A 144,179-nucleotide genomic window follows, 5' to 3' on the forward strand; every position below is an offset into this window, starting at 1 on the left:
AAACGGCCTGTCTAACAGGTGAGTTAAAGAAAAATGGCTCAGTCTTGGGACCACCCCCTAGTGGCACTTCCGGTTACTACAGTTGAGGTCACTTCCTTATTGGATGCTGGTAAAAATCGCTGAGGTTGGGGCTTGGTTTTCTCCTGTAGATTTTTTACTGGTCCAATCAGCGAACAGAGGGAGTGGCTGAGAACAATGACGTGCGGCAGTTTCAGTTGCAGAAGCTGGCGCATGACATACGTCATAACCAAACGTTATGCGATTGGTTGGCAGATCCAGAGTGGCACTGGGCAGATCCAATAGTTTTAAACTTCAACAGACACCCACAGACTTCAAGTGAGTATACGTTTGTCAATTGAGCGATTCCAGTCCTTCTGTACAAATGAAATTAAGTACGATGGTCTGGTAGGACCAGGCTACCTCATGTGGTCTATTTGGTTAAAAAGCTGAGGCTAAAGTTGGGTTTTTATTTTCAAAATAAGATGTGTTTCTCTTTCAATGTAAAGAAGCGACTTGTGGCTGCTTTTAAAAAAAAATCTTTTCTGGACTATGGTGATTTGTTGTATATGCTTACCTCTGTTCAGTGTCTTCATATGATTGACTCGGCCTTCCATGCTGCCGTGAGGTTCATTACAAACTGTAAAGCTCAGACTCATCACTGCAAGTTATACCTTTGGGTAGGTTGGCCTGCTCTGTCCACTCGTAGGCTCTGTCACTGCTATATATATATATATATATATTTAACTTTGTCCCTAACAAAGTTCTCAGTCACAGCTGTGATTTGAAAAAATTAAATATCTAATGAGTTAGAGTAGATGGTAGGCTACATTTATGAATTAAAAACAAGCCTGCTTACAATCTGCAAACTTTCGTGATGCAATATTCCTGAATTCATCTTCTTTTTTTGACATGCACTTTAAATGTGTGTGTGTGTGTGTGTGTGTGTTAAATCATATTCCAGCAGTTGTCAAAATGTCTTATTTGAAAAGGTTTTATTAAAACAAGTAGTCAGACTTAGTCAAAGCCTCCTTCATAAACCTCCACATAGGCTTAAGAACATGGCTGTGTTCGGAAAGCCATACTAACGTCCTACTCATACTCATTTTGACTTCAATTTGAGTATGTGACGGTGTTTTGCCTTTCAAAGTAAAATTTCCATGATCAAGGTTTTTTGATTATTGTGTCTGAACAATTATAGACAAGTTTGAAAACATTTGACACATGTTTTAGTGCTTTGGTATGCTACATTTTGAGTCTATACAGTTAGCACGATGTCAGCCCTAAACTGCTGCATCATGCTTAATATCCAAAATTCTGGGGATGGGGTGATTTGTGCCTAAGGGCCTGGGTGAGTTATAAGTAAGTAAGTAAGTAAGTAAGTAAAATGTATTTATAAAAGCACATTTATGACAGTTTGCACTGTCCAAAGTGCTGTACATAGTGCATTCAGTAGGTAAACAATGAAGGTAAAATAACAATAACCAAAATAAAAGACGTAAAGCCCATACATCCACATAAACACAGATAGTAGTGCAGAGGTAGGATAGTTAATGGGGAGGAAACACCAGGGTGTACATGGGTTTTGAGCCTTGAAAATCTAGTTCAATGTCTAACCTGTAGAGGGTGGTTATACGCTAAACAGCGTCTAAACTGCCTGAATCTTACAAGAAGAAGAAGAAATTCTTCATTGCTTGAGTATACTTCAACTGAAAACGTTTGCACCTCGCATACACAATCGATCTTTGAGTAGACAGTATTAGTATGGTGAGTATGTAGGATGTAGGACGCTAGTATGGCTCTCCGAACACAGCCCATGGCTAATCAGCACCTGTTGGTGGACCTCAAGTGTGAAGGAGCTTAAATGCTAATGCTGTGAATAACAGTAGGTTAGTTGAAGATATCAGAAACAACCAACTACAGTAGGCTACCTCATCCATCCCGGCATTTGTCATTTTAATTGTAAGCATTAAACAGAAGACGCGACAACAGTTTTAATTAAAGAAGTGGTCTTTATTACAGCAAAGAAGCCAAACATTACAGACAAGAATAATTATGAAGCATGAATATCAATTCTATACTCGAGACTGGCCTCCCATCCAGATACTTGCTTCAGGGCCATTACTTCAGATTTTTTAAAAGGAGGAATTGGGGGCATCTTAACAGGATTAGCTCCTCAGTTTTCCCCCTCAAGTGTTTAGAAGGTGGATTTCGAATTCAATTTCTGTTATCACTCTCGTCATCGACTGCTTCCCCTTTCTCTCTGCATGCTATAGAGATGTCAGTTCAAGCATCAGTTTAGTCCAACAGGTGAACCGCATTGTCACTATATGGCCTCTATGGCCTCTGAATTTTCCCTCCCTTCTTAGGGTAAGACCGAAAATCTTGAGAAATAAAAAAATAACGGAAAATTGAAGTTTCACCAACAGAATAAAGCTCTGTAGTCAGTGAAAACTTAAAAACAATATCTGTCAAGATTTGAAGTAGAATCCTCTAGGAGTACAATCTCTGACTTTCTCTTTTAATCTTCTGCCTCCCTCATCCACACCTCTACTGTTCATCCAACAATAGAGCCTTTTTAGAGTACTCATGCTAGTCTATTTACAATAACATCCTTAACAGTACATTGTTCCCACCGTGTGGAACCTCTGACATTTTATTTACAATAAATTTGTTTTTTTTCTGATTCAGTTTGTGCACAACAGAAACAAAGCCTTTAAAGCCTCACAAAGAAGCATTCTGGTTAATAAACACATTGACTCATGGTCCAAGCAGTATTCCAAACATTGATCGTCCATGAGAAAGCATTCAACAAAGCCCCCGGCGGCGACCTAACATGTTTTTAAAATGCTCATATCAACAAGGAAATGTAATCGATTAGGCACAATAAATGTTTTTTTCCCCAGTTCTCCACGTTTCACTCACTAAGCCCGTTTGCCACAGTCAGTCTGTGTGTATTCAGGGATAATGGTGAGCAGGATGAGGATGAAGATAAACAGCTTATCCCGACTAAGACCTTAAGAGGGATAGGAGCTATTATCCAAAATACTCTGTGCATATTAATGCACTGATGTTCTTGTACTGACCACAAACAGAACAATGGGGAATTGTACACAAATAAACCACGGTAACGTCACAGAGTTTCATTGAGTGAAAACAAGACAATACTACTGAATCCATCTAAATACTGAAACACTACTTCTAATGCTTTAATATACAGCTCAGGGGTTCTTAAACTTCTTCTTCTTCATGGACCCAAATTGAGTAGGTATAGCCTCCACCTCAGGACCCATTATGGGCTCATAAAATGTTAAGTATACTCTCAATACTCCAGAGGAGACAGACCAGCGGCCCATTTTGGATCCCGATCCCACAGTTTAAGAAACGCTGGTGGTAGAGTAAACATGGAATGAAGTATGATTGTTCTTACAAGCAATGCAAGTAAACAAACAATAAATACAAACAATGTGCTTTATCCATATAGACATATTTACACAAAGTCTTTGGCTTATGAATAAACATCAGCTACAAAATAATAATAATAAAAAAAAGAAAAAAGTGTTGGCCACCAGTGCACAAAACTAATGAGGCCTGGGGTCAGTTCACTTCCAATTCCATTCAAAACATAAATGGAAAAGGTAATTCACTTGTTCATACTCAGTCTTTTCTAACAGTCACTAACTCAATTCCCTTGTTCTATTCACATCCCATTTGTGAATTGGCTGAATTGAAAGTGCATTGGGCCCAGCCCTGAAACAAACATGATTATGCTAATGTCACATGGTTGAACACAATTGTAAGTGTTCTTTTTTTTCTCTACAATTTGGGGTACAAAGTACACTTCATAACTTCTATCCAGTAGATCAGTAAATGATTCAACGAAAAGCAATCATGACTATGACTGCAGGACACAAACAATAAGACATGTCACACTTTTTGAAAGGATACATTTAAGAAAAAATCCTAAACATCTTTCAAGTTGCCACTTCACGAACACTCCTTGTGTAAACTTTCTGTTTTTGTTTCACCGTCAGTCGTCTTTGTAAAACATGATTTCATCATAATTACCAAACTAAAATTTATATTTAGTTATAGTTATTTTCTGTGTGTATGTATTCTGTTAGCTGACAATCTACTGTAACTGATAGATTCAAAGTGGATATTAAGTAGTTAAATACAAAATACTGTCCAACTCACAGAAATGACCAGAAAAATAACATGAAGATGCTGCTGATGCATGGAGTTAAAAAAAACAGAAGCATTCACAAAGTTTGGCCAGGCTGTAACTTGTTCTTGTACAAAAGTACTGGCTGCAAATATTCAAACATCACCATGATGAGATGCCCAACACTGTTAAGTTACTCAGAAATAAGCATGAGGAGCCGTTGAAACTTGCAGTTATTAAAAAGCTGTGGTTGCAGCTTGCCGTGGGTGAGGGAGACATCTACAGTGCATATTGGGTACTGCAGCTTAAGTCCATGGGAGGGGGAGGTGCTGTGATGAAAGGCTAAACACTTAAATGGGCTGGCACTCAAAAAGCTGTACAATAAGCGTATAGGAGTAGAAGGAGTAACATCTCTCTCAAAGGGATGAAACAAAAGTGAAGTGGAAAGGTGTTCTGCACTTCTTCAACTCCTCCTTCTCCACCTCCTCCTCCTCCTCCTCCTCCTCCTCCTCTTCCTCTTCTCAGTCTCCTTGGTTTAGGACGACTCAATGAACTCCAGCGCGAGGTCATAGCTGAACCGATACTGTTCCTGTAAACAAACACGGACAGAAGAGGACTTTATTGTATTAAATTCCTTAAAGAACTGTATTATTATATTATATTTCTGACAAAGTCTGATGTGTTCTTTAAAAACAAATATATTTCCTTCTTGTCAATAAACCAGAGTAAACATTTCAGTTCTTAGCTTCCTGCTCTGCAACTCACCAGAGTATCCACCATGTTAGGTTTACTGTTCCTCAAAGTCTTTACGGCGTGAAAGACATCGACCACACTCTGTCTCTTTGCCATCTCACACACGATGCTGCTGGCACAGAACACACCACTACGCCCGCCTCCATTTCTGTAAACACAGACAATAACACAAGGATATATGAGACGGCACTGATTTTGACACAAATCAACCTGGTTGTCAGTGATTCTTATGCATCATCAGACAAAGACACTTTTTACGAACCCATTCTTGCTGAATGGAAAAGGCAGATTGAGTATTGAGTAAGTGTATGGGGTTGTATTTTCAGCGTGTACTCACAGGCAGTGGACGATGGTTCTCCCCTCTCCCTCCTCTCCCTCGCGCTGCCACTGGTCGACCTGCAGGATCAGTTTGAGGAAGGAACGCTTGGAGGAGGGGACCTCTCTATGTCCCGCCCACCCCAGGTACTGGAACTGACGGACCATCAGGTAGCCTTCCTGAGGCTAAACCATCAAACAACACACACACACACACACACACACACACACACACACACACACACACACACACACACACACACACACACACACACACACACACACACACACACGTAGAAGAGTACATTCAGTTAAACAGTAGCCTTATTGACCTCCGCCAAACATAAGATTTAACACTTAATTCATTCATTCAATAATGTTAATAAGCACAATATAAATCTACTAACCCTGGTAAGGTTGCAGACTCTGAACAGTCTACTGATGACGTCACAGTCCATGGAGCAGGACATACATTCCACCTGGACCGGACCATAGCGCAGCATGCCCTCCTCTGGCCAGTACTGGGGACAACCCTGAGGATAAACAGTAATGATATTTAGACACAACATAGAAATTGAGATAAATGGCAGTGCAAAATACCTAATTATAAGAACTTTTCTTAATGTTATTATTTCCCTATATGTCATGTGGTTTAGGCCGATTTGATGCCTTGGCAAGCAAAGGACAACTATCTAGCCTTGCAGACATAAATGCTCATTTTGGTGTGAAGCAAATTTCATGGCTTGACTGATATTTGAAACCAATATTACTATTTTTAACACAAATTTTAAGTAACTGCAAGAAATTATTACTTTCTTTCCTTCCTTCTTTTCGGTGTTAACTTCACATATTTAGAAAAGGCACACTGTTAAATATTAAAAAAGTGAATTATCAATATTGCCCATATTATAGGATAGTGTACATATGTATTTGTTATATTTGTGAAACTCCATATGTTGCCTCTCTCCTGTCGATTATTCTCAATAATGACTGTTAGATATATCGGATGGTTTGTTTTCATCAGTTTATTGCTTATAATGTGGGTGTATCTTTGTAACTTGTGTCTGTATGAACGTTTATATATAGAAAATGTAAGTTTATAGTACAATAAAGTAATTCAAATGTACACAACTATACAGTATGTATTAATGTTATTCAACACATCAGCAAACTGTAACAGATCTTTGACAGTTTGAAATGATTTAGTTATGATACTGAGGCAACAGAAAAGTGAATTACCTGAGCCAGGTCAATCTCATTCAGCATCACCAAACTGGTACAGCCGTAGTCGTAAACCAGTCGCCAAAAGTCTTTGACAGAGTTAGGCAAAGGATGCTGGGTAACGATGAATGCAGCAGGCTGTCTGTAGCTCTGCAGGAAACAAAGGAGACAAATATAATGTCAGGTCTTTTGGACAAACGGGTCCATCACTTTCGTCCACAAAGTAATGTTATAATGTTTTTAAAACCCACCAGTATGAAGGTGCAGTTTTTGCTTTTATACACTTCCTTCATATCTCTGATGGGTGATGTGACATAAATATATGTTACATCTCTCTCTTCCTCTCTCTCAAACACACACACATAGACTGGGGTCACTTTTGGGGACCACATAGACTAAAAGCGTATTTTTTCTGGAGACTAATTGTATCCCTAAATGATATTTACCTGTACCTAACATTAATCTTATCAACTGTCCCCAAAAATCTGTGTTTCACAAAGTGGGGCTTTTGTCCCCAATTGGTTCAGTTGTCCCCTATCAACTGGTCATAAGTCTAATGTGAGTCCCTGAAAGGGACTTAAGTCAGTACACACACACACAGACACATACATCAGAGCAGAGTGGGACAACGTGTGAGGCGGCAAGCAACACAGGTGATGTTTGGTCACATGATCATGCAGTGAGCCTATAAAATGTGAGGGTGAGAATCATGCATTGCATTGTATACACAGTACATACAGTAAAACTACATTTATATTGTAAAGGGTCAGTTAACTTCATGTTCAGTTAAAGTTGACATAAAAAAAGTCTCTAATGCCAAATTTGTCCTTCATCAAAAAAGGGAACGAGAGAATATCAACCAAAAGGTTCTGGTTTCTATTGATATGATGAACTGACTGAACTGAAAGCAAACTGAGGCCAACTCATCCTGAATGAAACAGTGCAGCCACGTGTGTGACATGGGTGTGAATGACTTGTAGTAATGAGGAGAATCTTATGTGGGGGGGGTCGGGGTCAGGTTTAGGGTTCAGGGTGTAAATGGCGTTTGCTAAACATAAACCCGGCGGCAGAACGACACTGAAGCCATGAAACAAATCCAGTATTGGAGAATTGAAGTGAAATCCCATTACCTGGAACTCTTCTGACAGCTTGTTTAGAGAGAGGCCAAAGGTAAGTAACTAAACTTTGAATGTTATCTTTAATTCCATATGTCTTAAAGCAATTACATGATTTTTGTCCTCCAACGGCTTTGTTGGAGCTAAGCCAGGTTTCTTTCCACACTGTGCATGTATTACATTTTGTCTTTCAACCATTATTATCAACTCACATACTGTGTCTACAGCCCACCCCCTTACCAGTTTCCTTCTCTCTTAATGTATAATTTCTATGAAGACAGACCTGTTAATGAACATTAAATAGTAAGTATGCCTAAAAATGACCAGATATTGCTGTCTTACCTTAGATTTCTACCCACCTAATGACTTTTTATTTCAAGTCATGGTACACGGGCAACATGTTGAGACAATGCCAACTGGTGCCAATGTTAACAATGTCCCGCAACAATAAGGCTGTAATAGATTGAGTGGTGGCCAGAGAAGCTAGTGGTCTTTTCAGAACCTGGATTTGTCTCTAGCCTTCTGCTGCTAAAACCACATACACAGCATCACACAAACAGGGAGGGGAGTCTGTGTGTGTGTGTGTGTGTGTGTGTGTGTGTGTGTGTGTGTGAGAGAGTGTGTGTTTAGTGTTTAGTGTTTTCAGTATAAAGATATGTGGATACATATTTGAATGCATATGTGTCTCTCTTTATCATCACTTGGGTAACAATTATGTGATCGCAGTTTGGGACAACAGACTTTTTTTTAAATGTACTTTTTCACTAGCCTGGAAATCCAGACCTGCCGCTGGCAAATTAAATTTGCTGCGCCTGTTGGTGGACACTCTCCATTGAAGCTCATTAAATATGTAAATATGAGCTACGTTTCAATTGGTTCTATCTGATATGGGTGGGCCAGAGCCCTATGTATCGTGCTCTGGGGCGGACGTAACCGGATGACGACAGTACTGTGCATGCCCCGTCGAAGCCATGATAGTAGGCCTAAACAACAGAAATGGCTGTGGATATGTTGTTTGAATTTGAGACGGCTTTGGCCTCGACACTTTACGATTGGGAAGACGGCACTCAAATCTTTCATTAGCAAGTAAGAGGAATGTTCTGTTTTTCCGGCCGACCACGGCAAAAGTTTAATTTAACAGTTAATCCCGCTGTTCGCTAAGCGAAACAGGGCTTAATACGTCACATTGTTCATTGCTCTTATTGGTTCTTGTGCTATCCAATTGCGTGCAGTGGTATTTGAAATGCTCGAGTAGGAGCCGCCCCTTGAGTTGGGAAGGTCTATTGATAGTGGCCAGACCCTCTATCGTTCTAGATATGGGTCTGGATTTCCAGGCTACTTTTTCACTGGAGTTGTGTCAAAAGCAACACATCCGCAGGTCTCAAAACAATTTACTTAAACATGCACAGTGTAAAATGTCCCAAACTACTCTGGTTTGACGTGTTGAAAATATCACAATGTTAGTGTTTGTGCATCCGAGTGTGTTGTAAACTTACATCCATCAGAGCAGCGTTGATGTAGTTGCTGCTCTCTCCGTCTATTGTGATGAGGAAGGGTAGGCATCTGTCAGGAGGCAGGCCATCCATAAAGCGGTTCTTATCTTGGTTTCTAGGCAACAATGCAATGCTGCAGTCTTCAGGCTGAGGCTGGGGAGTCACCGAGTTTAACGTCTGGACAGAGAGAGAGAGAGAGAGAGAGAGAGAGAGAGATGCATATTGTATAGGTTAGTGCATAAGAAAAAATGCTTCCTGTGCAAGGTGGGATTTAAAGGTTAACAACTAATAACTTCATTCAAAGGTTCTGCCAGGAACTTTGTTAAAGCTATTATGTTCTTAAAAAACAACTGGGCATATGAATAACTAGCAGAGAAGTGGAATATGCTGCAGGACTTAAGACATTTTTATTGACATTTTGACTTTTGTTTTATGCTACAAAACCCGAGCTTCTAAATGTAACTGATATCAAAGCAAGCCATTATTTTTCTTGATGGAAAAAAATGTAAACGTCTTATAACCACATTGTGAAAAGTTGCAAGAGCTGAAAAAGTACATATTGCAGTCATGTGTACCTGGAACTCATCCTTCAGATGTGACGAGTTGGTCTGCGAGTCGATGCGGATCAGTTCGTAAAAAGCGGCTTTGAACTCGCATACCGGTATGGCTGTTTCTCCGCATAGACAAGCCTCCAAAATGGCATCGTGGATGAAAATGTACTGCTCCTGTTGACATAGAATTCAAGAAAATACACATTATCAGAAACAAACACAAATTCCACTGCTAGATTACAAAATTGTCAACAACCATAAATCTCACACGACTTGTATAAAAAGCTGTGTGACACCAAATAAAAGTGAGCATGCTGACACCGCGAGTGATCGATGGCTGATGAGAGAGGGTGTGATGAATGAGATAGGAAGATGATGACCGCACAGTTTTGGTACTTACTTTACTTTGCCAATTAGTCCGTACAGTAAATTCTATTTTTTGGAGCAGACAGTGACAAAATTGAAGGCTGCTTTGGTTAAAAGCTGTGCATGTGCTTTGTTGTGATAATGATGACAATATGGACAAAACGTGTCCATGAAAGAATGTAGGATTCAGCATTTAGAAGAATCACTTCTGCTTGGGTGTCTCCTACGTACTGAGTTTACAGACAATTATATCTGTATGTTCTTGTACTTTTCTTTATTCAGTAAATATTTACTGAAGAGCATGACAGCGAACACAGCGGGGAATTCAGCTGCTTCATTCAAGGTAAAATATGCATTGTGGTTTGCCACAATGTAATTCTTAATCTTACCACTGGATGGCACCAAAGAAAGATATTTTCAATTACAAAAAAACACCAGTGTGTTTATATCAACAACAATATTAATTTCACCTTCTTCATAAGTCACAATAGTGTGTTGTTTACTTAATTTATTTAGTGGGATGACATGTTTATGAATGGATAAATGGCTCCTTGTAGTTGCTTCAGCCTGCACCATACTAATAAAGGCTGAGTCTTACAGTGAAGGGTTTATTCAATATACATTCTAAGATGTGGATGAGGATGGAGGATGGGTAATGCAGTCACCTCAGTCTGTACCATGTTGATCCTCCTGGAGCGAAGGGCCTTCACGCAGTTGTAGATGTCCACCACTCCTTCTCTCTCCGCCATGTCCAACATGATGTCAATGACTATGAAACAGCCAGTACGTCCTGCTCCAGCACTGCATAAAGAAAAACACACATACAAATGATTCTCTACTTCTATAATTGAGAGATTTTTGACTGAAATATGTATGACTACTCTAGTAGTTCAGATGAAAGGGTGCATATTAAAGCTATAGTGTGTAACTTTTTCACAACAATTAATGTTGGTTACATTCAAGCCATTTCCAAATGAGTTGACAAAGTTGATTAAGCCCATCAGCCCCACACTAGGGCTGGCCCAAATGCCATTTTTCAGGCTTCGAGTATTCGTTGGTTTTTCCGAGCGAATATTCGGATATTCGTTCCAGAAAAACACACCATCAAACCAACATTAATAATGCCAATGTACTCACTGAAACCGAGTGTGTGAGCCGAGACAGCAAGCTGCGTAGTTTGTTGATGCTTTAATAACTTTCGAACGGTAGTAAAGTCGGAGTTGCTTACTTTTTCCCCGTGGAGGCAAACAGCTGTTTTTCCGTTCCAAATCAGCTGTCCTCTGCGCCATCGTAACCCATACAGGAGCTTATCAATTCATCCAGGAACGTGCATCTTTTCGGTGATTTATAAATCCATACAAAGATCCAATATTGATAGTCTTTTGTGTCCATATTATATCCATTATTGACTGCCTATTCCCATGATGCAAGCAAGTCACGGTTGATGATGGCTGAATAGCATGGCTGAATGTAAACAAACAGCTGAGCTAAGCTAACGTTAGCATTACGTCAAGCATTACATTTCCTTCCGAAATCGCGCTAATGTTGTGGTAGCCTATAGAGTTATTAGGAACACAATCTATTCTTCCTCCATCTCTCTCTCCCTCCTGCGCTTGGTGCCGTTTTTAGTTTGCATCACTCTGGTAACAACACGTAGCCTACTACAGCTGATATCACCGGTTGCGGTTTGAAAGGGCAGCGGCCAACTAGGTCAAAGTTCAAATAATTCGATAATATATTCTAAATGAACGTCTAATTTGTATTTTATAATTGTTTTATAACTTGTATATCCAAATATTATTTGCTGACAAAATATACTGCAGTTTGAGCTACCTTGGCAAAAAAAAAAAAAAAAAAAAAAAAAAAAAAAAAAAAAAAAACTAGTATCCTGAATACTGAATCGAGCTCCGAATACTAATTTAACAAACGAATACTCGGATATTCGAATAATTCGGGCCAGCCCTACCCCACACAACTCTATATTTCTCAGTACGGCAGCGTTAACACACTGGTGTCAACTCCCGACACTGGGGCAGGCGATCGCAACATGTTTCACTTGTTGATTCTACTGCTAAGAAAAAACCTGGACATACAGCAGAAGGTATACAATCTGTGCATGATCACCTCATGTAGATGCGCTGACAGTGTTGTTGTAAATACTCAGAATTCATCATGGTGAGATAGAAGTAACGCACTATAGCGTTAATCATGTGTGGCAGCGTAAATAAAGTATTCAAAGGTACCTGCAGTGGACCACAATTGGGCCAGCAGAGGGTGGGTTGGAGATTTTCACTCTACGGATGAAGGAAAGTAGTCCCGTGGCATGATATGGGACTCCGTGATCAGGCCAGCCTGTGAAGTGGAACTGCTTGACCTCCCGCACCTCGTTGAAACCACGCTGAGTTAAGACAAAGGTCGCCGTCAAGTTAGATTTAATGTTTATCAGTTTACAGTAAAATAACATACTGTATATTCAACATAAAAAAAACATATTTAAAACTATACATACACAATACACACCCTCAACTAGCCTCATTGCGACACATCATCATCAGTTAAAATAATTAAATATAAGTATTGTAGTGTGTAGTTCTAAGACAAAAAGAGACAAAATGTAAAAGGAAAGCTAAATAAATATCACTCACCCTCTCCAGTGTAAATGTGCGAACCACGTATTCCGCAAGAGGCTCAACCTCCACAAAAGTCACCTTGAAGTCTCCGTACACCTCTGCATCATCTGGCCAATACTTGTAGCACTTAACCTGTAAAAACAAATAACGTTTAGGATTAGTATTTCAATAAATACGGTGAAGTTTACAATACATCTTCAAAGACCTGGTGCTAAAGATAGAGCCACTCATTTCTTATCTATCTGCACCAGTTTTTGCCCTGTGAACAAATTCAAGTGACATCAAACTAAAACAAACGACAGAGTGGAGAAGAGAGGAAAATAGCAACTTACCCTTCCAACCTCCACCAGGTTGGTTACCATGACGATGCAGGCCGACTGTTCCTGCCACGTCATCCTCCAGAAGTCGTACACTGTCTCATGAACAGGACCTGCACAAAGACACACATTCAGAGCGTTGTTATTAATATGTGTTAAGAAAACAAGCTTTTCTTTGAAAGCAGTTGTTGTTGTTTTTCTTGCAGTGTTAGTAACTTACCCTGAGTAGCAATGTAGTGACTTGGTCTCTGGTAGCCCTGAAAACACAACACCACAATACAACTCAGTATGCATATCATTTTGAAACAGTCGTAGATGTCACAGTCGTATACATTATATTATGACTGTAAAAAGGAATCTACCTGCGAGTTAAAAAAAACATGACGGGACATCTCAAACAAGATTTATGATAAATGCTATTGTAACTATAATAATAATAATAATAATAATAATAATAATAATAATAATAATAATAATAATAATAATAATAATAATAATAATAATAATAATAATAATAATAATAATAATGATGATGATGATGATGATGATAATAATAATAATAATAATAAAATGTAAATGTAATTTATTTGAAAACAAGCTGAGTTGCACTGCACATTATTTGCATTTTATATTTTTGCAATACTAATTGGTGATCCCATCAGATGTTGGGTAGGGTTCCTACAGCTTAAGGCAAGTTCTATTTAGGATTTTATTTTTAAATCAATTTGAATGTCACTCAAAACTAAAAACAGACCAATTTTACAACAACCAAAACTGAAGAGAAAAATAACTTAAATTATTATTATTATCATTATTATTATTGTCGTCATCATCATCATCATCATCATCATCATTATCATTATCATTATTATTATTATTATTATTATTATTATTATTATTATTATTATTATTATTATTATTATTATTCTTTTGACCAAACATTTATTATTATTATCTTTTTATTTTTTTTTGCAGTGAACAAGCTGGATGATCTTCTTCATGTGTTTTTATTTTGTATGTCTTAATTTTTGATGCTGCCTATTCTTCAGTACTCGTCAAATTTCTCAAATAATCAAAACAAAACTAATAAATCTTCCCAAAGCAAGGCCCTGCCAAAGTCTAAAGATGATTTTGCATTGATGCGTGCCACTTTTATAACAATGACAGAATGACAGTTGCTGATTAGGATTTCCTTATGGCATTTAGACAATAACAGAAACCATGCTTAAGCAAATGTACAGCACACTGGGATGAAGGAAGGAAAAGATGGAGTAATGGAGCCTGCGCCCCAGCAACTCAAAATGTAAGGAAAATGTGACGCATGTATGTAAAGAGGTGATTCGGTGTATTGGTTGAGGGCTATGAATGAGATAATCCACAGTGATACTTACATCCCTGTACAGCCAAATCTATAGCCCAAGCCATAGGCAGAAAGAACGAGTGGAAAAAAGAAAGAAAGAAAGAAAAGAAAGCACAACAATGTCAGTGAGCGTCAATCAAGAGAAAGAAAAGTTGCATTGACATGATGGAAGTTTGAACAGGACATGCAGAAAAAAAACGATGATCTAAAACAGAGTGAATAGAAAGGACAATTCCTGGTGACAACCTCACAGCCAAAACACATTGAAGTTGGATTGTTTACAATCTCATTTAAAGGTGCACCATGCAATTTTTGGTGTTTCAGAGAAGTGAACATTTTCCAATGCATATTATCATAACTGAATAAACAAACTTTCCTCACAGGCAAATTTGATCCCTGGAAGTTAAAGTTAGAAAGCAACTTTAAAAGTAAAGTTTCACTGAAGTTGTTTACAGAAGCAGATCCCCCAGTTTTCTTTACAAACATATTCTAGTCTTAAATTTGGTTCCAGGTGGCTCAAAATAATTTTGTTTTGATTTATAACAATATCACTATTCAATACTAAATTACATCTAGAGAATAAATATGTTGTAAACTAACTGAAAGCTCTGCAAATGATAACAAATCCCACTCCCCTAAAACTGCATAATATTGTTGTTGAGATTTAAGCTTGAATGGTTCAATGGCTTTTTAAATTATTATTTTTTTAAATAAAATCCAAATGATGTGACAGCCATTTTACGAACAAATATTAGCTGTAAACACCACTAGAGTGTCCACTCTGTTCAATCTAATTCTAGCTCGATGTGAGTGGTAGCATGCATGTGATAGCTTGAATGTCAGTTAATGATAATATGGAAGATAATGCTGTAAGTATTAAAAAAGCACAATGTGAAAGACAAACATGCAGATGACTGTGAAAGCAAAATGGAGAGATGGAGGTGGAAAGAGATGAATGGAAGAAGAGAGGTGTATATAAATGAAATTATGGATTAATGGAATTTAGACACATTACAAATTAAACTACAGATGGGAGATGGAAAATAAAGAATACATAATATATAAAATGGATAAATAGATGGATGGACTAGTTAAAGATGAACTGAATGAAGGCTAACTGCAGTGACCTAAAATTGATAATGTCATTATTATTTTTAATAGAGTTAGAAGACAATTGATACCACTCTGATGCCTTTACAATCAATAAGAAGCTTGCCCCAGCACTTGGTTAGTTTAGCTTAGCTCAGCATAGCATAGAGCCAACACAGACACAACCAACCTGATTATTGAGTAAATTACTGATTAGTAACCCAGATTGGGTTACCTTTCCCTTATGATAGAAAAGTGAGTCTAATTGTAGCCAATAGCCGTTAGTGTTATATGGTAAAGTTAATCCTAATAAATCCAAATGATGACTTAAATCTATGTAATATATATTTAATGTAATCATATAGACTAAATTATTATCTATACTGGCTGTATCAGGATACTAAGATACATTCACAATGGAAACATGAAAACATGGATAGACACATGGAGAAAGACAGCAACTGACAACTGAGAAAGACACATGTACTGGATGCATGACGTGTTTTCAGGGTGGCTGGATGTGTAAAAATGGTTCGATGGATGACTAGTAGACGCAATAAAGGTATAGAGGCCTGACATACGAGCGAGGGAGTGTGGTTTCGTTGGTTTCGTTGGGAGCCAATAGTAGCATTCGATGCGTTTCCACTTACATCGATGTAGTTGGCGTTGATGTAGTCGGAGGAAGGGTCGTCTTCTATGGGCTGGAGAATAACCCTTGAATGGTCATCTTGAATAAAACACAAGAAAACAATGTTGGAGAGAGCAAACACACAAATAGAGAGGGAGAGACAAAAATGGGAGAACAGAATATTTGGGAAAGACAATGGCATAGATGTGGTTAAGGACCCTGCTAATGTAGTTTCTTAAGTGGCTTCTTACTATCAGAGATAAGATGTTTACAGTAAATGTAATTTGATTAAACCACAAATAAAGCAGAATTCATTACTTGCTGTGTTAAAATAATAACAAAAAATAACATTAAATGTTTTCTTAAACTCACATCTGAAAGATAGAAAGAATTACAGTTAGTGAAAAAAAACAGCTTTGGAGCTGCTGTGCCATATTAAATATCACATCACAGACATTTTAAAAAGCAACACATTACAAAGTTTTTACCTGGCAGGTATGCAACATGACCAAGTTGAGCTTTGTTTCTGCAGTCATTGCTCATCAACTATGCGACAGCCTCTTGCAGAGTCTCACACAAGGCTAAATCACTACACATCTCTACAATGCATGTGTATTATACGTCTCTTTTCCTCGTCTCTTACACCCCTCTTTTTCACTGTTTTCCTCTTGTAAAAATGTATCTTCAGTTATAAACATACATGAATAAACCTTGCTTGCTTACATGCTATAATGTTCCCATAACGGTTCTTGGTGCGGTTCTGCTCCTTCTTGGCCGTGTCCCAGGAGGCCGACTGGCCCTCGAAGAAGCTCTGTATCACCAACAACAGACAAAACAATGGGAAAGAAAATTAAACAACATGGATCCTTACAACTCACTACCATGCCTGCTGGTTAACTCTGAGCTTGAAAGTAAAACTTGAATTTGCCCTTAAGCTGTTCAATACTAGTCAATACGAAAGAAAATCGCAAATTAAGAAGCAAGTCGACCCTAATGGTCATTTTACAATTTCAATGTCAAGCCAAAACATAAAATGAAGCAACATTGATATTCATAATACGCTTTGTGTTACACTCTGGATTAAAAATCTTAAAGTTTTGCACTGCCATTTCCGAGTTACTTTCAGAGTTATACTTCTAAATTCAAATCTAATAACAACAACATTAATATGTCTGTTTCTAATAATCTTACTTCATACTCCTCCTTAAAGCCGTAGCTGTCTGAGGTTTTCATCAGGTTGATGTGCTGCAGAAGGTCGGCCACTCTGATGGCTGGGTGGAGCTGTCCGGTCTGATACGGAGATTCGGTTCCCTGGTACCGAGGGACATCCAGGAGTCTGCTGTTCTCCGCTGCTGAGGCACTGTGGTTCTCATCTACAAGGGGGAAATCACAAATGTATTTCAAACTTGCATCGCATCTATCAGTGCCTGCGCTTAAGGCAATAAAATCAGTGTTCCAGATACAAGACGAAAAAAATAGATAATTTATTTTCTCATCATGTCTCACGTATGATTCTTTCAGTACAATGATTTCCGAGGCTTTGCAAGTATGTACATTTGCTGATTACTGGCTTGAAAATAACATATTATTTTATCCATATAAAAGCGACAAAATCCCTCTGTAAAAAACTCACCTGTGATTGGAACTACATGTGAAAGCCGCAGAAAAGGAAAAGAGTGAAAAGGTTTAGTCAGTTCGCAGGATAAGAGAGTTTGTTAGTGAGACTCTAAATGGGAACAACAGGTTGAACACTAGATCCATTTACAAGGACGTCAAACAGTTATTACATAATGGATGATAGAAAAGAATAGAAGATGATCCAAAAAAAAACAATGGAGCATGACGAAAATATAAACAATAAGAGAATTTCCCCCCACATACAGACCAGAAATCATCTGTTATATTGTCCAAAAGGGCTGCAGGTTTAAACATTACTTTTATGATATAATTTGCATTTTAGAGCCTTGTACATTGAAAAAGTGCTCCAGTTTCAGGTAATCATGGGAGTCAAACTTTTGGTAGAACCTCCAGGTGAACATGTCTGTGCTGTTGTGGGTGATAATATGAGTTGGCAGTGGTAATGCACAGACTGACAGGTTGTATAATGGAGTTGCTTGGGGTTGCTGATTTCATCTTCGCCACTGTTTATTAACTGACACTGTTTATTTCATCTAACCGATGCTTTCCTATGCTCTGAGGACATGTTAGCTCATTACTTTTTGTTAAAGGTTTGTTAAGCCCCTCGTCAGGCCAATTAACAGCAAACCTGACCCGACACTGCATTTGTAATTTGCTACGTCCCACTACTACTTCCCTACTCTGTGACGTGATTGGCCGAGACAGATTGCAACTGCGGCCTTCACTCCACATTAGAGGCAACGGAACAGTTAATTAACAGAGTTTGGTGGCGTTGGGGATTGTGGAGGCCTTAAGGGTATGTTCCAACTCCACATCACGCAGCAGTGTCAACACTAGACTAAACTAAAGATAAACACATTGCGGGTACAACACTGGAACTGGGGTACCATCCAACTTGGCGAAAACCATTCAGACTGAGGCATTTGCAACACACAAGCATGGGGAATAACACAGATGGCGGATTCTAGAGCACACTTTGAGATTGAGTGCATAAAAAAAAAAAAAACTTGTGCCAGACACGCAGAGCTGTAGGCACAAAGTCGGTCGCTGTCACTCGATGTCGCAAATTTAATCAACAGCCGTTTTGCAGCAGCAATGTGACAAATCATCATCCTTCTTTTGAGCGTCAGTTTGTGTGTTTTTTTTGGGACGGGGAATGGCATGCCTTAAAAGAACTCAAAACTGTGGAAATAATGAGGTCTCTGAGGGAGAATGATGGTAATTACTGTGGATATCAATACACTCTCTGTAGGAAACAGAAAACCGTGGATGGGATCAGGTTTGATTGAACCGAGGGAGAACACAGTACGACAGATGAAGTGCTGCCTTGGCAAGTGGAGTTTTCAGTACCGGGAATGTATTAAACAGTAAGAGTTGGCAATAGGTGGCGAACAAATTAAAAATCTTTAGATTGACTTTGAACCAAATCCAAACATCCATTTAGTGTTTTTGTCGTTTTCTCTATCATTGGGTTGTTTCAGTATATTTTCGCTTTGTTTTGAATTTACAGGCCTCTGTATACTATATGTGGTAATACTACGTTTTAACATCTAGAAATGACAAAATGTTATTAAAAGACAACATTGTGGTGCCAAAACAACCATCAAGCCAAATTATACACCAACATATACACACATATAGCACATGACAGAGGTGAAAGTGCTCGACACTGTAGGATGAAGTGGATCATTTGAATTATGTACAAGAGTTTAACCGGGCATGTTGGACAGAAAATTGGGAACTACGTGATGACACACATAGACATACAAGACGGGGCTACAAGCAAAGGGGCTTTGAGATGATGGTGGGGTGATCTATGAAGGGAACTGGTGGTAACGTGGTATTGAAACCCTGATCTAGTCTCACCTAGCACAGCAGTGGGAACCAGAGGATCGTTGGGCACTGTTGGAGGAAACACGGTGGGGAGAGTTTCTAAATGTCAGTATTACTCAAACATGAGTGAGAACTTACAACGCTCTTAAGTATGATACATCTTGGGAGAAACAATCCCACAAATATTTCAGAGCTCAATGTGGTGCACTGTGGAGTTCTCTCTTCACATACTTTCTCAGATATACACATGGACACTTTCTACGCCCTTTTTGCATTTCCAATGTCCAAACCATCAAACTGGTCAGGGTGGGTTTGAGGTTAAGAGTTCTTCATTCTCTAGCTGAATGGACATTAATTGGCAACGCACGTGATCAGTGATAAAACCAATAAGCTCATCATTAAGTATTGTATTAAGTATTTATAAATAAAGAAAAATAACCATCAATTGCAGCATTAGTTGTTTCTGTATTCAAATTGTGTAGAGGAGTCTAAGCTTATGAACTGTAACCTGGCTGTAAGCAGGAATGATCGGGTTTCATAAGCGAGAATAGAAGAGAAGAAAGTTGAATATACAAAGATAGAAAGGTATAAAACTGAATAGTTGCTTACAAGTTCACTTTTTGAAAGAGTTTGAATAGTTTTTAAGTCCATAGTTTATAATACTAATCATGGTTAAAAATCATCCTAACAATAGTAAAAATAGACTCTTTTTATGAACCTACATCTGTTGTTGTAATTGTGAGAGTCCATGAAGGTCACAGCCATGGGATCTTCTCCGTGCAGAGTGCTCTGGTCGGCGTAGCTGCGATCCATGGCATTCACCATGTGAGTCATTTCCTGCCGTGTTGTTCCGATGGCGTCTTTACGTTTTTTAGCCAGTTTCCTGTCAAAGGCAGAGACACACAGAGTTACCAATCATGTATACAGATACACAAACATCAGCTAGCCTGCAGTCCACCGCCTTGTAAGAATTAGTCTCAAATCATAATGAATTTGTATGAAGTAGTTCTTTTTCTGAAACATTTTAATGCAATAACAGCACGGCTGAGGGCTGCAGGCTGCTGATTCAAGATGCAGAATTTAGACCCAACAAGGAGAGAAAAGAAGGAGAAGAGAGAAAGAGAGGAATTAAAGAGGAGAGAACAGGCAGGGAGGTATAGAGGAAAGGCGTGTTTGTAAATGGCAGCATGTAACAGGCTCACCTATAGGAACAGAGGGGGAAAAGTATCTAATACAGACCAGGGAAATGCTATGACCTACAAGTAGCAAAGTGAAAACCCTGTTATCAACCTTGTTACCATATAGATGAGCTGTCAGATGAAAGATTCAAAAATATATATTTCTAGTTTTTCTGAAAGTCCTAATTAGCTTTTTCTTCAATATTAGGATGTAGGCAAAACATTTGGTTTTTCATCTGACAGCAAAGAAAAATCCCAACAGGACGACGGGAAGGAGAAAAAACGTGTGATGTATAGATCACCAACCAAAATACCACAGTTATCATGAGTAGTAGTTGGACATGAGGTCATAGCATAAGTAGCCAGTCCAAAACTGTGAGAAAACAGCTTTATTTCAATTGATTTTTTCATTTGAATCTGCTATTTACGTCACTGGCTGTTCAAACATCTAAACATCAAGGTATCATTTTCAGGTTTCAGCGTGTTCAATCCCTTAAATCCCAGGAAAAATCACTGTAGAGGGCTTAATATTTTCGAGCATGACTGAGCATGCAGGAACATTTTTCATCCAGAGCCATAGATGTACATCAGTAAGGACAACATTTGTCAACAAACGTTTGAAAAAAAAATCTTTCTTTTACATGGCCTGCTTTTTATGATTTAATTCCTCATTTTATATTAGTTTGAGCTCTAACATAAAAACATATTCTCTTAGAGGTCTGATGAAGATGATTGTTGCATAACTGATACAAAGTACGGCTCTGACTTCTTCCCAATAAACAGACAGAAAGCATGCTGTTTAATTGCATAGTTTTACCTTGACCCCACAATACACCAACTCCACCTCTAAGACCACACACACACATAATACACACACCCCCACACACTCATACTGACATTGCTTTAACTTATCATCACCATGTTAAATTACGTTTGTGTGGGTGTTTGTTAGTCAGCATAGTATTGGTTGAAAACAATGAAAATAGGAGAAAAGGCCATATGAATGAACCACCATATGCTGTGTATTTGTACAGTACATATTGTATATAATGGAAAGACAAAGAAAACAGAGATAAAGAGAGGCTGTTAGCTGTGTACTAGAGTGGATCTGTATTCTAGTTTTAAATGCCCTAAATATCTACTGAACATACATACCATGGTGAATTTCAAAGGTGTACTGTCGACGAGGACAGAGAAAGAAATCAAAGACAGTTCCTGATAAATGTATTGTAATAGATTCTAAATTGTCTTGACATTATTTTCTAATGTCTAGGTAAACAGTGTTATTACACCATTTCAGGGAAGTTTAACCACATGATCAATACTCTCTTGACTCTCATTTTGTATCTGGTAAATGCAGGTGCATTCTCGTAAAGAGTTAATGCCCATATTAATTTGTTAATCAGTGTTTTAGTTACTGCTAAATAGTGCACTAAATTGTCCCCTAGCCTATTTTTAAGGGAAGCAAAGGATCCATTTTGGTCACAGACAGTGAGAAACAAATATGAACAAAGTAGAGAAGGTAGAACCCACACAGCTCCAAGGAAAAACCACCAATAACTATTTCAAATCAGAACCATGTGCTCCAAACAGGAAAGCCGACAGCTTCAGGACTAGAACCAGGAAATAGACACTGAGCATGTGCAGCAGAGTTACCCGTGATACCTGTGACTTGATGGGCGGATGGATGATCACATGACTACATGCACACAAAGAGCTACAAGTCACAAGTGCAGCATTCTTTTTTCAAATAACACGCTCAGGCCTGTGTCGTCCCACTTTGGCCTGCTTTGTTCTGGTTTATGGCAAACTTCGGCCTCTATAAGCCTACTTCAGAGCAACTTTGGAGCATGTAGAGGACACCAGGGCTGAGGCCAGTTCACTGTCAGTTCAGTCCCTTTAATAGAAGCTGGCAAAACATTTGCTAAAGATTCAAAGTTTATTTTATTTCTGTTTATTTTGAGACAAGAAACCAATAACCTTCTCTTGCTTAAAATCGATTTCAATACCATTAAGAAGGATATAAACATATTTACAAAAATGATGAATTCACTAAAGTCCTGACGTGACTGACATGAAAGTGAACTGACCCCCACCCTGGCAAGGCGTCAATGAGGATGGCTTTGGCTGGTTGGTCAGAGCTGAAAAATGTGTTTTGTCTTGAAAAAAGTATACTGCATCTTTAAAAATAACAACAACTAGCCACTAATAATTTGCCCAATAAGATAACAGCAGCCACGTGAGCTGATTGTTGATTGGTTGTTTACTTACAGGTAATAAGAGTATGAATAGTAGGTCCTCCTGGGGTTGTGAGCCAATCAGAAAGCAAAGAATTAGACACAAGGGTCATGGATATGCAAATTAGGACAATACTGTCCTGTTCCAACCAGCAACAACAGAAACAGAAGAAAACACGTTTTGATTGCTACAACTTGAAGGTCATGCAAGGGGTTGGAAAATAACTATGGGCCCTCTTAAAAAAAAGTTTAATGCTAAATAAATACTATTAAATAAGCTGTATATATTAAACTATTTACATGCTCTTTACTTTACTTCTAGAAATATTCATGCAATACTTTTGCGTTGCATCTACTCCAGCTGGATGGCCCTGAATAGAGATTTTAGCCCTAATCAGACAATCGCCTTTAATTACTCCTATAAATAATATTCAACTATCCCCTTTCTGTAACAGCACGCAGCTCGCTTCCTGTAAAGCAAGCATGATGTCATTGCGATGTCATCATGTCCCACCATTTTAAAGATGCAGTATTGTTCAAAGTTGTAAAGGTTCAATGATGATGAAAATTGATCTCCCTTTATGGAAACTGCTAAACACTGTCAACAAAACCTCAGAATCACGAGGGAGACGTCACAAATCAAATAATATATAAATCCTTTTCCAAGTGCATGACCGCTAATTGAGTTGTCACAGTTTAGTTAGAATGAACATCTGTTTCTATAGTTCAACACAGCAAATAATCCATAATACCAATAAGCAACCATTGTAATTTACCCATTTTAATTTAGAAGACCATGAAAAGCAAATACGTTTTGTTAAACAGAGAGCTGATCAATGTTGTTAGCTACAAATTGTCTTAGTAAAAATGTATAAAAGAAAATCGACCAAATAATAAATAAACAAAAAACAAAAAAACCTAGCTCGTTCAGTACCTAAAAACAATACAACAATTTGGTTCCCTTTTTACAAAAAATAACATCTAACATATTCATTTTAAATGTTCATGCTGGTTATATCAGAAATCAACCCACTATAACTATATATTGTATATATGTATTTCAACATCATGTTTTACCTTGTACAGACACTGTGATCCTGGGAAATTCCCTTGAATGCTTAGTGACATAGACCAAATGTTTATTTAAATTGTCCTTTAGCTTGGGCTGGTTACAGTTCGAAGGACACTACATTCAGCTCCCTGAGGCTTTGCATTACAATTACATAGTCTTAAACAGCCGTTACCTCGCAAATATGCTCTGTCTCTAAATTTAGACCACTTTTCTATAATCAAAAGGCCTAAAATTCTCAAGGGACAGATAATATTCAGTGAAACTTGTTACAGTAACGAGTCCATGAAATGCAAACTACGGATCAAACCCTTAAGAAAAATAGTGAGTATAATTCAAACACTGTTGTGCATCCCAAAATAGTAACTATTACTATACTACCTTTCAATTCAAGCACTTGTCCTTTGATCATAATTAGAATAAAGATATGAGATCAGAGGCTACAAGAGCAAAGTTCTCTGGTGATAACAGTTCATTACTGACTGAAATTGAATGTTTCCAAGGGTTTCGATTTGCTGAGTGAAATCATGATTGCTAATAATTTAGAAACTGTCTCATTGCTCTTTTAAGAGCCTCGGGAAAGATGCAAAACTTCAAGGTTCACAGGAGATCATGCACAGGATAATAATTCATCTAAAAAATATTTTGAAGATACATGGTAGAATGTGCTATGTTGTATAATGCAATTGAAGTGAATGTATCTATCCTTAAAATGCAAAGTAAATTCCTAATTATTCTCTTTTTAACAAGGCACTCATCTTCTCTGAACACCAGATTTTAATTGAAAGTTCATAGGCAGAATGGCATTTTTAGTAAAAGCTAATTACTACACGTGTACATGTCGTATAAGTGTTCATGCGCACACACGTCATGAAGAGTACAAAGGCATAATTCAATCTCATGTAACCTCACAGTTACTGTGATAAACCTTGATGAATACGAAGCAGATTATATGCCAAACTTAAATGTGTCTGGACTCAGGTAAGAGGGTATGGTCAAAGCATGAGGATGGCTCTGCTAAAAACTGTAAAGACTTCGTCATTATATTAAAAATAATTAAAATAAACCACTGTGAACTGCCTTATGTTGCGTCATAGCTGGGAAAAATAAGGATAATCTGTATATATCTTTTCTATTTCAGTGTCTGTATGACAAGACTTGAAGTAGGGTAGGCCTACTGCATGTGAGAGGAAATGGTGCAGTCGTGGTTCATGAACAATGCTGCCGTCATGTTAATAAACCCATAGAAAAATGTTACATTGAAGGAGTATGTGGAGCAATGAAAAGGAAATCACTTTTGGTAACTGTTTTGAGCCACCACATGGTGGAGCCCTGCACCAAACTAACACATCACAGGCAAAACGTTTGAGTGACACCAACTGTGCCTCTTCTCAATGATATTCTAGAAGTGAAGGATGATACGTACAAAAGAAAATGATTTTGAAACATCATTGTTTCAATATCTATGTTCAATTTTTAATCATTCTTGTACAAATCCCAAATCCTAATCTAGTACATCACATTACACTCAATGAGATATTGTTGCTCTTGAATCCATGAAGACAGTAACCTGTATGAGGAAATGTGTGTGCACCAGTGTCTTAAATAAATGTATTTCTTTGTCATCAAAACAATTGACAATGCTTACTCCAACATACCTTTCCTCACATTCTTTTCAGTTTCCACTTACAAACATTTTTCCTTAATTAACTTTGCCAAAATCTCCTTTTACTATGCACAATGGCTCTTCATCTATGTCTATTTTCACATCATTAAAGGTTTCAATGAGATATTTGTAAGCCTTTTGTGTATTTATATAACCAATGTGTATTGGGATTTTCTAATTTTAAACTTGAAAAGATCCTTGGCATCTTCTGCTTGAGGATTTATGTCATTGTGTTTCTACTTCTTACTCTCTACACTTGACTCGGCTTTTCTAAGTGGTTGTTTTGTCTGGTTTGATTCAACAGCTGCACTGTACAAGAATCCAAAAATGGCTCCAGATCACACAACTGTGAGACAAGGGTTTTTCTAATTTTAGAATCATCATATTGTCACATGGATCTCAGGAAAACAAGCATTCAGCTACAGCAGTGGTTTGCCTCGAAAACAGAACAAACTTCGGGAAGTGTTAAAGCTGGTTCTGAAAGGGAGATCAATGTATATGGTGGATGGATGGAGGATGGTGTTACAAAAGCAAATACTGGACCAACGCACAAGAGAATGAGATTCCGGGTGCACATTTGTGTCAGTGTGCTCTTGCAGGTACAAGCTTGTTCATGTAGTACTGTTTGTTCATGTATTTTTGTTGCTCTTTTCATTGAAGCTGATTTAGTACGGGGCAATTATGGGCCGTCACTCACCTCTTCTTGACCAATAGGATGGCTACCAGCACCAGGAGTATGAAGACGAGAACACCCGCAACGATCCCAGCAATCTTCACCACTCGATCGGTCTGTTTAGCTGGGTCAGGCACGACCTCTGGCTCCTCTGTAGCCCCTATGACATAATGACAATAACACAACATTAACACAGTGCCTCTGAAATATTCATTTATTCTTTTGAAGTACAAGCAGTGAACAAAATGGCTAAAATCTTAAGAAAAGGTGTAAAACAATGGTGTTTATACAAGATTCACATTGAAAACGACACCTGAAAGTACTAAACTCAAGGACCAATTCATTAATATAAAGGCTCTTGAGCTTTTTCAATAATGTACACTTCAGCTGCAACCTGCTTAATGACAATGAATCGGATCGGGACTTTCTGAGGGAAAAAACTAGTGAAAAAATAGCAACATCTACAAATGCTGCAGAAGTGTAAAAATCCCAAATAAGGAATTTGAAAAGTAGATTTTGTTTAAAAAAAAAATTGTAGTTCTCACTCTTTTCAGTAGTATCGAAGAAGAAACCGAAAGATCAGACATTAACAGCTGGAATTATCTTCAAAAGCAATACCGCCCTTGCTTTTCCCACGGATGAGCATGCTTTGCGGTCAACAAATCACTTCTTAGGTTAGAAAAACCTAAGAAGTGATTATGTTTCGAACAACCCATAGCCTGTTTTTGTCTTTTCACTGGTTCAATACAACCATACCCACTTAATCAACTAGGCTTTCCAGGAACCCTGAATCTTCAGTTGTGTAGACATTCTCTCTACATTTCTTATATGTTGCTCTCTTGCACAGCATCTAAGCTTGTTATACAGATAATAGAATCTTGACACTATTTGTAAGTATTTACGCAACCTGGTGTGACCTACGGCTGGCAAAATAAGCTACCAAACAGCCACGGGAATTTTCTTCCTCTCAAGAAGTCTATACAAAATGCCCTCGCGTCAGCAAAAGTGGTGAGTGTGATAAGTAAAACAAATTCTGATTAGCTATTTAAATAAGGAAGGTTTAATCAGCAGCACTGTGCTGAAGTTCAGGTAAATATCAAGACTATAAATATTTCTTTTTAAAGCTAAGTCAAATAACTGCCAACACAAATGCCATGGTAACTGTCATTCATGATGCGAAAATATGCAAAAGTTTTGTTTGAGAAGCTTTTTTGGCTCAAAGACAATTCTGAAAAAACTGAACAGCTCATAATGCAACACAAGTATGTGTATTACAATAGAGGTCGGGGCATAAACAACCAAAAAAACAAGATTCTACAGACAGTCAGCAACCTACCTAGAAAATCTGTTTTTCTGAATTTAAGCATTGCAGTGCTTCAAGCTTAATGCTAACACCGCAAATTTTATACACTCACACTGAAAAATTACTAACATGCTTCGTTGTTAGGCAAGTATGTTAACCATGTTCACCATTTAGTTTTACCATTTTACCAAGTTTGCATTGGGTTATAAACCAAAGTATATAGAACATTTGAAAAGTCTGGTTGACCAACTGAATGACAGTGCCATCCCTAGAGCCTTGACAATAGCGTGACTATCTCTGAGCATTGACTAAATGTTACAACTTTATTGCAAAGATAAAATCCTATGAAAGGCTGTAACACGGCATCAGTGGAGGCCGACAATGTTCAGCCCTGCCATGTACCATCTTCTGAAGTCGTATCTATTGAGCTTAAAACAAACATATTTCAGTTTCTCATTAGTTTCAGAGGGTTAAGGTACTGAAGCATTGATCTCTCTGTATGCTCGCTACTCCTACTCCCAGCTGCAAACACACTCAAATAATAAACATTGACTACATACACACCAATGAAAAAATACTCAATTTACTTTCCCTGTTTTTTTCAGTGCACTTAAGATTAGCCTTGGCGTCATGGTCTCATTGGGAAATGCCTTTGAAATGCAATTTGACCATGGCAGTTTAATGTTTCTGCACCAATGTCACCGCATATTACTTGTACTCAAACTCATTTCTGTTCCTGATGACTTCAGAGAATAGTCTGAACTCCCTGATTTGGTCCGTTTGGAATATCATTTTATAAATGGTGTTTCAGGCAGAGTGCATGCTGGGAGTGGAGATTGGACCCTGTTGATCGTGGACAGTAAGTCAACAGAAAGAGAGAGAGAGAGAGAGAGAGAGAGAGAGAGAGAGAGAGAGAGAGAGAGAGAGAGAGAGAGAGAGAGAGAGAGAGAGAGAGAATGTTTTCCACGCTCCTAAGCTTAGTGATCTGATCCCATAACGCCAGAATAGTTCGTAGCACAACGTAAGAACATTATCATGCATTATGATAATCCAAATAATCCAACACAAAGACATATGCCTAAAACTCAATAGAATGCAATACATCTACCAAACAAATAATCCACTTCTAATGCTAAATAACAAGATAAACATAATCTCCTTCTCTGTCTTGTTGTCCCCCTCAATATTTTGTGACCTTAACATATTCATTTATTGTAAAATGTTTCTGCTGCGGAAATCTTTGAAATGCTAGCCTCAACCAACCCCATGTCATTAGATAACAATATTACAGAAAAACATGGGACACAGATTGATAGAAAGATGTGTCAGCCGAAATGTTACTCTGAAAGGACCAAATTGGCATTTTTCTAGAGAATTTTTGCATCAGCAAATTCCACAAAAAAAAGAGACCAAAGCCAACACTCAGCACTCAGCCTTACAGAACATCTTTAAAAACACACATCATAAATGTATAGTTTCATTTTAATAAAAGGCTTGATTCATTTTCTAAAGGAGCAGGGATTCTCTTTTTTTTTTTCACTCAAACGGGATTAAATAGTGCATTTGTGGAGGACTATTTTTCACCAGTGGATTAATACATATGTTTGCAATTAGTATTTATGGAAGAAAAAAGTGCATATGGTATTAACTCTAAGTAAACCATAGTGCTTTGGTCATATAAAGCCCTAACAAGTCCACTAGTGCAAATTAAAGTATGGCAAATTGATGCATTTGAATAGCTCTTGCACAACAATGGAAGTATTTTGCAAAGAGTGATACAATATATAAGGTTTTGGCTACACAGACAGTATTATATTTAGTGGCTTCAATTCATTGTGAGTGTGTTTGTTTTCTTGGGGTTCGTTGGGAAAAAATATAGATTTTTTTTATTTTTAAGGATTATTTGTTTTTACCAAACATACACCACACTTGCTGGTTTCACCTGCTTTTTTGTCAATGACTGACAGACAGTCCAAGAATCAATGGGCAATAGGGTATCAAAAAAATAGAAGAAAAACAATCTTGAGAGGCTTTCGAGTCTGACCTCATAATGTCATCGGTAGCTCTTAATGTCTGTAAAAGATTATCCAGGTCAATACACTAACACACACAACTAGCCCACAGAGCCGCACATACACACACAGGCACACACACTAGCACACAACACACCCTGAGGCAGCAATGACAATACACAATGCCCAAGATGACCTAATAGGACCACCATCACTTAATCCTCCCCTCCGAACGAACGGCTGGGTGCACACACACATGGAGAGAGAGAGAGAGAGAGAGAGAGAGAGAGAGAGAGAGAGAGAGAGAGAGAGAGAGAGAGAGAGAGAGAGAGAGACTCGTCTGACCTCCCATTAGTGCGTCTTTCTGCTTTATTAAAGAAAAAACACACACAACTAAAATAAGTCTTTCAGCTTCACTCAGACGTCCTCGGGCTGCAGAGACAGAGCGTCATCTCTTTCCAGCAGCCTTGGGAAAAGTAAAACACTTGTTCCGGTGACTACAAGCCCCAGCGATTCTTGAAATATGATGACACTGGAAACACAGCAACTTTCCCCTTTTCTCTTATTTTCAGAGTGGAAACATGACACCTTGCAGGCAATGGAGGGTCTGAACCATAACTTTGATCTATCCCAGGGGATTTATTTCCTCTGTGGCTAACATGTCTTCATCACATACAACTATGTGACCTTAAGAGAAAAACAGGTTACTATTTTCAACCGGAGGGCTTTGCTTTTGAAGAACGTGTTGATTATATCTACAAATATTTAAATTTCTATAACAATTCAAGTTCTTTTCAACTTAGCCATTCTTTTTTTGTATTTGTATTTAATGGTTTAATTGTATTGGAACAGGTAGCATGGAACAAAGCCACATACCACAGTATTTATATCACCTAAGCTAGTTTACTGTGTCTGTCCCTTGATGGGTCATTATACAATATACACATCTCAATCAGCCTTGATTAATTATTCCCTTCTTAATTGTGGCTGATTGTGCTGACAGTTATGTCACTTTTTATTGTCTAGTTTTATGATCCTCCGGCACTACAAGGGCAAAGCAAGGACCATCAGTTGAATGCAGATGATTATGACTTTTACTACGATAACAGCCATACAAGAAATACAGATTGCACATATACAATATTTAAGTACTATGATGCTGTGTTCACCACACCTTATTTGATGTTTTCTGAATATGACATCATCCTTCTATACGAGTCATTTTATAGGATTTTATCTCGCATCACGTTTCAAAATGTGGATACGTGTCAATAAAACAGGAACTAGACTTTCCTAGTATACCTTAAAACAAGGAAAAAGGTGCCATTTGTGAAAAAAACAACAGTTTCTGTGCAAATATTTGGTATACTCCATTTTTCTCTATCTTGTTATTTTCTTATACCAGTTAATTTGTTGTGAATACATACATGTCAGTATTTTTCTTTGAAGCTAAGCGCTTCCATCATACATCATAGTAAAATTTAATCGAAAACATCGCTGTGTGTTTTTCTGTTTATCTTTGTTCTTACACCACACAGATAAACTCTGATCCATCAGCCGGATTTCTAGAAATCTTTTCTGAAAACAGTGCGTGTGTGCACTTGCCCGGGGATTAGCTCTCCACCATTTAAAAGCATCTGATAATCTACCAACATATGGGTGCTGGAAAAAAAACATGTGTGTGACTGTGTGCACATACAGTACAGGGGCTACATTTACTCACAACATGTGTATGCATGCTCTCTCCAACAATTAAAAACATATTTTCACCACTAATACTCATTTTAAATAAAAAAAAACATACCCTTTTCTAGTCATCACTTTGGATTACAGGACTGATCAGATCGTTGACACAGTTATATTATATGAAAACAATCTGGGCAGTAAATAAAACACATAATATCAAAATAACAACAATATTTAATGGATGGTAAGCAACCTGACAACAGAAGAAAACCTGTTGCATCCGATTGTTAAGGTAAAACTGTTTGATAAAAAAAATGTATATACAGTATATACATAAACAAAAACAGTGTGTTCTTACCTTTAATTGCCAGCCTCAGACACTGCGTTTTAGTTTCCTGGAGAAAAAAGCAAAATGACCTCACTCAAAATTCCATACAGCATACATGCAACTCAACCCACAAGCATTAACCAACATAATGTGACCTTGTATATAACTTTCAGAATATGGTCCTTTATAGTATAAAGGAAAAAATGTGTGTGCATTTCCAGATGCCTTCAGATATTTTGTAGGGCCAAGTAGTGTGTATTGCATTTCAGTTTTTTCTTTCAGACACCTAAAGTCTCAGAAGTCATACCTGCTTACAGGTAGAAGCTGTAATGTGTAATTAGTGCGTCTCTTTCCATGTGTAAATAAAGTATATTTACTCATTGCAGGTGAAAGTTAGAAAGTTCACTGTGTGTTTAGCGGGTATTTGAATGAATACATATTTATTTACCCTCTCTGTGCTGCTAACAGCTTGAAGGTAGATGTTGTAGTTCTTTCTGGGAGCCAGTGGAGGATTCCAGTAGCCCTGGGGATCAAAAGAAGAAGTGATTATCAGCATTATATACAGATTAATATACTTAGACTGTCAGCTACTGATTTCACTTCTGACGAGATGTGTTAACTGTCCTTTTGATTTGTGCTTCTTGGTTAGCAGGATATCTCTAATCTTCACTCACTCACTCATAGGCCTTTCACACCAAAATGAACCAAGAGTCAGTTCCAGGCTGGTGTTGGGGTCAGTTCAAAACTGGTTACAGCCTTATCCCAGTTATGAACCGGTTGGTTTCACATCGACCGGAGACAGCCATGGAGCCGGCAAGAGAGCAACGTCATGACGTCACTGTAAACGTGTGTGTACGTCACCCGACGCCGCTGCTCTTGTGGCTAACGCTAAAGCTACCGCTAGCTTTAAGCACAACAACAGCGGCGAATACGTCTTATTTTTACACTTGTTGGCTCTCGCTTTGCTTTCTTAAGCAAACAGGACCCATACAGCGTATTCTCGCCGGTCAATTTGATCGCTACGTTCGGTAATTATGTTATGTTTACGTCTCGTAGTAGCGGTGTTTTTAAATATGGCGGGCATGAGGTTTGAGTTGCTCTGGTTGGTCAGGATAATCCCTCCCCCAACCGTTCGCGCAAGCAGTTCTTATCAAACCCTGCTCAATCCTGGGGTATGAGTTCCCCCGGTTTTTACGGCCCGGAGCAGGCTCTCTGGCGGTGTGAAACCAAAACACTGGCTCTAACTCCGAACAAGCCCAGAACTAGCTCCGATTTTGCGGCGGTGTGAAAGGCCTATCAGTGTGAGTGTATGAGAGAGTGATGAAGAAGACAGGCCAAGACCATGCTGTGTTTTATGTGTTTGTGCAGAACAATGATATAAGTAGGATATTTCTACTCATTAACTACTGAACTTCGTTTGTTTAAGGAAACTCTGCCATAGGCATATACAATGATAAATGTGTAAACATTTAGTGTATACCAGGATCTTGAATACAATTAAACCATTTCTAAAAATCCTTGGTGGACATATTTTTCTGTAGGCTCTCTAGCATGTTTGGCAGTATATTACGAAAATCCAATCCAACTCTGCCTTGTCTGTTGCCTTATTGCTTGTGAGCGTTTGCACACCCATGTACTTCTGCATTTTAAACCTTACGTTTACAATGGTTTGTGTTTGATTTGCCTTTTCACCAGTCAATTTTGCTACTCCACGTACAGAATATGTTTCTCAGATAAAAGGACTTGCCTGATATGTCTTGTTGTCTCCCACGGTGAAGGGAAGTGGCTCAGGCAGGCTGCTGGGGGCCAGCTGGGCCGCATAATAATAAGGAGATCCACCGCTAGATGCACTGGAGTAGGAAACTGGGACCTGGGATAAAAGAATACAGTTATATTTACAATGTACATTTACTTAAACTGGAGTTATGTCTACTTTGTAAGAGTTGGGATCAAAAGGTCCAATGGTCCACAAAGGCGAAAATGTATATTTAGTATGAAATTACAATTTTTTTCATAATGTAATAATGTTTCAACAAATGTGTTAAAGATTGGAAAGTCAAGGCTTGTACGATGTATGATAAACAGATCAATAATTACCTCGTAACAGTCAGAGGAAGCTTGACGCCGAGTCCGCTGAGGATTTACTTCCTCAACTACAATCTGGTATGCACTGTAGACAAGAAGGCAACGTAAATATGTTATTATTTGAGCCTGTGTTCTTTCAATAATATACTCATGATGAATAATGTCATTTGTAGGTTATGTGATGTGTTCATGTGACATTATTTATTTAATGACCGTTTATTAAACTGTTTTTTGACAGGAATAGCTCTAAACCCATGCGAGTTCCAGACAATGACATGGTTGGCATAATTATACTAAACCTCATTTGTAGCGGTAATGCACATGTTCAAGCTTGACCACTGACCTGTTCAATCATTGTTCAGTCTAATCAGAAGAAGTATGTGACGCATTTTGCTTATTTTCATGGCTTAATGGTTGCTTTAGAATATGGATATTAATTATAATGTACAATAATCATCAATTATTTGCTAAAAGGAAGTAATGTGGGCTCTAACCAAATACAGGCTCGCGTGGCAAAATCCTGGTTCAGGTTAAATATGTACTGAAAACTGTTTATGTATGTAAAATACATTATGCACACAGTACCTTATAGGTGCTCCCTTTGCCTGGGCGGGTTTCAGCAGGATAGTGATGGTTGTTGCAGTTTCATTCAAAAAGGCCTCCGTCCCATCGTACTCGTCTATTGTCGGAGCTGAAGAAAGAGCGTGATTGTGTATTAGTGTCTGTGTGCTACTCTGCTAACTATTCAAATGTGAAACTGAAAATAAAATAGATACAAATAAAAAATAAATAAATGTAATATTTTTTTTTCTTTTTACCTGAAATATTTGTAGTCACATTGATTGTGGTTGCAGGGCCGAACCCTTTGGAGGTGGATGCGCGTATAGAGAGCTGGTAGGTGACACCTGGGTTGAGCTGGGAGAAGAGGTGGTGGGTGGCGTTGGAGGGCAGAGACGCTGTGAGACCCGGCCTCTGGAGGGGCACCGATGGGTCAAACGAACGCAAGCCAAAGTAGCTTATCTGATGTGGGGCAGAGAGACACAATACAAGGGTTACTTTCCCATTGTGGGCACAGTAATAGTTTGGCTTCTACAGATTACTACTCATACTGTGTCGGTATGATTGTACCTCATATTGTATGATGATTCCATTTGGCTCGGTCGGTTCCTTCCAGTAAAGAAGGATTCTGTCTTCAAACGGAGTGGCTCTCAGCGACTGACTGGGAACTGATCCTGGAACTGTTAACACACACACATGCACACAGAAAAAAAATTATACAATGCTCATTTAATTAACAGTAAAATCATGTCCTAAGAATAAAGTTTTTTATTTTTTACTAGGAGTTCCTCGTAAATACACAACAGTGACTTTCCTAATCCATGTGGAATCGTTATACAAGGTTAAACTTCCAAGACCGTTTGTAATTTAATGCAGCTTCCCCACAAATACCAAGGGCAGGATTTCACATGCCTTGTATATTCCCAACAAACTCATACTAGAGAGGATTTATTTATTTATTTTTTACTTTGACCTGCTTCCTAAAAGTTACTGTGAGCAAACAAATAGAATTTTTTAAGATAAAATAAATTGATATAAAGTGTTCTTTGGGTAACGCACCATCTTCATCAGTTTGTATGATGGTCTCGTCACTCTCTTTCCGTCCCTCTGGATTGGTCAGAATCATCTTCAGACTGACGTTTGTGTAGGGGGGCAGGTTTCCCACAAGGTGGCGTGGGGCTGAGAAGAAAAAAGAGGCAAAAAGAAAAAAGGAATTCAATTTGTAACAACATTAAAACAATATATTTTCTGATAAACGTTTCTGAGATTAAGATTGATTCAAAAGACTCCTAGTTAAATGAACAGGTTGTTGGCACTACTGCTTATCACACTGAAAAGCAACACCCCAGATGTACATTTTAACACTGCAGACATGAGCTAGTTTCCCATTGGTCAACTAAATAGTGTAAGTATTACCTTACAAACAGTATACTCTTAAATGAAGTGTTGCTTCTCAGATTGCTTCATTTGAATTGGCATTTTATTATCCATGGGTGAAAAATCACTTGACTTTGGAAAATAAGCCCATAAGAGTCTTTTTAAATTAAACATTGCAGTAAAAGCAAAGGTAACCGAGCCTGTATTAATGGCATATCTAAAATATTACCTTTGGGATCCATGTCCAAGCAGTCCGCTTTGCTGTGGTTGGTGGCGGTCATATAATGGTAGCAGATGGTGACGTTAAAGGTGTGACAGCGAGTGATGTTGTAACCCAACGATTCCCAGTCCACCGCTATCAGACGTGACCGGGTCTCGGCAATCTTCAGCCTCTTGGGAGTTCGCATAGGTTCTACAGAGAACACAGGGAAAGAGGGTATCAATCAAAATGGTGAGGAATATATTTCTGACTCCAACATGGCAAAATCATGTTTTTTTTTCTCAGTAACTCAACAGATGATTTCCATGTACTGCATTATGTCATTAGGTGGAAATACCAACTGTTACTTGATGGATTACAATAGTACGTGAAGACATTTCTGTGGACTTTTTCTACTCAAAAATAAAGAAAGAGTGCTGAATCAACGTTTTCCCCTAGCCAACATAAAAGATGGTTTTAAAAACATCAATTCATGCGCCTCACCGTAATTCAACCATTTACTAAATGCAATAACTTTTCATCCGGCACGTTCCCATCTTTTATGTATATTCAGAACTGTTATTGTCAATATAATCTTCCTTCTCTCCGGCTGGCCAAGGGCTTTAATTACCTTAACTGGCTCATTTAACTGGATCGATAACACCCCCATACCCCACCAATCTCACACACACACACACACACACACACACACACACACACACACACACACACACACACACACACACACACACACACACACACACACACACACACACACACACACACACACACACACACACACACACACACACACACACACACAACAACAAACCAAGACCTTTCCTCTTGCCTGCTCAATATCAGTCCACTTTATATCGGAGGTAGTACATTCTCATGATGTTTACCAACATGTGCTTCTTCAGCCATTCAACAGTAACATAGAAGAAATACTCCCCGAGCAGCGCTGGCCATTCATCTACCTGAAGAGCTGCTGTTTTCTCTGTTGGAAAGCTAAAACCATTACCAGCTACCAATTATTGTAAAAGAGTGACTACCTCACTCAACTACCTCAGTCACTCGAGAGGCTATCACTTAATCAGGACAGCTGTTTTTACTCTACTACAGAGGGAACATCACTGTATACACAAAGCATTTTCTACAAGGCACAATGTATACATTTGCATCAGGGTGTTTAGATGGCTGTGGTTACATAGCAAGCAGCTAGGGGAAGTGTATCGTCACAAAAATGGAATAGGACTTCTTTTCAGAGATGTAATGTAACTTTGTTTGAACAGGGACAATGTACATAAGTACAAAAAAAATAAGCTTGTTTAAGGCAAGGAGAGATGTCATGTGCCAGGTTTTGGCAAATTGCTTTTTTGCACCTGTAGTCCCTGGGCAGGTAAGTAGAATAATGAAAAATAAACAATACTGGAGCTGATGACCGAATGAAGATTGGTGGGGTTGAGCTACTTGTGTTTCCATCGGTTTGTTCAGGCTCAATAAAGCCAATATCAAATATACATCATCTCTGTGGACATCCCCACACTCGAGTGCAATCTATAAAGTTGGCAACCAGAACAAATTTAATCAAAGTTTTGTGTATTGTTCCTTTGTCATAAACTGTCTTCATTCACAGTGATAAGTCACTGGATCGCAGTGTGGATGTCCCCTTCCTCTTCCATCTCTCTCTGGACGTAACCCACCTGCTGCCTTGTGTCCTTTCCAGGGATTTTTAATAAAAACAGCTCACCTTAAATACCTCTCATTGTCTCGCTGGCTTTTTTCATTTTATCTCCAGGTCTTCCTCACTCAGAGGAGACAACACAAGGACACAAACTTGTCGCTTCTTCTGACAACCCATTATCTGCCTGCCACTCACAGCACGCACGCACACACACACGCACACACACACACACACACACACACACACACACTTGGTTATTACCCAAAACACATAGACACACACACGCTTGTTGTGACGGAATCAAGATTAAATCTGGGTATATACAGGCTGTTGGGTTTATGTGTGTGTGTGTGTGTGTGTGTGTGTGTGTGTGTGTGTGTGTGTGTGTGTGTGTGTGTGTGTGTGTGTGTGTGTGTGTGTGTGTGTGTGTGTGTGTGTGTGTGTGTGCTCGCCTCAATAAAGACTTATCATATAATAAGAATGCATTGTCAAGGGCAAACACAATTCTCTCTATCCCTTTTTTAAAACACACACACAGCTGTAAGGAAATACACACAGTTTGTTGTCATTTGTAAATAGCTCACTAATAAAGAGTCATACAGGCATGCGAGAGAAAATGAGATAGAGGAAGGTACATTGTGAAGACAGCCGGGCAGGTGTGTGTGTGTGTGTGTGCGTGAGTGCCTATAGCAGAGGGGTCAGAGCATTTCATTTTTGCTCCAACCTATTATAGGATGGTTGACATTTAAATAGAGCGAGAGGGGGACCTATTGCTTCCTCCGCCTGTCTCTCCATCCATTCCTGTCTCTTCCTCACTTGTCTCGGCCTCTTCCTCTCTGACTCTCTCCCTGTTTCAAATCAATACTTGTGATCCTCACCATAAACCCGGCTATTAGGGTACATGCACACACATCCACATACACACACAAACACCACACACACACGCCGTTAAAGCAGTGTAATAAATTGTATTGATTTGGGGGTCTCTTGATACTAACACTGCTTCGCTGAGAGACGGTCATCAACGTGGAATTAAAACAAAATATATGACTAGCCGCCTGTCCGAAAACACACACACACACACACACTTCAAAACCCCATTTCCCTCCCGACCCATAATGCAATGCTGCTTATCTCTGTCTATTTACGGTTAGGTGATGAAAGAGGAAGAGGAGAGCAAGGCAAGGAGGGAATATGGAAGAGGAAAGAAAGAAAGAAAGAGGAAAAGAAAGAGACAGGAGGGCACGGAGAGTAGCATAGAAAATGAGTAACGAAGGGTGTAAAACTAAAGCAATGTGTGGAGAAATGAAACGGGGCTGGAGGGAGCAAGGGACTGATAAAGGGAAGGAGAGAGAGGGAGATGAGAGAGGGAGGCTGAGAGGAGCTACGGGGAGAGACGATAACTAGTTTGGAAAGTGGCCAGAGTGGAGCGGGCCCGGGTCCAACGGTAAACCACAGAGGGCTGCCTTGTCCCCCCGCTCCCCTCCTCCGGTATAGGCAGACAAACGGCTGGATTCATGTTGGAACTAAAAAGGCTTTGTTCTCCACAGATGGAGCTTTTGAAAACAACAACAATACCAAACAAACACCAACAATAACAGCAAGGACGGCGGGCTTCATATCAGCCCAATCCAGAGGCTGGAATTAACAGAATTGGGAGACAAAAGGGAAAGGAAATGAAACTAAATGAATTAAAACAACTAAGCTAAGGACGGAGGGGAGGAAAAACAACAACAACAACCTGTCCCTCAACATGAAGCATTAGAGACAGAGCCAAGAGATGTACAGTAAAAAGAGCATAGAGCAGGAGAAAGAAGCTTAAAGAAAAGCAGGAATGAAAAGAGGTGAGGAAAGAAAGGGAGAGGGGGGTGGGGACAGAAAAGGTTGACAGGCGATGCAGCTAAATCCAAGTTAATCTGTCCAATTAGTTCCTGCTAATCCTTCCACTGTCATGAGGAAGACAAATGAAACTCCGGTGATTCATTCTGTCCCTTACCCTTCACTTTCTCTCCGCGCGCCACATTTCAGCACATTAAAGGTGCCAATTTGCGAGGCAACATTCATTCAATTTGCAACTGCATGCTAGAGGGAAGTTTGTATTTCTGATTTGTAATGGTGAACTCCATATTTCTCTATGTTTGAGAGATACACAAAAAAAAACAGATAAGAAAAATAGATAAAGTAACACAATTCAAAAATATTTAATCAAACGATTGATAAGAGCAATGAGAATCATTCAGACTTCATTAATAAAAAGGACATCTCCCTATATGTTTCATAACACATCTGCATTGAAGGGTTACACCATGGCAAGTCTTCTGTTGACCCTGTACAGCTACAATACATAATAGGGATATAACCCTAATCCTAAATATTGAATCAAAACCAACACATTTGCCATAAACTGACTCACACAAACACACGCATATACATGTATATAAATCAGACAGTACTCCTTAGATTTATTCGCCGCAATTTCTAGAGATTGACCCTTTAAGCGCTGAACTGCTGACTATGTGTGTGTGTGTGTGTGTGTGTGTGTGTGTGTGTGTGTGTGTGTGTGTTTGTATAAAGGCGTACATTTTGTATATTGTGTGTGATTCCTACAACATGTGTAGTTGACTGGAAATGTGTTTTGTGATTCCATTCTTCCATTAATCCAAGTGATGCTGAGTTTGTGCAACATACGAGAAATACTGTGACTCTCTGAACTCTTCATGTGTATGTGTGTGTCTGTACAGTCCACTCCATCTTGATGTGAGTGTGTGTGTGTGTGTGTGTGTGTCTAACCTGCCATGACCAAGAGGTTTTCGGCAGCAAATTTAGGATTTGGATTAAAAGCTACTTCATCACATTCTTCTGTCACACACACACACACACACACACACACACACACACACACACACACACACACACACACACACACACACACACACACACACACACACACACACACACACACACACACACACACACACACACACACACACACACACACACACACACACACACCGAAACTCTTCACTTCAAGTTGATTATTTTTCACCCTTCAGACAAGAGCAATAAATCACCACAGAAGAAAAATGGAGACGAGTGGGAGAGAGAATGAGAGACAGAGGGGATCATGAAAGAGAAGAACAGATAGAGAAAAGTACAGAGGAGGAGATCAAATCCTTCCTGCTATCATCTCAAATGCTCTGCGGTGTGTGTGTGACTTGTGCTCAGTATCTTATTAACTTTATTGGTTTTTAATTAAACTGTGTTTATGTGTGGTGACATGCTTGGGTTTATGCCTGGTGTTTGTGCACACACTTCCCCTGTGTGAGTGTGTGAGCATGTTTTCATTATTTTGCGTTGGGACCAAATATTCAGGTAACTACAGGTGGTGGGATCAGAAAAACCTAACCAAACAGCGAAAAGCAAAGGAATCATTACCATTTAAATAACATTTGGGTTATGTGTGTGTGTGTGTGTGTGTGTGTGTGTGTGTGTGTGTGTGTGTGTGTGTGTGTGTGTGTGTGTGTAAGTCTTCTTTCTCTAAACAAACACAAACAAGTCCATTTAAAAATGTGTGTGTATGGCCTTAATCACACAAACAAAAAGAGAAAGACATGTAGGAATATCTTACTATAATCAAAATAATAATAATAAATTCAGAAAAATGTCCAAGTAATAACTGCTTGTGTCTAATTCATGTCCTGTTATATTTCACATTGGGATTTTATGTACTCTAATGCAAATGAGTCTATGTTTAACTTTGTTTTTAAAAAGGTAAACTGTACAAAGGTAGCAAGATCTGACACACTCATTATTGCATCTTCCAGCTGCATCATGTGACACACACACTGTCCAACTAACCAAAAAAATAAAAATGTTAGTCCAAATCTTAACCCTCGTAAAACCTAAATGTTGACCCATTACTTTACAGCATGTTAACAAGGCCGGGGCTGAGAAAGATTACTCTAATTCCAATGCGAAGCAACTCAGTTTGTTTCAATGAGCAATGAGTGGATGTAGTCTCACCATGTTAGCAGAATGTTTACTTTTCTTTTTACAATCCATTATTTTTTTCAAACTACATAAAGTAACTTGTTCATTAGGACATTCGAGATGCGGTGCTAGCATCTGAAGTGCATTGAAATAGAGATCCCTCAAAAGATCATGAAAGATTGAAGAATTTTCCTCTCTGATCATCACCCCTACACTCGATACTTTGTAGTCAAAATATTCAGATATACAGAACGCTTTGATGTCATTCTCAAAATGCATAACCACATCTTTTTGCTTTGGGTCTGATATCTAGGCATAATGCAGATAACAATGACTTATTTCCTTTAACTGAAATGTGCCGCTACATGAGTGGGTAGAAGAATATTAATTTCCTTTTCCTGTCAAACAGGAAACTGTTCAATACATGAGTAGCCTGAACAAGTCTATGAATCCTCTCTGTCAATAAACACACACAGGCAAGCAACAGGCAAACACACACACACAAACACACACACACAGACACACACACACAGGTTGCGAGACATCAGTCAGGCCCCGTGGTTATGAGTTTTCATCTCTCTTTCATTTTCATTCTCCAGTTTCATCATTATCTCGCCTCTCTTGCTCTCTCTCTCTCTCCGCCGGCTCCTATTCGCTCCACTCTTTCTTTCCCAGCCATATTGTTTTTCATCACCTCTCCATTGCTCCGTTATTCTGTTTCTCATTCAAGCTCACCGCCTCTCTCTCTTTCTCCTTCTCTCTTGTATCAACTTTCTCTCGCTCGCCCCGTCTCCGTCTCCCTCTCCCGCGAGCTAGCTGTGTTTATATTTCAGTCGTTTATTTCTACAAACGTCAGACAGTGTTTCTGCCCTCCGTCTATTGATCCGAGGAGAGCGAACGAGATGGGGAGAGGGAGGCATGGAGGGAGAGAAGCCAAGCAGAAAGAGAGAGATATGAGTTGGTATGAATAGGAGATATGAGAGAAAAAGGAGGAGTAGCAGGAATGAGGTGATAGGAGGGAAAGAAAAGGGAGGATAAAAAGTGTGAAAGGTGGAGAGAGCCTCCCTCCAGTATTTTAATCACCCGTTCTCTCAGATCACTGAACAACCGCAGACTGACTCAGGCTTTCCACCCCTTTTCTTCTCCAATTCTACCCCTCGTTACACCTCTCCCTCCCTCTCCTATCCCTCTCCCTGCCCATATTGCTCCAGTAACTGAAAAATAGATACAAAGTCGAAAAAAGAACAACTGCAGATGGACAATCGAAAGACAATCAGACAGGTGGAAAAATATGTGTGCACAAGCAGAACCCAACTAAAGTCAAGTTTGTTTGTATTGCCAGAATGAGATGTATAATATTTTGGGGTGGACTTACATGTTAATAATACACCTTTACAGGAATAAGTATAGTAAAAGGTGTGAGGAAATGTGTAAATATAAAAGGTATTTATTATAAATTAAATTGTTTCTATTATTGATTGCTGTTTTTCTTATAATATTCACAAAATGGATTAAGTTAGCCACAGTACAATAAATACAGTCCTGTATGTACAGCATGTGTCTTTGTCCTACCTGCACATTTGGTCCTGGTAATGAGTGGTGGTCCAGCTTTGCCTGTCCCCCCCTCTCCTGGTCGGGTCAGAAGCACTCTGACCTCGTACTCTGTGTCCGGGTCCAGATGCCATAACTTATAGTTGGGAGAGTTTACTGCGTGAGTCTCTACCCAGCTGCCTGATGTCATACGGTACTCAACCTAAAGGAAAAACACAACATAAATAAAAATTATATTATTTTCATTAATCAGTTGTGACAATCATTTTAGCTGAGCATACAGACTGGAAAAACAGGGAAACAGCTAGCTTTATTTGGTTTGAAGTAATACAAATGAAGCACCTATACGGGCAGCACCTATAAATCTGACTAAATCAACATGTATCCTAATATCATATTTGTTTATATACTTTAACTAAATCAACTTTGGACAGAGCCAGACCAGCTGTTTCCCCCTTTTTTGAGTATTTATGCTAAGCTAATGTATATGTCTGCTGGCTTGGGCCTGGTATTTAGCATAGATACGAAACAGGAGAGCGGTGTCTAACTTCTCGTTTAACTCTAAAATAGGCATATTTCCTTTCTTTGACATAGAAAGGATAAATGGTAATTGTAATTGATGCACTGATGTTGCCACGGCTTAAAAAAAGCATTTCTTGTACTGAACATACCTCTTTCACTATAATAGGTCCATCACCAAAGATGGAGTTTGCGTTCAGCTGAATCAGCAGATATGTAGGGCCGACACCTAGCAGCTGGGGTGGGGCGATGGGGTGCGGGGGCTCTGAGAACAGAACACAATTAACAAGGTCATAATACAGTAGGAAGGTTTCAAAAAGCCCTTACAAGATGAAGAGAAAGCCCACCAAAACAAGGTCAAAGCAGAGCAGAAGAGGGTAGTGGCACAATGACTAACGCACTGTAGTCACAGTGATTCACGGCCTCATTAGTGTGACAGCTGACGTGATTTGTGTGAGCTCAAATTCAAATATATAAAAAGAAAAACTACCCGTAAACAAGGACAACTACCCTAATGGACCAACTGCGGCCTGCTTTTTATTGGCTTAATTTCCCTCTCAAAGTGCACCAGATTCATGCATTTCACTTTAAAAACTTTAAAAAAACTCCCGGGGATGCATACCCCCGGACACCCCTAGGAGGGTCGGGATCTCGGCTGGCTACTATTTTCAAACAGCTGGACATTGGACGCAAAAGCAGAAAACACTGGGTGTATCATTGGCATTTAACAAGAGGGGAAATTTGTCTGTTTAATGTGCAAGGAAAGTGTTGCCGTGAAGAAGGATTACAATTTACGAAGACACTATGAAACTAAACATCAGAGCAGCTACATGTTCTGATAAATGTGTTATTTTTGCAAAGTGGCCCGGCCCTTCGTATATTTTTCTGTATGTGGCCCTCAGTGAAAAAAGTTTGGACACCCCTGATCTAGATAGTAAGTATTATTTCTCAGTTCATCTCCATGCTATATTTCAACAGCTTATGTCGCTTGGAGTTACGTTTCAGTCATATATTCCTGTTCTTACTTTCCAGCTATAAATAATGCAATACTACATTGTATTCATAGAGAGCATTTTCGAGGTGCTCGAAGACACTTCACACAACAAGTTATACATACAGTTACTTTCATCAACAGCCAGCAGCCACGTTTTTCACGCCTTGACTTCCTTTGCTGCGTTGTCGGCGTGATAATGAACTTAATATGAATGCGAACACGCCTTTTTATTTTTTGCAGCTGCTCAACATCAAAAGCCATCCACCTTCAAAACAAGATACTGGAAGGGCTGTTATCGGGTAAAAAGCTTCAGAAATTGCCTGCCGTAGTGACCGAAACTTTGAGGCCTCAGACACGAAATATGTAAATTAGTGGGCCTCATCCATCTGTCAAAGTAATGACTTTTTTGTCATTCAGACTTAGGTGTCTGTTATGTTAATGTCCCTCACGGCTTAATTCAGACATGACAGGACATTAAAAGGAAAAAGAAACACACCGCTAGCTAGATATTTTGCACCGAGGTGGTATCTGAAGTTTAAAAAGTAATGTTATCAAGGAGGGACGGCAGGCTGGATGAGTGATAGATTTTAGAACTTACATTACCGGTGAAGTGAATCTTTTAATATATGTCCTCATCAGCTTCATCATTTAATGTTATTAGACACAGTGATGTCTTCTGTATTTAATAAAGGTCACCCGTGCACAAGCAGAACATAAGATGCTTAGCTATCAACTTTTGTCCCTCAACAACTTCAAATAGGCTTCTCAGATAGTGTTTTGTGTTTTGTTAAATTTCTACTTTAGTCATGTCAATTATATTTGTATAGCGCCCAATCAGAGGCAGTTACCGAAGATTTCTCATGACACTTCTCATATAGAGCAGGTCCAGACCATTCTTTTTCCATTACAGAGAGACACAACATTCCTCCATTTTCAATAATTGGCAAGGAAAAAAAACTCCCCTTCGGGCTACCATCTGCCTTGACCAGTTGGGTTGAGAGAGGTGTGATCACGGGTGCATGTCTAAAAGAGGCTTTGGTTGGCAATTATTTACTTATTGCAACATACATAGGTATTCATCTAAACTTGGACATTTTCCCCCTACTTAGTCTGCTTGTCATTGACTGCATCTCCTCATTTTGGATTTGTATGGATTTAGCATGGGAAAAAGTAAGTGATAATCACTTTTACCTATATTGAAATGACTGTATGTACTACTAAAAATGTACACTGAAATAGTGTAACCAAATATGTAAACAAAACTAACAAGCAATGTCATGTTGATTTCAAACACCATTTCATTGCATCTACACACACGAACACGTCCATCTCACATACAGTAAATCATACAGATTGTATCTCTCTCTGACACATTATCAAGCTCATTGCTAGGCACTATTGATATCAGTAAGAAAACAGGGTAAAGTTTTCTTATTAAATTATATCAATGTTAGTCTTATCGAACTTATATGTATGTGCATGTGTGTTACTGTGCATGTTGGTCCTTTAATAGTAATATTGTGCATTGCTGTCTCCTCCTTTTCTGTTGTGTGTGTGTGTGTGTGTGTGTGTGTGTGTGTGTGTATGTTTTGAATCTGGCTATCAGAGAGGTGCAGGCTGGTAAGTGTCTTTTCAGCAACAGATGAAACACTGTAGTTTGACAGCACATGTTGCGTGTGCAAATGCAGACGCAAACACACTCACACACACACACACAGACACAAATGCAAACACATACAAAAATGCATACACACGCAGACAGAATCCAGATAATGAATGTTGAAGTGACTTCAGCAAAAAACAACGTCAACTTGTCAGCGTGCAATGCCATCAAATAAACAAAGTAAACAACTTCAAGATTAACAAATGCATAGTAAATAAATACAGCAATAACTCACAAAGAAATACTTATTCATGCATACAAACAGCAAGTTTGCCCACTCGCAGCCTGTGCGCTCATTTGAATACGTATTTGTGTGTTACTTAAAATCCTATTGAATATCTAAAAAGATTAATAATAGACATGAAATTTAAACAGCAAGGATTGTAAGTGGGTCGTTATTTGACTCTAGAGAAAAGAGCTGGAATAGGATTTGTGCTTTTGATTTTCTTCAAAAAAAAATTCCCATCACTTGTCATTTGTACAGTCGACCTAAAAAAAAGATATACCAAATCATCAATGGTGTTGTTTTGCAGTGGGTTTGTTGTCACCATCTTTTTTATTATTAATCCCATGTGCGAAACCCCTCTCATCATTTCTCACTTTCTGGGTCAAATGTAAATGATAATAACAAAAAAACATAGGTTGAAAACAATTCAAGTGTGTGTCGTTTCTGACCTCACCCTGTCTGCTTGATTCATTTGTTTTCACTGCCACTCACTTTCCATTCTGATATTAGATTGAATATAGACCTGATGCATTGGTGAAAGGTTTAGTCGATTTGCTGATTTAAGATGTATGAACAAACAAGGATAGATAGATGAACTCACATAAAGAAAGACAGAAAGAGAGAACCAAATAACAAGGCAGATTTTGTTGGTGACTGGCGCCCACTAGGCATGTTCTTCTTTGTTGTTCGTCGTCGTCAGCAACCTTGTCAATAAAGTTTTTCACAAACTGCTGCTGACATAACTATGGAACTCACTGAAGGATATCCGACCTCCAGAAGAAGAGAAGACTGTGTGTATGAGTGTGTAAGCGTGTGTGTGTGTGTGTGTGTGTGTATGTGTGTTTGTTTCAGTCGTATCGACAGCCAACAGTGGTGGATGGTTTTCTATACTTCTATAACGCCTGAAGCTTCATCTGTCACTATTACTTAGAGTGTGCGTGTGCGTGTGTGCGTGTGTGTGTGTGTGTGCGTGTGTGTGTGTGTGTGTGTGTGTGTGTGTGTGTGTGTGTGTGTGTGTGTGTGTGTGAGAGAGTTATAAAAGCACAAAAGGGATACTTCAAAAGTGGAACATTACTGGTTTAAAAACAGTTGTATTAGTCCGTCACGCATCCTCCCAAGTTTGTCAAGTGTGTGTGTCTGTGTGCCTGTGTGTGACAATAATATTGCAGGAGCTTTTTAGGCCATGGGTTGTGTGTAATGCATGCTGGCATGGTGTGTGTGTGTGTGAGGGTGATACGAGCTGGCGTGATGATGCGCTCTGTCACCGTAGGAACCAGAGGGCAAGGCTTTATCAGAGCTGGGGTCTGACCAAACCACTAGTGACACACACACAAACTCGTACACATACACACACACTCAAAAACATAGTCAGACTATATCATTGCCCTTTGTACTGTTCATGGATAGTAAAACTTATGTTTCAAATGGTTCCTTATTTGAATGTTTTGGCAACTTTTGACTACATTATTTAGTCAAAGTTCTTGTATGAGTGCTTGTGAGAAGTTTGGCCTGGTTTGTAAAATATAAAAAAGGAAAAACATGCATATACTTTACAATTTAAGATACTTAATAAGGTCACTGAACAGTCTTAGAATCATTGCATACATATGGGTGAATATCGGCACAGGAATTTGAAGAATTCTAATGACACCAATCCTTACAAAAATAATCGGCCTCTTAAATGATCAATCAACAGTAAAATAAGTATGTTTATCATCTCAAGCCAGAGTTTCAGTTTTCATCCTCTTACAAATGTAAGTCTTTCCCATAACTTTTTATGAACTGAGAATATTGCAGTTTTGTACTTAAAGTCATCAACTTTTTGTTTTTCAAATTCTTCTGTAATTTTCTAGACTCAACAAATAATTAACTTATAGGAAACCATAATTGACTGATCTGCCATATTTTTGCTCAATGCAGTGAGCTTCTACGTTTAAGAGTTATCCGGGAGGGGGGCGCCCTTAGCTCAGTTGGTAGGGCGTCCCCCCCATGGGCCATGGGAGTTATCCGGAAAATCCCATGTCAAACATGTCATGCTCCCATGATGCACCTCTGTCTCTACAAAATGCCTTTCTTGGCATCTTCAGTACATACACAGAGGGAGACGATAATGGCACACATCTGTCATCTACATGTTGTAAATATCAATAGACTAGGATTGTGAATACCTGCACTAAGGCAATCTCAGCCAGCGTGGGCCCCTTTTCAGGCGTAGGAAATTAAACCTGGGTTACTTTCCTACAGCTTTATAATATAGTGAGTAAAAAAAAAGAAAAGTCAGAATTTGGCACTTTTCTGCCTGGGATTCTTTCCTCCATTTTTCCTACTCATCAGATTCCTACCAGATATACACTATATGATCCTCCCCCTCTCTCATCAATTTCACAATAAATAAATATAAAAAATTAAAATATTCGTAAAAAACTATTAATAATGCAGCTTAATTCTGTCCATATTCATCGTCTTCAGTGTTCTACTCTCAAATCTCCCAACTCTCATACTTTCCGAGAAGGGAAATAAACATATTCCCTGTTCCTTTGATTTTCTTTTCTGGCTCTCATCTCCCATCTGATATTTCTAATAAATATACATGAGGCTCCTTCTCCTTCCTCCACATTGATACGTGCACTTCTCATTCTTTTTTATTGTGATATCCTTCCAACAACGATCAATATTCACAATCACCGATTCCTTTTTCAAAGTTCCAAAGACATCTTCATGGCAATCAAGAGGCTGGTTTTCAAGGTGATTCCCTGGCTACGAAACACCCACCACACACCGAAGTGTCTTCTTGAACCTAAAATGTATTTTCATATATGTAGATTGGTCCTATTCATGTTTAGACACACGTCTCCTGCTGTGCGGACTGGATTCCTCCATCTCTTGCCTGCTCATATTAAAAAAAATATATCATCTTGATAAATAAACATTAGCCACTTATGTATTCTTACTAGATCAGCAAGGTCCAGCAGAAAAAAAATAGGAAAAAAAAGTGTGTCTTCAGAAAACCAACACGCTCAATCCACCAAAGAAAACACAAACCTATTAATTCCAAGTGGGTATCGTAACCCCTTAACCTTTGCAGTGTTTGGTGTCTTTTCTCAAGCGAGAAGAGACACAGTCGAACCCTCAAACTGGACGGAGTAGAAAAAGAGCTCCATTATCTTGAGGCCACACCAGCTAATATTCATATTGATGATGGTGCTCGCTCCTGCTTTGATTTCTCATTTCTTTCTCCTCTGCCATTTCTTATGCGGAATAATAAATATGACTCCGATCCGCTGTTTACATATTCAGACATATTCCTGATTCTGAAATGGATATTCTCGGGATAATGAGAAGACTATTTACATTTAACTTCCCCTCACCATCTCCACTGCTCTCTTTGCTCAACCTCCTCCTCCGTCTCTCGACCCCTCCCCCCTTATTTTCTGTCACTCCCATATCATTCTTCCTGAATCCCTCGACTTTACTCTCTCTCCCTCTCTGGGAGATGAATTGAATATGTAAGCTATTGGCTGTGAATGAATAAAGCATCCCATCTCAAACACACATTGGTGACACCTTATTAACCACATGTCAGCTGCACATGACAGCCGGAGCACAGACAGTTTCAATTGACGCGCACGCACACACGCACACACACACACACACACACACACACACACACACACACACACACACACACACACACACACACACACACACACACACACACACACACACACACACACACACACACACACACACACACACACACACACACACACACAGTTTGTTCACACCCACGGCAGTATCCACACACGAGCACAGAGAGTTTGCACACACACCCACACACGAACAAACACAAGGCTTGGATACACACATCTGCATAGACTCCCACCCAAACTTCTCCTCATTAGTATATATTGTTTTAGTGACTTTTATTTTATCAGTCAGACACAGTGGATGTGCATTTGACTGGAAAGCAAAGTTACTCATGGCACAAAATATAAATCTGGGAGAAGAAAAATAATTGTTTTCAATGACGGGGCCATGGAAAGATTCAAATCAACTTTATTCCTGACCTACGCTGAACCCATCTGCCAAAACAGTGATTGTTCAACGTCAGCTTAGCAACCGTAACTAGGCACAAAGGGTCTGTCAAGCTCTGGATTTCTCAAATTGGTGAAGGGAGTGAACCTTGGGATAAGGAGTTTGGAGGTTGGAGTCCTATTTGTGTAGTCATTCAAACGTATATGTTTGCCTTTTCAAAAACATAATAAAAAGTGTAAGGAATGTGTTTTTGTCTAGCGGAAGATGTGATTTCAGCACCTTCATTTGACAGCCGACAGCTAGAAATGAGCTAGGAAAGTCTGCTGTCTGAAATGAAGGGCCCAATAGTTGAATGCCTTTAGAAAAGATGTTGAGTGCAATGTAATCATTGTAAACAGCAGTATGTGCATTGCCAGAATGAAAAGTGAGGCGTAGCAAAAGTAGCAAACTGGGGTGAGGCTTAGTAAATAATAGTGAAGCACTTTTTCAGCTAAAGCAGAAAAAACCCTAAAAAAAAAATCAGTGGTTGGAGAAGATAACAGGGGAAGTAATTCAGAGTTCATCACTAAACATTCTATATAACATTATCCTTACCTCTGACAATAAGGCCCGCAAAGTTGGACACACCGGAGCCGCGATCTGATTGGGTAACACAGCGGTACAGATCTTGATCCTGACTGGTCACTTCTTTGAGGTGAAAGGAGGCGGCAAACCGTCTGTGGTTGATGTTTTTGGTCAGAGCCACTGGAATATCTTCTCCGTTTCTCCTCTGAATTTACAGATAAATACACACAGACAGATGGGCAGATCAGGTGCTGCAGAGGCTGCCAGAGGGTTAACTGCCTTGCTCAAGGTCACAAGGCAGCACTGGACCACAAAGACACACACACACACACACACACACACACACACACACACACACACACACACCCCCTCTGCCTCACTGACAGCAGGTTTGAAGGTCATGACTACAATAGAGCCATAATGAAATCAGCGGCTATTAAACTCTTAATCATGTTAGCTGGTAGGATATACGGCCTGGAGTCACTCTGTGTGTGGGTGTGTATGTGTGTGTCACGTTATCGTTGGACGTACCAGTCCTGAGGGTGGCACATCCAGTAGAATGTTTCATATCTTGGTGCTTATTTATCTCTACCCCATCACATTTTGGGGCATGATAATATGTATTTGTATGTTTTCAACTTCAACATTAAAATATAAAACAATATATATGTGGAGCTTAGTTTTCTTGTTCACCCCAGAGCAGTACACTAAATCATGTTTGTTTATCAGTGTGTGTGTGTGTGTGTGTGTGTGTGTGTGTGTGTGTGTGTGTGTGTGTGTGTGTGTTTGTATGTACATGCTTGCATATAGCCGTACCTGTAGCCAGAGCTTGTTGTTGGACGTGTCTCGTCCCGTAGCGATACACTGAAATGTGGCGTTTTGTCCGGCGTTCACCTCCACGTCCCCAAGACGCAGGAAATGAGGGGATTTATCTGTAGTAAACAAGTCAGGTAAATATTAGATTGAGTTAAAAATAAAATAAAATAATCTCTCAGTATTTGTACTTTAAAAAACAAAAAAAATCTTAATTGTATTTGTCTATTATAAGAGTAGTGCATGAGGGATGTAATGATACAACCAGGTCAATTTATCACAAAAACCAACTGCATATATTTCAGGACATTTTCTAACCCTGAGGAATATGTTCATGATCACAGCGATTAGATTTTTACTGGCGTCGGTTGAAACCAAAGCACAGAGCTGCATTGCCACTGGGAGGCAACATCTATGTCACATCTAGTATGTATAATTCACATAGCTCTCTCTAATCTAAAGCAGCATGCTACGATATGAAATGGAACTTTTAGAGCCTGAAGATGCAGTTCAGCTATGATGACATTTTTATTCTAGGGAGGTGAGTGCAATCATAGATAGCAGCTACTGAATTCAATGAACACACACACACACACACTAGCTTGTGCGCATGCATTCATGCAAACACGCGCACACACACGAAAACCCGTGTGTCCAGAAATGCAGCTGTGAGAATGAATGCTTCCACTGTGGAGACTAGGTACTAATTCCTTTTCAAATACTTGCTCCTTTCTAGTAGGCAGTCCTGCTCCTGTGCCTTTAAAAGACTGGGGCTCTTTAAAAAAAAACTATTTTCTCAGATTCAACATCACTTTATTAAACAAATACTATCCAGGAATCTCTTTAAGAGGCATATCGCTACGTTTTGATAGAGACAGGGACAAACTGGATAGCGCATACAGGGACCTCACAGACTGTAGAAGAGGACGGTGCAAAACACTTTATATAGATGACTTATAATCAATAGAATCTATTAAGAAACCAAATTATCTTCGGAGATTTCGGTGCTGCCCCTAGACAGATGAGTAAAAAAGGAGACGTTAGTGGCTTCCTCCAGGAACCTGCCTATGGGCTCTAGATTAACAGACCGTTCTGTTAACAGTAACAGTTTGTCGTCACAACTCTTTTTTTTTTGGGCGCCTCTAGAAATAAGGAAACACTCGAGTGGAGGAGAAAAGAAGACTTGAAACGTAGTGAGAATTTAAAACGGATCGTAGCCCTCATCTCTTTCCTGTCAGCGCGGGACAAGACTGCTACTGTTCACTGCATGTGCGTGTGTGTGTGCGTGGGTGTGTGTGCAACCGTGTGTGTGTGTGTGTGCAACCGTGTGTGTGTGTATGTGTGTGCAACCGTGTGGGTTAAAGAGAGAGAGAGAAAGTGCTGAGTGGTCAGAATGTCCTCGGTCTATGATTGCCTTAATACTGTCTCATTTCCCGCTTCACTCTCTCCTATTCTCTCTCTTCCTCACTGTGTCTCCCTCTCACAATTTCTACCCCCTTTTTTTATTTCTCTCGTTTTTTTGCTGCATCCCTCTCCTCTACCGTGTCACCTTCCCACTTATCTACCCGTTGGACTGCAACAGAAACCATCCCAGGTACAGTCTAATTAGTGGCCAAAGCTATCAGCGCCTATTCAGCGAACTAGGACTAATTGCCGGCAATGCTAATGACTCACCGCACGGGTAGCTGAGCACCTGAATGTCATCAATGGCGATGAAGCCGGCTTTGCTGTCCGAAACCTCTGCTTCAAATATGACCTGGGAAAAGAGCGAGAGAGAGAGAGAGATATATTTAGCCATAACTGTCTTCATTATTATCATGTTATATAGCATAATTTATCTAAATAGGTAGTCTCAATGAGATCAAGATGTATTTGTCAAGAGGAAAAAGTCGAAGTGAATTAACAAACAGCAAAAGCGCATATGAACAGATTGTTGGAATATCTTCAAAATAAAGTAATTTCTGTTCGAGCAAATGTTCAAAAAACTAAATACAAAAACACAAAAACATTGGAAATACGGTACCGTTCCATTTGGAAAACTGAAACTTACATAACCTTCAAATACTCGGCTTGCACAACAAAAATCCCTTTATGGCACCATTACCAAACATCAACATTCATAGATACTGTTATCATCTCAGACAATGTGGGTTTTAGATGTGTTGTGAGAGCACTGGATGCTGCATAGTTAAGAATATTGCCATCTAAATGGGCTGTCAAAGTGATGGATCTGATCAGAGTTGTCACAGGATGGATGGAAAGTCAGCAGCGGTCGCCAGCGATGTGCATTAAACTGGATAAATACCAAGCTGCCATCCTGACGGCTGCTGGATTTATACTTTCTGGCCAAGAAGCCGGGGAGGATAGATGAGATACTTCCTGCTGGATCAGAGTAATCTTCTTTGGTACACATAAAATGGCTGCCACAGATATATGATGATAAGTAGTGAAACCAAAGCGCTAAGGTGGAGAGAATGGGAAAAAAAATCTAGTTGTTTTTCTTTTCAACATTGGCATCCCATTCCTCTCTGTCTGCTTTTATGTCATTCTTCCCCTGACTTGTTCGGCTACATCTACATTTTCCTTGCAATGACCAAAATTGTTTAACAAGTGTCCACCAGGAGTACTGCACTAATGTCCATGTTACTGCGGATGAGTATTTCATTTTAAGAGTTGAAATACAGTAAAAGGAGTTATTGATGCTCCCTATATTGACTGGTGATTGGTGGCAAATACGGCTCAGTGATTGTTGTTTAAATTGCTAACCTTAATCTTAATCTTATATTTTGAGTAAACACTGCATTCAACAGGTGCTTGGATTTACCACCATCTCAGTTCATCAGCTCATGGTCTCCTCTTCCTCATTCATCTCTTCTTCTTCTCACCCTCCTCCTTGTCCAAACGTGACCCCTCCACCTCCCTCCACTCTTCCTTCCTTCCATCACCATCCCTCTTTCTAACCATTTCTTTTTCTCTCACTTCACTCTCTCTGCCTCTGGCTTGCCGTCTCTGTTTTCCTAACAGTGTTTACTCAGAGAGGAGCTCTGTAATGAACAGGGGAGACGAGGTCGCTATCAAAACCAGAGAGACGGAGGGGGAAGGAAGATTGTGTGTGTGTGTGTGTGTGTGTGTGTGTGTGTGTGTGTGTGTGTGTGTGTGTGTGTGTGTAGGGGGGGTGAGCAGTTGTTGTCATTCATCACCTGTACGAGGAAATCTGCCGTGAACTGTTTACCCATAGCTTATCATCCCCTGCTCGTCACACTCCCCGCTCTCTCTGTCTCCCTGCCCTACCAATCTGTCTTGTCTCTCTGTCCTATCATCTTTCACTCATAGCTCACTGCGGAGCAAAGCAGAGAGACATCAGTTGACTTTTAATACCTTCATCTCTGTCTGTCTGAAGAAGGGCTTGCCTGTCTGTCTACCTCTCCCCAGTCGGCTTGTTGTTAAAACCGTGTTTCGTTCAGAAACCATAACATGACCTGATGACTCTCTCTCTCCGTTGTTTGTCTCATGTACGCGTGAGTATGTATGAATGGAATCTCAAAAGTCTTTCAGCTCTCTGATGCTGACTGTTCTTTTGACACTGTATTTGGAAAATGTGTATTTTCTCAACAATTTTACAGTAAAAAAAAATGTTTTAATTGTTTAAGCTGAGACCTAGTCAGTGCAATAACCGAGTGTGGAGCTTACAGTTGTAATTTCTAGGTAGATCAACCAATCACACATTACATTTTTTATGACCTCTAGATTTTCACAGCATATTAACATGAAATTAGTGCAACTTAGTCAAGAACAAGGCTCAGTATGCTGCTTTCTGCTTTTTTTTTGTAGGTCTGTCTGTCGCTGTTAGTATTTTTTATTATTAAAGGGACTTCAAATTATTATAATTTTGAAAGATTTTTATTTGTTTTTCTTGTTTTAAAATCTCAAGCCAAATCTTTTGGCAGTGAAGTAACAAGGAAGTCAGGTTTCACAGCGGTCATGTCCAAGACTCAAGTCTTATTTTTGTGACTTACTCTCACAACTTGTAATCATCTTTCTTGCTGATCATATATTTCAGAGTGGATTCCAAATGATTTCCACATTGCCTTGGGTTTTACTGCAGCCTGGATACAAGTCATTGCTCTTTTTTGTTTCCTTGTAAAGTTGAACCATCAATCATAAGAGCCACTGCATTCTGTGATTCATGGGGCCGATGGCGGTCACCTCTGAGGAGATAGTATTTCGATCATGGAGGTGTCAAGCACTCACTGAATGACTGGTGTCATCAGTGGGGAGGCAGACTTACTGATAGCTTTGCTTTACAAGTTCTCACATGCGCAAAGCATCTCAGAAAACGCTGAAGGCTGAGGGCTGACATATCATCACTCCAGTGCAGGGTTGGACGATAGCGAAACATCCTCTTATCAACCAAACACATTCATCACTTTGATGTATGCAAGTTTGGGCCACTGAATCAGAAATGTTTAAATCAGCAGGCGAGGAGTGTTTATAGTTACAATCCACTCAGTCATGAAAAATGTCAGCTGGGTTGAGGGACCTGCCTTCTCTAAAAACATTATCATTTACACAGAACTTTAAGAAAGTTGTACTCATACAGTATAAGTCAAATCTTATGTTAATTAAGATGTGTATTGCTTCATATCCTGTAAAGTACCTTGGTAAACTCTGGTTGTTTTTAAATGTGCTATATAGTCCAGCGGATAAATACCATTTTCACCTAGAATCGAGCACTTTGCGATAAAAGCTTAAAGGTTCAGTTAGAATTAGGTTTAGGTCAGGGTTAGTGTAATGGTTGGGGTTAGGCATTGAGTTGTGATGGTTAAGGTAGGGGACTAGGAGATGCATTATGTTCAGTAACAGTCCTCACAAAGATAGAAGTACAAAAGTGAGTGTTCTGTGCGCGTACATTTTGCGTGTGACTACATGAGTATGCATGTGCCCTCTCTTCCCCTGGTGGAACCAGTCTCATTACAGCCGGAGCTAAAGTGCTAACACAGAAACATGTTCGTACATGAAAAAACAGCGTCATAACCTCAAATCCAATAACCAGTTTCATAGCCTGAAAAACCTACATAAGCCTCAGCAAACCAGGATGATTGTGTTCAATTAAAACATGTTGACACACGGGTTTCATGCTGGAGAGCTCCTCCTATAGTCACCGAGGGCCATTTGGGCTCCAGATGGGCCATTTGTAGATGCTTTCACACTCGGCCTTACAGTAAAATTACAGGTCCCAAGGCTGTATGTTAACTTGATCGGCGTGTGTGTGTGTTGTGTGTGTGTGTGTGTGTGTGTGTTTGTGTGTGTGTGTGTGTGTGTGTGTGTGTGTGTGTGTGTGTGTGTTGTGTCTGTGTGTGTGCCTGCGAGGACATTCAGATACGAGCTATCCTACAACACGCACACATGTGTCAACACCAGCCATTGAACACACACAGATCATGACGACTGACTGTGATAAATTAAGAAAGAAGAAGAAACATACAAACAAACAAACAGGTTCAGTAGAACACAATCCACTTCAACAGTCCTGTAATCATTTGCATCTCTGTGAATCAAATCATTCAAGACTTGTCGGTTGGGTGTGTAATTTAAAACAAGTACAACCAGATACAACAACATTTACAACAATCCAGCATTGTGTCACAAATGCACACAGATAAACACACACCTCGTCTTTTTTCAGTCTTTGTAGCCTAATCGTCACCTCCTGAGCCTCAGTCAACACAAATAAATCAGCTGCCTGCCTCACAGCATGTCTGTGTGTGTGTGTGTGTGTGTGTGTGTGTGTGTGTGTGTGTGTGTGTGTGTGTGTGTGTGTGTGTGTGTGTGTGTCTCTGTCTGTGGTGTTTCACATAAACAACAGTGGGAAAATAATACACACACAATAAAGGGAATCATGCACAAAGTGGTTGGTTGTTGTTGAGGGAGTTACCTGATATTCATTGGGCCAAAAGGTGGAGACGGCGAGTTCGGCTCTCAGCCAGTCTTTACCTGGAAGAAAACATTACGGTCATCGCAAGCAGGAAAAAAATCCTATAAGTGTTGGAATGTGTCATGAAATGTGAGTTGAGTGATGCTCTGAGAAAGCCCTTACCAGTGTAGGACGTCACGTTCCATATAGGGTTGGCCAAGGGACCTTTGTTTACCTGGAAATAAATAACACAGAGCAAAAAGGACTCACTTAGAGGAGCCTAAAAACATACAGTCCTTCAATCAGAAACCCCTTTACCTTTACAATGCAATCTATTTGACTACATAATAATGATTATTATAAGATGCTGTAAGTCATTTCTGTGCTTGTCCCTGTCATCAGCTAACAACACCACCCCCAGGCTGGAAGGAACAGTCTTTTTGTTTTGCAGGGGGGAGATATTTGCCGTAATCAGAGTCTGACTTTGAGTCATCATGTTGAAGGGCAGTCGTCTCCTCGCATAATGCTCCCCTGCTGCTATGAACTAGGAAACGGTAGAACCAGTAAAATGGCAATCTTTCATTAATGTGTTTTCCGAAACCACGGTGGACAATTTGTGGAGGTGGCACCTCCACAAATTGTAAGGGGGCACAAGCAGAGATGGGGCAAGAGACGACAGGAGTGTTGTGGTAACCAATAAAGTCGAGGGAATGAAATTTGGATCGTTGCGTCATAAAATGTGTGTGTGCGTGTGTGATAGACCAGCCCATCTTGAGTCTACCCAGCACACAGTGTGACTTGATATTTGATGTCCAACAAAATAACATGATCTGACATCATAGCCTCAATACAAAGACTGTTTTTAAGCCAATATTTTATTGAACAAAGTATTATAGTGCTTAACTTGGGAACATAATATGTTAATGTTTAAAAATTAACAAGGTAAGGACAAATTGTTTAGTTGGCAGGTACTACTAGGGCTGGGTATTTGCAAGAACTTCATGATATGATTCCCATCGCGATACATGAGTCACAATAGGATATATCACGATATATCGCAATACGATGCATATTGCAATATTCAGTTTTTTATTTGATAGGGAATTTTGCGTCGGCCATTCTTACAGTCATAGTCTGTCAAAGAACAAATGAACTACTGTACTTCTAATATATTGTGTTCTACTATGAATTCTCATTACCTTCACCAGGACGTTGAGGGTGCCGGGGCTGGAGCCGTCTGGGCTGGTGAGGAGATAGTTGAAGTCGATGCAGTGGGTGTCATTCTCCTTCATGACTGGCAGCTGAAATCTGGCCTTCTCCCCAGCGTCGTACTGGGACACATCTACATACATGTAGGAACCTGGACACACAGAGATAAGGAGAAGGTTCAACATCTCATTTGAGGTGGATAGCTTTCACATCTTTGTTTGTGAATCTGAATCAAGAGCCATGAATCAGATTATTCTTCCTCGCAGCTATTTGTGCTTGCACGCCACATACCTGCCGAAAATCCACTGCTTGAACAGACTAGCAATGGTGTTCTCGGAGGAGGTCGTTAGTGTGTAGACTCAGTAGAGTATTATGACTGGACTTGCCAAAGAGTAGGCTGTCTGCCCACTGCCTGCGTTACATGCTCCTACATGAGGAAACCAAGTCTCCGAGCTCCAGTGTAGCTCAGAAATAATCAACATTTTAGATATGAACAGCTGAGGCCGACGGATGTACCAATTCAGGTAATTATTTTTAATTCCCTTTAGGGACCACACATTATTCATGTATTTGTTTAACAGCTTTCCTTTTATATTGTATTGAAGACCACTTAATAGGTCATTGTATTAAAATAAATTATTACATACTGCATACAACTCCTGGAATCTTATAACTTAATCACCCCTTATCCCTTTCTGTATCCCTCTGATAGTATTATTTTATATACATGTCTGTATATTATGTATGACATGTATAACCACCAGGAAACCAGGACCTTCTCAATTTCCCAATCAGTAAGTTTGTTTGTAATGGGAACAAAAACATTTTTCCCAAACTAGCCTTTATTCTTTCTATTTTATGTTTGCATGTTTTTTTACTCACTTCTCTTGCCATCATTTCTTTTTGGCTTACAGTACAAGAATCAGTCACCGGTCCCCCCCAGACACATACAAACATAAAACAAAGCCTGGTAGCTACGACTGTGTCATTTGTTTCTCCTTTGTGATTGTGGTGCTGTTTCCTCAGCGAGCCACAAACAAATAAAGAAAGTGAAAAAGGAAAGAAGAGAAAAGCCATTTCTTTCTTTTATATTCTTAAATTTTCATTATTTTTCTGTACGGTTTCCATCCCCTTTGTCCTTTCTGTATTCCCAGTCTCCTTTCATTTCAGTTTCTATGTATTAATTGTGCCCTTCTCAGTTAATAGGAGTTGCAAATGTGTGAGCGTAAAATCAGAGGCAGATATCAATTAAAATAAAAAAATTAGCAAAACTCATGCAAAGTGGCTACTTTGCAGCCAAAATCGCCATGTTGACTTCACTCGCTGCAGTTGGCACAGGCTTCCTAACCACAAGAGTCACATTTTTCTCCACAGCTTGCAATATAGCATTACCTGCAACTATACGCAGCAGTGTCAAATTATTATTTTTTGCATTTTTCATAGCTATCCTCTGGGCTGTATATTTGGTTTACTAATTTTGTTTGCATCGTGTTCCTTGTTTTGTTACACTAATATGATGGGACCCTGGAGAACGTTTCCATGCACGACTGATGAGTCTTGAACAAATGCACGTCAGGTACTTTGTTATCCCGATTGTTTCTACTGAGCACTACAGTATATGTTGTACATCTATACTAGTTGTAATGCAGGAATTGAAAATCAGAATAATACATAATCTGGGTGTGTTGACGGGACAGTCAGTCAGCCCATCCAGATGTTCCCGTAATCAGCTCAAACCTCAACCAGATGTTGATTCAGTGAAATATGATGAAATATGATCCCTTCCATGCCTGATGTATAATCTCACTTGAGCTCATCACAAACAGAGAGAGAGTAGCCAATATAGTGTTTAATTCCATTTTCAATATAGAGCTAGGGCCGAAACAATAAACCGATTAATTGCTAAATGGACGCTGGTTTCAGCCTCTCTAATGTGGAAAAATTAGCTTTTTCTCTGTGTTATATTGTTGTAAGTTGAATATCTTTGGGTTTGGGGTTGGTTGTTTGGACAACTGTAATATCACGATATCATTGTGACCTCTGGACACTGTGACGGGTATTTTTAATTTGGTAGCAATTACTCTCGAGTCATTGAAATAATAACGACAGATTATTCAATAATAAATAACTTCCTAAATATAAAAGTGCATATAGCCTTTTAGTGTGTTCGTGCTGTGCTACTGTAGAAAAATGGTAATGCCAAAAGGGTGGCCTCCGTGTGGGTTGACCCGCTCCTATGTAAATATAAAATGCTCCTTCTTTGGAAATAAAACTTTTATTTTCAAACAATGATAGCCTTATTGAATATTAGATTACATTTCTACCAAATCTGTTCTGGAAAAAAAAATTCAATCAATTCTACACACTGCACCTTTAAGTTGTAGTCCTAATAAATCAGAAGAAAACAATACAGAATAGAATAGAGTAGAACACAGAACATAATAGAGAAAAGAAATAAGGTAAAACAGTAGTTAATAGAATGTATGAGAATACAGATAAGAACAGAATAGTGTATCATACAAAATGATATACGTGCACCATTCAAACACAGCAAGCTCTCCATCCTAAATGGTTAATTCTGTTTGCATAATATACCATGCATAATATGCTCCATACAATGAGCTTTGGGACAATAGTGATTATCACTTATTGTTTAGTTAATCTACAGTGAGAAAACAAATCCTCTCTGCACAATGCAGCCCAACATAACAGGCTTTCAACTAGTGCACGTAAACATGAGCGTGCATCAACACACATCAGCTTTTGAAAACCAAAGTGTATCCTAGTTTCTGGATGCAGCCCTTCTTTTCTCTTGATCTCTCTTTTTCCGTCATTATCACATCACCATTGCCTCCACACACACACACACACACACACACACACACACACACACACACACACACACACACACACACACACACACACACACACACACACACACACACACACACACACACACACACACACACACACACACACACACACACACACACACACACACACACACAAATAAACACACTCTCAATCCATAGCAGAATTAGAATAATCCTACTTCTTGGATCTGATGGAAGATGCGAACATCCAAACTGGACTACAACCAATCATTGGAAGGGGAACAAGATGAGGTCAGCACCGCTCTCTATCCCCACATAGGTAATTTAAAACCATCCGAAATTAACACACGATTAATGTCACACTCCTGCACCGATTCTAAGATGGTAACATGAGAAAAGTGTATTTAAGATGGCTGCCAAGATGGTGTGCCAACTAAAAATACTCCTTTCTGTGAGAGACCCAGATATGTCACAACACACGCAACATTGCAAATAATATAACCTTAAGCACTTCAGCTAATCAGAACGCTGCCTGCTGCAAATTCATAACAACAAATGGATATGGAAGCTATGACTTAAAACATCTGAATAACATTGGGTAAATTGGGCAATGACCAATATGAGCCTAGAGGGACAGCACAACACCTATTCTGAGACAAACATAGCAATTAGTAATGAAACACGGAGAGAACATAAACCGATACAACACCAGTTATCAGAAAGCAGACCTGGTGCTGCCAAGAACATCTGACACCTGAAGTCTGCCAGTTTTTTTAAAATGGCTGATGTCTTTGAACTGCCAAAGTCTAAAATGGCCGCTAATAGAATGGCGGCACAATATAACGAAGAGGCTAAAAATACCCCCCAGTGACAGCCTTCAGACCCAGATATGTCATATAAAAACAACAACAGCAGTGGCAGCAGAAGCATGGTTTAAAGAGGACGGTTTTCTTCAGCAAAACTGTCACAGCTTGCTGTTTGGGATAACAGCTAATGGGATTGTTTCACTCTCAGAATTGTGTTGCACCTCTTGGATTTAACATTGCACAATAACATACTTGCAACTTGTCTGCTATGAAGAAAAAATGGTTTACCGTTTACTTTTAATAGCTGCGTTTCACCAATACTGGTCGAATAATACAGAACTGATTTTAAGACCATGTCATATTCCATGTTCAGGCCTGCAGACTTACTAGCACTGCTCTTCATCCTGTGTTCCCAGTTTAAAAAGGTATTATTTCAGGCTGCATTTTTTTCCATTTTGGAATAAGTTTCCCCACTATACAGTCTTCTCATTCCACCTGTTTTTTATTTATTTTTTTAACCTAAAAGATCAGTCTATTTAATTAGGTTTTTTAACATTATTATGACTGAGTGATTGAAAATAAGATAAAAGAAAGAAGCAGCAAAGCAAAACAGTGTATATTAATCTGTTTTATGACCAATTGATTTGGTATCTTCCTTTTTAGGTGTAATCATATTGAATGCATTTTTTATTAAAATTCATCTAATATCCAATACATCATAAAATAACTGTACTTCAAAAAGTGCTTAATATTATTTTCATAAGCAGTTTATTCACTGGAGTGATTGATTGATTATTTGTTTGGTCAATTAAATGCCCAAAGTGACACCTGCGAATGCCTTGTTTGACTTACAGTACCAAACCCAGAGATAATCACTATCATAAGTCTGAGAAATAGCAGTAATTCTTCATATTTCAGAAGCCGTAATCAGGGAATGTTTTGCTTGAAAAAGGATTTAAATGCTTAAACTAATTGACACGTCTTAATAATATTAATGCTCAACAAATAAATCCATGATTTGCAATTTAATCACAAGTGAAATTAGAGGTATACACTTAAAATCCAATGCAACATATACTTCATGTTGAAGCCCTGCAGGGACTGTGTCAGAGAGGTTTGATTCAATGGTAATAATGTTCGCTCTCTATAGTTTGCAGTGCTGTATATCCATCATTATTCACTCATTATTTAAACATTCAGTGGAGACCAGCTCTACTGAAGTTCCAATCCCCTGCTTATTAGAGAGTACCACTTTGGAAAACAAGAAGAAAAGAGAGACATGGAGTGACTGAGTGGCGTGCCAAATAGGTTAATAGTGGCACTGGCTGTCAACACCAGGAGTCAAGAGTATATCTGCTGTAGCCCAGTGAGCCACAGAGCCCAAGTCCATGGATGTTCAACTGGCACAACAAACGTGTGCCAGCGTAGCATCTAGACCCTGTGATGGCCCTGATGTTGGCGAAATGGTGCCAACATCAACCTCCAGAGAGATTACATTGAGTCGTTTCATCTCCATTACGAAAAGTGCCAAACCATCCCTTCGCACTTAATACTGCAACTGTGACAAATCAATGTGGGTTTTAAAGGCACAATAGAATAATAGTTGGCTGAACACATTCAATGACTCTGAAACGATTCAGAGTAAATCCCTAAAATGGTTCCTTTTCTTCTGCCAATACCGTTGACACTATATAACCTCCTGAACTACTAATCAGCAAGATAAACCTACTCCCCAAAGGCCTTTGGAGGTGCCAAACACTCTTAACATCCCTTTGTTTTTCAAGGGTCAAAAAGCAAAAAAGGTTTAGTGCCTGTGCTCTTAATCAGTCCATGCCCTCAGGCAACCTACAGCCAGCCAGACCATAGTACTTTCAGATTACTGGTGGCTAGGATTGCCTGAAGAAAAAAGAACAAACATTCCAATAATATATATTAGATTATCATTGTGTCCCTGGGCAAGGCATTTAAGCTACCAACTCAAGCCCTTAGCCGTTCCATACTCCTTCTCCCAAATAGCAAACCTAGCCAAATTCTCTATCTGTAATCCCCTCCAGCAATCCAGTGCCACTGTCCCACACGCTGCTGGTGCTATTAACACATCAAATGTCAGTCCTTGCTCCCGTACCTTTAGGCAATGCTCTGAACCCCCCCATTTAACAATCGACTTCTCCAAAACCATTAACCTACCCTGCCATAGCCCCTGGCCCTGCTCATTCCACTAGCTTCTACAGGCGTTAATGCTATGCTAATTCCATGCATTACCTATGAGCTCTTGGGCAAGGTATTTAACCTCTTTCAAATTGCCAGCCCTGCCCTCTCTGCATAGTGACACCACTTGGTATTAATACACCTAAATGCTAGAGGTTGGCTATGTACCATTGGGCAAGGCACTCCAACCTTGTGGCTTAAATATATGCATGTTGTGCGCTTGCACCAGATAGCAGGCGCTGCACAACCACATTTTGGGAGGATGTGTGTGTGTGTGTGTGTGTGTGTGTGTGTGTGTGTGTGTGTGTGTGTGTGTGTAATCGTAAAAAGATGGTGTTGAACTGAACCTTTATCTAAATGTCAGCGAGACTGGGTTGTCATGATGATAAGGATGGAAGATAAATAATGGCGTTTACATCGTCATGGCAACAAAGTCATAATCTTTCCACAACAGAGCAGAAGAGGAGATAAGGAGGTAGGAAAGGATAGAGGAGAAAAAGGAGAGGAGACTAGAGGAGAAGGGGAGGAGACTACATGATAGTAAATAATCAAACTCTAGCATATTTGTGGTTGTTGCAATTAATCATGGCTTCCTCTGTGTGAGTGACTCCCCAGTTCATACACCAGTCAACATTCTTACTCTGTGGTTTGGATTTGGTTAAGTCAGGAACTCTGGTTATTGTTCTACGACTTTTCCTTTACCATTGTAAAAGCAGGCAACCTTCCCTGTTCCCTGTCGTTGATTAATGACCTCATATTCTGTTAATTAGACCCTCAGCCCCGAGGCAAAAAGATTTAATTTCCCCTTCATCATCATCATGGAGGAAAAAAAACAGCGGATTAAAGAGGAAGAGTAGAGGAGGGGAAGGGTAAGGAGAGGAGAGAAGGAAGTAGGGGTTTAACGATGCATCGACATAGATCGATATATCGTTTAATTGCCGAAATATCGGAAAGTATCGATGCAACGCCCAAACACCGATGCATATCGCCGTCTTTATATACGCTTTTATTTTTATTTTTTAAAACCTCAACTCTCACCTTTGGGCAGGTCCGGTGAGACGTATGGCACTTCCTGTGTGTTGATGTGTGTCCAGTCAAAGTCATCGTAGGGATCTTGCTGGTAATCACACTTGGTGAAACCCTCGTCGAACGTACAGCTCCCTGCAAAGAGAAAACACAATAAAGATTTAGGCTCATGGATCATCAACTGAATGAACTAAATCCAATCGGTTTCAACGCAACATGAACTCCTCTATGGCCTCATATCCAGTAAAAACTTTTGATGCAACCCCTGCATGTTGTTCCTTTTGTGTCTCAGCTCATTAACAAACCACCAGGAGTCTGAGCTCCAACAGTCATCACTCAAGGCCAGTCAGGCTCACCCACTGACTCAACCATCGGGGGCCTTCAGCTGATCATCTGAGCCCCTCACTAAAGCCCCGGGACAACCATGTGTGAGCTGGCCGCCCATGGGCCCTCTCTCCCCCACCCGCTCAAAGAGGAAATCGCTCTAATACAGAGAGACGCCACTTGTCCCTGACGGCTAGCTGAGATAATCAACATGCAATGATATGTGGCGTGCACTGGCAGTATTGCTGATAGAAATTGCATTCTGTCTACTGCGAGCTATCTGATTCATTGACCTGCGAGTGATGCACGGCTTGTGTTAATAACATGGCTGGCAGAGATACGGAGCTAAGAAAAGCCACAATGCCATCTGATTCAAGTCACTGGTGGCTAGAGGTCACAGAGAGATGTGCTTTTTGACATTGGCTAAAGTAGGACTGTGTGACACGGATACAATCTTACATAAATGTTCTTATGATAAAGATATCTATCAACATATATAATGTTTACTTAGGACATTTGGTGCACAAATAGACAGAGGAAAAGTTGATTGTTCCAATATCAAAGATACATGGGAATGATTTCAATTAAAGAGTCGAATGTGGGGATTATAGGAAACTTCTTTTATTGAGCAATAATTGAGCAAAATGCCAAAGTGAATTGATTCATCCAAATTCCTTCTACCACACAGCCTGTGTCATTAAAAAGTAAAGAACAGCATGATTACAATGGCAAACAATAGCAATCAGAGAGAATGCTGACAAGGTCAAACATTGACTAAACGAGAACACAAACCACAATGAACATTTTCATTTCCCTCTCTCGTTCTCTTCAAATTTTTGGAAGTTTTTAAGAGTGGAATTCATGAGATTGTGGGAAATCCTAAACAGCCAAGATACACATGATGGGCACGTTTATACTACATCCACATATACACCCCACTGAGCAAGCCACCTTCAAGTATTATCAGCGAGCGGCACTGCCAGCGACATCAATCTCCCAGCATTGGGTTAATGCTTCAGCTTTTGCTACCTGTGTGTCCCTACAGCAAGCTGCGGCGACCATGTTGGAGAGTGGAACGACAGCCCCCCCTCCCTTCTCAGATACCCTGCTGATCTGAGCCCCCCCGCTGCAGTAGGGATAACCGAGAGGTGACAGCAGCCCGCCGGAGGAGAAACAAGTTAACATCAAAACTAAGCGACTGTCTTTGGCTGACGGCTGTACTACGGCTGGGGCTGTGAGTCACGGCCTCAAGAGAGATTGCACTGGATCGCGTTCCTCTCGGCGTAATTCTTTAAACAAGCCCCTCTCTCTCTCTTTTTTACGCAATTCAGTTCATTCCAATTCAATTCAATTAGGTCTTTGTCACAGCGAGTTACCTCCAGTCATAACGGGACAACGCTGGGACATGTAGATGGCAAAAAGAATACACGTTTTTCTACTACGAATTGTCTCGATATAAACTCATCTTGGATGTTAAGAATCTAATTGTACTGAAATATAACACATTTCGCTGTGCAGGGGTGGGTGGTACTTGCGAGGAACAGTCCTAGCATTTAACAATCGGAGTGAGGACATTTTTGGAACGTGAGGACAGTTTGCCTTGTCCTCATTTCTACAAAGGGCTGTTTGAGGATTAAGACTTGGTTTTAAGGTTCAAGTTAGAATTAGGTTTAGGTAAGGGTAAGTGTGAGAGTTGGGGGTAGGCAATTTGTTTTGATAGTTAGGGTAAGGGGCTAGGGAATGCATTATGTCAATGGGTGTCCTCACTAAGATATATCTACAAGAATGTGTGTCAGCTTAAGACTGAGTGTCTGCGCGTGTGTATGTGTGCATCTGTAAAACTCCATGACTTCACGTCTCCTACGGTGTGTGTGTCAGTTCACATCTTGCTGTCAGGTAGCTCTCTCTGCATGGGTTAAAAGAACAAAGTGTGTAACTCTGGGCAGTAAAGGATGTTTGCATGGGTATGAGAATATACTACATCTACAAACCAGTATGTAAAGCGTAAGTGTTAACATTCCATGTTAAATATGCCATAAAACAGGACATGTTAATGGGTTTAGTACCAAAAAACATGATGAGTTTAAGAGTTTATATTTGCGTGTGTTTTACCTTTTCAGATTTTCTAGAAGGGACAAGTGTAGGTTTATGATGATCGTATCCGTTTTAATGACTCTGTATTATGTAACTTGTATTAACTTTGTAAATTGATAAACTTTAATAATTATGAACCTGATGTGAATCTGACTTTGGGAAAACAGGAGATATGTTATCATGTTAATATATTATATTTCTAAAAAATTCATTACCATCAACAAGTATTATTCGTTTCACCCACACAATAATTTTACAGACTCTACATTAGGTAAAGATCTTCTAATTTAATTAACAAGGTAGGAATATTTCAAAATACTTGTTTTAAGTGTTTAACTAATAAGGACTTTGATGAGTTTGCAGTCTGTGATGAGGTGACAAGCAGTTACTTTATGCCGACATCCAATATTCATTTACCTAAGTTTGATTGCTAATGTGCAACACTACACTATGCATTATGCTAGTGCAAAGGCACTGCAGTTAACTTTAAAATATACAAATACACTGCAGGTGTCAATGTCAAATGTCTAAGTAATTCTTAATAAAAGTGGCAAAAACAATGATGACGCTGATGGAGTGAGGGAATTTAATTAAACGCAATCGATTCTATGCAAAGATGAAATGACATTAATTATTACTTGCTCGTTGACTGTATTGCCTTTTGCTCAGCTCTAGTCTGGAGGCTTAACACTCTTTTTGTTTGTGAGTATTAGTTTAGTGTAAAGCCATAGACATGCTTTTCTTTCATAGATTCATAGTCATATTCATAGATTTTAAGGCAGTTGTATTAACATCGTCAAATCACCCACCCTTGATTCGCCAACTACAGTATTTGGCCTTGTTTAACTCTGCAGCTGCAAAGTACATTCAGAAGCGCTGATTAGTTTCAAAGGTTTTTCTTTTGGAATTTCTGCTTCTGAAAGCAGTATACTGTGTACGGCAAAATTGGATTTAAACCAAGCATGTTTAAAATGTTTGCTCTGGGCGTTTTACCGTGTACACACATACACAGAGTCCCGCTCAGCTCTGTTTTATTGCTGTGGTAGAAAAGGGATTTTGCCGTGGCTCAGCAGTGAAGAAAAAAAACATGTCCTTGTTTTCAATTCCGCTTTTCTGGCTGCTTTAAAAAGAACTTATCCCCGTTGTAAAGCATTCCTCTTTTCTAGTATGCACACCTCTGATAGACATTCTCGCCGCTAACATGCTACACAAAGTAGCTGTGTGTGTGTGTGTGTGTGTGTGTGTGTGTGTGTGTGTGTGTGTGTGTGTGTGTGTGTGTGTGTGTGTGTGTGTGAGGGGGGAGGGTCTTCAGAAACAAACTGTGTAAAACCGTCTGCAAGCACACACACACACCTCAAGCTAGCCCACCCACCTGCTCAGTTAACACTTCTCCCTTTTCCTCAGTGTCCTGCCAACTTGCACGCACACACACACACACACACACACACACACACACACACACACACACACACACACACACACACACACACACACACACACACACACACACAGGCCTCTGACACTTAATCGTTGTTGCCGACGATGAGAGGAGCAGACCTTGAGCTGTTATTTTGAAAAGCTGCCTCTTGCCAAAATGTTGTATGAAGTTTGCATCCATCTATCAAGTACCAATTCATGACTTTTTATTTTTTTATTATTTTAAATTAAACATTAATACAATTGTTGTTTGCAGAGTTGGATGTAATCCCTTTCACATAGTCATCTGATCCAGGTGATCATAAAATATTGATTGTAACCGCTTTAAATGCGTTCCATAATTGTTATTGGAGTATATGAGCATTTGTACTGTGCTGTACTGTCTGCAAGGTTTCATTGTATTATAATGTATAACAAATCTGCTACTACGATTTTCCAGCTTCAATCCACGGGTGTGTCCAGATGGATCATTATTGCCCCCTTCCCTCCATTCACAAGGACACAGAGAGAGAGAGAGAGAGAGAGAGAGAGAGAGGGAGAAACCGACTGAATGCTAATCACTTCCTAATCAGCTTCTGTGATTGGCTGCCCCGCTAATGAAATAATGGCGACTCATTTGCATAATAAAATAATTAGAAGGACTTGATAAAGGCTCAAGGGCAGAGAGAGGAACACACACACACACACACACACACACACACACACACACACACACACACACAGTGACACAGGACAGCTGCAGTCTTTTCCAAAGGATTGTTGAATGGCATCAGACACAACATCTGCCAGCGTCACTCAGAATCAGTTTGCGGTGATTTGCATTGACCTCCACCAAGTGCTTTGACTGAAACTGTTGAGAAACATGGGTGCAGACAGGCCCCGGGGGGTCTCCAGAGACAAGAACGGAGGACCACGTTCACCCGGTTATTAGCTTAGATCAAGATTATTCGTTGGCAACACGGCAGGAATGTGTTACAATAGCTAGTTTAATTAGCTTCTCCCTTCTCCAATGCGATCTTACCATTGTGCGGAATAGGCAGTATTAAATCAGATATAACAGCTATAGTCCGCTTGGAGTAAAGTCCTCGGGATACATTTAAATCAAATGAAGGTCTGAGGTTGCTTTCTTTTTTTTTCTTTAGACAATTCCTAGGAAATCTATTTTGACAAAGAAACTCCATTACAACTAAAAGATGGCTGATTATGGAATCTAAGAATACTAAGTCAATACTCATACCCTCGTGCAAAACATCCCTCCAAATATCTCAAGAAAGCAGAAAATAAAAACAGTGCAGTCAGTGCGGTCTTGGTGTTATACAATCAATTCCAAATAAACAAGGATAACTTGTTTCAGCTGTTACATCTGGATGTATACTAAAAACTGGCAATGTTCATACATGCTTTGACATTGTCTCATGCCTTCATACATATCTATGGCCATCAGTGACATTGGATATCTGGCTTCATTACCATTATTGTCTTGTACGTTATTTTTCTTACTCACACATCTGCTATTTAAATCACATACATGTTTGGATTCAGCTCTTGGAGGGATCAGCTAGTGGTATCATCCAAGTGGAAAGATGGTATTGAGCATTTAAACAGGGCTTGCCATTCTTTAAACTCAGAACCCAGTGTTTTATTTATGAGACGATGATTTTCAGGAAAAAACGGCTAAATCAATCAGTCCTGTGAATTGTGAAAATATAAAATCGCAAGATAGCTAGTCTGAGGGAAAATTCATCTGTAAAAAGATTGATGAGGGGTTCATGTAATTGGCTCTGCTGAAAGTCGGACAACACACTCTTATGCAACAAATCAAATTTGTGCGCTACCACTGTGCTAAGTTCAGAGCTGAAAAACTGTTAGGATACTGCAGTAAAGGTTTAACAAACCACAGTGACTAGTGAACTAGTTACCCAAAAGTAAAATGTTCTCGAGTAGCTAAATGTATTCTATGTATGCTGGAATATGTCTACCCTGATTTGAAAAAAAAATAAAGAAAACTTTCAGGCACCCAATCTGGTAAAGGAATAAGGTCACGGAGCTCTGCAAGTCTGCATGTAAGATATGCAGCAAGATGAGATATATAAAAGATATGCGAGTTGATTGACTTGACGTAATGTCAGCTTAACTTTTATTATGATACCAGACAGTCTGCATATTCAAGGAAGTTTTTCTTTTCCTATTTCCACAGACACTGTAAATTATTCGCAGTTGGTTCAACTAAAAACTGAAGTTCCTCCGTTGCTCGAGTTCAAAGATTCCCTTTTTGGTTATTGAGTTTTTAAAAACGAAACCCCAGTTGATTGAGTTAAGTTCAATCAACTTTAGATATTAAGTGGAGTCAAGAACGGCCACACACTCAGATTTGCTTTAATTCTGCATTGTCTTAGTTTGCAGAGTCAGTTCTTAATAGGGCATGTCTGAGGGTTCCAATTACAAATGTAAGGGGGGCTCGATCGTAGTTGAACAGTTTTCATTATTATGAACAGCCATGACTTCTCTCCAAAGACATCCAACAAGTTTCCCTCGTGTATGTTTTTTTTTTCAAACTTTTACTCTCGGGAGCACATGTATTACACTCAACATTTCAAATCAGAAGACTTCAAGTGAGAAAAACCATAGCCATAGTGGGTTGAATTACTGTAATTTGAGGTAAAAAATAAATGTTTTATCAATTCTGTCGATGGTGTTTTACAGTTGAATATATAAGAGCCCATCAGAGTGAGCCTAACATTACTGCGGGTTGTTTTAAGAACATTATGGTCTTGTCCCTGATCACAAGCTGAGGCCAGACAGCAGAAATCTGTTGAGGGAATCTGTAAGGTTTCAGGAGCATAAACGCTATCTCCCCACCAAACACAAATAAAACCCTTTTTTTTTCTTTCTTCTGATGCACATACAGTACACATACTCCGGCTCTTCCTCTCCCTATGTCTGACTGTGTCTAGTATTTATCAGCAGAGCTCTGTTTCAGTCTGCAGGCAGAGATATTATCACCGGAGCAGATAAAACAGGATGAGTGAAAGAGGGTCAAACGGGATGAAATAGTACAAAGGAACGGAGGGGGAGAAGGCAGGGGAACACAGACTTGGGGAGATGACTCTAAGCCTGATTAACATTATTATGCCTTTTTGTTTGTTTTTTTTATTTGGCTTTTGTTTAGTTTTTTTTAATGATCCGTCTCTTATACTGCACTTAAAGGCGGGGTCAGCGATTCTGGAGGATTGCTTGTCAAAATCACTGTGTGTGTGTGTGTGTGTGTGCTGAAATATAAATTAAAAATCCTGTGTTAATACACAGCCCAGGCTCTGTAAACGGGTATGTTGCTAGCTATGGTGGGGTCCCTTTGTTTAAATAAACTGTTAACATACCAGTTCACAGAGCCTAGGCTGTGTATGAACACAAGAGAAGAGAAGAGAAGAGAAGAGAAGAGAAGAGAAGAGAAGAGAAGAGAAGAGAAGAGAAGAGAAGAGAAGAGAAGAGAAGAGAAGAGAAGAGAAGAGAAGAGAAGAGAAGAGAAGAGAAGAGAAGAGAAGAGAAGAGAAGAGAAGAGAAGAGAAGGTCCACTTTGAAACGTGAAATAATTCTCTCAAGGACAATAATTACATTTACATCATTAAAATCCAATTCCAACCACCAGTAATACTTTCCCAGCTATTTTGGCTGAGTCCGGTTAATAATTACGTTTTGTCGACCCGGAATTCTAATCATATGTGGCTTTGTGGGACATTACAGACCAGTGAATCACTGCCACGGCTTTAGTTTCAGGCTCAAATGCACGGAAAAGGCTTAAAAAGTGAAAGGAGAAGGAAAGGGAGGAGAGGGAATAATGTGAAAGTGATGGTGTAACATAATATTATAGGTTTTGCCTTCATAATGCCCTCTTGACATTGCTCTAGTCTGTACTGTGGCATATACTCTGTGCTCTTCTCTTTAATCTGTGTGTGTGTGTGTGTGTGTGTGTGTGTGTGTGTGTGTGTGTGTGTGTGTGTGTGTGTGTGTGTGTGTGTGTGCATCACCAAGTAGCCCTGACGCCTCAAGGACACTGATAAAGTTGTACCTTATCATTTACTTTCCCTGTGTCGTCCCCACTTTTTTTGTTCTCTCTCTCTCTCCCTCTCTGAGAATAGGTGAAATTAGCCTGAAATGATACAAGGTGACATCAGAGAGGCTGACTGACACACAAACACACACACACTCAGACAAACACACACACACACACATTCTCACTCGTCACGCCTCAGCGGCCCTTGCAGCGCAGCGCGACGCCATCAAAGCGAAGACCCATATACACACACACACCTCGCCTGTTAAACATACACGCTGGCACGCGCAATCGCACACGACCAAATACACACGACTTACACTGTGACGCGCAAAACAGACCCGCACGCACACCGTCGCACACCGACACTCATACGTGCACGTGCGCACACTCAGAGCCGGGGTTTAATTGGAAGTGCTGAAGGCTGAAGAATTTCTCCTTCATCTCACAATGCTGTAATTGAATCTGAGACTTTTGTGTGTCAGTGTGTGCGTGTGTGTGTGTGTGTGTGTGTGTGTGTGTGTGTGTGTGTGTGTGTGTGTGTGTGTGTATATATGTGTGTGTGTGTGTGTGTGTGTGTGTGTGTGTGTGTGTGTGTGTGTGTGTGTGTGTGTGTGTGTGTGTGTGTGTGTGTGTGTGTGTGTGTGTGTGTGTGTGTTCAGCTGAATCAGGGCTTTCCATTGACAGTAACAGTAAAACAGAAATGTGTGTTTTGCCTTCTGTGAGGAGCCGTTCCGTCCTCCCACCCCTGCCTATCTCCCCCTCCCCTCACCCGGCTCCTCTCTTGGGGTTAATGCGGCTTTTCAATTCAAATTCAAACTCAAGCAGTTTTAAAGAGCCACTTTATTCCTCCCACAAACTGATGATTTGCCCAGTGCAGGCTCTTGGGTGAAAGGCAACTGTTGACCTCCATCAGGGCATATTGGCATTTTCATTGACCAACATGTCACGAATAGAATCTATTTTTTAACAATAAAAACTGCAATTACAGAGTCAATTCCGAGTTGTAATTCTTGAACGTACTGTTGCCGGGAAAATAGGACACGCGCTGTATTGAGGGTGCTTTCATTGCACAAATCATGATTACATGGACTTGAGGGCTCTCGTTTCTATGTTGTAAGACAAAGGAAGTTGAATGCGGTACCTGCAAATGCATCTCTGCTTGGACAACCGCAAACAAAAAGCCCCATCAGCAGACAATGAGGCGTGAGCGACGTACTAATGACCTGCCGTCACAGTATCACTGTCACACAGTACAATGGGAACGGGAAGTGAGATGCCAGGAACAGTCTTTTGATCCTACAATGGCCACTTTTTGAGCAAACTATTTGGTTGCACGTGGAAAGCTTATCATCGAGAGCTTCAATCGGAAAAGAAAAATAAGCTCTCGCTCTGTCCAGCGATTTTGCATCAACTGGAGTAGTGTGGTAGAGGCTGTAAAGGTGAGTTGTAGAAGGGCTGGTGCGTTGTTGTGGCAAATCTGGTTCCGAAAATGCATTGTTAATAGGCACAACAATTTTGAATTTCCATTATATCATAGATGTAAATCAATGTAAACAAAAGTGTATTCAAAAGAGTATGGTTTCCAGAGAAGGTTTTAAAATATGTATAACATTACAATAATGGAAAACAAACTGTATCAGCATTAAGGGGCACTTTACACGGTGAAAACGTGACAGTTTTCCCATTTTTGGTTTAAAAAAAAATCCGTTCAGACACAATTGATCCGACATCTTCACTCGTACACAGGCCCGGTTCTAGAAAGTCAGACTTGGGTGGGCCTGTAGAAATTTTGGGTGGGCACACTGGGCAGGGAGACCGAAGATGCGAGCGCGCGGATTTTTTTTGCCCTTGTAAGATCTCTGCGTCTGCTTTTTGGAGGCCAACGGGACCCCCCGCCAGGCCAACAGCTGCCCGAAAAAAAAAAAAAAAAAAAAATATTAATCTTTTTTTTTTTTTTTGTCTGCGCTACGCCGCGCGATGCACGTGTGCATTCGGAGCGCACATGTCAAACAGGCAGTGTTAATTTCGTAGACTAAGACTATGACGAAAAATATTCGTCTATGAACCTTTTTCACGGACGTAAACTAAATAAAAACTAAATAAAAAGGCAGATGTGATGACGAAGACTGAGACTAATTTAACTGTAACACTATAGTCTACGAATAGGAACTAGACGAAACTGTTAGGGCGGGACGAATGGAGAAGAGATCCAATCAGAACTACTCTTTTTGTGGGACAAGTTAGGAAGAAATCCAATCAGTGCAAAGCAGCGAATTCAACCCTGTGTCGGTGAAAATCGACGGGAGACCGCGCAGGTGTGAGCGGGTGGAGTGAGCCGCTGTGCTGAAAAACTCTGCGGTATGATGGACAAAAATGATAGTCAGGGATATCCTGCCCGTTAACGATGTCTAGGGGAACGGCTAAGTTCCGCGATCTGTTTGTAGTAGGCTCTGTCTCGAGTTTGAATACACAGAGCCATGTGAAACTGCCGCCTCCGTCCGTTAGTTTCTGTTTTTAAGTTACAATCAACTCCGACGCATGGACAGCGTTCAATTAAAACCTCTAATTGTATTATCTAAAACGCTTTGATGCAAAAGAAGTCCGAACACACACAGCGGCAGCAGTGTTGCTTAAAGGAAGGCGCAGTTGCTCAAATTTATCAGCACTCAACTGCGTGCTGCTGCTGCTGCCCAGGGGCGGCCTTTACGATCTCGGGGCCCGTTTCGAGACCTAGTGTGGGGCCCCCCACTTTTTTAAAATAATTTCTTTATTTTATTTTTTTTTATAAATAATGCTTGTGCATGCTCCCCGCAAAAAGAAAAAAGATTGTGGAATCCAGTTGGTTCATAGACAGATCATGAGATAATGGACCCCCGGGCACAGGCTCTTAAAGCCCCCCCTCCCCCCTATCCAGTCAGGTACACTGATTTTATGTGAGATTATTACTAATTAAATATAATACATGTTTTGTATTACAACCATTAAATCTGTGTCTGTATTGCATATTCAAACCTTAATACCATTCAATGAAGAAAAACACTTAGTCGACGAAGTCCGCTGTAGATTTAGTCAAACTAAAATCTGCTTATATTTAGTAGACTAGACTAGACTAAGACTAAAATATTTTAGATGACTAGAGTAGGACTAAGACTAAATGGTGTGATATTCAAAAGACTAAGACTAAGACTAAATCAGAATTTGCTGCCAAAATTAACACTGCAAACAGGGAAACTGACGAGAAAGAACCTTCCTTTATAGGTCCATGGCATAGGCTACACTGGAGATATTTAGGACTCAGTAACAGGGAGTTGAACAGGAAAAAGTGATGAGCAAAACTTAGAAAGTTAAAGTCGCTACGTCGCCATGGCAACCAATCTGTATCAACAGCTGAGACAGCGCAGCAAGTTATCTTGAAAACAGCAGGCTATAGTAGCCCTACAAGCTTTATTTTTTGGTATTTTCAATGCTACTTTATTTTTATGTTTTAAATTGAGAACTAGGCTACATGAAATATAATGGGTCGGAATACAAAATGTTGCTTATTTTGCACACATTTTGATTGATATGCTAATCATGATGTGTAGCCTAGGTTAATTCATTTATTTTAAATGAATATTTGATCAATTAAAGAAAATGTTTCATGATCCAGATTATTCCAGAAATTAATACTAGACAGGATATACAGTATCTCACAAAAGTGAGTACACCCCTCACATTTCTTCACATTTTTCTTTATATCTTTCCATGGGACAACACTGAATAAATGACACTTTGATACAATGTAAAGTAGTCAGTGTACAGCTTGTATAACAGTGTAAATTTACTGTCCCCTCAAAATAACTCGACACACAGCCATTAATGTCTAAACTGCTGGCAACAAAAGTGAGTACACCCCTTAGAACAAATTTACAAATTGGGCCCAAAGTGTAAATATTTTGTGTGGCCACCATTATTTTCCAGCACTGCCTTAACCCTCTTGGGCATGTAGTTCACCAGAGCTTCACAGGTTGCAACTGGAACCCTCTTCCACCCATTTATGACAGCATCACAGAGCTAGTGGATATTAAAGACCTTGCGCTCCTCCACCTTCCGTTTGAGGATGCCCCAAAGATGCTCAATAGGGTTTAGGTCTGGAGACAGGCTTGGCCAGGCCATAACCTTTACCCTCAGCTTTTTTAGCAAGCCACTGGTCGTCTTGGAGGTGTGTTTGGGGTCGTTATCATGTTGCAATACCACCCTGTGGCCCAGTTTACGAAGGTTGAGTGCACGTGGTCAGCGTCGTACACAGAGGTTGGCTTTGGAAAATAGACGTATGAGTGCTGCCAGCATTGCTGAAGGGCTTGAAGGGGTGGGGGGTCAACCTGTCAGTGCTCAGACCATACGCCGCACTCTGCATCATACTGGTCTGCATGGCTGTCATCCCAGAAGGAAGCCTATTCTAAAGATGATGCACAAGAAACCCCACAAAAAGTTTGCTGAAGACAAACAGACTACGGACATGGATTACTGCAACCATGTCCTGTGGTCTGATGAGACCAAAATACATTTATTTGGTTCAGATGGTGTTAAGAGTGTGGAGCGGCAACCAGGTGAGGAGTACAAAGACAAGTGTGTCTTGCCTAGAGTCAAGCATGGTGGTTGGAGTGTCATGGTCTGGGGCTGCATGAGTGCTGCCAGCACTGGGGATCTACAGTTCATTGAATTCTAACATGTACTGTGACATACTGAAGCAGAGCATGATCCCCTCCCTTCATAAACTGGGCCGCAGGGCAGTACTGCAACATGATAACGACCCCAAACACACCTCCGAACGACCACTAGCTTGCTAAAGAAGCTGAGGGTAAAGGTTATGGACTGGCCAAGCATGTCTCCAGTCTTAAACCCTATTGAGCATCTTTGGGGCATCCTAAAACGGGAGATGGAGGAGCGCAAGGACTCTAATATCCACCAGCTCCTTGATGTCGTCATGAATGGGTAGAAGAGGGTTCCAGTTGCAACCTGTGAAGCTCTAGTGAACTACATGCCCAAGAGGGTTAAGGCAGTGCTAGAAAATAATGATGGCAAAACAAAATATTGACACTTTGGGCCCAATTTGGGAATTTTTTCTTAGGGGTGTACTCACTTTTGTTGCCAGCAGTTTAGACATTAATGGCTGTGTGTCGAGTTATTTTGAGGGGACAGTAAATTTACACTGTTATACAAGCTGTACACTGACTACTTGACATTGTATCAAAGTGTCATTTATTCAGTGTTGTCGCATGGAAAGATATAATGAAATATTTGAAGAAATGTGAGGGGTGTACTCACTTTTGTGAGATACTGTACCTGTCTATATTAGGTCTTAGTGTTTATTGTATTTTATTTTCATATCTATGTGTTTTTCTTCAATAGTTTATATGGCTTGTGTCTCCAAATTATTCCATAAAATTGTTTTAGGCAGGACATATGACAGCTGTTTACAGAGCAAAAAAAATAAAATCAGATTTAGCTTCTCAAAGTGCACCAGTTTGATGCATTTAACTTTAAAAAGGTAAAGGTTTTCTTCCGCAGAGGCATGCCCCAAGACCCCACTAGAAGGTCCATTCTCCCCCAGCAGTCTCAAAAAATCCTGAGGGAAACACAAAATTTACAAACGTACCGAATGTGAAGGCATAACCCTATGCCCTGATTTGTAGCGGGCTGTCAAAAGAGGCTCATCCATAATACAGTTAGTTTTGGTCAATTTCTACTACAAATTTGGTACGCACGCCGCGCGCATACTCTTTATCAGCTTTTACCACCGGGCCTAAAAACAATTCTAGGGGAAACACTGGGGTTACAAGTATTGTAAATTACAAGCTTTCTGAATTTCACTGCATTGAACTCGTGAAAACAGAAGACATGCTGATAGTGAAGGGGCTTTGTGAGCGGCTACTTTCCTGTTAGGCGTACTTCAAAATAAAAGTCTACTCACGTTTGTCCAGTGAAATGCTATTAATGTTTAGCCAGTGAAATGCTTTTACTGTGAAGTCGTAGCCTTAATGCTCCTTTTGTTGAACAGTAACTTAACCGCTGCGCGCTGAACTATGGATAGTGTTTTTTTAATGTAGGGAGAGCCGTGTCCCTGGCATATAGAAGCTACACACGTTTATTTTTACTCGCGTGTGGGTATTTTGACAGCAAATGTTATAGACTACGCATACGTGAAATGGAGCCGTGACGTCAGCGTTACCAGGGAAAATGGTTTCGGTGTTACAAGAAACCAAAACCGTCGTGTTTTCCAAAAAATTCTCCCTGGGAGTAGATCTCAAAAACTTGCGGTTTCATGCTTGCGTTTGCTGCTTTCATGTAAATGATATGGTGCAACCGCGAAAATATTTTCGCATATGCACCGTTTCGTGTTGTCGTGTAAAGTGCCCATAAGTGTCTCTAAAATTCCCCATGGTGGTGACATGATTAAACAACCTGTTTACAGTCAACATGAGACCATAACCCTAAACACATCACAGCTCGATGGGAATATCTCCTTTCTCCCCGCCTGTCTTTATTTTTCTCTTTGTCTGAACCCTGTAATGTGTGTGTGTGTGTGTGTGTGTGTGTGTGTGTGTGTGTGTGTGTGTGTGTGTGTGTGTGTGTGTGCGTGCGTGCGGAAATATCGGTTCGCACTGCTAGCAGGGGTTGAACCCTTCCATAGACACTATCTTTATGACATTCACCTCTCTCCCGTGCTTTTTCTCACTCCATTTTACGCTCTGTGTCTATCTCTTCATCATTAATCTCTATTACTATTCAAATGCTGACATTTAAAGCAACTTCACTTGCTAACCAACGGACTGGCTGCCAGGCAGATAAGGCAGGAGAGGAGGGAGGGAACAGGTGTGATTGAGGGACGTAGAGGGAATCTTATCGTTCACAAAGGAAAAATTGGGAAATCCTCATCACCACTTCTTTACCTCCCTCCCCCCCTTCACGCCATCTGAGAATGAGTTCACCCATAAGCCCCAGAGGGAGTCACATTTCACTCGGGTTCTCGGGAAAGCTGAGAACCATCCACTCCTCTCTTTTTGTGTGTTTGTTCACCCATTTACCTCTCCCCACACCCACTCCTATGTTTATTGTCTCCCTGTCTCCGTCAGTGTGGCTTACATTACGTTAGTTTGGTGCCAGACGTGCACATTTAAAAAGGTGCACTATGTAACTTTGGGTGTGTCAGAGAAGTGAACATTTTCTAAGGTGTATTTCTCACCACTGAATAAACAAACTTTCTTCACAGGAAAATTGGAGCCCTGGAACACTGCTTGAAGTTAGAAAGCTTCCTTGAAAGACTGTGTTGTTGCCGTTGTTGTTTACAGCAGCAGGGCCCACAGTTTGGTTCCAGGTGCCTCGAAATTATTTGATGTATGATGGTAGAATTATTTCAATAATTAAGAATAACATGTAGAGAATTTTTTGTATATACAAGGTGCAGGCTCTGCAAATGTAAACAAATCCCCCTCCCATGAAACTGCATAGTGCACCTTTAACAATTATTCGTAAAATATAATAGTGTTGTGTGAACACTGGCACCTTTCAGCCTTTAGTCAAACATGGCAGGTCAACCTTGTTTTCCCTTTTCTATAATAAAAAGAGCTGAACCGAAACAGAGAGAAAAAGTTTTACGACCGGCAATTAAGTCTTAAGACGACTCTAGACAGTCTGGTCGGTGGTAGCGTCTAAACGTCAGACCGGAAGACCAAGCCATAAACCAACCTCGCGATCAGATCCTATGTCAGTGTGTGTGTCATAGTGTATGAGTCAGGAGGGAGTCATTATTAAGCCCTTAGAAAGGCACTCAACTCGCCACAGACCTGAGAGCACACAGCTGCTAGTTTCTTGTAAGTAAAAAAAAAAAAAAATCCCCAAACACAACAAGTCTCAACTGGCTGTTTGGCACGCTTAACCTCAAACATGCTGACTGGCTGACTCAGTACAGACACTCAGCCCCACAGAAACTCTAAGCACACTATGAGTCAAAAGCAGGGAGAAAAAAATCTAGGAAGTAATTAATAATGTATTGCAGATGTCTTCGCCGCACATCTAAACAACATGTGAGTGAGTGATCTGAAAGTCATGAGATGTAAGCAATAGCGCTTCCAGGTTTTTAACTACACACACGCATGCAACACACGAGCAACACACACACAGACACATACACATACACACACAATGTGATTGAAGCGAGATGGACCAGTCCCATTGAGTTATACAAAACAGAAGCTGGACTGTAAAGGGATCAATACTGGACAGAATGGGGTCAGAATGATTGCTAGTGGTTGGTAACACTGTACCTCTATTTACCAATGTGCCACTGAGTCAAGCCGTCTTTACATTGTGTGACACTAAAGCATTCATCATGTTCCCTGATATCTAGCTGATAAATTACCAGGAGAATACAATCAAATAATGCTTGGTCCATTATAGGGAAGATTTGAATGGGCCAATAGCAGAGTGGGACAGCAGGCAGTTTGTTTCTCGGCCAATCGGGGCACAGCCAAGGGTTTTGGACTGAAAAGCAGGTCTGGTATGGACGAGATAAGGGCAGAACAAACACACATTAAACACCAACCCCCAGAGACATGCGCACGCACACACACACTAACGCACACACACACTAACGCACACACACACACACACATAAGGTAAGTAAGGCCAGATGGGGAAGGAGAGAGGGACATTTAAAGGGGGAAAGAAATCAAAAGAGAAAAAAGAGGTAAGAACGACTGAAGAAGAAGGGAAGAGTAAGATAAATGTGTGTAGAAGAAAAAAAAGAAAAAAGAAACACCCCAGAGATTTAAGCAGGTTAAATCTGAAGCAGCTAGCTTAGCAAGTCAGCAGTGAGGGCTGGTGACACACTGAACTGCCTGACTGACTTCACCAATTGTCCAGCGAGGCCGGTTCAAAAGGGCTGGCTGACTGATTTACTGACTGAGTGAGTGAGTGGCGGCCTCGGATTTAGTCCTAACCCGTGTTTGTGCAGCAGAAGCACTTCTGTTGTTCGGACAGAAAAAAAGCTGTTCTCTCCACCACAGTCGCACAAAGAACAACCTGAAACAGCAGTAATACTGGAGAGACCTGGCAGAGACCAAACACAGGGAAAATAGGCAAGAGAGACAAACAAACGAAACACACGTTAAAAAGAAGAAAAAAAAGACTCTAAAAACGTCTAACTTCAAAGAAGGAGAAGGGCGCTTAAAATAACAGTTGAAAAAAAATTCTGGGGCTTCTGAAACCAATAAAAAAATCAAAGAAAAAAAAACTTGAATACCAAAAAAATATATAACAATGCGTCAAAAGAGGCTCTTTTATCTGTGGTTGTGACACAGTTCTGTCGAAAACAACAAACGATACCTAACGATAGCGTTTACTGTCCTGGAGGAAATTTACTTCTCACTGCCGGCACAGAAAAAAAAGAGCACATTACACAGTAGGGGGAAACCATAGAGACCTAAAACAAAGGCAATAACACCAGTGGGAATAGCATGCTAGCAGGCCAGACAACAACCAAAGCAACCATAGTTCTGAGACTGTCTGCAGAGCTAAACATACATTAACACATTTCAGAAAGCCTGTCAGGATGGTGGGCTGTGTTGAGGGTAAAAACAACTACAGTACATCTGCAATGTTAACAGGTATAAATAAAGACTGATAGCTGTATGTAGCTGTCAAGACAGTGTATATAAATGTAAAGCAACATGAATCAATATGTACAGCTTTGTTTACACAGTGGTCAAGAGGGCTTCTGGAAATCCAGGTGTATATCAAAATTGGAATTCTGTTTTAATGCAACCTGGCTGGTAAGTTATTTTCATAGTCTGTTTGGGCCATCATTCCCATCAGCAATAATAACAAGTCTTTCATCAAGTTAATGGCTAACATCTGGGAAGACTGACAACATTGCTTAACAAGGAGAGAAACATGAACGGGTAGATGGGTCAGAGGAACTTACGCATTAGCCAAATTTATTTAGAAAAAACAAAGTCGAACAGTAAAATGGAAAATGTTATAAGCATCCGTCACTGTGACAGACCCTTGCTTGCAGTAGACGTGTGCACAGAGTTTGAGTGCGCTAAAAGCAAACCTCTCCCTGCGTTAGACTTGACACTATACGAGTTATTACCTGGGTTGCCTTTGTGCTGACTTTAAGCCTTACCTCAAAATGAAGTTGTTAAGATCATTTGGCCAAAGTGTCTACATGTTTACATCTTGACTGATCCTCCAATTACCTTTGTAAGTGTGCCATTTGGTTTTAGCTTTAATTATTAATGTGTATTTATTCAAGCAAGTCTCATTTAGATCAGGATCTCCTTTGCAAAATAAATTACAGACAATTTCATAGTGTGCATACAAGGTCAAACAAGATTACGTGATGGTTCAAACAATTAAAACATATATAATTACTTTAGAAATGTGTTTTAAATATTTTTGGGGGGAATTTTCAAGCTTTATTTGACAGTACAGAGTTGGAATGGGGAAACAGAGAGAGAGGGGGGATGACCTACGCCACTGGAGCGCCCTAGAAATGAGTGTTTTTAAGTTTATTTTGCAGTTTGCTCTTCATTGTCATAACTGAAAGCGATGATGGCCAAAGTACAACACCAGCAGTAAACCAGCATAACTAAAGAGAAACTACAGGAATGTGAACACACACTACTACACTTTGACTTTCTCTTTCTGTCAGTTCTCCCTCCTTCACAAACACACAGGCAGACACACAAGCCCGGGGACAGGAGAAAGGCCAGCGCATATTGCAGAGTGTGCACCGATAGCAGTGTGTACGTTGTCACCTTCAGCTGTGAAATGTGGTCAAACGTCACTTACGGGCTGAAAAACAGGGAGACGTGGGACCGAAAGAGAGGGAGACAGCCATGGAGAGAGAGAGAGGGAGAGAGAGAGGAGAGAGAGAGGGAGAGAGGGAGAGAGAGAGAGAGAGAGAGAGGGAGGAGAGAAGGGCAAAATAAGTGCTGCAGAGACCTCCACTTTGCCTCCCTCCAGGTTCACAGTGTGTGTGTGTGTGTGTGTGTGTGTGTGTGTGTGTGTGTGTAATGAGTTTTGGGAGTTGTCGTCTCTTTACGATAGCTGTAACTGGCCCGAGGACGGCTGTTATTACACTTTACAACAGGGAAATACTGTGTGTGTGTGTGTGTGTGTGTGTGTGTGTGTGTGTGTGTGTGTGTGTGTGTGTGTGTGTGTGTGTGTGTGTGTGTGTGTGTGTGTGTGTGTGTGTGTGTGTGTGTGTGTTTGTGTGTTTGTGTGTGTGCATTTTTTAGAGAACAAAGTGGAGGAACATTATGGTGGTAACATTACTTGGTGATTGTGTCCTTGTGTCAGGACACAAGTACCAAGTTTAATGATAAGGAAAATTAAATATGTTTTGGATGGGGCTCATTTGGAAAATGGGCCATTCAAAATATTATAATAATTCACTCAAGTGTCTATACTTCTACCAACTCTTATATTTCTATGAGTGGGCGTATGTGTGTCCTAGAGTTAAGGAGTGGCTCGGGAGAGAGGACAGTTACCTACAGGGGAGTGGTATTTTAATAGGTGTGTGTGAGTGAGTGTGAGTGTGAGTGTGTGTGTGTGTGTGTGTGTGTGTGTGTGTGTGTGTGTGTGTGTGTGTGTGTGTGTGTGTGTCCATTGTTAAATGACCAAACTACTAGCAGGAAATGAGTCGAACCAGTTTTCTGACTCACATTCATGTTACAGAGCATTGCCTTAGGCTCACACACACACACGCACCGACACACACACAGAGTCTACACACACACACACACACACACACACACACACACACACACACACACACACACAGACACACACACACACACACACACACACACACACACACACACACAATTAGACACCAGACAGCATTGTCAATTGTGTCCCTTTCTCATTGTTTCTTTATCTCTGTCTACATAAATTGAGGTCAATAGACAAATATATGGGCTACTTTGAGGCTTGATGGTCAAAGACATGACCGGGGGATACTGGTTGGAATCTCTGCACCCCCCCCCCCCACACACACACACACACACACACACACACACACACTCAATAACTAGTGGCCTTCTGTCTTTTGGCTCTTGAGTACCAAACATTTCTCAGTGTTGCTCAGTGAACACCATGAACTCTGCCAGCCTTTCTACGGGAAAAACTTTGAAGCCTTGGATGTCAGAACCAAGACTAGTTTTATTGGTTGCCAAGAGAAGAAAAATCAAGTCAATCCAGCCAAGAATGTAAAGCAAGGTAACAAAAAAAAATCCTCATGCTGAATTAAAAACACCCTATTTCTAAGCCGTCACCAATGCAACTAGTGTGCAAACTGTACTACTTAACCACCCAATATTGGGTCTTGGTTTTTAATAACCAATTCATCTTTTGGTCAATACAATTACAATAAATTACAGAAAGATCTTCATCACAATTACCTGAGGTGCCCTCTTATAAGTTGTGTTTTGTCCAAACAAAAACAAAATGTATGAAACACGCAGCAACTTGCGAATGGTAAGCCAACTCCCTGGACAAGTCAACACAACAGTTGTGGACCATATCAAACACATTGTAACACTATGGATAGACCTGCACAGTTAGATGTACTGTACTTGTATCTTGTCAGTGCTCTACAAATACCAACATCCCTTTGACTGCAACTGACAGCAAAAAGTGTCCCCTCTAAGCAGAAAATGTGTCCTGACCTTGGCAGAAAGGCTGACCATTGATTTGAGGACAACAGTGCAAGAATAAGTCCTTCAGGAAAAGGTGACGCAAAATGTCAACACATACAACGGTTTGTAAAATGGCTCTTTATAGAAAAACACAATGGCATACAAAGATTCTGCCTGGCCTTGACAACATTTTATGAAGAGCAAAATGTTTGACTATTTGTGAAATGTATGAATGCAATATTGAATCAAAAGGGTCCTTTCAATTGTCACTGCACACAACAAGTAATACATAATGAACTGAAAGGAAAAGCCAAGATAAAGGAACGCATTTCCGAAAGGATGTGGGCCAAGTAGCTGACCCTGAAATGTCCATTTCATGGGGAGTGTGTGTGCGCATTGCATCAGGGGTTGTGTCCTATTGCCCCAGGGCGCCAGACCCTGGTTTTTTTTCAAGCACGGACTCACATTAAGATGGACCCTTTAACGTCACAGCAATGGAAGGAGATATAGACGAGAGCATAACTGAAGCATACACACCCATTCCATGACCTACGACCCAGAAATGAAATCAACGCAAGCTTTGTATGTCAGCTCACAATATAGTATACCTTTCAGAGTAGCGTAGGTTAGTTCCAGAATATTTTCAGTTATGCAGCACAGGAATCTATTGTGTAGCTGCTCGATGCATACATTCCCATTCTACCTCTTTCTCTCTGAAATTAAGAGAGGAACAGAACTCTGTGGTGACCTTTCTTCCATGTAAACTTTTTTTATTGAGACATTTTGTTGGCGCATTCTGTTTAGCAAAGAGACATTTCATTTCAGTCATACATGTCAATGCACATTTGAGTCACGCAATATATCTCAATCCGTTTCCAAGGTCAAGACAGAGTGAGCATTTGATCTAATTTACGTAGGTGTTTATTTATTTTGAAAGAGTGCATGATGCTTTAGTGGTAGCAGCATCCCCCAAAAAAGCAGCCATTTTTTTTGAACACTTGTTTTTTCAAAGCGGCCATTTTAAAGAAAGTGCCAGATAAAATTGTCACCATTTACTTCTCTCTCTCTCTCTCTCTCTCTCTCTCTCTCTCTCTCTCTCTCTCTCTCTCAAACATTATCAAATTAACAAATTAATAAACAACATCCCGTCAGTTACTGGAAATGACCATTTGATTACTTAACCATTCATTTATAATGAGTCACATGTTTCCAGTTTACCTGGACGTGTTTGTCATCACCTCACTGATTAAGTAGAGTGACTGTGACATGATTTGAAGTCTGGGAAACAAAGTGTCACCTAAGCATAGATAAATATGAATGATAGATGTTGTTTCGTCCCAATTATAGATGATCAAAAACAATTCATTCTAGTTGGACCAAAGCGGCCGCTCCTGATCACCCATGTAGTTGCCCTACATTTTTTAAACTTTCCCACAGTGCTGCTGACCTCTTAATCCTTGTCTCCGTCACACATATGAGCTCTATACCCTTTTCTTATATCCATGCACACACACATTGACAAGCTCTCACTCCCATTGTGGCACGTAACGCCCCGATGTGTGCCAAGTAATTAACGCTGTTTGTGTTTGTTCTGTGAACAGTTTGGAACCTTGATAATGGAAAACGAGTACAGACTGGCCGCATTTTCATTTAACCTATCTATCTATCTCTCTATCCTTCCCTCCTCCTTTCCACCTCCTCTTGATCAATCTTCCCTCCAACCATGACCACACATACGCACACACACACACACCATTGCTGTCCTACTCCCGCTCCCTCTCCCCTCCGTGTCAGTTGTGCCATCGTTCGCGGCAGGCAGTGCAGAAAATGCTCGTCCCTCTCTGGTTTGTGGCACAACCAAACAACCATTGGTTGTTATACAACAACCCAACAATCACAGCTCTGTTGGGTCGTTGACTTGTGTCTGGGCGGAACACACACACACACACACACACACACACACACACACACACACACACACACACACACACACACACACACACACACACACACACACACACACACACACACACACACACACACACACACACACACACACACACACACACACACACACACACAAAACCCGGTCACTAACTCTTTCAATAGAGCGCACACACAGGCATATCCAGAGCGCAGTCTTTTTCTTGCTCACGTTAATGTAAGTAATCAAAGTGGACAAGGAGCTTTGTAATGCTGAGAGGGAGAGGGAGAGGGAGGGAGAGAGAGAGAGAGCAAGGGATCATCTCCTTTCACTGTCCACTCCTCTCTGCCTCCTGTCCTGCAGGCGAGGGGGAAGGGAGAGAGGGATGAGGAGAGGAAGACAGGGAAACTGATGGTGACACATGCAGAGGAAAGAAGACAGGAAGTACAGACATGATGAAAGAAAAGATACAACCTTTCGTCCTCAAACTGGGATTTTAGAATTACACCATTTTTCTACTGAACATTTACTCCATAAACCCCCCAGAGATGGGCTGTCATTTTCCAAAATGGCGTCATGATATTACAGACAAAAAGCCTCAACCAGCAGTCTGTTGTAGCTCCATCCTTTGATTTTCAACACATTCTAAATCAGTGAAACTACAACAGCTACTGTAAAAAAAACTTTGAATTTAAGAACAGATGCCATTTGTTGACACACACTAACACACTTTTATGGAACAATTGGACCTCATAGTGTTTCTGGCAGGAGAGCCAGTTTGAACTGGCCGCTGGTTTTTGGACAGCACCTCCTACCATGGCTGCTGCTTCAATAGTGAAAGATGAGATGAGAAAATGTATATGAGAGTGTGTGTTATTATGCCATGCCCAGAGGAGTAGAGGTCCGCTCAGGCAGGCCTGAAGATGTGCATATATGTTTCCACATATCTCTCTGAATGATGCGTGCGTGTGCTGTTTGTGTGTGCTGTGTGCTGTGTGTGTGTGTGTGTGTGTGTGTGTGTGAGATGTTATGCCAAAGGCGTAAAATCCACTCAAACAAACAACGTGAAGAGTAAAAAACCGAATATGTAGCCATGGGCAATGTGGTGTGTGTGTGTGTGTGTGTGTGTGTGTGTGTGTGTGTGTGTGTGTGTGTGTGTGTGTGTGTGGGTGTGTATGTTGGCCTGCGGCAGTGTGTGTGTGTATGTGTGTGTGTGTGTGTGTGTGTGTGTGTGTGTGTGTGTGTGTGTGTGTGTGTGTGTGTGTGAGGACTGGATTGCTTCATGCCTGGACAGACATGAAAGGTAAAAAGAGGGAGAGCATGCCCACACACACAGACAGACCCACACACTCAATCACCCACCAACACACACACACACACACACACACACACACACACACACACACAAGTAAGGATGCGTGAACAAACAGACAACTGAATGCACCCATCTCCTTTACAGTTTGTACCCAGAAGACCCCATTAAGATATTCAATTTACATTGATAATAAAAAAAATTATAAAAAAAATGTAAGTTATCAAAATCTAAAACAGTTTTGTGTATTTCTGTTGAGCGCTAACGATAGCGTCTGTAACTACTTGGCATGTAGTTGAATTGAATCTCTGCACTGTCAGCAGAGTTTAAAATGGCTAGCAAGTGTAAACTTTGCATTTAAAGCAGGCCCAGTTAGTCGCAGCACCTCTTTAGCACCCGGATGGCCTGCATGTGTATCTCCTCACACCGATCTTTAGAATATTAAAACGGGTAAATGTGTCTGTAACAGCAGAACGGCTGAATTGAATGGGAGCACATTCCTCCATACAGACTGAGAGCTGATTTCATTATAGATAAATCAGATTCATCTATTCAATCACTCTTTCTATCACTCTGTCCTCTCCATTTATTTCCCCTTTTTCCTCTTTATGCCTTCCTTTCCACCCAATTCAATCCCTCTCTCTCTCTCTTTTAGAGCCTTACTTTTTACTTTGTCTTTCTCAATTTCTGTCAATTGTTCTTATTATCTTTGTAGAGAGAGAGAGAGAGGAGAACAGAAAAAAAGAAGTGCTATGTTAAAAAGCTGAGTCCACCCGAGCAGTCACAACAAATTCATCTCCCTTTCTCTCCCTCCCTCTCTCTCTCTCTCTCTCTCTGTCTTTCTCTCTCTCCATTCTCCTTCCCCCTCTCCTTCTCCCTTTGATACAAGCCAACCACGGTAATACAATAAAGAACTTGGCTCAGCTCTGCGTGCATGAATGTGTGGGTGTGTTTGCGTGCGCGCTTGGGTTTGTGTAAGGTAGACGACACCTCTTACTCCCTACTCTGTCTCATCATTGCAGCTGTTCCACAGAGGTGTGTTTCAATATATCACCCTGTCACACACACACACACACACCCTGCTTAATAAGCAGTATTCAGAGCTCCTGGGTTTGTGCAGGCTGAAACTGCACTCCTGCACAAAAGAAAAATGGAGCTTTTCTTTCTTTCCATTGGTACTTCTTCATTTCTAATTCTTTATTCCCTACCTTCGGCCTTTCTGTCGTCTTGCCTTTGTTGCTATTTCTTCCTCACTTTCATATGCAGTCCCTTCTTGGCTTTAGTTTTTCTTTAATTTGCTTCCCCAGACAAACATAATTGATCAACTTAGGCCAAGTGTGTTGTACACATATATTCACACCAATGGTTGGCTTGTTGAATCACCATTACTAGAGCTAAAGCTAGAAGTTACCAGAAGAACAAAGAACAGAGTGCTGGAACGCGAATGTTCTCAAGGTCTCAAGAGATACAATCTACACAATGTTTAACGTCACTGATTTTTAACACTGGCATACCATTTCCGTTCATCGAACCGTGTTTATTTTAATCGTTCCTTTGCGTCACTGTTGATTGCCCCCTGACTAGTTATCACGTTGAATGTGAGGAAAAGCTGTCGGTGTTCCAGTGATTTTTATACATGGATACAAAATAGAGAAAAAGAGTCAGAGGAGGAAAATGGACACCTGGATGAGTCCTGAGGCTCTGCAGGGAGAGGGGGGGGATGAGGGGATGGGGGTCAGGGTGGGCACTTTCTTTCAGCTGTTCACTCATGTGTGTGTGTGTGTGTGTGTGTGTGTGTGTGTGTGTGTGTGTGTGTGTGTGTGTGTGTGTGTGTGTGTGTGTGTGTGTGTGTGTGTGTGTGTGTGTGTAGGGTCCATATGTGCATTAGTGCTGGAGGAGGTGAACAGGGGGTCGTACCAGATGGACACACACAAATGACAGATTCCACCCACTAGCATCATGTAACCACAATTTTCCCTGATTGCATGCTTTTATTCCACATACAGTTATTTCGCACTTAAAAGCTGCAACATGTGAGCAAGAAATGCTTTGGGGACGGACACCGATGCGAGATTTTCTGTGTAATTCTGCACATTTCACACAAGGTTCTTTACTCTTGCTCTTTGAATAAAATAGGTACAACTATGACAATGATTTCAAGAAGAATGGACTAATTCAGAGACATGTTTGTAGTTTTCTACCTCTACATCAAAGGCAGTGTTCGTCCTTTGATTGCAGATGGGAAACACCTGCTCTAACATCATTGACTGGAATGTGTCCAGAACGGCAACACGTCTTAAGCCCACAGAGAGCAGGGCAAAGCTCTAATTTGAATTCCTCGTTATTTATTCACATCATTTCCGGTGGATAAAATGTCAGAAAATAATGAGTGAAAAAAAAAAGCCTATTGTAATTCCCCACAGCCCACAAGGACACTGTTTTCATTTGTTTAATAAAACCAACAGATCAACACTCAACAGTATTCAATTTACTATCGTGAAATATTCATATCAGAGGAGCTGGAACCACTGATGTTTGGATATTTTGATAAGACAATTACTTGACAGATGAATGGATTGTGAACATTGTTACCCATTCATTTTCTGTCAACTCACTAATGAGTCAAACGACAACTTGTTGCAGTTCTCTGTGATAACAATACATGAGTAATGTCCTGGGGCCTCATTTATCAACAGTGCGTAGAAAAGGTTCTAAATTCACTCTTACGAATGAAATTTAGTATGTGCTTAAGTACAAAAAAATCGGTATTTATCAAACGTGCGCTGGCCTATCGTACGCACACCAGTAAGTCATCAATCTTGATAAATCCCACATGTTCTTAAGTGTCATGCTCGTTCACGCTCAGTCCATTTGCATTCAGAAACGCCTCCAATTAACCATATATGGTCACAACACATCCCTTTATCAACCATGTGAATGTGTTTTACCCCTCTCCGCTACAATGGTAAAGAGCCGAGGGTAACGAAAAGAAACTTCTCCAACACAGAAATGGAAACCCTTGTAAACGAGGTTGAATCGAAGCAAAACATATTTTGTTGGCTCATTTAGTGCAGGCATTAAAACAAAAGAAAGCTTGCTGCATGGGAAAATGTGATATTTTCGAGCAAGTTGTAAGGCAACGGCATTGTTTGCCGCGATCTGACAACTTTACGTGCAGTCATTCATAAACTCTTTCAATAAAAAAGAGATGAAGATAAGCTCCTAACAACAATAGAGTTACTAAGTGAAATGAGTGATTGGCGAGTCTGGCGAGTCACCGCGGCTCGTCCAGCTCACAGCTGAGTGCTGAGACGCACAGAGAGCATCGGAGGGATCCTCCGCTTCAAAACATGTAAACGTGTGACACATTTAATGAATAATCAATTAGAGCTTACATAAAAATAAGTGTGCCATATAACTATTTATTGCATTTAGGATGTTAGCTCATTTGGACGCTGTTTTGACCATCTGTTTTCATTGATGTATTGGCGATATTATATCTACTTCAGTTTCATTACTGAGTCGTGATCAGTGTTCTTAAAGAAACTTAGATTATAAAACAAGAGGTCCAAAACACAGATGATGATTAAACAAACAAATGTATGACTTTATATTACCCTAGAAATGCACGGGTGGATTTGACGCATGGCGATTATAGATATAAAGAGAACGCTGGCGGTTCTAGTGTTAATGCAGACGTTGAAACTCTTAAATGCTTTGCTTTGTGCTTGTAATATCGCTATTCTACCACTAGATTATGTTCGTAAGCATGGTCAGAGTTGTGCTTACATTTACACACATTCATAAGTCTAAGTACATTTTGGTAAATGCCATACTTTGCGTGGCAATGTTCTTACGCCCTACTTACGCACAGATTTGTGCGTAAGTACGGTTGATAAATGAGGCCCCTGGAATTTGACTTCAAAGCAACGTGAATAGTTCTACTGCTCGTCAGGTCTACACAGAACAATTCTGCATTAGAGTGGATCCAGCAAAGCTCTCACAGATAAATTGTGTCTATTGACCCCGATCAACCTCTTATTCTAAGCACGCACGCACGCACGCACGCACACACACACACACACACTTACACACTCCACTTAATATCCTCAGCACTCCACTCAGCACTCAATACCTCATCCAGTAAACTAGCTCTTTGTGTGTGTGTTTGTGTCTGTGCACGTATAAGCTCGGGTTAAAAGGTTAAATGATGGCCATTAAGATTCATCTCTGAGTTCACTACCACCAAACACACACACACACACACACACACACACACACACACACACACACACACACACACACACACACACACACACACACACACACACACACACACACACACACACACACACACACACACACACACACAATTAGACAAGGGTGTTCTTGCTGTCAGAGTGCAGCAATTGTCCCTCATCTTCTGTTTGTTCCTCGCCTGTCATTTAGGCATAAATTAAATCGCTGAATGCATAATGAATGCAGTAATTGTAGCACTAAAGCAGGGGGAAAAAAGGAAAGAAAACAGAGCTTACGCAAGATCAAGCAACTAATTTTGTTGTTTGCTGTTTGGCTACAAACTCCTGTAATGTTGAGTGATTTTGGAGAGCGACAGACATGTTCAAAATCCTGCATAAATCACTCTTGGTACAACTGGCCATCTCTCTGTGGATGTGTTGTTGTGACATGATGCCATCCACGCGTTTCAGAATGTTTGCTCTCTCTGACCTGTCGAGATGAATGAAGGAAAAAGGGTCTGAGGTGGAAAGGGTTACAGATAAAAGGAACAAAGACAGGGAGGAATCAAGTGATGATTGAAGTCATTCCATCTCACACCTACAGATTGGAAATCACAAAGCAATTTCCTACTTTCATTATGTTTACCACAGAAAGTGTGTGTATGTGCGTACGTACGTACACACGTACGTGAGTGTGTGTGTGTGTGTGTGTGTGTGTGTGTGCCTCTAAGCTAATCCCTTCTTCACTGACTAATTGACTGACTGACTAACACAAAAGTAACTCCTGACTGACAAACTGTATCATTTTCTTCAATATAAACTTTTAAACTCAGACACGCACACAGACACGCCCGCACACAGACATGCGCGCACGCACAAACACACACACACACACACACACAGTATATACACACACAGCATGATGACTGAGTGGACCCTGTGTCAATCTCAGCATGCCTCTCTGCTCCGAGGCAGGAGATTCTGTCATCACCGCAGTTACTGTCAGGACGCATAATCAGTAGCCGTGGCAACTAATTAAGAACTGCCTGTCATGCCGCTGGTCAGAGTGCGTGTGTGGGTGTACATATACGAACGGACAAACACGCGTATAATTAACTACCTGTCATAAACACACACACACACCAGACACACACACACACAAGCTTTGCCTAGAAAGTGTGCATCTGCCAGTATGAATCAACATACCCAGTGTGTTACTCACCACGACTGACCAGTTATTGGGCTCGCACACAGCCGCTTCACAGATAAGCTTTCAACCTTACTGGTCTCTTTTTATTTTTCTCTTAATGAGCCAACATCAGTGTGCGTAAGTCCTGGCAGGTGTACACAATTAGTGGGGGTTTTTTTTTTAAGATATTTTTGGGGCATTTTTATGCTTTATTGATAGTGCAGATAGACAGAGGTGAAATGGGGCAGAGAGGGGAGTGACATGCAGAGAACGACCGCGGGCGGGAATCGAACCCGGGTCTGCTGCTGGGCCCGGCCCGGGAGGGGGACGCCTTACCAACTGAGCTAAAGGCGCCCCCGCAATTAGTGGTTTAATACACATGGCAGGTAAGCCATACTTCAGTAAAAGTAGCAAAACGAGAAAATTGCCAACCAATTTCTGTTTCAAGTACTTCAATTTTGAAGATTTGCCACATTCGCCTGTAGGTAGCTGTTTATTGAATGCCTCTGGGGTTTATGCTTTTGGTCAGAGCATTTTAGACATTTGAAGACGTCACCTCAGGCTCTGAGAAATGGCCATTTTTTTCATATATACTTTTAACAATGAATCAGTTACTTTCCATCACAAATGTGGATATTTAGTTTTTTCTAGAAATTTCCTCCGACTGTGACGGACTGCTTTTTATCCGTCACTAACGCTTTGCATCAACTCTCATAAACAAGCAACTAATATAAATGGTCCAGTTCGCTTAACAACATTAAAATCATGTTTCAGCCAGTTGCTCTCCATCTCTTACACAGTATTACCATAGTGAGCATCCACATCCGTCCTCACCACATTAAGCAGTGATGCAGGTTCACTGACTGAAAACTGTGTGTGTGTGTGTGTGTGTGTGTGTGTGTGTGTGTGTGTGTGTGTGTGTGTGTGTGTGTGTGTGTGTGTGTGTGTGTGTGTGTGTGTGTGTGTGTTTGCGCGTGTGCGGTCAGTAATGAGGTGTGACTAGTGTGTGTCAGTGAAAGTTGAGTGATCGGTGTAATGAGCAACAGAACATGGGTGAAAAGAGAGAGCAGACAAGAGGAGAAGAAAGACGGGAGGTGCAGAAAACGGAAGAGGAGGATGTAATAATATATTTTCCTTAACGATTGATTAGACATCTAAAAGGCAGACTGTGTCCCTGCAAGTTGTTTTTTGATGATTCCCTGATGTTTGACGGGACGGGCCAAAGAATGACTGCAAATAAGAGAAAGCATTTTTTCCCGATTCTAGGAAAACCTTACCACTGTATAAGTTGAGATGTGCGCAATACTACGTTAAAACTGGTGACGCCGCACAAACTACTGCTTACAAAGATATCGGATGTTATAAATATTAACGAGGCTGCTAGGTGTGTAGCTTACAACATTACAAATGAAACAAAAGGAATTCTTACCGTTACAAAGTTTTATATATTGTTTGCTTACCTAAAACATTTTTTTTTGTTACAGCCTGTATTATAAACTTGATTCGTTTTGAGTGAACTCATTTTATTAAAGTTTTTACAGTCCTTCGGTGCAATCTAAATATGAAACTAACTTGTGTGGTCAGACTTAAAAATTGATAGATTTTTGGAAGCTAATGCAACCCGATCCAGATCTCCATGTTATGTGTATTAGGTTAGTTCACCTTCATTGTAAGTATTGTCAGAGTAGGTGTCACCTTTAAAAGGGAAGTCACATTTGAAAGGCAAACCAGTCCAACTGACGAAATCGAAGTAAAATCATTGCACCCTCCTCTACTACATCCCTTTGGTTAAATCATAAAAACACTCAAGAGCCGAAAGCTGAAGAATGTGAAACAGAAACAGGCCCCTGAAAGACAAACAGACAGGATTGCAGAGCAGAAACCAATCAGTTTCTGCAAAAGGGGTTCCGGCCAGTTAGCAATGCAAACACACACACACACACACACACCCACACGAGAACAAGGAACAAAGTCCTTCTCTCACGTCTCCATCGGCGTGAATATGGGTCATAGTTTAACCTGACTTCAACCTCATAAGAGAAATCATGCCAATCCTTTCTTGCTCCTTCCTCATGTTTGCCTTACAGAGCGAGACGAGACAAAGAGAAGCCCAGCTCTGCCTCCTATCAAACCAGCGTAACTTTCACTCCCCCATCTGTCCTTATCAGCAGATATGGATGGGGGTTAAGGAATGGAAGAGTGCAGCTGCGAGAGTTTGTTGTGTCAGACTGCTCTGTTTCTTGCCTAGTTTCTTATCACACTTCAAACAGCTCTCGCTCCGTTCTCCCACACACACATTTTTTTTTCTTTTGCTGCCCACTCAGTCTGTATCGTTGACTCCCAATTCATTTCTCCACCATTTTGTTTTAGGATTAGAGCCAAAGTCGGTCTCACTCAGGTTAGGGCCTGCAACGTACATCTAAATAGCTCTTAATCATGGTTATAAGCTCTTTACCTCAACCTGCTCCTTACTGCTCTAATTTTCTTATTAATACCGCAAACTGCTCACTTATCATCCTCCATTGAGCTATGAGACCAAATAATGGTAAGAGTAACACTTGTAAAAATCCATAAAACCCATAAATATATCTATATATATCTGCTAGCCAAGCCATATTTCAAGTTTGTGTCGCTTCACCTCTCAAAGAGATGGAAAATGGTTAGAAGCTGCGACTTCTTGAAGTTAACAGCCATGAAAACAGGCTGCTAGCAACACAACACCGGTTGTTAGCTCTGAGGTTCAGCGGAGACCTCAACACTGGATTCAATTTCCATTTACAGGGCTCAAGACATTAAGGTGATCTGATTCAGTCAGTATACGACAACTAGAAAATGCTGCCACTGTTCACAGTCAAATCTGGAAATAAATCAATTTCACCTTGGTAACACTCATATTGTACACACACACACACACACACACACACACACACACACACACACACACACACACACACACACACACACACACACACACACAAGTCAGGAGCACAGCTTTAAAACAATTTCACATGGTGATTTTTCCTCCCATCTACAAATCCTCCTTGAAACACACATATAATAAATATATTTGTGACAACAGAGAAACCTTTCTAAATTAGCTTACTGGGAAAAGAAGCCAGTAGCAAAGAAAAAAAATGACATCCCAGTCCCAAAGATACATTAGGTTTAAGTTTGTTAGAGCCATGCTTCATTATACTCTAATAACACGCTAAATTGATATTGCAGCGGCCAAGAAAAAATGATTTACAATTCACTTAAGAAGTCAAGACAGACTGCGGTTGTCATAACAGCCGTGCACTGAAAAAAAAACATAAAAAAAAAAATATATATATGTTTTCTGTTAAGCGCTGTCTTTGTTTGCAGTGTCATTTAGAATGATTTGGGCTTTTCCCATTTGTTCTCACAGGTTTTGCTCCGGTCTAGGATGCGTCGGCTGCCAGCAACAATGCTTGTTGAATATTTGCAGATTCTAAGAAAAAGCATTATGAACGTGACCTATGTTCTGAGGAAAAACCGTCATACATATTAAAGATAGACCAGACTATTTAACATTGAAGAAGTTGAGGATCGAGTTACATGCAGTTTTCGTTGTTTCCCCTGTAAGTAGATACGCTTGTAAAAATCTGATTCAGTATTTGACATATTTATATCCAGTAGTCTTTTCATGTAGTCAACTTTAACGTATCACATCAGAGGTCATTTCAACCCCCTAGAATATTCAGCGTTCTATTATTATTCTACTCCATTGATCTAAATTAAGGAGCAGAAATACTGATGAAATACAAGGTGTTTTGTATTTAGAGTCAGTGGTGCTACCATCTCTGAAATTATGGGGCCATGAATAATCAAGGAACAATCAAGTAAATCATCGGTATATCCAAAGAAAGCTTAAACCTGCAGTGTGTAGAATTTGGGGTTTTATTTCCTAGCAGATTTTGTAGAAAGTAATTATAATATCCATAAATACATTTAATTTAGTGCATAATAGCTGAAAAAAAAAATTCTGAGAAAGGGTCTCATATATGTCCAAATTGAGTCTGGTAGTAAATGTGCCAGTGTTTCCCACCACCACTAGTAGTTGTGCCATATGCAAGTACAGGATAATCCTCTTGGGTATTTTATGGGAGAAAAGGAAAAAAACAACATTGTATAAATAGACTTAAGCCTATTATTAGCAACAGAAGAAAGATCTTTTAACAACAGATTATTTTCCTATAAACCTACATGAAATAAAATCCATGCCATGACCTGTATTATCAAGTCCACGTTGTTAAGCTTTCGACACCATCACCAGTAAAGATGAAACCTGTCCATACTGTATGTGCACTGAAAATAAATCCAGTGTTAATGCACAGCGTTGGCTCTGTAAACAGGCATGTTGCTAGCTATGGTGGGTCCCCTTTGTTTACATACAGGTTCACAGACCCTAGGCTGTGTTTCATCACCAGATATTTTTTTTCTCAGCGCGCGCACACACACACACACACTACTTACAGGTGATTGTGAGGAGATTATCACTAACTTTGACAAAAGTGATTTTGTCAACAAGCGTTCTCCAGAATCACCTTTAAGTTAATAAAAAAATCGTCATTCTCTCTCTCTCTCTCTCTCTCTCTCTCTCTCTCTCTCTCTCTCTCTCTCTCTCTCTCTCTCTCTCTTCTGCTACCTCAATTAAAGTCACTCCCCTCCCCACCCTCATTCTCCAATCTCTCCTGCTCTCTCTGGACCACTAACCTTGATTCACTGTTCGTTCTACTCCACTCTGCCTGGGGCTGGGACATGCAAACGCACTAGACACAGACACATGTACAGACACAAAGATTTAGAGGCAAACACACACAGCAGCATAACGCTGTATGGGAGACATTCACATCTACCTCGCCGTGGTTAAGTACAAGTGGTTAGTTTGGGGCCTGCACGAGGGGAAAGCGTGGCTAACCCAAACCACATGTGGCCGACTCGTTCTCACTCCATCCAGAGGTATGTGAGCCTCTGGAGTGTGTGTGTGCGTGTGTGTGTGTGTGTGTGTGTGTGTGTGTGTGTGTGTGTGTGTGTGTGTGTGTGTGTGTGTGTGTGTGTGTGTGTGTGTGTGTGTGTGTGTGTGTGTCGTGTGTTTGGATGGGGGAGGTGTGATAGCAAACGGCAGAAGGAGAAGGGGAGTTGGCGAGCTCCTGGCTTGACTTTAACCTCTAGTTATCCAGGGAACGGTTGTGTTGAGCAGACATGCTGTTTGTAGCCACACTGCTATACATCCACAAGGTTAGCCGCTCGGGGGCTGTCCCACTGTAACTACAGTTTTCTAATGGTGGCCAGTGCATTGGTGGCACTAAATAGGTCTAGTGCTTTGCTCAAGGGCGATGTTACAAGAAGTACAAAGTAGAACAGACTGCAGCTACGGCACATTTAAACGTGACATTGCTCAGAATAAGTTGTGTATAATGTCACTGTATATGTATCATTGATTGAACATCAATAATTGAGTTGTAGTTAATGGTAACGCTGAAATATGTTTAAACGACCCTCGATTAATCACATCCAAGGAAGATGGATGGAACTTGAAACTGAAGAGTAATCTACAGATTTTCCATTGAGTTCACGGTGCCAAAACTACAACTAATGTTTTTCTCCATTGTGAACCCAACAAACACAGACTGAAGGAGCTTAATTTTAGACCTGCACTTAACTTCGTATAGCTCCCTTTGTAGTGAGTGGACTAACCCTGCGAGACAGAGCAACGCTGTGTGTTAAGGTAGCAGTGTGTGTCTGCGTGTGTGAGGTTGAGTGCATGGGACAGTTTGTGTCATGGGGAGGTAGAGCTGTATCTGCTAGCCGTTACTCCAACAAGACAGCTCGCTTGGCTCACGCGCACACACGACCAACACACAAATTAAAGATGCACACACAGACATTTTGTTTACCTTTGGCCCAATATAGACATGGTGACAGTTAACCTAGCCACCTAACACAAAGAGACAGTTTCTTCTACAAAGACTTTTTCATTGGAGGGAGCGGGGGGCTAGTGTTAGTGTGTGTGTGAGTCAGAGTAAATCTGGCCGAACTGAGAACAGAGCAGAGAGAGAAAACGCTAACAAAAGCATTCCAGAAAGTGTGTGAGAGAGATAGCAAGACAGTGAAAAAGAGGGAGAGACAGAGGGGAGAGAGACCTTGACGTGGTAAGGAGGGGGCGAGGTAGAGACGAATGGGTGATAATGTTTTGTGCCAGTGTGACACCTCGGAGAAGAATTTCTTCTTATTTCCGATAAAACATGGAGAAACACCATTGTTTTGTTTGGCAGCAATATAATAAATGACCTCAACTGGGAATGTTTGAAGAAAATCACGAGGAATTTTGTTATTTTGGATAAACAAAAAAATTAAATTTTCTGGTAGTTACTTCTCAATTGTAGCGACTTTCTTCTTGGATCTTTTTTGTAATCACTTGGTTTCAGAATGTTGGTCAGACAAAACAAGCTATTTGAAGAGGTCACCTTCTGCTTTAGGGAATTGTTATGGGAGTTTGTACTTCACTTCTGACAGTTTATAGCACAACCATTGCATTTATTAATACAGAAAAACTATTGGTAGACTGATAATTAACATGATAATCAATTGAGGCCATTCACTTCTGTAATGTTTTCACAGTATCAAATGGTTAGGACACTGAACCGTTGGCTGATTGGGTGGTTGAACATTTGGTTAGACTGTCAGTTGTTGTTGACCAAATGTAGGTCTGCAAAAGATTCAAAATGTCTGTAACTTAATGAATGAGGTTTTATTGCCAAGAGCCCTAATGACTAACCGTGCTTTTGAACTAAACTCACTTTTATCTTATTCCAAAATAACTATTGTTCTTCTTATGTTCCTATTTAATTGTTCCCATGTTGCTTTTCTGTTGCCCTGTGTGCACCTCCCTATGCACAGTACAATTCCCCCCCCCCCTTAAACAGAATCCACACACTTTATCCATGTAATATGACACCATTCAGTCTGGATCTGGGAAACACAAACTCCCACCCTTGATCTTGTTGTGGGGGAAAACAGTGAAACTGGAGAAAGACAGGGAGGAGAGGAGGTAGAGAGTCGGGAGAGAGGGGGAATAAGGATTACATGAGAAGGGGGGAGGGTTTGATAAACATGGTGTTGCTTTGTTTAGGTTAGTGGGCCGTAAATTCCAATGAAAGGGAGGGAGGGAGCAACGAGGTAAAACCGTTAGGAGAAGCTTGTAGGGGAGAAAAGAAGGGAGTCGGACTTGAATATGAGAGAAGAGGAGAGTTTGTTTGACTAAACTGAAGGATTTCACTTGACTCCAAACCAGACACAGTGGAGTCTGCGTAGTTTCAACATCGCTGGGGAGTGTGTGTGTGTGTGTGTGTGTGTGTGTGTGTGTGTGTGTGTGTGTGTGTGTGTGTGTGTGTGTGTGTGTGTGTGTGTGTGTGTGTGTGTGTGTGTGTGTGTGTGTGTGTGTGTGTGTGTTACACTAGTATCAACGTTAAAATAACAAAATTCCTTCACAATACGAATCTCACGGCTACCTTCCAATGAAAACCTCACATGTCCTATTTTGGTGTTTTGGTTGGTTGACGTGTTGATCTGGGGTTGAGTGTTTGTTAGGAATTTCCATGCACTGCCTTCTTATCACATCCAGTGAAAAAGAAAAACTGTGCACCTTTCAAAAAGAAAAAGAAAAAGAAAACTCTGTAGTGCTCTTGTCTGTGCAGCAGAACATCTATGGTCAGTGATTCCCACAAGGGTTTATTCAGTGCTGCTCACTTAAAAACACAAGGGCCTCTGGGAATTATGGCCTCAGTAGGTGTCCTGACCCAACAATGTATGGAAACCATGGAAAATACTATTGTTTAGTTCCATGAATGCATAGGAAATAAATCTTGACAGCTGAATGTTTGAAAGGTATAAAGTGAAGTTGCAAATCAGCAGGCAGCCCTGGCCCCTCTATACATTGGTGGTGATCTTCCCTGAGAACTATATGCGATTCAGTCGAAATGGCCCTTTTCAAGATTACCACGCAGTTAAACTATTTTGTGAGGTTTCTATTGTGGATTTAAATGGAATAAATTCTGCCTATGCCATGAAGAGAGTCCTTCCACGTCCAATGGAATAGATGGGCTACAAAAACATACTATCCTTGGCTGAAGGCTGGCTATCTTACAAAATCATGGCCTTACAAAGTCAATGCCTCTATTTCCCAGCGTCAAATTGAAAGTCTTCAAAGAGCTTGTTTTGTGCAACCGACAAAGATTCAGCATACAATGATACCAATCTGCATGTATCACAGACAGTGTTTCAGAAATCAAGGCCGACTAAGAACCAACCGGGAGACTGACAGACAGATGTTCAACATTTACATGTCTGTCTGCACACTGACTGACTCCCACACACAGCCTGTCTGTTGGAGTGATGGACTGTAGGTGTGTACATGTGGACGCCATCGCTGTCAGGCTGACCATGTGTCTGCAGTCATGTAGTCATTTGCAGACCGGAGGGACACACACACAGACACACACCGGTGGCAGGCAGGCAGACAGACAGACCAAACGACAGATTAGGATGGCGGATAGGCATTAAAAAAACAGTGTAACATCACTCATGGGCTAAACGATAGATGTGGAATATATGACTTAAATCTCTGCTTAAACAGGCAGACCGACAGATAGAGGAGCAGTATTGTGGTGATGTGAAGATACATGGTCGGGGGATGGAGATGATAATCTTAATGGACTGGTCATCCATATGTGAGCCCACACACACACACACACACACACACACACACACACACACACACACACACAGTAGGGTTTATGTATCTCGAAAGCTTTCTACAGCTTTCTACTTAAATCAGCTTAAAGTCCAGAAGAGAGTTATTAGAAAGGAATGTAAGAACAGCTAAAAAATAAAATGGTGTCCTTTTTGATATCAGGAAATACATACTTTGCCCGTGTGGCTGAAAGTGACTGGAGCAGAATGTCCTCTGGGATTTTATCATGAGGCAACCCACAGAGAGAGATCAGGAGACTTACTATGGTATGCTGCACAAAGATTGCTTATGGCTACTTTTGTATGTGTGTGTAGTGCAGCTTCATGACAGATGTCTTCTTAACTGGACTAATGGAAACCACTCCAGCCACTGCCTGTAGCCACACACACACACACACACACACACACACACACACACACACACACACACACACACACACACACACACACACACACACACACACACACACACACACACACACACACACACACACACACACACACACACACACTCTCTCTCTCTCTCTCTCTTTGGCCATGTCTATGAATCCAGTCCACCTGAAGGCTAACATAAAGAGGCTCCATCTTTATACATATGCAAGCACACACACAAGAAGCGTTGCTGTCACATTTACTTAACATACAGACTAAACCATTGCCTAAAGTTAAGTTTTAAAACAATCTTATGGTACCTGTCACTTTAACGATTCTTATCTTAATTTGTCTCAAGTGTCTCTTAAGGTGCTTTGAGGCCGGCCAAAATAGCCCTAGCAAGAATTCTAAAAGTCAAATGCTCCTAAAAGGTCATGTATGTAAGGTCCTTTTTTAGATTATTTTTGAGAAATCCATCTTTCTGATGTGGTTTTTTAGTAGAGGAAGACAAAAGAGAGTGAGAAAAAAGGAGAAGTGTTGTGAGGTGGCACACATTCCAGGACAGATTTCAAGCGAGGATGGTGGGTTACACATTAGCCAAAATGAGCCACCAGAATTCCCCCAAACATTGAGTGTTCACAGTGGGTTTGGTTGGACCACAATAACGTCAAACATTTGCTAAACTTGCGGGACAAAGGCAGGGTTTGGTTACAGAGACGACAGGGAAAACCTGGAGATTCCCTGTAAGGTTTCTGCCCCCGAGGACGGCACACCAAACAGGTTTAGGATGAGCACATCACTTTAGAGTCGATCCACATGAGTGTGTTAATGTCAACATCATAGTATTATTTGGCTAGTTTGAGATTTGCCATAATTGTAATTTTAAAAACTCCATATCTCTTTGGGGTTGTGAGTTAAATGATAGACAAAAAAAATCCACAGTCCACAGATAATCAATCCAATCTCCTTCAAAATACCGTTAAAAAATGTGGAACCTATCCTTTAAGAGACCTTTTATTGATTCCTAACGCATATAGTCACTCACAACATCAAATGCTGTAGGAGTTGCACATACATCCTCTCTCAGGGAGTGAGCCGAGTGTAATCTACTGGAATTAGTGTGAGCTGATGTAGAACCTGACAAAACCATTTTCAAGAAACCTGTCCTGCTTAATATGAACTGACAGTATTTTCTGCCTCACCGGGCTTCCGTTAGGTCCCTGATATTTGCATTAAATAATTTGTGTTTTGGATCATGGCATTCTAAATCCTGTGTTTAACTCCCACACATAGAGTTCCAGATACCTTTTTTGGAAGTTAAAATATGAACATAACTGCTTTGATTTTCTTATAATTTAAGCCTGGTGGGATAGCACGCTCTACAGTTACAGCGTGATCATTCTGGAAGTCTCAGCAGCTTGAAGCGTCTCTGCGTGCACTTCACCAACATGCCACTTTCACAACAAAGAAACTACAACTCCCTCATTAACGACCGTCCGCTGTGAGAGTTTATGTGTGAAAGAGAGAGGACAACGTTTATTTGAGTGAGTGTGTGTGTGTGTGTGTGTGTGTGTGTGTGTGTGTGTGTGTGTGTGTGTGTGTTTTCGTGTGTGTGTTTTTGTGTAGGAGATAGGTGCGAGACTGAGGGAGAGGTTGTGTGGTGGCTAAAGTGGGCAACTAAAATTGGAGTCAGTAGCCCCTTTTACACAGCCAGTGAAAGCCGGGAATATGCTGGAATTTCGGCCCTCCGCCCTGCTGTATAAATGCGACCGTTGCGGAACTAGGGAAGAAAGGTGCGAGAGATTGTTCCGGAAATTTTACTACCTCGGGGGGTAGTAAGATTCCCGACACAATCAGTTCCATAGCCTACGTTCTAAACATGCGACCATGTTAGCAGTTGAAGGACGTGTGTTTAACATTAATCACGGCTGCCTGATGTCCCGTAAAAATCACCAAATAAAAGGAACGGCGTATAATCTAGCTGGTCATAAGGTCCGCTGCTCAGTCCAAACCCCCGCACTTCATATTGCAGAGTTTATGAGTCTATTTCTGCCCGGGGGAAGTTGTACAATGGGAAAGCTAGGCTAGGCTAAGCTAGGCTAAGCTAGGCTGCGACCGGATCGCCGCCGCTATTATTATCCTAAGTCTGAGCGTATATCCACACTTTATTTCTGTCTACAGTAACGTGACTTCACACACTGTGTGTATGTGTATGTGTGTGTATGTGTATGTCTGAATGGCAGAGCACTGCACTGTGAATATCTCCTCACGATCCGCTCACACACAGTACAGACAGGTAGCGGATTGGGACAAGATGTTCACAGTTTTTGACAGAAGGTGATTTTTTTTGTCAGAATCGCTGACTCCACCTTTAAGTGGACATTGAAGTGAAGGTGTGTGTGTGTGTGTGTGAGTCTACTGCAGGATCAAAGTTACTCAGAGCTCCTTTATTAAAGACCAAGCTCAACTAAACAAACAGCACCTGGAAACTTCAAAACTTACCGACAGCTGTCTAGCCTCACAGAGACGGACAAAGACAGGCGGGGCGAGACGCACATGGCAAACAGATTAACTGACAGCCCGGTTGGCACAGTCACAAAGACAGACAACAGCAAAACCGGCGCGAGATGGCTTCAAATATTTCATCAATTCAATTCAGGTTCACCATTGTAGCCATTAGAACAAAGCTGTAGACTTGAGCTGAAAGTTCTATGAAGCACCAAAAAGTATGCGGCATTGAATCAAATATTTTGAGCAAGCATCAAATAGTTCATGGTCCCATTAAACATATAGTTTGAATACCTTTATACATCACTGCACACTGGCACAGCACAAGGTGAAATAGACGACAATAAATGAGCAAACAGGATGGTTAGTCAAACGGGATTGGTTAGTCCAAACCTGAAGGCTAAAAGATGACTGTGGACACATAAAACTAAGCATGAGACAATGGACGTCTTCACATTGAAAAAAGGGAACTTCAAGTGACAGTAAAGGTGAAAAAGACTAGGGACTAATGAAGTTGACATCAAACATTAGATGACAAAATGGCCACGGCGATGATGACTATGATGACAGATGAAGATGGCTACTGGTCACTCACCCTTTTCAGAACGCCCCATGTGAGCTGGGTCCATCGGGAGCAAAGCAGAGAATAAGAAGAGAGAATTAGATTGGAAATAGCATGCAACAGGCCAATAGTTACACCCAAGACAAAAAGGATATTTGTCATCACATCAAAACAGGAAGAAAATGCATATTCACGGCAATTTGGAAGCAGGAACTAGAGAACTCAAATGACCAATCGGATCATTTTCTGGCAAAATTATGATTGGCTGCAGTTGTTGTTAGCATTCTGCACAGCATGACAACCGAATCAACTTCAGAAATCATGTAAATTGACTTATATAAAAAAAAGTATATAACCTACCATGTCACACACAGAAGGCTGTATTTAAAAAAGTAGGACAATCTGTTGACTTGCACATGTTTTCCTAACACACACTATTTAGCCAACAGATGCCCATCCTCAACCTTTACCCTCTGCTTCAACTCACCCCTAATGGTAACCCTAAAAATAAGCTTTTTTCCCATGACTGTCTGCACCTGCCGCCACTTCTCCCAATCTCTCTCTCTCACACACATACATACACACACACACACACACACACCACCAGCTTTGTCCCCATTATATGTATCATTATCATCACCACACACTAGACTACACAACTGGTGCTGAGGCTGCTCACATCTGTGTCTGTCTGTGTGAGTGTGTGGGAACGGGAGAGAGAGAGAGGGTGTGCATGTGTACTGTAATGTAATTAATCAGCGGAGAGTGTTGATTACTTAATCCGTCATTATCCAACGATGTGTGTAAGTGTCCGTGTGTGTGTGTCCGTGTGTGTGTGTGTGTGTGTGTGTGTGTGTGTGTGTGTGTGTGTGTGTGTGTGTGTGTGTGTGTGTGTGTGTGTGTGTGTGTGTGTGTGTGTGTGTGTGTGTGTGTGTGTGTGTGTGAGGCAGCAGTGTGTTTCAAGGCCCTCATGTACAGACAGCTGTGACCAGAGCCAAACAGGGCAGAGCAGAGATTGATGATACTGGACCAATACCATCATTCATCTGGGATGTGATATTTTAGTAATAGGGGATTTGTTTTTTTGGACGTTACCACCTCCCTTGGTTTTCCAATGGGACATTAACACTTTTCTTGGTTCACTTCCTGCTCACTGACTTGATGATTTAACACCCATCATGTACCAGTATCTAAATGATAATCCTGACCATAACATTAGGTACATTTACCACCTGCCTGTTCTTATGGAAATGTCCATTTTGGTATGAAATGCCTGAGGAGAAACACCAGAAACATATTGAGAATGAGCTTGTTTGATTGGTAATATTTAAGAAAGGGAATATGCAATAAGGCTGATGGTAACATTTGTATTGCAGTCCCTGCCTGTTACACTTAAGAAAAAGCATGCAATGCTATGCTGCCACACTCACTGTTGCATTGTTACAAGCCTCTTCTCCGTTCCCCCCAAAAATAGCATAAAAAGAGCAGGGTTTTCAGATTAGACATGGACACATCTTGTTGTTGTGGCCAGTTCAATTCAAGATGGAGGCCCCTCTCCATCACCATAACAGCTGCTAATTAGAACAAGGCAGTAGGCACATGTATAAAGTAGGGACATTGAGATTTGATACAAAAAAAAGTAAACTCCAAATGTCACGATTTGCTACTTGTCTTGTATTGGTCGGAAGCAACAAGCAGTTTATGATGTCACCTTTGTGGACAACAAAATTGCGATTGGGATTTTTCGCCACTTTTTGGCAGTTTGAAGACAATGCTTAATTTCGTTTTAATGCTTAATGTCCTGATTACTTCAATAAAGTCAATGGAAATGACATCATCATCTATCTGATCTACAGTGCAAACCCTTAGGAAATTGAGTTTGAAATGATTTCAAACAGAGAATGACAGCAAATTGTTCAATTGAAAAAACAGGAACTACATTTTACATACTTGGTTATGAAAAGTGTCTTTCAAATCAACCAGAAGAAGCAATGATGAAAGCAATCTCAATTCTAGCACATGTGGGGAAGACGCAACAATGTTCCATGATGTGTTCCTGCTGTTGGATTCATCTTGTCACATCATAGAGATAGTTGATGGAGATGCGTGCCAATTCATGCTTTTTCTGCCAAAAGCTCAAAAATGATCTTGACGCCATTTGAATGGAAACTTCTCTTGTGACTAGCTGGGAATCCTGTCATGATACATACGTTTTCATTGCACAGCATTGTGTACAGAAGTCTGAAGCACAACCTGTGCCAACCATGTAATGCTCTCGCTCTTAACTCTCTGATGACAGCAGGAGGCTAAAAGGTTGAGCCTTGGCTATGTGTCGCATATCCATTTTTCAACACAAAACCTCAAACTCAATCACATACACACACGCAGAAAGTCTAATGAGGGATTAGCTAATGAATTCTCTCAACAGATTAATTACATTTTGCACACGCGCTTGTGTGCCTGAAGAAATGAGCCTGTGCTTTCGAAGAGATGGATTTTTATTTTTTCTTAAATCTATCACAAAATTGAAAACCGTATAAACAGATTGGCTTTGGAGCAAGGCAGCGCTTGATTTGAAGTGAAGACATTAAGAGGGATCTGAAGGACAGCGGACTGAAGCCTTTACTTTTAACAAGAAAATAAATAAAAACAAGCTCTTGATTTGGTGCCATTGTACGTGGCACGAGTAGAATGAGGAGAGGCACTTTCATATGAATCTAAATGAGAGGCAAACAGTGCACATGCTCATTTTTCTACCACTGTCCTCCGGAGGGCCTAAAAGCATCGGCCTGCGTCTTTCTCTTCAAGTGACAGCAACACACATGAGTTGACACACACATTTGCTCCGTGCGCACACACACACACAGGACATGACAGAAACACACACACACACACACACACACAAAACACGCCCTCCTGCCGTTTTCACAGTCTCTTGAGTGGAGGAGATGCCCACGGCCAAAAACCAATGGTTGCATTTCTTGTTTTTTTCCCCTCCTCCTCCTCTCCCTCTCCTGTCCTCTCCCTCTCCTCTCCTCTTTCTCATTATCACTCTCTCCCCTTTCTCTGAGGGAAAACACACATTTTTATTCCGTCTTCCAATTGGAGCTGAAAAGTAATTATAATTAAACCAACTTGGTTTCTAATGTTGAAAATACTAAAATAATTTGCAATTATAATGAAAGCAGCTCAGATGTTGGTGTTGAGTATAGCAGAGGCAGCCCTCCTAATTCATCTGGAGACACTAATGGAAAACAATTATTTCACTTCATTAAGATTAAAGACGCCTGGAATCTGTGTCACGGCTTGATCAGAGAGGAGACGGATTTAGAAAGTTGTCAAATGAACACAAATCAGTTAGTGACTTTGTAAAGGCCTGAGACACACATATTTATTATAGTGATAAGTGATAGGCAAAAACAAGACTGCCGAAAAAACAGCACGATAAGGCAGATTTATACAAATGCCATAATTTATAGCTTGACTTTCCTAATGGGAAACTGGAAGATAAAGAGTGAAATGAGACAGACTTTAGAGAGAGAAGACATCTGAACACAAATCTCAAAGTGACTTTTTTTTTTAATATGACAGAAAGTTTTCATATCCTTGCTATGGATTTTTTCCTCTGTTTCCTTTCAGTGTTCAGTGACGCTGCATCACGTCATCCATTCTCTTTGATTGCGTCAAATAATGCCCACTTTTTCCCGATGATACCTCACATTGGTTGGCTGTATATTAACCATGTGCCTTTTAACCGTGTCAGCTCCGTTAAACATGAAGAGACCAAATGATACAGCTGGCCGCGATAACAATGACTGTTCTGACATCCAGCATGCCCTGCACTGCTCTCCCTTTGTACCAAATACAACTTCTTGTTTTCAAAGTGCTCTACACATTTGTCTCCTTAATCATGTCTTTCTTTTTTCTCAAGTCCGTACAATCCCTAGAAATACGGTCCTTTCACTGCAATTAGATTAACTTTTTTGCTGGATTTGATTTTTTAAACCGCTATTGCTGGCTTTTTTTTTCGTTTTTTATGTATTGATTCCACAACACAATGCATGCTCGCTCTCTATTTTTTTTAACCCCCTTTAGTTTCCACACTAATGATAGTCTAGTCCACCTCCTCCCGTTATCTGTAAAGCAGCATCTAGACACTAGTATTTACTTGCAAATTAACAGCACTCCGATTTCGTTAAGAGGCCTCAAAGACATTCCACACGTTACCCGGAGGGCCAAATGGCCACAAGGGAGGCGGAGAGGGGGGCACTAACACCTTCACAGATGAAATGGTAATTAATGTGTAATTCCTATGCAAATCATTTAGCAAATGCCGAGGCAGAAAACGATGCTTTTGTACTATTTCTGGTTATTTCAAGAACTTCAATGGGAGAACGATGTGTCTCTTTATTACGACCGTATATGGCTTTAGTATGATTTTGGAGGTCAGCTGTTTAACAGCTGTGTGATTCTTTCTCTCTCTCACTCTCTGTGTGTTGATGGACTTCAGAGACGAACAACCGCTTAAATGCAGAAACAAAACGCACAGCAGACACTCAAACAGAGACCCAGGTAGAGAGAGAGTTTGAGAGAGAGATGCAGCAAATATACGAGTACACTCCGATCGGTCCTGCAGCAGCACAGCTAAAGGATAACTCCCGTCTGGAGTTCATTTATTAGGGGACTTTTGCATTGGCATGATCGTCCCGGAGCGCATCGAGCAGTATTCAACCGTTGAAAGCCTTTCTCGCCGCACAGGGACGTGTTTCTGCAGACTAGTACACTCGGCTATGAAAAGGGAGCAAACGAACACTTTGCGACTGTTTGAAGTGCGGTCCGTGAACAAGCTGAAGTCCGCGAGAAAGATGTTTCATATGTCCCCGGAAAAATATCCATTAGTTTAATGCATTTAGGCTTCCAAAAATAATGACATGCAGACGGTTTCATGCAGTATATGACTATTGGTCTGTATTTTGCATGCAGCGCGAATAAAAGTTGGAACAGAAGAAGAGAGATCATTTGGTTTGCAAAGAGGAAAAAAAACGCTCGCGGCGCTTGCGAACCGACCACTGCCTCATGTAGGCAACACAGGAGCAAAAGACTTACAACAATACTTATAAACACATCATAAACCATATATGCTGACACCTATTACATATTAGTAGCTTTCTAAATGCGTTAAAAGGGAGTCCGGAGGTTTTATCGAGGCAATCACAGGATGAAAACACCATAAAGTAGCCTACAAAATCCAAATCATTTGAACAACCATACACAATATAGCATAAGTAATCGCTGTTATAGCATATTAGGATTGTGTAAGGGGTATATCGGTGCATACAGTAACTTTTTCTACATCCATGCGCTGTTGCCGAGGCTGCACCGCGGAGTGGTGAACGATGTTTCTTCCACACTGTCCTACGAGCTCCATACTCCCCTTACAATGCATTCTGTTAAACGGTAACGACATGCAAAACGCTGTATGTGTTATTCACTGTAGACCTGAAATCCTGAAAAATCTTCTGCTCGGAGTCATGCGCAAAAAAAGAAAAGAAAAAAGCCCGAACAAAAATATTGCAACTTTGTTTTTAGAACCTCTAAGTTTGAGTCTACAATCCAGTCCTTTTAGGTATGTGTTAATCATCCGTGCAAGCAAAAGCAACCCACTTTACAAACATACTGAATATACAAACAAAACCGACTCGCATAGCAGGCTACAACGTCAGAACACATTTTGCAGTGTTTAACGGCAACACAAAAATAACGCCAGGCAAACCTGCGTTACACATTCAACATAATTTGAAAACAGCCACAAAACGGGCACGCGACGGTCTGTTTTCAACACGGACGCTAACTTTTCTCCAGCACCCATACACACCTGTCAGGAATTCACTCGCGTATACACTTACAACAAAACTGGTTCTGAAATCGTCCCAACTTTGCTTTCAACCCACACGAAACCTTTTATAAACTGTGAGTGTTCGATGCTGTTTTTCCTTACCTGTCGGTATTTGGCCGGAGACAACTGAGGAGATGACAAACAGGAGTCCCAGGCATACGGAGAAAAGTGTATCCATGTTTTAAAAAAACGTGGCGGTTGTGTTCAAGTCTGTAACAGTTTTTCCCCTCCGAAAAGTTTTTTTCGTTCCCCCCCTGCGAGGTCCTCCGTCTTTGCTCTTCTTTGTTGTTGTTTTTACTCTTTTAATGGGTTGTTATTCCTCCTGTTGGTGTGGATTCAGTCGCCCCATTCTCTCCTATCAACGGTTTCTCTTTTCGCTTCCTACGGGCTCTCGCAGACACTACTTTGTTTCACGCAGAGTGCGAGTGAGGGAGAGCGCGCGACCCAAAGAGAGAGCGAGCTCGAGAGAGGGGGGAGCGCGAGCGCAGCAGAGAAAGTGCGTGACGTCACGAGGCAGGAGTTGATTGGGGGGAAAACAAATATAAGAAACAAAGTGTTTCACAAAAATGTATTGTGGCTTTTGACGCGTGGTGTATCAATTTTGAATTATGTTCTAATAATGTTACATATTAGTAGGCCTATTAATGTTTTTTTTTTCAAACAGGCTATAGGCTTATAGGCGACTGAACCATTCCCATTATAAATGCAATCACCACCTTTATAAGTAAAAAGTACTGTATATTAAAATTTAAGATGAAATATTGCAGGACACATCTATACAAGTCCTTCAAATGAAGCCTCGTATTTTTTTTTGTATATTTTCTCACCATCACTCACTGTTTGTTCCTATTTTCATAGTGGTGGAATGTGTATTTACTTAGGTGTGTCATTACATTAAACATGTTTTAATCCTCTATCCCACATCCTCTTAATGTATTGTATAGTGAAAGTATTTTTAGTGATTTTCAACTTGTTTTTTAGCTCTCTGGTCTGGATCATTTAGCAGCTGCTTAAGAGCCATGGTATATTCCCCTCGGGAGTTGGCAAAGACCAAAACACAGTTAATATTGACTGTACCGTTCACCAGGTGGAAAGAAACAAGACTCCAAACGAATGATAATGGTTATGCTTATCCCCTGGATGTATAAATAAGAAACTGTTTGCTAACAATTTTGCCATATCAACTTAAAAGAGGATGATATGTCTGGAGTTAATTGCCAGGAAAATCATTAATTGCAGGTTGTTACATCAATACATATATGAGTAAACAGTGGCAGCTGTAGTTGCTTACAACTGCTTAGAAATTATTCTGAATATGTATGGCTCAGTCTAAGACCATGTGTATAGTATCTGAATCCCCAAATCCATTCAGCCACCCCACCCCCTAAAGGCAACCCTGCTAATAAAGTTATAGAATATAATGGAAATGGAAAGGGAAATAGAAACAACCGATATACTCAACAGACACTAAAGAAACAGGAAAGACAAACATATGCAGGTAAATTGATCTCATGTTAAAATTCTATATTTTTATCACATGCCAACATTTGTGTTTATGTCAAATGTCAACTGAATTTAAAGCAGAGAAAGATTGCACAGAGACATACAGCGAGTTCTGCAGGATATAAAATCATACTCTTTCAAAGACACAAACCAGAGTGCCGAGGTTTGGGATTTGCAACGTCATCAGGTTGTACGTCCAGGAGGTGCTTTCGTTTTGATTTAAAGGAGACCTTGTGGAGAGTTGGTGGCCTGTGAACGTTAGTGTGTTTTTTTATTTCTGCTAAGAACCGTTCTGTCAAAAATTGATTTAAATTACCTTTGATTTTTTTATTTGATTTGTTTTGCAGGATGACCTTTATATCCCTGGCTTCAGACAGTTAAATGCATTGCCAGAAAAACTTACTTGCATTTAGTACAGGTTACTAATTTTCTCTGGGTACTTGTGCATTATAGATATGATACTTGCTTTAGCACCCATTTCTGTATGTTCCTGGTGGAATAAAAAAAAATAATGTGCCCACATGCCACCATCTGCGAGCGGCGCTGACAGCCTTACGTGTCAAAGCGGGGCTGTATGACATCATGGCAGGCCTGCCAGAAAAAGACAAAATAGATGTTTTGATTTAAGTACGCAGCACAGCTAAAAATATGTGGTGTGGATGGAAATCTGAGAGAAAGGGAACCGCTGTGTATCCTCTTAGTGCATTTTGTCTCTGTTAGTGCCTCATCTCCCACATCACAGGAAAAAAGATATCTCCTTCTCCCCAGTTTCTGGTTGTGGGAGGAATATTCACACTGGGAAACAATACATTCATTTCCAGTCTTACCCAGAGCTGCTGGCATGTTGGTTGTGCTGGTAATTATCGGTGTTTATGATTTTTAACTGTCTTGCAAATAAACCTGGGTGACATGTCACCAAATATCACTCTTAACCTGCTGCCCTGCTTCAGCGTGAATTTGCTATTGTTACACAGTGTGGGTATCCACACTGTGTAAAAGTGTTTTGGGCGACTGTGGCTCAGTTGGTTGAGTGGGTCGGCCGATGATCAAAGGGTTGGAGGTTCGATCCCCGCCCTGCCACCTGTGTCATAGTTGTTGTGTCCTTGGGCAAGACACTTCACCCACCTTGCCTCGTGTGAATGTCGATAGTTAGCCTGCTATCGGTGTATGAATGTGTGTGTGAATGGTAACGTGTAAATGGGAACAGGTCTCCCTTGCAAAAGAGTCTTCGGACTCAATGGGATATACCTGTATAAATAAAGGTTAAAAAAAAAAAATCCAGCCATTACTGTATACAGCAGTGTGTATCCACTGTTGTCGTTTGCTGAAGTTGCAGGTTCCTAGTTGTTATTTGCTGTTATTTCTCTCCTACACAACACCGCCGCCGCCATGCCATACTTTTGTAAACATTAATGCAGGAGGCTTTTAAAGTTGCTGGTTTTCGCACAGTTGGATGAAATACCTTCGTCTCAGAAATGCATGGGCATATATAGTGGAGACAATTTGCGGTCGCGAATGTCTGTGTCGCCCTTTCCAAATATCACAGTGTGTATCAGTAGACTTTATTCCAACCATTGTCTTTCAAAGTGAGAATTTCTGGGTCTGCAGCGAGTCCAAGATGTTTTTATCCCTCCTACTGCTGTCTTTTAAAATAAAAAATTCTATCCCTCACGTCAAACCAAACTATCATGTTGCAACTCTTATATGGCTACAGATGGCAAAATCCAGCCGGGCGAAAACATGGCAGGTAGTCATTGTTGTGAATGACCAGACCTCGCAGGCTGAAAAAGCTCTTCTACACTTGAAATAGAGAGCAAAACATAACAGTATATTTGTTTATTCGGAACCAACAGATGATCCTGTTCGACACCCATGCAGGTACATTGTTACTCTGCAGGAAATTTCCAGCACTCAAACCTGCCTCATGCAATTTGAAGACCAATCCAGTGTCTGCTGGTCTATGATGGATTGCAGTGGAGGCTCATGTGTTTTTAGACCAACCATATCATTAAACAAAAACATCAATTCTTCAAGAACTTCCTGATAGCATTCAGTGACAGTGCTTTATTTTTATTTGGATGTCCAATGCCAATGCTTTCAGCAAAGCTACGGCTCTCGGGAAGGCAATGACAGTCTTTCGGTCTGTCCATCACTATGATCCTGGCTTAAATATATTTAAAGCCCCTGTAAAACCCAAATCCAACAAATCCTTTTAACTATGTAATTTGGGGAGTTAGTTGCCTAATGGTAAGCATCTGAAAAGAGTTAGGCATATTAACAATCCACATTAAAGATATTGTCACAGTAAAAACAGTTTTTTTTTAAACAAATTTTTATATCTCTGATCATTTCTTTTCAATCAGATTTTTGTTAAGGCTTATTGAGACACCCAACTTTGATATCATGTATTTTTTTTCTTCTATTTCAGACCAGGTTTCCAGAGGCTTCAAGGATGTCAGTGAACCTTTGTACAGACATTCACGGTCCCCGGAGAACGAGGCCTTCACACTGTCATCATCACCTGACCTGCCAATACATTTGGTGCAGGCGTTCATGGCTCCCCATCGATGCATCATGATGACTATCCCGATCACCTGACCTCTAGCATAAGCAGGGAAATATCTCTACCAAATGGATAGGCACGACAGTGACTGTAGTGACGGGCATGGGGCATGTTGCTTGCTACGGTGGGCCCCCTTTGTTGACACGCCCTATTGTTTACATACTGTAACTGTTAACAGAGCCAAGGCTTCGTATTAACAATGGATTTTTTTAGCGCACACACAATATGGACAGCAGGCCATGAGGAGATATGAACTGATTTTGACAAAAAGTGATTTGGACAACAAGCATTCTTCAGAATTGCTTAGTCAACATTAAAATCATGCTAAACATTTGACCTGCTAAAGATCAGAATAAGCGCACAGGCTCATTGTTGTGTTTTCTCACAGACACACACAGGTGATGCAACACACACACACACACGCACACGCACACGCACGCACACACACACACACACACACACACACACACACACACACACACACACACACACACACACACACACACACACACACACACACACACACACACACACACACACACACACACACACACACACACACACACACACACACACACACACACATACTGTAGATAGTTTACAAACAGCCCCATGTCTCTCCCAGTCCCTTTTGACCACTGCCTGATTGGCAGCTTTATGACTTCTGTTATTTTACTTCTACTTGTTAAGGCATGGCGACTTATTCCTCCTCCCCACTGTCTGTCTGTCAAATACTTTATTTGAAGGTAGACGTATAAAAGTCAAGATTGAATTTGTCCTCTTTGTTCAGGTACTTTTATGAAACTGAAGTTAAATATATATAGAAAGCCGAGATAGAAAACCCACCAGACTCTACAGTATAGCCCACACCCCAGGCCTCAGTGGCTGCTTTGGAAAGGCGTTAAACTGGCGCATCACTGTAATGTACAGTACATAAAATGCTGTGATAACTAGAAATAATTGAAGTTGACACATACTGTATATACATTTGGCTTTATGATAAACGATCAGCTGACTTCGTTTGATGAATAATGAACATTTACAGTAAACATATTAAAGGTGAAGTCAGCGATTCTGGAGAAAGCTTGTTGTCAAAGTCACTTTTTGTCAATATCAGTGAATATCTCCTCACGATCCACTACCTGTTTGTGCGCTGAACATAAAATCCAGTGTTACTGTAATACACAGCCTACGCCTCTGTAAATCAGTATGTAAACAAAGGGTATTTAAACAAAGGGGCCCCAACATAGCTAGCAACAGAATCGCTGACTGCACCTTTAAAGTCAGAGTTTGGCTTTACAGTAACTATGACATGTGACAAGATGTACTGTATGAGGCATGGAATTCATAATTGGAAAAAGTGAAATACTTTGAAACCTTTTTGTTAAATTGATATTTCATTGGCCACGGAAATATAAACGCAGTGGTATTATCTTTGATGCAGGCTGCTAAGGGCCCAGGAAAAAAACAACAAAAAAGAGTAGAGCCGAGTTGAACTCAAGGTGAGCTCTTTTGATTTTGTCAAAATAGAAGGCTGCAATTGAATTCTTCGCAGGGGCAACCTTCACTCTGTAGCGATGAATAGGTTGCCCTGTCAATGCAAAATGAATTTAATACTTGATTTCGCCACATTAAAAACAAACTTGACTTTGACTTTGAACTACAAAATAAATTGTTATAAAAAAAAAACTTGACACTAGATGTTTCCGATTCTGCCCCCAGATTTGTCAAGTCTTTGTCCGAATGGACGAAACGCAATCAGTATCTGACAAAACTCTATAAAGTATCACAAAGAGTTTAACACCAATCACCAAACAAGCAATACATAAGCAAAATATAATGCAGATAGCACAAGTGTTAACAATGAGAGGCAATGTGTATAAGACCAGTTTGAACCCCAATATGATGCATTATCATAATTTAAAAATAATAAGGTTTTAGTAATAAACTTGTTGGCATAAAACCTGTTTATTTTTGCTGAAACAGCTGCCTGCCTAAAACGAAGATGACAATGACAAGTGGGGAGATGTGTTTGTATGAGAGTCTGAATGATTCATAATTAATGTATATTATTGAGTCCTACAATTCACCTCAGGCTCCACACTGGACCTGAAATGATTTTTGGATAAAGGACACAGTGGCCTTGACTGAGGAGCACGCCACTTTATGAAGTAGTGTTCACTGGAATGTCTTATGATGAAAAACACATCACAATGAAAAAATTTAAAATACATCGATGAGCCAATTTGGGAAAAAGTATGGAAGCCCCCATCTCACCTCAGATGAGAATCATATAGTGAAAATGGGAATGAAACTAAAATAGCACAGACAGTAAAAGTTAAAACATGACTGATAAGCTTTTCCCCCTCAAAAATACCTCAGAGAAATAAAACAAATTGAGCAGACATGAAAGAATTTGCTTTATGAAAAAAGAAAAAAGAAACAGACACTTTTATCCTCAGACATTAAATTGTAAGGCACTTTTTCTTTTCCTAATTCTTATTCAGTTTCTAATAAGAAAGCAGAGGTGCATCTGACAGATATTTCAGCACATCCAACCACAAAGCTTTCTTTTGAACATGTGTCAAAATTAGATTAAACAAAGATTGCTCAGGCCAGTAATAACCGAAAAAAGCTCTACGTTTGAATCATGTCTGAATCCCACCTCGAGTCAATCCGGTTCAAGTCCTATTGGTCAAATGTTTAAGCAAGCATGGCAGGTAGATTGTAAATCCTACAGGTCTCTGAATGCTGCTGGTTAAAACCACAGGACATTTCAACGTTTTCCTTTTTTTCATCTATCTATCTATCTATCTATCTATCTATCTATCTATCTATCTATCTATCTATCTATCTATCTATCTATCTATCTATCTATCTATCTATCTATCTATCTATCTATCTATCTATCTATCTATCTATCTATCTATCTATCTATCTATCTATCTATCTATCTATCTATCTATCTATCTATCTATCTATCTATCTATCTATCTATCTATCTATCTATCTATCTATCTATCTATCTATCTATCTATCTATCTATCTATCTATCTATCTATCTATCTATCTATCTATCTATCTATCTATCTATCTCTCTATCTATCTATCTATCTATCTATCTATCTATCTATCTATCTATCTATCTATCTATCTATCTATCTATCTATCTATCTATCTATCTATCTATCTATCTATCTATCTATCTATCTATCTATCTATCTATCTATCTATCTATCCATCCATCCATCCATCCATCCATCCATCCATCCATCCATCCATCCATCCATCCATCCATCCATCTAACTATCAAGACCATCTGATTTGATTCAAAGTCGTACTACTTCCAAGTCTAAACTTTCAATCTCCAATTTACGACCACACAAAACTAAAAGTCTGAAAAGTGGAATGGGTGAAATCACAACACCCATTTCAGGAGAGAAGAGAAGAGGAGAGGAGAATGGGTTTCAAGATCACAGCTATGGTAGGCAAACGCTGTGTGTGTGTGTGTGTGTGTGTGTGTGTGTGTGTGTGTGTGTGTGTGTGTGTGTGTGTGTGTGTGTGTGTGTGTGCGTGCGTGTGTGAGTGTATGATTGTATTACAGTTTTTCTCAGTCGCTTTGGTGCTTTTCTCACATCACTATTAACATTTGCACAGCAGTTAGTGCATTTCTCAAAACAATTAGTGCAAACTGCAAAACCTAGTGGATAACCTGCAAAAGTACGTCACTTGCTCAAAATGGATAGTCTATTCCTCAAAAGCAAGTATTCATGTCAATGAAACTGCCAGTGTCATCAAAATGAGAAGTCTTGACACCATCGTTTATGAACAAGATAGTCAAATGGCTTTGTCATGTTTTCATTATGACAGTTTATTCTCTCAGTGTTTTCCAATGCAAAAAAAAGGTCAGAACTCGGTGACACTACCTGAAAATGCTCAAGACAGCACTATACACTACTTGTACTGCTATTTTAATACACAATTTGCTGTAGTTAGGGGAGTAAGTGAGTACAAGACACTGAACACGTATGTTCCACGTTTTTTCTGTATATGCTCTTTGCAATTCTACAGCATTGTGCAAAAGAAAAATACACTTCAGTCACTTATTTAGAAAAAACATAAAAAAACACCCTTTTGGTAGAGCTGTGCACAAATGTGAACAATATAACAGGACATATTGTAACTGAACATATATAGGTAAATCATTCTGGCACATCCAGACGTTCCTGTCTGTCTGGTCACATATTTTCATCTACATCACAACGGATATTATCCCTTGCAATGCAGCGAGGAAAGTCATTGGTTACTAACTAATACTTCACACACCTCCTCGTGAGTGAAAGCTGAAGTCCACCTGAGAGCAATTGTTCAATTTAGGAGACATTTCCAGGAAAAAATTATAAAGAAAGGTTTACAATTTGCTTGACAGAATTTGATAACTAGTTCAACAATTTTGTATGTAATGACTCAAGCAATGAAATGAAGACTATTAGTTTTATTGGGAACGACTATTCAGCATCCATAAGTATAGTTCATTTTGACTGACATGACATAAGCAAATGACAATGTTATAAAACAGCAGAGAATTGTATGAAAGCAACTGATACATGTCCAAAAGCATTTGCAATTTGTTCAGAGGAAGGAGAAATTGCTACTATGATGTGTTCAAATTACTAAATGTTGCGGAGGTTGAACTAATAGTTATGAGAATTTTCATTCTGATCTGAGAAAAGCACCAAAGCAACTGAGAAAAACTGTAAAAAAGACGGATAGTGAAGAGAAAGTTTGAGCGCATTACGCCTCTCAAACACTCTCAGGTCTGAGGAATGCAACTTGGTGAGGGAATGTGTAAGCACACAAGGGCTGAGAAAGATTCCTTGAACCAGTTTTTCAGCTCATCCATACACTGTTACACTGTTCTTTGCTCACTGGCGTCACAGATGTTGTGTCTGTGTCGACAGATGCTGCAAAAAAATGCTACACACTCATCGTCTGTACAATCGCGACAATATTTGCCTTTCAACGTGGTTACCGGAATGTTTTGAAAAAAAAAATAGAAAGTTGGAACATCATCTCAACTGTCTGTCAGCTTGACTTGCCTGTCATTCTGTCAACGTATCTGTGGCATCCCAATAAATGAGACAATACACAGCTTTGATTTACTACTTTTTCTGCAAGGCGGAGATTTTTCTTCCACAGTACACTGCTCCGAAACTAGAATTGGGTTTGGCTAAACAGGCTACATTATTGTCATCTCAAATTGTGTTGTTGTTTTTTTTTACGTGGAAATCATAACATGTGCAGTTTCAATGATATTCCAGAACTACAATGCATCTTGCCAGCTCACGTATTCTTAAAACACTACATTTACACACACATATGAAGCCACATACAATGCATGTACAGTAAACCTGCTATGGCTTTGCACATTTGGTTTGCTTGCGTCAAACATGCACATTAAAGAAATTCCTTAATGCAACACATAAAAGGCACGCTATCTTAGATGAACTGGAGAGGATCGCACACTTCCCTTTGGCCAGTAAGCCTTTTCCAAACTCTACGGAGAGAGGCCTTTCAGACAGGAAGCAGATGAATTTTATTTTCGCTGCGAGTCTTCTTCCAAATTTATATTCTCTGCTCCTCTGCCAAATGTATGTGCAAGTCTGCAGGAGCCACGTGACAAACGATACGGCCAGGAATGTTAAATTTAACCCAGACTGTAAAAAAAAAAAAAAAAGCCTATGGGGTGATAATTGGCTTTCTGAAGTAGTACAACTTTTTTTCCCAGAGTTTCTTTGTAAAAAATATGTGGGCCCATTGTGTCGAAATACAGCTTTTTTAATAACTTGGGCCACTTCACAAATACTATTCCCATCATGTCCAGTGAGCCATGAAGAAGAAGGGTTAGACCACACTTCAACTGTACAGCCATTATTTTTCACACTGCTCTCTCTGCTATACTCAAAGATTCAGCCAAGGCAGACATTTGGCTGTATTTATATCCAGCGCCTGGCTTTACGCAGAGCTGTGAACCTGATTCAAAGTGATAATCTGCAAGATCAGTGTTCAGTTTTGTTGCGTTACGCTGTCGCAAAATAGGATTTTTCCGGGTTCAGACAGCAGGAAAAAAAAAGCTTTTATGATCTGGCTACAGGTTGATGTGAAACAATAGGAGACAGAAAGTGACTTATTACTTCAAGAGGTGTTATTCTGTTGTATGTCGCCTTGAGATATCAGTATTGTAAAGAGACAGTGTCTGTGTGTGTGTGTGTGTGTGTGTGTGTGTGTGTGTGTGTGTGTGTGTGTGTGTGTGTGTGTGTGTTTGTGTGTGTGTATTGTCTGTGTACCAGGTCCAGCTCGGTCTATAAGGCTGGCACTGCCCACTTGTCTATTACACTGTTACCATGACAATGCCCGCCATGCCAGGCCAACACCATAAGGTTGCTATGGTAACGCTCCCCCTTTTTTTGGCCAGTGCCACCGAACCAGGTGTATCTGCCAGCTGGTGGAGACAGGTGGACGGTGGGAGTGTGTGTGTGTGTGTGTGGGTGTGTGTGTGTGTGTGTGTGTGTGTGTGTGTGTGTGTGTGTGTGTGTGTGTGTGTGTGTGTGTGTTGTGTCTGTTTTAGAGCAGATAAACCAAAAACCCTGGGAGACAGAATAAGCCACAATATAATAGAACCAAGCGCTTTGATTTGTCCCATTCCCAAAGAATGATTATGTAGAAGCATTGATTCATTGTTTTGGGGAAACTCTCCACAGGATGTCGGCCATTTTACCTTTACCATGGTATGGGTCCATTCCATGATTCTGAATTACAAAGAAAGTTCTCAAGGCCCCTGACACACACACACATTGGTTTCTAGTCTAGTCGTGTGTCAGCTTCCAATCCCTCTGCCAATGCAACATTTTAAAGCAATGACATCTGAGTGGTAGTTCAATAGTTTTCCGATGCAGATTTTGGGAAATTTAGTTTGTATTTGAAATGTGACAAAACTGCTTGCTCACACACCTAAACTAAACAATGTTTGCCTGCTTTTTCTTTGCAATGTTTATCCATGCAATTCAACAATTGTGTGTGAATGCATTTAATTTCATTGCAAAGCTTTCTTTGTGCGTTAAAGCTGGGGTGGAGGATTTGGGGAAAAAATGTCAGTTGGAATAGAGATTTGAATCCAAATATCTCAACCGCTCCACTTGTTCTCTTCGGTCCCTCCCCTATGGTCCCTCCCTGACACGTTCTACACCAACACAGTCGTGCCAAAGTGAATGATCAGTTCCAACAGCCAATAAGAACAGAGAATCGGAGCCTCGCTCTGATTGGTCAAAGTGTCAGCTCATGTTAACTTTGACCAATCAGAAATCATATACCCCAGCTTTAACGCCAGCAACTGTCAATCAGAGGAACAGCCTTACAAGAGTGGCAGGAATGTAAATATGGCTTCACCCTTATTCTTGCATGCGGGCATGTCAGTTCCAAGTGCTAGTGCATGGGAACCAGTGCGTAAAATCATTGCACAATAGCTCTACAAGTGTTCAAACACAATAGCTACACATCTGATACTGATCCAACACTTCAGAGAGGTCATGTGACATGAACCTGGCTAACTTTTTTGTGTCACTTGACAGTTTGGCAGCGACTTTTTGGGTGTGTCTATTTGTTAGAAAATTTCAGACAGCAGAGTCAACACCTTGCATCATATCAAACTGCATTATTGAAATAGTTCCGTGGCTCCTCGCATTGTTTGATCAACCGGTTTTGACTGTGATAAAGCTCAAGGTGTTGTAATTGGAGTGTTAAATGATGCAATGACACGTGCACTCCCATGCTAAGAACACTGACGAATGCTCTATGCAACTCTCCTCAGTACAGAAGTTGCACATGCCAATATCAGTATAAAAATAGTATGTATTGCCAAGGTTTATGTGTCTTCCAGAAGGGATAAGTTTTCTTTTTTTTCCCCCTAAAAAATAAAGTAATATATGCGCCACTGGATATCAATCAAACACTGACATTGAAAAAGCACATTAAAGCAGTAAAAAAAAAATTGTTCATAAGATCTTTAAGAGCTATTTCTGATGATGGAATACTGGGGCTATAGTAACTCTTATTTTCGCCAAAGAATCTAAAGATTTTTTCAGCATAGAATATGACCTTTTTCCCTCAAAGCAACCAACTTTGTTTTAAAATGAGCTTTCCCTCAGAATGTTACGACCCATATGTCATTCTCAGTATCTCAAATCGATCATTGTTATTCTCATGGTATCCCCAAAACTTCCATCACTGTTCAGAAATTGAAAAAAAAACTAACAAACAAACAAATCTTTTTTCTAGCGATAAGCAGTGTCTCCATTTCTTTGTGGGACAACAGTGTACATTAGCTGACTGAAACGATTATTTTATTACATGCTTATTGACTTTGTTGAGTATACCTATTTGTGACAGACAGCCATCTTTGGAGAACTTGTGCAGTCCTCCTCTTGAAAAATTGCATTCAACCTTTTGCAAAGGTGTTGGTGTAATATTGCTATTGAAACAGAGGTTGAGACATCACCAACATGTATTGGATAGATGATGTGTCTCCCTGTGGAACATGTGGAGTATAAAGAATGGGTAAGTCCCAAAGTTAGGGTCTTGAGGTCAATCGCTGACATTCACAACTGGCCAAACAGGACAGGGAACATAAAAAATTATATCGAGCCTGTATAAGAGTTTGCTCTTGCCAGAGGAGAGGTGTGTGTGTGTGTGTGTATGTGTGTGTTGTCACTTTTCTCCCTGTGTGTCACTGTAAATGTGTGTGTGCTTAAGTATCTGTGTGTGTGTGTGTGTGTGTGTGTGTGTGTGTGTGTGTGTGTGTGTGTGTGTGTGTGTGTGTGTGTGTGTGTGTGTGTGTCTTTGCCCGTGGAGAGGAGAGGAGGTAAATTCATATCAGAGTGTTTTTGCTACAGGCATGGTAATTATGGCAGTTTTTAATAACTATGCTTTATAATCATTTAGCACTGATGATGATGCACACACACATACATACACACACACACACACACACACACACACACACACACGCACACACACGCAGAGACGCAAACACACACATCTCTTGAGGCACTAATGAATTTAGATGTGATAGGCACTGAAGCTGAACTTAAGGGAGGGGGCAGAGAGAGAGAGAGATAGATGGATAAAGAGTGAGGAAGGCCAGGAGACAGAGAGTCAGGGAAACTTTGTTTTTCATTGGAACCAAAAAACCCATTTATGCATAAAGATTATGCGCTGTATCGACCATGACACATATAGAAATATTTTCATTTGAGTGTACAGAATAGTGGCTGATAGGAGCTGTAGGCTTTAGAGATTGAAGATGTTAATAATGTTCCAGGTTATGCTGAAGTTACATTAATCCACTAGTTTCCAATCTGGGTGTCGGCACAACTGAAAGAGGTCGCAAGATGAATACGCGCTGTCATGATATACTTTATGGGATGGAAAGGAAGAAAAACAGTAGCCCACAACTCAAATTGATGTTCGATCGCACCCCCCCCCCCCCCCGACATTTCTCTTACCTTTGCTCTTTTGTCTTGTGAAAGACTGGGTGGCATTTTGCTTTCTCACACTCCGAAAACAGTTATTCAAATAATACATCTGAGAGGTTTAAAAACAGAACGATTCTTTGGATACACTGCTTTTGACACATACTTTGACCAAAGGTGATTTTAAGGAGTCGCCAGCCAAAAAATGGTTGGGGAACCACTGGCCTGATCAACCATTTGTTTTATGTGTCGCCTATAGCGCTCCCAAGCAGTATAGTATACCATTGCTGAAGTGGCGTAGTCAAACCGAAGACAGTCGGTGGGCGAAGGTAACAGCGCGTTTGATTCCCCCCTTTCGGAAACAGACAATTTTTACAATAGCAATCACTTTCTTTGTGAGGTGTGCGAAGGATCTCTCCTCGGGCTTCCTTTTGCTATTTTTCACATCAACCATTCCCATCATTTTTTCGTGTGCACTTGGTCGTACACATGGAAATGGATCCAAGCCTTCAGTTTGAGAGGGGAAGGAGAAGGGGGTTTCTTTTAGATAAGAATGAAGCATCCTCCTCTCTCCTCTCCTCCCCTCATAGGGTTGGACAGGTACTGAGTGTGGCAGAGCTGAGTGAATTGGTTGCTGAGATGGGTCATTAGCTTTTCGCCCTCGCCATCGATCTGAGGCAGAAGAGACGGGGGACGGAGAGAAAGAGAGCGACAGATAGAGATAGAGGGAGAGAGAGAGAGAGAAAGGGAAAGAAGTGTGGCTGCACCTTTTAAATTGAGACCATCACAGAGAATCAAACAGTGAATGGAATGACCGCAACAGGATTGGCTAGGTTAAATGGATTAAGCTGTCCAGAATGCTTTGTTTTAACTTAGTGTCACAGGTCCCGTAAGTGAGTCGGATAAGGCGGCCATTTTGTGCCCCGTCGTGTATGACATTGTATACGGTCTTTTTTTTTAAACAAAATGGGATGAGTTGAAATCCATATAAAGAGAAGAGGATTATTTAAATCTCAGTTCTTCAGCTAATCTATTGGACAGAATGAATGAACTAAAGAGCAAGTAGTCTGAATGTAATTCTAATTCATTTGTGAAACTGTTTGAGTTACAAAGTGTGGGCATGGATGATTTCCTGGATCCCTCCACCATCCTTCAAACAATTCCTCCATTTTTTTTCCAGCAATGCGTGCATGCATAGGGATGGCAATAGCATATTTACCCATTTACTTGATGGACTGACACAAATGGATTGACATTCGAAATTAAAATTTCCCAAAGAAGGCCCCTTTCCTCTTTAAAGTCAACATGAGCATTTTTGACATTTAGTGAAATATCTTGATGGATTCCCATGAAAAATTGGTATAAACATTTATTATCCACTAATTACTTGCGTAAGTCTGGTAGCACCATTATGAGGTATACATTTTGTATGTCCAATACTTTAGTTTATGGTCAAATAATGCCTGCCAATCTATTGATATTTTCACATTTGTAAATCTACCATAGGACGGTCTGTGCAAATGTTTGCACAAAATGCCAATGTGCCAACTGCACTGATGGTAGCTCTAAGCTAGCTTTAGCAACAGATTCACCAACTGTGTCCTTTGAGTGTTTGTGTGAATTCTCAGCCTCTGACTGATCCCTCTCATCAGAAATGCCAGTTATTTCTATTATTTCCCTCCAGTCTCTCTTCCTTTTTCCAACTGCCTCTACACAGTTTTTATAGAGTTGATTCAAAAAGCCCCGGGATAAACGGAAATTTGCTTTGTGTTCTGTGTGAACACACGGTTAGTCTTGGTTTCTCCTGCATTCTCTCCTTCCCCCTCCACTCTTCCTCCTTCTTCCTTCCAATTGTGCATTTTCCTTCACATTGCCAACACCATGTAATTATCATGAAAGATGTGCTGCGTTTGGGCTTCTTTCTCTACACAATGTCTTATACACAGTGTAGGTGGAGATTTCTTGGGTAAAACACCTCAATCCACTCACACTCATCCTAACCACCATCTTTATAATCTTAACCAGCTGTGACATCACCGCCTCGCCGTTCTAACGGACTGTGACATCACTGCGGTTGTGTTTATTGATTAAAACGCTCGCAGCCTTCAGGAAGTTGAAATAAGATCCCAATCCAATCACGGATTGACTTAATGGCATTAGGAGCTGCCATTGGCTGGCTGGTTGCTCGGTAACCTGATTAGTACTAAAGCAGTTTGATGTTAATGTGATTTGCTCTTACTGGTGTCTGATCAAATCACTTCAGGGAGGAGGTGTGTGTGCAGGCACACTCACAATACACATACACATAGACCTTTGAAATGTGAGAAGAGACACACATAGTACACTGCCGTTTGAAAGTTTCAAATCGCCTGTCACAAACGCTTAATTCATTACATTCAGATGGCTGAGAGGACTTCTCTGTATATTTGAATGGTCTTTGAAGGATTCAAATTTACTGAAGGAAAACAGGGCAACATTCAGAGCACTTGTTATTACAAACTTTTGAACGGCACTACACTATACAGGTTATGCACACATCAAGAAAAGTACAGAGACTTGAACAAAGTCACACATTCAGATACAAAGCCATGCATCTGGAAAACACACACACACACACACACACACACACACACACACACACACACACACACACACACACACACACACACACACACACACACACACACACACACACTCACACTCACACTCACACTCACACACTCACACACAAACCTACCCTGCTATATGATGAGTTCTCTGCATTAAACGAAAAGAATGGGACATGTCTAAAAAACAACAGATCAGGAAAGAGAGAGAGAAAAAAAGAAAACAGAATGATGAGGACAACTTGGTTTTGACCAAAAGATGCGTCACATAGGATGTCTAGGATGATGTTATTCTGTTAAAGCTGCTGATTTTGAGGCACAACAGCAAACTGGAACAGAGAGAGAGGGGAGATTTAGGAGGACTCCCCAGAATCCAAGTTCGGCTGAAACATCGGCAACATCAATCTGCAGGGGAAAAACTCCATCAATCCTCTGGAATTGATCCACACGCAGAGGCAAAGCTGAAAGGTAAAACACCCCCCGCCCCCCACCCACACACACACACACACACACCATCCAAGCCAGGTAGTAGGCCTTTTCATACACTGTTTACCACGCTCGGAAAAATCTGCTTTGAATTGAATCTCCGGGGTTTATTATGTCAGATAAAACTTGGGTCTGAACATTGACTTTATCCAGTGAAAGGAGCAGGCTGTTAGTTTCATGATCATCTACATTGTATACTTGCTATGGCTACAAATACTTTGAATATATCATTAACACTAAGATTGAGAGCAATTGAATATTATATTTCTAACTATTTCTCAACAACAATTTAAATGATTTCAAAGATTTGCTTAAATTATCAAAAATCAAATGGTAGTGGATGAGTCCTTGGTTGACGGAATTACACTTCTCACACAGACAGTGTCCCATAATGCAATGCTATGATCATTAAGTTTGGGGGTTTTGATGACTGCCTTGGCAAACTGCAGCACAGTTCACCTGCCAACTGGCTGGGACTTATGGGTTATGAATATTCATGAGCAAACCAACTGCAGAGACTCAGACTTGGTGTCCACAGTGAACCTGCTAAATTTGTACTCGTATTTTCCTCTCACTTTTGGCCCTCTGTCCTCGCTAAACTTGGCTTTTTTCAGCCCTCAGAATGGCTTTTTACTGAAATGCCCTCCAGAGTAAATCAATCTTGAAAAGATGGGTTCACATTTAGATATCAAACATAGTATAAACAACAGGCGATATAGTTTAAATAATGATGTTAACAGAAAAAAGAAGAATTTGGATATTTTCACGTTATTTTTGGCTTGGAGAACCTGTCAATAACAACCTGATAAAGCTAGTGTTTTTCACATTCAAACAATGTTTTGTGACTTACCTGCCTTATGGTGAAGACTGACAGAAATGAAATAAAGATTGCACAAAGCTGTCTCGGACATGTGTAGCTATGGGCATGTCAGCGCGTGCAAGTGTATGTGAAGTGTTGTTGTAAATATGCAACGTATGGCTCCAGAAGTTTAAAATGATTTTGATTTGATTTGATTTGATTCAATTTATTTCAGACATATCAAAAAAAATAAAAATAAAAAGCATGAAAATACAATAAAAAAATATGTTCAAATGATTTCACAAAAGAAATAAAAATAAACAAAATAAACAAATAACATATTGAATTGATATGCCTGAAAAGGAGTAGGAAGAAGTATAAACTTATTTGATCCTACCCCTTTTCCACAGCTCAATAACTTATATTTATTATATTAGCTTCCTGTGTTCTTTATAATCCTTTTTACAAATCTATACAATTGGTTATACTATATTTGATACAATCCATGCAAATATACAATTTGATACTATAATTTTTTTTTTATATTTTTTATATTTATATATAAAATGACATAAGCACCACTTAATTTCTGATTGATTTGATGGCCGGCTAGCAAACAAATGCTCTGAAAAAGATCTTTCCAGGGCAGAGAAAACTCCTTGTGGCCCTTCTTTCTGCTCTGTAACTTTCTGTAGCAAATCCTGACAGAGCCTCCAGGTGAATTTCCTTTTTCTTGATGTTGCTAATCAATCCCAAAAGAAAAGTATTAAGGGGACAAACTTCACGTCTTGCCACACAGCAATCAGTGGGTGTTCACTAAGTGTGGACATAATGTGGTAGCTTTTGCAATTACTGTTGTGTGTGTGTGTGTGTGTGTGTGTGTGTGTGTGTGTGTGTGTGTGTGTGTGTGTGTGTGTATATGTCTGTGTGTGTGTGTAGGTGGGTGGGTGTGTGTGAGGTGTGTGTGTGTAAGGAAGAAAAACTTAAATGTGTGTGTGTATGTGTGACAATTAAATTTTTTGAATATGTGTTGCTTCTACGAATGCAAAAATAATCTCACAAGACGCTGCAGAGGTAAGAACCTGTTGTTGGTGGCTGTGTGTTTGTGTGTGCGTGCGTGCGTGTGTGTTTGCATGCACGCGCATGAGTTTGAGTAAGGTGCAGGGTTCCTTCCTCTCTTTGTAGGCTGAAATGCCAACTCCTCTCCTCACTCTTACTGATTCCCATATAATTAATCAGCCTTGCAATTATACTGCGGAATAGAGAGAGAGATAGAGAGACTCAGGGGAAATAGAGAGAGAGGGAGCATTAAAACTTCCATTTGAATCTATTGTGGGCGAGCGAGAGGGAGAGGAAAAAAATAGAAAGAGGGATTTCTCTTGAAAGGTGATAATAAGCAGCACTTAAAAGAACAAATGAAAATGTCATTTCTCTCCCCCCCACCCCTCCACTCCCTCCCTCTGTCCTGTGGAGGGATAATGAGGGGTAAAGGGAGAGAGTGAGGGAGAACGAGTGTTTCTCAACACGAGACCTTTTGTTGCAAAATCCCTGCGCTCGCTTCCCACTTTCCTACTTCCTGACATCTCTCCTCCTCACCATCACCCCTCCACCCCACTGTAACCTTTTCCCTTTTGTTGTGTGTTTCCATTCCCCTTGTAAAGACATCTTGTCTCCCAGCACCCACGCCACCTCCTTTCCCATCTTTCTTCTCCTCCTTTCGCTTTGCTCCCCATTATTCTGGACATTAATTCCAGGTTGTTATCAAGAGAATCGTATTTGGATATGCCTGTCCCCCCCTCCTCCCCCTCCCCTCTCTTCTCAGCCAATAGAAAGGTCACTTATTATGTTAATAGGACACCGTTTGATATTAGAGTCACTCTCTTTGTTCCAGACAAGTTTTCATTACTCTGGATAAGCTCTCATTACAAAGAGCAACGCTTCACACTGCGGCTCCCTTTTCAGTCGAGAGGAGAAATGTGTGATTATGTAGGAATGCTGTTCGCTGGCTGTGAAATAGACTGTTGTTGAGGTGCCCTTGAGCAAGGCAATTAAAGCCATAGTGCGTAACTTCTGTTGCCCCCATAAGGAATTCGGAGTAATACCAACAACACTGTCGGCCTATATATGTACGTGAGCTAAGCCTTCGGTGATTGTGTATGGATATTATACCTTCTGCTGTACGTCCAGGTTTTTTCTTCGCAGTAGAACGGACAACTGAAACATTTCTTGGGCGCTTCTAGGGATTTTTTATGAGCTCTATAGAGAGAGCTTTGTGGAGCTGATTGGCTAAATCAACTTTGTGTGAACTTGTTTGGCGAGGGCTCGAATGTAACCCACATTCATTTATATCAAAAAGTGACGCACTGTAGTTTTAAGGATCAGGCAAGAACTTACAAGCACAACTCGTGAACTCATACGGTGGAGATATCAAAGTCTCGAAAAGGTTTTGTTCCAGTAAACGGGCTATGGGTCAAAGCAATAGGATCAGTCAAACAAGGCCAATGTAACCAACATGGATGAGGCCAGAGAACCCAGAGTCAAGGGAATCAGGCATGAGGGTCAGACAAGACGCTAGAGGGAATCAAGCCTCTGCAAAGCTTAACAGAGTGCAAGAGGCAATCTGGCAACAAGGTAATGGAACTGGGCCTGGAATATACAGGGCTGGATCTAATCAGAGGGAATGGGGAGCAGCTGCTGGGTGATTGGGTGAAGCAGGCCAGGTGAGGGAGAGGGTTTACTGGGGGCCAGGGAGGGTGTTGTACATGACATGAGTTATTGAACAACCAGAATGTGTATTTTCGTAACAGTATCTTTTTTCTGTCAGGTTTGGCCTTCTTTTTCACCACACACGCAGACATCACGACCGGACACTAAAACCGGAGCACTTTTAACACTATTTTTCTGGGGAATGCGTTTTCTAAGCTATCCGTGAATATGTGTGTACATGGCCTAAGTGTGTTGCAATACCAATACTTCCATGGGTGGCGTGCATTAGTGAATGAATTCTGGGAGATCATGAGGAGGATGCATGCCTTTCCGGGGGAAAGCCGTTGCCGTTCTAGTTTGAAGTACACTGCCTCTAATATTGATATATCTGTCAATGATCATGTTGCAAGTGGAGACACTCACAATGAAATAAAAAAACAGAACATTAAGAAATATGATAAAGTCAGACTTGGGTTTTTACTTGCTTTTTACCGAGCTTCCTTTCACTTTGTTTCAATGGATCGTGTAAACTAAAGAGGGTAAACGTACACTGAAAGATTTTGTCATCTTCACAAATACATCTCGAAATGCAGTCAATATGCAAACTTGCCGTCCACTGCACAGCCTCACTTCCTTGAGGTCTTTTTCATATTGTAAGTGACTACTACTGTTAGAAGTCACTTATTCCCCAGTGAAAAGTGAACACAGAGCCTATAAGCCCCGGCATTCAGAGCAGCAGGTGAATGGGGTTGAGCTTTGTATGAGGCCGTCACTGTGCACACTGAGCTTGACCAATGACATGACAGGCTCCAATTATTCTGTCAAGAAGTCGAGGAATAAAAGGTAACTCTCGCTGTGTGCGGGTTTTGTTTTGTCGCTGCCGGAATCATTAGCGCCAAGAGGTGCAGCTCGTTTGTTTTTGTACGCATGAACCGTCCTGCTTCACAGAATGTTCGTTATCTGTCCAAAGACATTTTTCTTTTTACACTTGGAAATGAGGAACTAATTTAGACATTTTAGATTCGTGTGGTAAACTAGAAGATAAGTTAGCGGAGTAAAATAAACTTGAAAAGCCATGATGTATACAGCATTTCAGAGTGATTTTTATTCGAATCCTTATATTTGACGATAGTTTACCAGTAAATGTTCGAATTGTTGCTGATGTATTTTTGTAGATAACTCTGCCCACAACCAGATTTTCATTTCAGCACTGATACATAACAAGGGTCTTTCATTTGTCTGTGTTGAGGAGATAACACAGATATAAAAAAAAGGGCAATATATTATCGTTTACAAAGGTGCATGTGTGGTTGTGGAACAGTGATATTAATTTCAGATACAGACACTTAACATGGAGGAACTGACCATTTCCAGCAAATGGTTGTACGTTTAGAATTGTGTCAAAGCCGCTGCTGTTACAGGGAGCAATCATAGTATCGGAACAGTGATACGATGTCCCTGTTGAGAGAACTAATCCCCTGAAATACACATAGATGAAAATATGTTCATTTAAAAAAAAAGCTCTGTCAGATAATGCTTCTGGCATGAGCGTAATCAGCACAATGTCCGCGGTGTGCAGCTGCACAAATACGATTGGAAGTCACCAGCTACACGACCGGTGAATGCCACCGACTGTGAAGCATATTGGAAACAGCTGATGCTAAACAGTCAACACATGCGCTACTACTCCAGTCCTCCTCCTGCCTGAACTAATACAATGTTTCCTCGCAAATTAGGTGGAGCTGAACAAATGGTGATGGAGTGATCTCAGTTGCTTAGTAGACACAGTAAGTTTACACAAGTTCATTCAAGAAAAAATATATTTCTACCGTCAGCTCCTGTCTCTCTCCAACTAAATGCAGACCATTCAGGTTGGTGTGACTGGGCCCATGCAGTTTACCCAAAAAATAAATCTCGGATGTTGATGAATATCTTTTCATTTTAAATGAAGTGATTATGCTGTATCCGTATACGGTGTAGCGTCCAGTGTAATATGTAGGCTACAAATGTTTGTCTTGTGTATTCTCTTGGGAAAATGAACAGAACACAAACATCATTCTAACTAAATCCAGTAACGGAGGGTTTTCAATTTGAGTGCGACAGCTAAACTAAATACTGCGAGAAAAAAAAAAAAAACATTGAGCACACTTGAAGCAATATTGCAACAATCGGTGCGTTCAAAGTAATGATAATGTTATTGCTCGATAGTGCCTGTGAATGAAGATAGGTAGTTTCCCCCCTCTCATCTCTCGTAGTGTCTCCCACAGAGAAACAAGAGCACGTGGCAGTGAGCGCTGCGTGGCTCTGCAGGCATCACACTGCTTATCGTCTGAGAGAAAGAGTTTGGGAGGCCGCCGCGGGGAGGCTGAGTCCAGCTGGACCTGAGACTGATCACAGATCAGTGGAACACACCGTGGAATCAGACAAGACTAATACAAAGAAGATATATAGGGGCTTTGTGTGTGTGTGTGTGTGTGTGTGTGTGTGTGTGTGTGTGTGTGTGTGTGTGGAGAGGTTAAGCGAGGTTAAAAACACCATCAACTCAACTTGGCATCGCAGAGCACTAATTACTGATTAATAACCACTGGACTGCTCTCTCTGTCTTCTCTTCTCTTATACACACACAAATATGCACAGACATACACACAGACAGACACAGACATACACACAGACAGACACAGACAGACATACACACAGACAGACACAGACAGACATACAGACAGACACACACACACACACACAGACAGACACAGACAGACATACAGACACACACACACACACACACGCACGCACACACACACACACACACACACACACACACACACACACACACACACACACACACACACACACACACACACACACACACACACAGTGGGAGTTGTGGAGGAAAATAGTTCAGAAAAAGATTAGGATATTGGTACAGATATTCAGATATTCAGAAATACAAAGATTTTTGACAGAAGAGAACGCAAGGACAGCAACACAGAAAGAAGCAGCGACAGAGAGAGAGAGAGAGAAAAAGAGAGAAAGAGGGGGAGGAACAAAAAGAGTAAGAGAGAGCGGGATCACAGAGCGCTCATTGTTTCTAATCCACTTACGCACACTGGGATAACTGACACACACACACACACACACACACACACACACACACACACACACACACACACACACACACACACACACACACAATAACACGTACAAGGACAATACATATACTGTTAGAATTTAAACATTTAGCTTCATCATGCAAAAAGTGAAGACATACACACACACATAAATCCCATACGGGCTTCCGACAAATTGTTGCATTATCTGTTTTTGCATTCGAGAGGATTTATATTCAACTCAACAGTCTATCTATCTAATCCATCTATCCATTTTTCTATCTATCTATCTATCTATCTATCTATCTATCTATCTATCTATCTATCTATCTATCTATCTATCTATCTATCTATCTATCTATCTATCTATCTATCTATCTATCTATCTATCTATCTATCTATCTATCTATCTATCTATCTATCTATCTATCTATCTATCTATCTATCTATCTATCTATCTATCTATCTATCTATCTATCTATCTACTGTATCTATCCGTCAACTAGACCATTGCCAATCTTCTTCTTTCTGCTATCAAAAGAGTAATGGATAACAAATGTCTCCGTACAGCTACAATTGACTGCCGTGGATCAATATGCTTTGAACATGTTTGTTCGTCTGCAATTGCTCCGGAGACGAGCGCGGTTACATCAGCTCTGTTGCCCCCTAACGATGTTTAATTTTCAAAATGTCTTTCGTGGCAAGTTATTTTTCTTTTCCAGCCAGATATTACAGTAAAGCACATGATTGAGGTGACTAATATAGTATCATCACCCACAGAGGACGATACAAAGTCCGGGTAAGCTAATTGCTAGTCACCTGCGTGTCTCTCCGAACGCGCTGAATGCTGACCGTTGAAACACGCATCATGTAGAGATATAATCACACAAAGTGTTGGTAAAGAATCTGAGGAAGCCGAGAATGGCTGCGCTTGCAATTCTTTTTGGATGACCCTAAATCTCAAAAACAAAACAATGTGCTCTCCAGATCACTAAAACATAATTATGGAGCACTTGAATGATATTATAAGTAATACGAGAAAATTAGCCTACCTTTTTTTTTTTTTCAAGATCACACAAGATAAGGCATATTATAGGGAAAATCTTTTTTTTGATAAAGGATTGATTATCATGTTATCTGGAGACCACAAGATAAATTACTTGTGATCTCATGATAACTGAATTTAATAGAAGTAATGAGAGGAAGCTGCCTTTTCATTTCTTGAGATCCCAGGATAACTGCATAAGAAAAAAAAAATTGCAAGTGTAGAAATCGAAGCCGGATCTTGACAACTGGCCATTTGATTCAAATGGCCTTTAAAGGCATGATTCACAGGGAACTGCCTTTAATCAAAGAGAACGTCTTCCGCTTCACTAGAAAAGGGTTCAAATGGCAAAGGTTGATTGATTGATTTATTGATGGCTTTTTATTGTGAAGCAGTTACAGGAACTAGCACTCACCGTAATCACTCTTCAAAAGCCATCTACAAAACAAGACAGCAGTTTTTCAGGTAAACCTCTGCCGTATTCCAGACAAACCAGTGTTAGCTGTAAGTCGACAATACATTGCACGATTATTTTAATTATTAGAATTGCACAATACAATTACATGTCTGATGATAACATATTAAGGGGCGTGTGACAATGCTACATGTTGTGTTTAGTCAGTAGGTTCAGTAAGTGATATGGTCCCTTTAGCTAACTTCCTAAAGTTCAGGTCAGGCACTGCAGTTAGCACCTAAAAGCTAGTTCTTTATTTTGGATATTATCTCAACGTTGTGGCACCTTTCAGAAATATTTTTGTATCGTTGTCCTCTTCACTTGACATCAGACGGAGAAGACTAGCAGGACAGTCAACCTGGGTGTGTCCCCTTTAAGAGGGACAGTGAGTATTGGATGGAATGAGAAACTCTGCACTCATTACTCAACATAATGGACAGATGGAGACAGAGGGGGAGGGAGAGAGAGGAAGACATAAAGAAGAGAGGTAGTGAGAGTGTGTGAGTGAAAGTGTCCCACTCTTGATCATGCAATATTACCGCTCTAATAGATAAAGTATAAAAAATGCTGAGTTGTAGTTTTTTCCTCCACCTTTCTCCTGGACCATCTATCTCACTAACTGCTACGGCCCATGGAAGCTGCTATTTCTACAGCAAATTACAACCGAGTCTCAACCTCCCCCCCCTCCCCCCCACTCCCCCCAAAGAACGACCACATTAGCCTTATCTCCAGAAGAAACTACTATATGTGGAGCTATTTCCACTGGAAGCACTTAAATGTACACTATATATTCCCATTGTGGCTTTTCATTTGCGAGAAAAAAATAGTTTTAATTGAAAATATACATGGTCTTTAGAATGCGGATTCAAACCAATGACCCCTTTGAGAACCCTGGACCAAAGGACTTTACTGTATCTATAGCTTCGGAAAATGCAGTATTTTTTTTTTTCAAAAATAAAATTAATTGTTCATCTTTATTCCAAAATTGGATGTTTGGTTGGAAATACCTTCTTAGCATGAATTCATTGATGTGGAAGTAATTCAGTGGGAATGTACAGCATATTGTTAGAAATTCCCCTATATTCCAAAGTTCATTTTTTTTTTCATACCAAATGTTAACGTCACTAATTGAGTCTAAAAAAAAGAGTAAATGCTAACACAAAACTACATAGAAATTGGAAATTGAAAAGTCTTAGATTTATGTTCCCGTCAGACATTTGCCTTAGTGCATACTAAAAGGAGAGATAGAGTGTGTCCACATCTGAAGTGCAGGCAGACAGTGGGATACGCGCTGAAGTAAATGTGGTGTAAAATACAACGGCAATGAGTCAAAATGTGTTTGGAAAAGTGTTTGTACTACAATTCTAAAAACTCAGGGGAGGATTCACGATGTTCCCTTTTTTAATTTCATTTCATGCACACACACAGACACACGCATACACACACACACACACACACACACACACACACGGTGATCATTCTGCATCCTGCAGTTGAAACAGAACGGACCAACAGCTGCTGCGAACCAATATCGCTAATGACTGACCTCATAATACACACACACACTCTGACACACACTCGACATGGCTACCTACCAATCAGTGCAGCATGTGTGTTGTGTATTAGCACATGTGGATGGTGTGTGTGTGTGTGTGTGTGTGTGTGTGTGTGTGTGTGTCAGATGTGGGTCACTGTGTATGCGATCTGTGTCTGAGGATATTAATTTTAATCATCATCTGTCTGTCCACACCACAGCTGCCACAGCATAGAGCTGGACGTACTAGAGTATGGGATTTTTTATTTTTTCAAATGTACCTGTTCTTTAATTCAGTTATCCGTATGTGTGTTGAAGCACCAATGAAGACGTGAGATCAACCTGCCGTTAGGAAACATATTTAGCAATAACTTTTGAACTGAGGACAAACATTTTAAACTGTTTTCACAAATCAATCACACAGAGAGTCGAGAGAAGAACCTGTACGCCTCCAGTAGCCAACCATTGACTAATTATTACTAAAGTGCTTCTTTAAGGAGGTTTCAAGTATATTGCCCTGGTTGGGAATGGATCGTTTACACACATTCTATGTAATTAAATGCTGAAAAAACTAACTGGAGCGACAATGAGGAGTTTGGGGGCCTGGACAAAGACTCATTGCAGGATGTATGAATATGGAAATCATACTTATTACATAATTTTTCTCAATACTTTACAAATAGCTATACTATTCATCCAGCTTTGGGGAAATACATCATAGCCCTTTGAAGCTATAGTGCATGCCCTCTAATGGGGAATTCCGCTTTATTTCAACAACACGTCAGCGCATGAGGTAAGTCTTCGGTGAATGCGCTTGGATTTTTATACCTTCTGCTGTAAATCCAGGTTTTTTCTTGGCAGTAGAATCAACAACTGAAGGATTTCTCTGGGAATTCTTGGGATTTTTTCCTGAGCCCCTGCGCCAGTGTAACCATGGGGCAACACCAGTTTATAAACGCTGCCATACGGAGGAATACAGAGAGAGTTTTGTGCAACGGATCAGCTTAATCAACTTTGCGTCAACTCGTTTGGCAATGTCTTGAATATATAAACGACATTCATTTATATGGGAAAAAGTTACACACTATAGCTTTAAGTTGATGTAGTGACTGAGCAAACTGTTTTCTTATTCACAGGTCCAGCAGTCACATAGGAACATTATTCATTTGCCAGTTATCTGGCAGATATACAGTAAGTCCAATATTTACTCTCATTCAGCCATTTTTATTTTGGGTCTTTTTAGCCAGCCAGTTGCTCCTTGTATCTTTCTGCGGTTTGGTGTAGTGTACTTTGGGATTTTTAGAAAGAGCTTCTGGCTGCAGCTGAAAACCAGAGTGGGGAAAACGGTGAGAGTGAACCAAAACAGTAAAGTTGCGAGCTTCATTCCTCAGTTCGTAAACACGGTTGTTATTACTTTTGCCCCACAGTCAATAATACTCGAGATCACCTTTCCTCAGTAAACTTTTTTTTTAAACTTTCACCTTGAGTGGAAAGAGATTTCTGTTGATTCCCCAAACTCAGTTGAGTTTGGTAAATGGTGAATGGACTGCATTATACAGTATATGGCGCTTTTTCTTAGGAGACCCTAAGCGCTTTGCAATGTTTGCCTCATTCACCCAGTCTCTCTCTCTCTCACACACACACACACACACACACACACACACACACACACACACACACACACACACACACACACACACACACACACACACACACACACACACACACACACACACACACACACACACAGAAGCACAATCACGCATACACATGGACAGGAGGTGGGGAGCCGTTCCTGCAGTCAGGCCCACCGCTCTACATCCTCATCTTGCATTAGCCTCTTTGTGTCAGTTTCAGCTCTCCCAGTCAAGGTACAACACAGGTAATATACAAATAATAATTTTATTATGAGTGGGGCGAGAGAAACACGACTAAACATTTTACAGTAATTGGTAAAAAACTGCATTTATTTTCCCACAATACTTAAAGACATAGGCTACAGTATACTATACTACTTTAACTACATGCTTTGCCTCAACATGCTACATGTACTCTTTACTTACTGTCTTACTGGTGGGTGGGGGACAAGTTGAAATCATTCCCGGTTGCTATCAAATTTGATATGGACCTTACACGTCCTGTAAAAAAGTATATTCTCCTGAAAAGCAGTCCCGCCACCGTTTTCCTTTTCAAATCCATAATGTTCATATATTTTATTAATGATTCATTATTTATCTCTCAACACTCGAGTCACATACCAAAGGAGTTACCATCCTTAGCGTCATCCCAGTGCTATCTGTGGCCCATATAGTAATACTGATCCTGCTCCAGTCACAAGTGTATGAGAGAACATGCTATTAGCAACTTCTTGGCAAGACACATTTTTTATCAAACTGCCATGAATTTAAAGACAAGACTAGACGATCCAGGAAATTAAAAAAACCCTGATTAATGACTTTCCAGGGGAGATGAGGAGCCTCGGTAGATAGTCACAAACTAGAACCTGTATGAAGGAAATATTACATTTCACCACACGGGAAACAGTTGTGTCCATGCTATTAGTGACGTTTCTATGATAAGGGGGCATCGCTCCAAATCTGCTGACCTCGAGCGCAAAGAGATTAGATATGACCCAGGCTTATTAGGATGTTTAATTATCATAATACTCTCATTATGTTGCGACCGCCGGTGATGCAATATTATTATTTCATTATTTGTGTTTGTTTAACCTTGTAGGGGGCATACATTCTTATTTGCAGCGACAGTGGAGCTTGGGGCAAGGCTGCAGAATGAGTCCCCAAGAGGAAGAAACAAACTCTGGCTCAAGATAGAATACCAACCACATACAGTATACTTAAAGGTGCAGTCAGCGATTCTGGAGAACGCTTGTTGTGAAAATCACTTTTTGTCAAAATCAGTGAATATCTCCTCACGATCCGCTACCTGTCTTGACTGTGTGTGCGCTGAAACAAAAAATCCAGTGTTAATACACAGCCTAGGCTATGTAAACGAGCATTTTGCTTTGTTTACGTATCGGTTTACAGAGCCTAGGCTGTGTATTCACACCAGATTTTTATTCAGCACACACACGGTATACGGACAGGTAGCGGATCGTAGGGAGTTATTCACTGATTTTGACAACAAGGGGTTCTCCAGAATCCCTGACTCCACCTTTAACAGAAAAAAGGATGCGTGTAACTATCAAAGTACATGATGTAGAGAAAGAAAAAGGAATGCGTGGTTTACAAATATGAGAAATGAAGCAGGTGCGCGAACTGGAAAGTGTTCTGACTATTTTAAAAAGGATGTGGCTAGGATGAAAAAGATCAATTTTTAAAGGATTTTTGGAACTAGTTACAGTCGCTGGCAGACGCACAGTGGAGTGGGTTGCAAGCCAAATGAGGTGTGAGCTTCGGGGAAGTGTGTGTGTGTGTGTGTGTGTGTGTGTGTGTGTGTGTGTGTGTGTGTGCGTGCGTGCGTGCGTGCGTGCATGTGTGTGTGCGTGAACATTTTGCCAAAGCTGCTGGAGATGTGGACTGGGGAGCTCAGATAAAAAAGCGGAGTCTTGCCAGGGATGGATTTTGCAGATGAGTTGCTTCTGATGAATGATAGGAGTGGAGCACTGATAGACTTGTAGGACTGCCCACAACCCGTTAATATTTATGGCAGCAACCAGCTGGCCAAAGTGGTTTTTACTATAACGCGCGGGCCAACTTAAGTGCTCAGAGGGCCCCACCTCGCATGCTCCGCCAGATCCCTATGGTCTAATTTATTCCCCTCCAAAGCAGCAGGCTTTCTGCAATTTTGTGAAATACACACCGTAAAATAGGAATAAACTTAGCTTTAATGATAACAGTAATGTACGGTGGCGCTGAGCATTCACCAAATAAAAAAACGTTTCACAGCTAATGTAGCCGTTAGCACACTCAGGATCTCGTAATTACGAGAAAAGATCTCGTAACGGGCGTAAAGCCGAAAGAGTGTCCCTCAGTACCCGATGCGATCGCTGATTAATGAATGAACAGTAAAAAAATATTTAAAATAATTGTATTGATTATGGGGCCCATTGTAGTCCGGAAACCAAGGCAATTGCCTACGTTTGCCTATGGCTAGGTTCACCTCGTCTGCACACACACAGGCATCGTTATTGATGAATGAGAGGGTGATCCTTATCTCGTAATTACGAGATCTTTTCTCGTAATTACGAGATCCTGAGTGTGCTAACGGCTACATTAGCTGTGAAACTTTTTTTTATTTGGTGAATGCTCAGCGCCACCGTAGTAATGCCTTTAATATTAAAGATAAAGCAGCAAAACAGTACAGTACAATATCCCTGATACTTTAAAGTTGAAAGAAACATTACAAAGACTGCGGATCTTCACTATTAAAAAAAACACACGCAACATTCATCTTATTACCGTCCATCAGTTGAACTGTGTTTGACCGGTGATTTTCTGGACCGCGACTTCACTGAGTTGTAGCTGTGGTCAAGTGCAGCTTGCCCACATTTGCAGCAGCTGGGATGTGAAACGTGGACCAAGAAAGATGACCACAGGTTGCTCCAATTTCAAGGTATCCTCAGCTGACATGTAACCCTACG

The 144,179-nt window shown here is 40.4% G+C and overlaps 1 protein-coding gene across 3 annotated transcripts; it reads right to left on the reverse strand.

Moving 5' to 3' along the window:
- Window positions 1–3,454: 3,454 nt before the first annotated feature.
- On the reverse strand, window positions 3,455–113,653 carry ptprk (protein tyrosine phosphatase receptor type K). Of its 3 annotated transcripts, none has more exons than XM_080047444.1 (37): window positions 113,352–113,653; window positions 65,894–66,016; window positions 58,998–59,158; window positions 57,982–58,033; window positions 57,820–57,878; window positions 53,559–53,640; window positions 51,888–52,003; window positions 51,102–51,276; window positions 43,742–43,854; window positions 43,092–43,272; window positions 35,873–36,055; window positions 35,326–35,445; window positions 34,837–34,946; window positions 34,527–34,728; window positions 34,294–34,399; window positions 33,721–33,793; window positions 33,371–33,493; window positions 32,072–32,146; window positions 31,654–31,690; window positions 26,319–26,454; window positions 22,921–22,950; window positions 20,194–20,354; window positions 17,192–17,373; window positions 16,724–16,811; window positions 16,023–16,099; window positions 13,144–13,180; window positions 12,939–13,036; window positions 12,622–12,738; window positions 12,220–12,374; window positions 10,642–10,777; window positions 9,635–9,784; window positions 9,063–9,236; window positions 6,470–6,601; window positions 5,638–5,763; window positions 5,253–5,416; window positions 4,928–5,063; window positions 3,455–4,751 (listed from the first exon to the last, which is right to left on the reverse strand). In XM_080047444.1, exons 1-37 carry the CDS (start codon window positions 113,425–113,427, stop codon window positions 4,698–4,700), a joined length of 4,320 nt encoding a protein of 1,439 aa, XP_079903570.1. In that variant the 5' UTR covers window positions 113,428–113,653; the 3' UTR covers window positions 3,455–4,697. The 3 variants fall into 3 exon arrangements, with proteins under 3 accessions (XP_079903570.1, XP_079903569.1, XP_079903571.1); XM_080047443.1 differs by having other exon boundaries at window positions 16,724–16,818; window positions 17,190–17,373; XM_080047445.1 differs by lacking the exon at window positions 22,921–22,950.
- Between the last annotated feature and the right edge of the window lie 30,526 nt (window positions 113,654–144,179).

Source organism: Ammodytes marinus (assembly GCF_949987685.1).
Source record: "Ammodytes marinus genome assembly, chromosome: 19".
Lineage (NCBI taxonomy): Eukaryota > Metazoa > Chordata > Actinopteri > Uranoscopiformes > Ammodytidae > Ammodytes > Ammodytes marinus.

Excerpts from the sequence above, each read along its gene's own strand:
- ptprk (XM_080047443.1), bottom strand. The coding sequence starts at position 113,427 with ATGGATACACTTTTCTCCGTATGCCTGGGACTCCTGTTTGTCATCTCC. Across the intron at positions 31,691-32,071 it reads CTGTTAGCAGCACAGAGAGG|GAAACTAAAACGCAGTGTCT; the intron begins GTAAATAAATAT and ends TTTTTTCTCCAG. Across the intron at positions 6,602-9,062 it reads TCAACGCTGCTCTGATGGAT|AGCTACAGACAGCCTGCTGC; the intron begins GTAAGTTTACAA and ends TGTTTCCTGCAG.